This window comes from Quercus robur, chromosome 3, assembly GCF_932294415.1.
Source record: "Quercus robur chromosome 3, dhQueRobu3.1, whole genome shotgun sequence".
In the NCBI taxonomy this organism is placed as follows: domain Eukaryota; kingdom Viridiplantae; phylum Streptophyta; class Magnoliopsida; order Fagales; family Fagaceae; genus Quercus; species Quercus robur.
In genome coordinates, this window is record NC_065536.1 from 20,067,321 (window position 1) to 20,194,970 (window position 127,650).

At 35.0% G+C, this 127,650-nt stretch overlaps 3 protein-coding genes, 1 long non-coding RNA gene and 3 pseudogenes across 7 annotated transcripts; all 7 read left to right on the forward strand.

Annotated features, from left to right (window-relative positions):
* The first annotated feature begins 14,078 nt into the window (after positions 1-14,078).
* Positions 14,079-16,223, forward strand: LOC126717438 (chitinase-like protein 2). Its single transcript, XM_050419183.1, has 3 exons — positions 14,079-14,714; positions 15,104-15,266; positions 15,624-16,223. The coding sequence occupies exons 1-3, from the start codon at positions 14,252-14,254 to the stop codon at positions 16,030-16,032; spliced, it is 1,035 nt and encodes a 344-aa protein (XP_050275140.1). The 5' UTR covers positions 14,079-14,251; the 3' UTR covers positions 16,033-16,223.
* A 3,157-nt stretch (positions 16,224-19,380) lies between these two features.
* LOC126719374 (uncharacterized) lies at positions 19,381-19,899 on the forward strand. The gene has a single exon (XM_050421940.1). The coding sequence runs from the start codon at positions 19,381-19,383 to the stop codon at positions 19,897-19,899; it is 519 nt and encodes a 172-aa protein (XP_050277897.1).
* A 1,956-nt stretch (positions 19,900-21,855) lies between these two features.
* Positions 21,856-24,311, forward strand: LOC126717444 (uncharacterized). Of its 2 annotated transcripts, XR_007652595.1 has the most exons (3): positions 21,856-22,101; positions 23,030-23,096; positions 24,020-24,311. It is a non-coding gene; the product is annotated as an uncharacterized LOC126717444 (long non-coding RNA). The 2 variants fall into 2 exon arrangements; XR_007652594.1 differs by having other exon boundaries at positions 23,030-24,068.
* A 35,862-nt stretch (positions 24,312-60,173) lies between these two features.
* LOC126717440 (chitinase-like protein 2) lies at positions 60,174-88,706 on the forward strand. 3 transcript variants are annotated; one of them, XR_007652593.1, is made up of 4 exons: positions 60,174-60,709; positions 64,883-65,045; positions 67,115-67,583; positions 88,539-88,706. XR_007652593.1 is itself a non-coding variant. In XM_050419185.1 (3 exons), the coding sequence occupies exons 1-3, from the start codon at positions 60,262-60,264 to the stop codon at positions 67,524-67,526; spliced, it is 1,023 nt and encodes a 340-aa protein (XP_050275142.1). In that variant the 5' UTR covers positions 60,174-60,261; the 3' UTR covers positions 67,527-67,825. The 3 variants fall into 3 exon arrangements, 1 of the variants encoding a protein (XP_050275142.1); XR_007652592.1 differs by lacking the exon at positions 88,539-88,706 and adding an exon at positions 85,194-85,435; XM_050419185.1 differs by lacking the exon at positions 88,539-88,706 and having other exon boundaries at positions 67,115-67,825.
* Positions 80,297-85,435, forward strand: LOC126717441 (chitinase-like protein 1; annotated as a pseudogene).
* Positions 88,707-96,416: 7,710 nt separating the features above from the next.
* On the forward strand, positions 96,417-103,790 carry LOC126719375 (chitinase-like protein 2; annotated as a pseudogene).
* Positions 103,791-119,260: 15,470 nt separating this feature from the next.
* On the forward strand, positions 119,261-121,704 carry LOC126717442 (chitinase-like protein 2; annotated as a pseudogene).
* Positions 121,705-127,650: the final 5,946 nt, after the last annotated feature.

Below are 127,650 nucleotides of genomic sequence, written 5' to 3' on the forward strand. Positions count from 1 at the left end.
TAGTGTAATATTGTTTACCCGGCTCCATGTGCCCATCAGCCCATCTACCTCCACCCCACTCAACAGACAAGCACAACCTCATGCTTGATGCCCCCAATCATAATAGCCAGCTGTCAATCAAAAAATTTCACAATCACAAATCACAATACACATTGCACTAAAAGATAATTAATATCTCACCAACACCAACACCAACACCAACACACACTGACCAACACCAATGGATAAGATAAAGCCAAAATTCAAAAAGTCAAAAAACAGGCAAAAGGCAAAATGTTAATAAAACTAAAGAGTAAAGATTCGGCTATCCAATCACAGATTCACAGTTCAAAAGAGAGAGAGAGTTACTGAGTTAGACTCTTAAAGAATAAAGAGAGAGAGACTCATTCATTAATTTCATTTCATAGTTTTCATTTCAGTGAGATAAAGAGAGAGACATTAAGAGACTGAGAGAGAGTTAGAGAGAAAAAGAGGGAAAAATACTTTGAGGGAGGGAGCACCAAGCACTGGAGTAGCCGAGTGATTTGCAATCTGCGATAAGGGGTGAGCGATGAGCGACAACGATGAGGGGCGAGCTACGGCGACGATGATGAGGGGCAAGCTATGGTGATGATGAGCGAGCTGCGAGCGACGTGACCGTGGGTTTGGTTTGCTCTGTATTGGGGTTTGGTTTTGGTTTGCTCTGTATTGGGTTTTTTTTTTTTTTTTTTTTTTTTTTGATAAACACCTCTGTATTGGGGTTTGGTTTGCTTTTGCTCTGTATAGACTGTATTGGGGTTTGGTTTTCTCTACGAACAATGTGACCATGGGTTTGATTTCTAATTTAGTGATTTGCTCTTTTTTTTTTTTTTTTTTTTTTTTTTTAATTTGAGGGTGTTCCTAATACAGATTAAATATAAATTTTTATTTTTTTCAGGTCAGGGTGTTCATGGGAACACCCTGAGCTATACGTGGCACTACCACTAGTTCTATGAACATATTAAGTAGCCATAGAAAAGGTTCAATAATGAAGGGGGAGTAAGATCTTCTATAATTTGCATGTATGTTTTTTGTGTGAAGCTAAACTTGGACTGTAAAGTTGTGATTTACAACTATGTTTTATGTTGGCTTTATTCCATGACAAAAAGTGTTGTATTTGCTTTAATTTTGTTCTTAATATTTTGTGGGATTTTATTGTATTGGGTTTAGTATTATGTTGGTGAAGAATCAAGCATGGATTGAAGAATAAGTGCATCTCACGAGAAGCTTTCGCAAGTGTCTCACGAGTAAGGTCTTCTCGCGAGATACTCGCAAAACTCTTTGCCTACAGGATTTTTAAGTGTAACTTTCTTACTCTTCACCCATACTATATATACCCTCATTACCCACAAAAGTATAGAAGGCCATTCAGAGAGAAAAACTCTAGATAAGTTTTCTACAACACACACACCCATTTATTAGAGAGAGAGCTACTCATCCTTAGTGAGAAATCATTGTAGTCTCTTATCCTTCCCTCTCCCATTGTCATACCTTGAGAGGAGATTTGTACCCAAACACAACCCACACTTTTTTAGAGTATAGAGAGTGTTTTGGAGCTTAGGAAGCTTTGGGGATTTGCCAAAAGAAGCTAGTGAGACTTTGCGGATGCAATCGGGAGTATTGCGGGATCTGAAAAACTAGAGAAGACATGACTCTGAAAAATCCGTTGGTAGCAAGAGTTTGGAGGGCTCAAGTACATTGGGTAGACTAAGTTTGGAGGGTCTTTTGTTATTCGTGTACTCCAACTTTATTCTCTAATGGATTGATTTACCGCTTGGAGGGCAGCGGAGAGGTTTTTCGCCGAGTTCTTCGGTTTCCTTTTCGATAACACGTTTCGATGTTATCTTGTGTTTGCAACTCTCTTCCCTTACTCTTGTGCTTTACTTTAATTGTTTGTTTTTCATGTTTATGCACTAGAGTAGTATCAGTTCATTGCACACATTTACTCTTGTTCTGCACTTTGATTAAGTAAGAGTAAAAGCAATCTAGCCATAATTTTAATTTGGAGGTCTAAATAAGCTCTTGTGTTTATACACAAATTCGAGCTTTCATGGACAATAAAAGTATGTTTTGATTTGCAACTGCCTTTTGCTAGTGTTATTTAACTTTTAAATTTTTTTTTTTTTTTTTTTGATTTCTTGTTATTGTCTAGTTTTTTAGAGTGGGTTGTCTATGAACTTCTCTATGTTTGTGTAATATGTATTGTTGGGGCATTTTAATATTAATTAATTAAAATGAAGTAAAATGACAATATAAATGTAAAGCTATAGGAGTTAATATGGAAGATAAGGAATTAGTGAAAATGTTTAATCTCACATTGAAAAGGAAGGAGACTTTTTTATTCTTTTTAACTGTGGTGATTAATGGACTAATATGTATTGATTCAAATATTGGGTTAGATACATGCGCAAGAGGGTGGTGAAGGGAGGAGGTGTCAAAAATTGAAATGAATCAGCCTCTTGAATCCTCCTACTTGACAACCTATTCAAAATAATTATCATATCTGTTGGTGAGTAAATGGCCCGACCACTACATTAGAGGTTATTCTAGTCATACGATATTTGTTGGGTTGTTGTATCCTATGGGAAACAAGTCAAAGAATGTCTACACTAGTTACAAAGTTTAGCTAACCAAGAGCTTGAATCTCCTTAAATAGAGCGAGTGTTGCACTTCAATCCAAATAGTGTTATGTATTTCTTATCTTCAAATTAATAATATTCAGAAGTATTATTCAGTTTCTCTTTGTGTTATTTCCATTATTATTGTGTTTGCACCAACAATCTTAAGGAAATTCAATACATGGAGCCTACACAAGAGAAACCAAATGTGATTGTTGGAGATCTCAACAAGCCCTTTTTGCTTTAAGAGAGCCCACTTCAAGAGGTAGAAAGGAAAGGTCCTCTTCTATTTAAGTCTTCTCAAAGTCACCTACATCCTCACTGATAAGAATCCTTCAAAGGTTTCTACTAATGAGATGAGTGAGGAAGAATTTTGTCTCCATCATGAAAAAATAGATAAGTATACAAAAGATGAATACAATTGTTGCTCTTATCTTTTGAATTGCCTTGCCGATCATTTCCATGATTATTATAATACAACTTATAGTTCTGCCAAGAAAATATGAAAAACTTTACAAAGCAAGTATGATATCAAGGTGGCCGGTGCAAAGAAGTATGCTGCTAGTAGATTTTTCTGTTACAAAATGGTGGATGGAAAATTGGTGGTGAATTAAGCACAAGACTTCCAAATGATCATGGCAAAATTGAGATCCGAAGGCATAAAGATCGGATATAATCTTGTGGTAGCTGGCATAGTTGATAAGCTACTACAATCTTAGAGGGAGTTCTAAAAGACTTTGAGGCACAAACAAAAGGAGACATCCTTGGAAAATTTCATCACACGCATCCGTGTGGAGGAGGAGACTAGAGGACAAGATGCACTCATGACACAAGAGAGCAATAGTAATTCCACAAAAAAGGTAAACTTTATTTTTGCCAATAATAATATGCTCAAAAATTATTTTCCTAGAAATGGTCAAATGAAGCCTAAAAAGAGAGTTTTCAAAAATAATAATAGACCTCAAGGAAAGGGAAACCCGAATAAAAATAACAATAAGAACTATGGATCCCCTTCACAACATCAATTTAATAGATCTTGTTTTGTGTGTGACAAGAGTAGGCATATTGCTCGATTTTGTAAATTTTGGAAACGTGAATCTATTCCGTAGCCTAACATAACCGAAGAGCCTTTAGTGGCTATGATTACAGACATCAATATGGTGCAATATGTTGAAGGGTGGTGGGTAGACTTTGGTGCTAATAGGCATGTTTGCAATGACAAAGACTGGTTCAAGTTGTACACTTCCTTTGAAGAAGAAAAAACAATTATGCTTGGTGATTCTAGTAAAATGAAGGTTCTTAGGAGTGGTGAGGTTGATTTGAAATTCACTTCTGGACGTGTGCTAACATTGAAAGATATTCTTTAAACTCCATCCATGAGGAAGAATTTGATGTCAAGTTTTTTGCTTAACAAGGCTAGCTTCAAGCAAACTATGGAATTTGATAATTATGTAATCACTAAAAATGGATTATTTGTGGGCAAGGGTTATACTTATGATGGAATGTTTAAATTAAAAGTTGAGAACAATAAAGCATCTACCAGTTCAGTTTATATGCTTTCTTCTATTAATTTTTGGCATGCTTGTTTGTGTCATATAAATAGTAGATATGTGGGAATCATGAGTAGTTTAGGATTAATTCTAAGACTGCCAAAATTTTTTGAAAAGTATGAAACTTGTATTTCAGCTAAGATTACAAAAATGCCTCATAAAAGTGTTGTAAAAAATACTGAATTGCTTGTGTTAATTCACTCTAATTTATGTGAATTTGAGGGAATTTTAACAAGTGGATGAAATAGATATATTATCACTTTGTTTAGGTTGTAAGTGAATCTACTGATCATTGGAGTGGTTTAAGAAGATTCATTTCTCCTAAAAACATTTAAGTTGGAAGTTGGATAATTAAATTTATAAATGAGCTATGCTCAATGACCCTTTGCTCGCTCACTCGCTATACAAAGTAAAACTAGATGATTCATTTTCAGGTGGAAATAAAGTGGCCAGTAAGGAACCATTAGAATGGGGTTTATGCTATAAGAAGGAAATGAATTCCAACTTGAACAATTATCGTAATGAGCACGACTAAAACATTTATCCATGTGCTCCAGGAGTTGTATACTATGGCCGAGGTGCTTTGCCTATCTATTGGTATGTATATTTTCTATCATGCTAACAATAATCTTAAATTCTTTATATTTATTCATTTCAATTATTTTCTCATCTTATATTGTTCAACTTTATCCTAAGTTTAAACTTCTATAAAAGTTTTATGTTTAGTTGCAAACAAAACATCAAAATGAATTCTTTTTCTAGCATAATTCAAATACAAGTACATAAGTTATGCATTCTTCAAAAGAAATCCAAGCAACTGATTCTTTTAAAAAATAGGTGCAACCTACTTTTTTTTTTTGGAGAAAATCGGCTTTTGCCCTTTCTTTGTAAAAAATCCAGCAAAATGCCCCACGTCTAAAACTAATTAGGAAAATCCCATTGTTTTAAAACTCGATTTTTGGACAATCGAGTTATAATGAACTAGAAATTAAAAAAAAAAAAAATTCTGGAACTCGAATTCCATGTGAAGTACTCGAGTTTAATGAACTTCAGTACTCAAGTTCATGGAACTCAAGTTCCAAAAAAAAAAATTCTAAGTTCACGTTCGCTGAAACTTGATATTCTAGAAATTGAGTTTTACATTTGAAACTTGATTTTTAGAAAATCAAGTTTCACAATAGAGGCATTTTCCTAATTAGTTTCAAATGTGAGGCAGTTTGCTAGATTTTTTTTAAAAAAAGGACAAAAGCCCATTTTGGCCTACTTTTTCTACTGCCCTAAGACTTGTATGCATCCTTTGTTTCCTGCTTGAGAAGATTTTATTATTGATTAATTCATTGTTGCATGCCATAATCCAAACAACTTTCTGTATTGATGCTTTCAACCGGAACTACAATTATGAAGAAGTCAGTAAAGATCTAAAAGTGGATTTTTTGAACCATCCAGAATATATTGAACAAAATGCTACCCTTAGCTTCCAAGTTGCAATTTAGAGGTGGATGACACCAACTATGGAGCATCAACCTTCAGCACATGATGTCTTTACTAGTTATGGAAACCCACCAAGGGTGACTTTCCTGCCAAGCGAGTTTCTGGTTTTGGAGCTACCATAAATGTGCTTTATAGAGAGAATGAGTTCATGAACAACATCATATCCCATTACCTATATTACCTGGATCTTATGGGTGTTGGTCGAGAAGAAGCAAGGCCTCATGAAGAGCTCAGCTGTGCTAAGCAAGTTGCTTTATTCCTTATCTCCTTATCTCCTTGATCTTTCTTTAACTAATCCGTTTTTTTCTAAGGTAATGCATTAATATGGTTCTACGAACATATATATAAGTAACCAAAGGAAAAGTTCAAACATGAAGAGGGAATAAGAGCTTTTATCATATGTTCGTATGTCTTTGTGTGCTGGTAAACTTGCTTAGACAGTAAAACTTTGCATTGATTTGCAGCTACCTTTTGCTAGTGTTATTTAACCTTTGAGATATTTTTTGTTTTGGTTTATTGTTATATATTGTGTAATTATTTAGAGTGGATTGTCTACAAACCTCTCTATGTTCGTATAATATGTATTTTACTGGTAAAATCTTGGAATGTATATATCCCACCTTTTTGCTCCCTTTGTTTATATCATGCATAACTTAAAAAAAGAAAAAACAAAGAAAAGAAGAAGAGCATTTATGTTGGTCGAAGTGTAACATACATGAGGTCTCAAGTAATAGGTCAATAGTAATAGCATATTTTATAGTATCACATATCTCTTATTCGAATCTTACCTCATGCAAAGTCATAAATTATTTTCTAAGAGCTTAGCCTAAAAACATCTATAATTTGGAAGGAGAAACTACTATCCCAAGCCGGAAGGGAGATTCTTTTGAAAGATGTGATCCAAGCAATCCATGCTTTCTCTATGAGCTGCTTTAAACTTCCCAGCATTTTATGCAATGAGATTGAAATTATGATCCGTAAATTTTGGTGGGGTCAAAGGGGTGAAAGGAGGAAGGTGCATTGGGTTAAATGGAGTAAGTTGTGTAGGGCAAAATCTGAAAGTGGTATGGGTTTTAGGGATCTACAAAAATTCAATGATGCGTTACTTGCCAAACAAGTCTGGAGATTGGCCACTGAGGAGGACTCTCTATTTTTCAGATTCTTTAAGGCAAAATTTTTCCCTCATGGTTCAATTTTTGAAGCCAAGGTGAAAAATGGATCCTATGCGTGGAGAAGCATTTTAAAAGGGCGCGAAGTCATTTTGCGGGGTATGAGATGGAGAATTGGCGATGGTTCTCTAGTCCGCATCTACCAAGACAATTGGCTACCAACAGTTGAGAATGGGAGAGTCAGCTCTCCCATCTTAGACAATAATCCAGCTGAGTTGGTGGCATCGCTGATTGACCAAGACAGGTGTTGTTGGAGAGACACTGAAGTTGACAGAAAGTTCCTACCAGGGGAGGCGGCTGTTATTAAAGCTATTCCACTGAGCTTTTCTAACAAAAGGGACAAGATATTCTGGCCAAGAAACCATAACGGGGTCTACACTGTGAAGTCAGGTTACAAGCTACTAATGGACTTGTGCCTCCATTGCAATGCCGGACCTGAAGATACACTTCATGCCCCCTGGACTTGCCCTCAGTTAGCATCAGTTTGGCGGGCCAATTTTGCGGATTTAATAGAAGCCACCATCTCAGCTTCAAACTTTCTGGAAGTTATTAAAGTCGCTCAACAGGACTAGTCTCGCTTTCCTCTGTTTGCTTGGACGTCATCCTTAATTTGGATGCGTAGAAACAAGATGCGCATGCAGGAAGTAACGGCTCCTTTAGACCAAATTAGCTCCTTGGCGCAAAAAGCTCTCCAGGAGTATAACCAACTCCGGCCCACACATGAAGCGATCCCCAGAACAGCCAGATCGGTAAGGTGGCGCCCTCCTCCAACGGGACTACTAAAAATCAACTTTGACGGTGCACTTTTTGTTGAAGAAAATATTGCTAGTTTGGGTGTAATAATCCGTAATGAAAATGGATTAGCTATGGCTGCTTTGTCACAACAGATTTCGCTGCCTATTTCGGTAGAGATGGTGGAAGTGCTAGCAGCGCGTTGAGCTCTATGGTTTGCAAGAGAGTTGGATTTCCACAGTGTGGTTGTTGAAGGTGACTCAGAAATCATTATTAACTCCATCAATGGCAATAGTATGGATCACTCCGAGTTTGGGCATATTCTACATGACATAAAGTTCCTTAGCTCTTTTTTTAGTTGTATTTCTTTTCAGCATGTTAAAAGACAAGGTAACAGTCTGGCCCACAAGTTGGCCAGAAGAGCATTGTCTAATCCTTTAGATGTTTGGATGGAGTCTGTTCCTCCAGACACGACTGATGTCTACAATGTTGATCTTCAGTTCATTTCTTAATAATATTCCCCACTTAGGGGTTTCTCAAAAAAAAAAAAAAAATTTGTGTATAATTTATTCTTAACCCATATATTTAACATAATTTATTCTATACATTATGTTCTCGCGTATATAAAAAAAAATTCATTAATTAAGTCAATTATACAGTTACATATAATTTAAGACAAAATATTTATTTCATTAATTAAGTCAAGTGTAATGACTTCCCAAAGTATATTAATCATAGTTAATTTTCTTTAAAATTTAATCCATGTTTTTTAAAAAATAAATTAAAGATTACACGTTAGACTATAATAATAGTTTCTAGAAAACATGAAATGTTTGCAAATCAGTAAATTTCGAATGGATTAAATATTAAATGTCAATTTTTTATGCCTTAAAACATACAATATAATATAATAGAAGATAAATATAATAATAGTGAATTAATTTTTTTTTTGTTTTGTTTTGTTTATGGATATTACAAGTTAGAAGTACATGTCCTAAACTTTTAACCATAAAAATTACAACATATTTTTTTCTAATGAAAAATGTTTAATATTTTTTTATACAATCCTATATCCCTAATTATCTATATACAAAATGAATGAGAAGAGCTATAACTGTTAATGGTGGGTAAAAGAATAATATTAGTGGTATACCTAGATAAGAACCAATAACATATTATTACTTAAGATTGATGTAAAAATGTTGTAAAAGTTTTATGGACATAACATTTCTAAAAAAATAATAAGAGGTTTTTTTTTTTTTTTTTTAGTAGAAGAAGAGTATTTACTTACATGATTTAAGATTTCTAATTCATGTACTTTTCGAAACATATACTATATATATATATATATATATATTTTTTTTTTTTAATATTAAAATAATAAAAAAAATGAGACATTTTTACTTTTGCAACATTACTTTGAAGGAAGTTTTGCAATAATTTAAATAAACAAAAATACAAAAGGGGTTATTAAATAAAATCGACACATACCTTAAAATTTTCCTTATTAAACTAAAGGAGGAGAGTAAAACTAATTAGGAAAATGCCTCCTCTTCTACCACTAATCTCCACCTCTCTCTCTCGAACTATCTAAATATCAAAAAGTTTAACATATCATAAAAAAAAAAAATAATAATAATAAAAGCATTATTATTAGCAAAATAGAAGGTGTCTTAAATTCTTAATAACACGGTTATATGTGTATATATTCTTGGAAACTTAAAAAATGATGGGGACAAAAATAGGCATATACCAATGAGGGAAACTTTTGGAATTTTATTGCTGAGAATTTTCTAAATTTACTGTTGAGCCAAGTTTTTGAAATATGAATAGTTTTGAGAATTTTTTAAGATCCAAGAAACTGACAAAATTAAACATAAAGTGGTTTCATTTAAATATTGGACCATTTAAAAAATATCATCCTCCCACTCTCTTTATTTCTTTGAGAAAAAAAAGACAAAATGCAAAACTTATCTTCTAAGTTTCACCACTTTTTATTTCAGTTTTCTAAGGCTGTGTTTGGTTGCTGGAAATCGTTTTACGGAAAATCAATTCCGGTGTTTGATTCGTCCAAATATTTTACGGAAATCGTTTTACGGAAAATTAATTCCGGTGTTTGGTTCGTCCAAATATTTTACGGAAAATACTTTACGGAAAATCAATTCCCATGTTTGGTTCGGAAAATACTTTATGGAAAATAGTTTGGATCATTTTACGGAAAATGATCTAGAATCTGACCCAAAAAATCGTCCATCCATGAATGAAGTTTTGGAGGAATTGGAGAATGAAGTTTTGGAGGAATTGGAGAAGATCAATGCTATTAAGGAAAAAGTAGCTGAGCCGAAGCATAATCCTAAGCCCAATAAACGCAAAGAAGATAGGCACCAACATCACCATAACTATCATAAGTCTCCAATTCACCAAAACCATGGTGTTAATCGAGCTGGAGCTAGAGCTTAAATAACTAGTTTGAAGCTATATTTTGCTCTTATAGATAAAATTCAAGAACCTGCATTCCCTATACATATCTATAACAATACAAAAATTATGGTCATTTGGTTCAACATCAAACATAATCATTCGAATATACCCATAATATTTATATAAAAACAGCCACATCAATCGTTCACCATTGGCATTACACCTCAATGGCATACAAAAATGATACCTATTCGTGGTATCTGAACAGTACAAATACATAATTTGGGCAATTGTATCGTCCCAATAATACAAAAGAGTACATATATAATACATTGATAGGTCAATACTAATACTACAACAAAAGTTAATTCCTAAATCTACCATCACAGTCAACATGAAATAAGCAAATCAAATTTGTGAGAAAAAATAACCATCTAACCACAGCTTCCTCAACCTAGCATTCTTTGCTAAAAATCCATGTGCCGTCTTCTCATTCTCACAAAGATGGTCGAAGGCAGTAGCGAGCAAATCTTCGCTATATCCATCCGCCATCATAGCCATTACCTCATTATACAAAGTTGTGTAATCTACCGGGCCCCGATTAATTTCTTTCAGAGCGACAATTATTTCCTTCAGTTGATCAGACAGATCAGTCAGCACACTATCAATACTAATACTAGCCAAATTAAACAAAAAATCACAGCAAAAGTTCTACACATAACCCAACTAGCCAAATTCTAATAAAAATCACAGCAAAAACCAATCATGCATAACCAGTCAAGCCCCAAAATTCTATAAAAAAAAAAAAATCAGACCACAAACCAATTGGGAATAAACTGCAATCAGAAAAGCCCCAAAATTGATATATGCATCACCCATAAATACACAGTTTCATAAACAATGGATAATTAAAAAAATTGATAAATAACCTGCAAACAGAAAAGCCCCAAAATTTCATATGCATAATCCACAAATACACAGTTTAATCAACAATGGATAATTGAAAAAATTAATAAATAACCTGCAATCAGAAAAGTCCCAAAATTTTGATATACATTACCCACAAATACACAGTTATAAACAATGTATAATACAAAAATTAATAAATAAAAACATGTAAATAATTATATAAATATTTATATAAATAAACAACTAAATAAATATATACATACATATAAATATATATATATATATATATATATATATTTCAGAGATCGGATCGAGAGGATGGGCTGGACCGGTGAGGTGAGTGGATCGGAGGTGAGTGAGTGTGTGGATCGGACGTGTGGGTCGGAGGTGAGGTGAGTGTGTGGCGGATCGGTGTGAGTTTGAGCTGTCACTCACCGTGGGTCTGCGGCGTTTGGCGCGGTGGTCGTCTAGCAGAGCTCGGCGTGACCGGTGTGAGGTAGATCGGTGTCGGTTTGTGGATCGTTGGCTCTCGTTCTTTCTGTGTTTGGTTGGCCGGATCAAAGCTCTGGATGGCTGGATCGATCGGGGTTTGTGGACCGTTGGCTCTCGTTCTTTCTCTCGCTCGTTGGCCGGATCGGAGCTCTGGGTGGCTGGATCGATCGGAGCTCTCGCACTTGATCTCACTCGTTGGCTTCGATCTCGTTCGTTGGCTTGATCTCGTTCGTTGGCTTGATCTATTCCGCACTTGATCTCGCTCATTGGCTGTTGTGTTCTTCAATTGTTTTTTTTTTTTTTGTTCTTTCTCTCTCGCTCTCGTGTTGTGTTTTCTGTTTTTTCTCTCCCTCTCTCTGCGTTTTGCATGACCCGGAAGTGAATTGAAGTGAAAATGAAGGGAGAAATTCATTTCCAGGTCAAAGGGGAAATTTGTGGTCAACCAGAAATCATTTTCCGGAAAATAATGTTTTCCGTGACAGCCAAACGCATGCATTTTCCGGAAATTGATTTCTGAAATTGGTTTTCACCCGATTCAAACGCAGCCTAAGTTGGAGTTTTGTCATTTTAGTCTTCTAAATTTAATTTTTTCTCAATTAATTTACCCTTTAAAAATCCGTTAGCTTCTGCCGTTAACCTACCCAAAAGATGTTGTTTTTGTCAATTATTTATTTATTAATTTTAAGAAAACATTAATTAAAAAAAAAAAAAAAAAAAAAAAAAAAAAAAAAAAACAACAACAACAAAAGACAAACAAACCTGAAATTGGATTAAGACGTCATATTTGGTCCTTCGAGATAAAAATTGAAAGAACAAAATTGAATCCCTGTACTGAGACTGAGAGGGAGAAAGAATGGGAAAAAGAGAGAGAAAATAGCCTGGTCTAACACAGCAAGAGTTAGATCTAGGCAACTACAAAACATGCAAGCTTTCTTGAGACTTGAGAGTAAATAAGAAATTTAAATTACAATCACATATCATCATATCGCACAAATCATTAACCAAGCGATTGAAGGAGGAAAATCAACAATCAAATCCACTTGAAATAAAATGTCAAATCTTCAATTCTAATGCCTAAAAGATACATAGACACCACCTCACCATGAGAAAATTGCTATGTGAATTTGATGCATAAGATACCGCCTCTACTACTACTAAATGAATTGAGAAAGCCACTTGAAACCATCTAGATACTGATTGGAGTAGTATGATTCAGCCACAAAAACCTCCAGGGGACGGACATTTGTTGCTAGCTCTACATTACCCTTCCCGGTGGTGACATTGGTCAGGTGGAGCAAGGAATAACAGTCGTTTTCTGAGCAAGTAGATACATCTCTTGTTGCGCCTAAAATTAGACGCCCTTTCTTCATCTAATTTCTGGGCTTTTTTTTTTTTTTTTTTTTAATTAACGTTTTCTTAAAATTAAAAATAATAATTTTTAATTTTAATTTTAATGATAGTAGCTAACGGATGGTTAACGGAGGACTTAATTAAGAAAAAATAAATCTTAGAGGATTGAAATGACGAAACCCAATGTTAGAGAACTGAAATGAAAAATTGTAAAACTTAGAGGGTGAGTTTTTCATTTTGGCCAAAAAAATATTATTTGCTAAATAAAAGGCAATATTAGGTATTTAATATTATAAATTTTTATCAAAATGTCTTTTTTATATGGATGTATCACTAACATCATTTTTGTTATGTATCAATTAAAACAAGTTATATCAATCATGGTAAAAATTAAAAATTCCAAATAAAAATTATGAAAGTTTTTGTAAAACTAGATTAATTTGTTGAATAACAAATTAAGTAATGTTACATCTACAACAATTTCAAAATAAGTCCTAGATGTCAAATTTTACGACTAGGTAAAAAAAATAATATCAATAATAAATTCAAATTAAAACTAATAATAATTTATCATTTATACTCTGTTGTAAAAATATTGCAATCTTAACATTATCATAAAATAATTGTAAAAAAAAAAAAAAAAAAAAAACAAAAAAAGTTATTTGATATTTGCAATACACGTTAATGGTTGTTGCGTGCATTATTTGCATGATCGGTCAAGTACGCATGGCAGTGATGTCATGTGAATATACCAAGTCCTCTTTCTTTTTGTGCCCCACTGGAAAAGCATCAAATCACTTTGAATTAAAATATTTACCATCCCCAAAGAAAAGAAATATAATCTTTTCCTTTTCTTCTCTCTCCCTCTCTTACTTTTTGTAATTAATTAATTTTTAAATAAATTATAATTTCAATTTATACTTTAGAGCTTGTCTCAAAACTAAAGCAAACCCTATGTTGTCATAAGTTTAGATTCTTTAGAATTAAATCTTACAGTTTCATCAATATTTCAAAGCTATTAATATCAACAACAAAAAAAGAGTAAAATAAAATGACGCCATGCGACTTGGATTAAATAATGTTCATGTAAATATTAAGAATGTGTATTGAAATAATTACTTGGGATTTTTTTATTTAAATATTTTCTATTAATAATGTCACTATAACAAGATGCCAAGTTTTTATTGTATCGCACATGATTCACGTGTTTACTTATACTCCTTTTCGGAGAAACAATTCTACGTTCACCCAAACTTTCGTCACAATAACAAGATGCCAGGTTAATTTTTATTGGTAGAGAAAGTGATTTTGAATGTGAATTCAAATACTTATCCATTCAATACTTTTTTGTGAAAAGGCTCCCGACAGATGACTTGCACCGTTGCGCGCACTTCACTTGACTATCTTTTCTTTACTTTTCCTTCTTTCACATGTACCCAGACCAAGTATAAATATACAGGGAAGGTGCACACCTCTCTCTAAACTCCACCCCTTTTTGTTAATGTTACGTGCAAAGATGGAGTATAAATGTTCTGTAATCTTGACAAAGGCATTGATATTATTTGTGCTTGTCAATTGTGTCCACTCTGCAGCTGCAGCTGTGTCTCGACGGCCTGTTACATATGGAAGTAAAGATCCAAATAGGCCGTGTGTTGCGTGTCATGCTACGTGCCCAGGACGGTCGAGATATTCTCGAAAGACCTGTACTAACTGCCACACGTACACATCACGATGCTGTGATGGGGTCATTAATGACTATTTCCAGAACGAGCAGTTTGAGAACTTGTTCTCAAACCGGGACTCCCTTGAGGCCCATGCAAAGGGCTTTTGGGACTACCACTCTTTTATCGCTGCCTCTGCTCACTACCAGCCCTACGGCTTTGGTACTACCTACATCAACTCCACCTTCTTTGGAACCAAAGAAGTCGCAGCTTTTCTTGCCCATGTTGGCACCAGAACCTCCTGTGAGTACTTCACAGTTTCTGTCTGGGGAAATTTTAATTTGGGTTTTCTCCTCGTTAGTTTGGTTGAATATGTGTGTGTGAGAGTAAGGACTTCTTTCTTGTCTGGTTTTGATTTCATATGTGCGGGTTCAAATTTTGTAGAGGTTTGATCATACTGTGTTTGAACTTTGAAGACTCATTTTACTGGAGATCTATGGACTGATTGGATTGGATCTTTTTCAATTTGAATAAATCTTAAGATATGATTAAATCTCTTTTTTAATCTTTTTTTACTAATTATCTTATTGAAGAATTGGTTGTGTAATTAAATTTATAAATGAGCTATTGTCAATGACCCTTTGTTCACTCACTCGCTATACAAAGTAAAACTGATTGATACTTTTTTTCAGGTGGAAATAAAGTGGCCAGTAAGGAACCATTAGAATGGGGTTTATGCTACAATAAGGAAATAAATTCCAACTCGAACAATTATTGTGATGAGCACGTCAAAAACATTTATCCTTGTGCTCCTGGAGTTGCATACTATGGCCGGGGTGCTTTGCCTATCTATTGGTATGTATCTTTTCTTTCACGCAAACAATAATATTTATGCATTTGAATTATTTTCTCGTTTTATATTATTCAATTTAATCCTAAGCTGAAATTTCTATAGAAGTTTTATGTTTAATAGTTAATAAAACATCAAAATGAGTTCCTTTTCTAGCATAATTCAAATAAGAGTACATAAGTCATGCATTCTTCAAATGAAATTCAAGTAATTGATTATTGAAAAATATATGTGCAACCTACTTTTTATATTACCCTAATATTTGTATGTATCTTTTGTTTCCTATCAGAGAAGATTTTATTATTGATCAATTCATTGTTGCATGCCACAATCCAAACTTTCTTTATTGATGCTTTCAATAGGAACTACAATTATGGAGAAGTTAGTAAAGATCTGAAGGTGGATTTGTTGAACCATCCAGAATACATTGAACAAAATGCTACACTTAGCTTCCAAGTTGCAATTTGGAGGTGGATGACACCAATTATGGAGCATCAACCTTCAGCACATGATGTTTTTACTGGCTACTGGAAACCCACCAAGAATGACTCTCTCGCCAAGCGAGTTTCTGGTTTTGGAGCTACTATAAATGTGCTTTATGGAGATCTTGTTTGCGGTCAAGGTGATAATGAGTTCATGAACAACATCATATCCCATTACCTATATTACCTTGATCTTATGGGTGTTGGTCGAGAAAAAGCAGGGCCTCATGAAGTGCTCAGCTGTGCTGAGCAAGTTGCTTTCAATCCAACCCCTTCCTCATCTCCTTGATCTTTCTTTAACTAATCCTTTTTTATTTAAGGCAATACATTAATATGGCTCTACGAACATATATATTAAGTAACCGAAGGAAAAGTTCAAACATGAAGAGGGAGTAAGAGCTTTTATAATCTGCTTGTATGTTTTTGTGTGAAGCTAAACTTGCTTAGACAATAAACGTTTATATTGATTTGCAGCTGCCTTTTGCTAGTGTTATTTAACCTTTGAGATATTTTTGTTTTGGTTTATTGTTATTGTGTAATTATTTAGAGTGGATTGTATAATATGTATTTTATTGGTAAAATCTGGGAACGCATCTCTTTTTTTGGCCTCCTTTGTTTATATCAAGTATAACGTACAAAAAAATGAGCATTTATGTTGGTCTCTAAAACTGTAACATACTTGAGGGACTTTTATTTATTTTTATTTTTTTAAGGTCTTAAATGATAAATCAGTGATAATGACATATTTTATGATGTTAAGTGTCTCTGGTAATTCGAATCTCACCTCTATCAAAGTCATAAATTCTTTTTCTAGGGGTTCAACCTAAAAATATCAATAATTTCCAAATCCACAAAATAGTACACACAGTTTAATTTGTGTATAATTTATTCTTAGCCCATATATTTGAAATAATTTATTATATACATTATGTTCTTGTATATATAAAAACTAGATAGTTACATATAATTTAAGACAAAATATTTTCTTTCATTAAGTCAAGTCTAATGACTTCCCAAAGTGTATTAATCATAGTTCTTTAAAATTTAATCCATATTTTCTTTTGTTAAATGAATTAAATATTGCACATTAGACTATAATAATAGTTTCTAGAAAACACGAAATGTATGCAAATCAATTAATTTCGAATAGATTAATATTAAATGTCAATTTTGTATGCCTTAAAACATACAATGTAATATATTAGAAGATAAATATAATAATAATGAATGAATTTTCTTCTTTCGTTTATGGATATTACAAAGTAGAAGTACATGTCCTAAATGTTTAACCATAAAAATCACAACATATTTTTTTCTAGTGAAAAAACTTTATACAATCCTATATCCCTAATTCTGCATATACAAAATGAATGAGAAATACTATATTTACAATATTTTCTTAGGAGACAAAGTGTTAGTGGTGGGTAAAAAAGTTATGTTAGTGGTATATCCTAGGGGTGGCAATTCAGGTTCGTGTATTGGGTTCATGTCATGTCAACTCATGTATATTCGACTATATGAGTCAACCCTAACCTAACATGTTTATTAAATAGGTCAATATTCCTCAATCTTAACACAACACATTTATTAACCTGTTTATCAACTTTTATCAAAATGAAAAAAAAAAAAAAATAGTATTAACCAAATTGATATAAATTATGAAAAACCAAACAAATAAATATTTTTAATATAAAATTTAGAACTAACAAGTAACTGTATCACAAATAATCATTCAAAACTAAAACATATCTCAATATCACAAATGATCAACCATAATATATAGAGAAAAAAAACCACAACAACTAATAAGTTTATATATCTAGGATTTGAAAGGTATATTGGTAAAATGTTATTTAACGAAATGGGTCAAATAGGTCAAACGGATTCCACGTGATGGACAATAACCCAACCTATTTATTAAATGGGTTAGTCATGTCAATCCGAATATAACAAGAACTCATTAAACCTTAACCTATAACCTACTAATTTTGTACCATGTTATATCTGGTTCGCGGGCCATGTCCAATTTTACCACCTCTAGTATATCTAGATGAGAACCAGTAATATATTGCCACCTAAGATTGGTGTGAAAATATTGCGAAAATGTTGTGCACATAACATTTCTTAAAATGAATAAAAGTTGAAGAAGAGCATTTACTTACAAGATTTAAGATTTATTTATGTACTTTTGGAAACATATGCTTTAATGGTCCTAAATTTTATGAGTAATATAAAAAAAAATGAATATTAAAAAAAAATGAGACATTTTCATTTTTGCAACATTACTTTGAAAGAAATTTTGCAATAATTTTAATAAATAAAAATATGAAGGGTTTATTTAACAAAATCTACACATACCTTAAAATTTTTCTTATTAAACTAAAGAAGGAGGGGAAATTTTTTAAAAATCAAGTGGGGCTATGGCCCCCCTCCCCCCTCTCCACTAATCTCCAACTCTTCCTCTCCCCACTATTTACCTATAACAAAGTTTGACATATCATTAAAAAACTTAATTATCTAAATAAAAGGTGTCTTAAATTCTTAATAAAACGCTTATATGTGTATTTGAAGAGGGAGAAAATTGGAGATAACAAATCCATTTAGATGGACTTGACAGTGCTAAACAAATGGGCTAATAGTGAACAGATCCGATATGAACTAACCTAGGGTGGACAAATCAAAAAGGCCATGCGACACTCAACTGATCATTGTGTGGTCTCTAAGAAACCCTAGATGGAAATGACTTGCGTCTCACGATTAACCCTAGTCCATAGAGTCCCAATATGAACAGAATTCTAATACGATGAGGATTCTGGAAGATACGCACATTAATGAAGATCTTCCCTATAAGGAAAAGACTTGTTGCGCAAGCATAGGAGCTTGGCTCTACACTACTATAAAAACTCAAACATCCTCAGAAAACAAGTACGCATAATTCACACTAGTTCTGGCACTCTAGAGTTGTGAGAAGTTCTAACTTGACCTTCGGAGGGTATTTGGCCGGCACCACACCGGTGCTTTCTATTAGGTCTTCTCTTTTTTGTTGTGCAGGTATTGTTTCGAGCGTGCAAAGGCTATGTGACTCACTGATGATTTTCCGGCATCATCAGTTAGCGCCATTTATGGGAAAGATAGTGACTTCTAAGCCATACAGATGCTTCCCAGACAAAGAGTTGCATAGTACTTACTCGCTCGATGGTGACCACCAACAACGTTCAGGGAGACAAGTCACAACTCACTGCCTTGGAGAGGTAGTTCCAAACCCTCACAACAACAGTGGAACGTCTTACCAAGCAAAACCAAGACCTAGAGGAACAACTACGGCAGAAGAATGCAGCGATGGGTACTCAAGAGGAAGATCAAGAAGGTACCAGTGCTGAATGAAGAGACCAAAAGGGGCCAAAAGGTAGTAATGCCTTAAGCAGATTGGAACGGCAAGACATGAGCCGTCCATCCATCACTGATACAGCTTCACCCCACATTGTCACAAAGATGCAGATAATGAAAGAACGGATGGACTTTATGATGAACGCTCTTAGGGGGAGAATGTCTAGCGACCTGGATGATTTCGTCCACCAAACCGATTCACCATTCGCCATTTTTCGTTAACTCCTTCCCGCTACCATAAAAGTTCTGCATGCTGCAGATAAAAAACTACGACGAAGTCAAGGACCCTCTAGATCACTTAGAATCCGTCAAAACCCTAATGCTCCTTCAAGGAGTGGTAGACGAGATCATGTGTAGGGCCTTCCTTACCACACTAAGGGATCCTGCAAGAATTTGGTTCAGTAGGTTGACGCCCAACTCCATCAGTACTTTCAACGACCTAAGCACCCAGTTCGCTTCACACTTCATCAAGGGACATAGATATAAGAAGTCAACCGCATGCCTCATGAGCATTAGGCAACGGGAGGATGAGACGCTGAGGTCTTATATAGCCTGCTTCAACAAGGAAGCACTCTCGATTGACGAAGCCAATGATAAGATACTCGTGGCAGTCTTCACGAACGGGCTACGAAAAGGTAAGTTTCTATTCTCCTTATACGAGAATGACCCGAAAACCATGTCGGATGTGCTTTACAGGACCACCAAGTACATGAATGTTGAAGATGTGTTGTTGGCCCACAAGGAGAAGCTCAAGAAAAGAGAGAGGTAGGAGGAAGCCCAACAGGATAGGGGCTGAAAGATGGCAAGAACGAGAGATAAAAGAGATGATCAATGATCCAAACCCTCGACAGGGAGGTTCACAAACTTCACCCCCCCTAAATACCTCGATTGACCAGGTCTTGATGCAGATCAAAAACGAAGGAGCCTTAACATTCCCCTGTAAATTGAAAGGTGATCCCAGCAAGAGATCCAAGGATAAATATTACCGCTTCCACTGAGATCACGGTCATGACACGTCTGAATGCTATGACTTGAAGCAGCAGATAGAAGCCCTTATTAGGCAAGGGAAACTACAAAAATTCGTCGGCAAAGAAGGACCAGAACAAAACCAAGGAGCACCAGCTCAGAGAGAAAACGAGCGACCCAGACCACCCTTGGCAGACATAAGGATGATCATTGGGGGCAGTACTTCTAGTTCCTCTAAGAAGGCACGTAAGACATACCTTTGGATGGTTTAGAATATTCAACTAACAAGGTATGCCCCAAAAATGGCACGTGTCGACAATCTCGTAATTAGGTTTATGGAGGAAGATGCCCAATGTCTCCACCACCCACATGATGATGTATTCGTAGTCAATATATAGGTAGAAGACTATAACACCTACAGGGTGCTAGTAGACAACGGCAGCTCCGTTGATATCTTGTATTATCCAGCCTTTCAGCAGAAGAGAATAGATAGAGAATGACTGATCCTAACCAATGCCTTACTTGTAGGATTTGGAAGAACAAGAGTGTATCCACTGGGTGCGGTCACCTTACCAGTGACGGTTAGAGACTAACCTTAGCAAATCACGAAGGACGTGACCTTCCTAGTAGTTGTCTGCTCGTCCGCGTACAACGCCATATTAGGACGTCCTACTTTGAATTCATGGAAGGCTGTAACATCAACCTACCATTTGATGATCAAGTTTCCCACTGAATACGGGGTAAGAGAAGTAAGAGGGGATTAAGTGGCAGCACGTGAATGCTACATTGCCATGCTAGAGATGGATGATCACCAGTAGACCACATGCTAGTTAGCCGATACGTCAAGCACTCACGACGTTTATAAGAGAAAATCAGGACGTATTTGCCTAGAGTCATGAGGACATGCCAGGGATTGACCCCTTAGTCATAGTTCATAGATTGAATGTGTCGCCCTCATCCTCTCTTGTTCGACAGAAAAAGCGAGTATTCGCTCAAGAACGAGACAATGCTATAGTTGAGGAGGTTTGGAAGCTACTAGAAGCAGATTTCATTCAAGAAGTGTACTACCCTGACTAGTTGGCAAACGTAGTTATGGTCAAAAAGGCCAATGGAAAGTAGAGGATGTGCGTAGATTTCACGAACCTCAATAGAACCTGCCCTAAGGATAGTTACCCGTTCCCGCGGATAGATACTTTGGTAGACTTAACCGTGAGGCATCAGCTTCTAAGCTTCATGGATGCATTTTCAAGATACAACCAGATCAAAATGGAGGAGGTTGATCAAGAGAAGACTTCCTTTGTTACTAGCCAAGGACTCTTCTGCTACAAAGTGATATAGTTTGGACTTAAGAATGCAGGGGTAATGTACCAGAGATTAATGAACAAGATGTTCGTACACCAGATTGGGAGGAATGTACAAGTTTATGTAGACGACATGCTGGTGAAAAGCTTACGAGAAGACGAACACTTGAGCGACCTCCATAAGACCTTTGACACTCTCCAAGTGCATAACATGAAATTAAATCCGAATAAGTGTGTAACACCCCAACCTAATTGCCTAATTAATTTTATGGGTTTATATGCATGTCATTATCTTAATTACTTTAAGTGCATGAAGCTTTGATATTGTGATATTATAGAACATATATGCCCTTTTAATGTGATGGATGTAACTTTATAAAGGTAAAGATATATATATGTGTGTGTGTAAAGTGATATTATTCTTTGTAGATAAGTGTGAATGCAAAGAAAAAAAAAGTTGAAAAGTGGGTGTGATATTTTCTTCCCTAGCATCCCACATACCCCACCCCTAAAGTCAAATTTCCTTATCTTCTTTTCTGCACCAGAAAACACTCCTTGCTCATCTTCCTTTACTTTTTCTTTTCTTCTTCCTTTGCTCTACCCGGCAGCACCTCTCTTTCACCCTCTCACCAAAAATCATAGACAACTCTCTCTAAGAAGAAATTAAGAGCCTAACACTAAGGTTTCATCTTCAAAGTGTGTGGGTAAGTAAATTAAACTTCATTTGATTTTGGGTATGTTAATAGTATAATTTTTTTGTGTATTTCTACTTCTTTATCCTCTATTCTAATTTTAGAAGCTAAACTTGTAATTTTTAGTGATTGAAAGTTTGATGATATTTTGATCAATTGAATGCTTATTAACATATTTTAATATGTATACTATAGTTATAAAAATACCCAAATGAAATTAAGACCTATTGCTATTTGTTGATGATTTTGTAAGAATGTGTACTGAAGCTGTCTCTGTGACAGGTTTGATGTTTACAACAAGAAAAATATGTATTAAATCATATTTTGTGAATTAGGATGCTAGGAGTATTTTTTACGAATTCTAAGATACACATGGTTGTTATAGAAGTGGTGTCACAGCATTTGGATAAACATAAAAATAATGGTTTAATTTGTAAGTTGCAAGAAGTTCTGTCTGGACAGATTAGAGTATACTGTCTTGTGTGATTTTTAGTAAATCATGCTTTTATGATTTGACTCCGAAATATTTATGGTTTATACTGGACATACAGGGGAGTGTTCTGTAAAATTTCATGACAATTGGGTTTGTGTGGACAGCCCATTTGTATTTTACAAATGGAGCATACGCTGCTGAAATGAGTAGTGAACAGCATATGCTACACCTGACTTTGTGGATTTAATTCTCAAGTTAGGGTGAATTTTTTGAGCTATAATTTAATATGCTCATCCTTTGGTATGTTTGGAGCATATATAAATTTTATGAATTGGTTTCTCTATGGTTTGGGTGCATAATGTGTTTGATGATTGTATCATGTGCTTTGGGGAACTTTATGTGATGGGAATTAAGATTTTCTTGAGTTGGAGAGTTAGGTTGTTATTGAAGTATAAGCTTATATATTAGGAAGAGTTTGTCCGTAATAATTTTTGGATTTTCATTTAGGTGGCGAGAACGAGAACACGGACACTTGAGCTCCTCCTGTACAATCTCTCGCGCCTTCTGTTTTTAGGTAAGGGACTTGTGACGTGTGCTTTTAATAAGTATAAAGATTATTTCGAAAACTACTATGCATTAAAACTTTTTTATTAGAGATATTACATATAAGCATGATTTAAGTAAAATATATGTTCGTGAGTTGTTCAATCTTATATATATGATAATTTTAGCATATTAATGCCGGTAACTATATCACGAACATAATATTTCAGAATGAAGTGGATATGCTACTATTATGAAATAATTATGTAAAAGCATAGTTATCAGAAAAATATAGCGTTCAGGTTATTCCATTGTTATGTTCTGAACTCAGCCAGTAGGGGTTAATTATTGGCTTTCCATGGAAAATGTTATCTGTTTGGCCATTTAAAGTAGAGGAAATGGGGTTGCTCATAACTCTAATCTGAACTAGGCCTTCTCCCCAATGTGTACGGACAGCAGAGAGGGATAAAACCTTGAGGAGATGTGCCATCAGGCCTCTCAAAGAGGACAATATCACGCACACAAGGTCACCTAAATGTGATGAGGCCTTCTCTGTACAGACTTATCAGATATGGACTAACCAATATGTTATGAATAGCTATATTATGTTATTGATCACGAGAGAATGATTTTGTTTAAATGCATTATGAAAGGTTAAAAACTCTCATGAAAAGAAGAAGTTTATGATGAAGCATTTTATAATCTTTTTAAAGATAGAGTTACTGAATTATGTTTATGTTCCTTGTTATGTCATTTTATTATTATATGAAAGGAAAATGAAATATTTTCATCTAAAGGCTTGTAAGTTATTTTAAGAACCATATGAACAGTATGAAGGCTATTTTATCGAAGTTGGCATATCCATAAAATATTTGATTTAAATGCATTCTTATTAAAGGCCCATGGAGTTTTAAAACCTTATTGGGCTTCGCATCTCACCTTATTATATTTTAGTGCATAGGTTCTTCCTAGAAGCAGCGAGAGTATTAGAGGTGACAAGGATTCTGTGTTTTTTCGTTTGTTAGAATGTAGAGTTTTGTTGTATAGCAATTAGCTCTTTTGTTGTATAGAAGGAATCAAGATGTACTTGATCCTTTGGACACAGATGTAATTTGGTACCTTAGTTTGTTTTGAACTCCAGTTGTATGTCTTTGGGGTTAGGTTTGTAATAAGAGTTTTGCTAAATGTTTAGCTATGTAATATTTACACAAATATCTTAAGTTTCAGCCAGGTGGTAATTTTCCAAGTTTGAAGGGAATAAAATTTCAAGTTTGCCATCAATTTTGTATATTATGGCTTTATGCAAGAAAATAAGTAGGAATTCAAGAAACAATTCTTGATAAGTACCTTCAATTTAGGTTGGTTCGTGTTAGTATTGAAATAAACTTGATATTAACATGCCGGTCATGCTCTAAACTCTGAAGTACAGGTTTGGGTTGTGACAAAGTGTGTGTTCGGGGTTACTGTAGGGAAATTCCTAAGATTCATGGTATCTCAAAAGGATATCGAGACCAATCCAGAGAAAATACAGGCTATAGTAAAGTTAGCCCCACCGAAGATGGTCAAAGAGGTGCAAAGCCTGAATGGTAAGATAGCAGCACTAAACAAGTTTGTCTCAAGGGCAACGGATAAATGCCTACCTTTCTTCTGCATATTGAAGAGATCGTTTAAGTAGATGGACGAGTGCCAGCAGGCGCTCGAAAATCTAAAGTTGTATCTTTCGTCTCCTCCATTACTCAGCCCATCTAAGCTAGGGGAAAAGCTCTATCTATATTTAGCCGTCTCGCAAGCCACCGTCAGCACGGCTTTGGTAAGAGAAGAGGATGGATTGCAAAGACCGGTTTACTTTATGTTGAGGTCTAAAAAGGGTCATAGTGAAATAAGCCCAAAAAGAATAAGTCAAGCCCAAAAGGGAAATTCAAGCTTAGCCCAAAGTAGTAGATACAGAGGGAATAAAAGAAAGGCCCAGAGGATCCTGAAGCCCAGAAAAAGAAGCATCCAAAAGAAAAAGAGGACCACGGAAAAGTATAAGAAGCAAGGATCCTCAGGAACCATCAATAGGCGCGGATCCCTTCAGGCACAAAGAAAAAGGAAGACTGGGACAGCTCGATAGAAAGAAGACAGAAGAAGAAAACAAGAAATAAAAAGCAAAAAAAGAACGCGAGCGACCTCTCATGGCACAGACAGAAAAGGCCTCGGGGAACCAGGACAGGGAAGAAGAATGATAACAAACAACTTTCAAAATGACAAAACAGGATTCCTCCCAAATAGGAAAAAAAGGGAAAAGTGGAAGACGCCAGAAATGGGGATGCCGAGAAGGGCATACCTCAGCACGTCCCAAAGAAGATGGCCAACCAGGAACTTTCAAAAGAATCAGAGCTGAAAGAAGGAAAGAATGAGAAAAAACGGAAAAGGGACTTACCGAGACGATGGGAACAGGACATGTTCTATTTGCAAAAGAGCAAAACAGGGGAACCAACGGTTCCCCGGGAAGACCAAAAAACTCCATTATAAAAGGGGGGGATGGGTTGTGAAGAGGGGGCAGCGAAAAAAAAAAAAGAAACACAAGAAAGAAGAAATTCTCCAGAAAAAAACTATTAGAGAATCTGTGCAGAAAGGAAAATACTAAGGGAAAAACAAGTATTGCTTCCCGGTATCCTGTAAAAGCCACTATTGCACATACTCGGATTCAACGAGAATCAAACTTTGCAAGTTTTGAAGGCTGAAATAGCCATTCAAGACTGCAATTTTTGAGCTTGATTGAACCTTGTATCACGTCCTAGTGAGCTTTCTGTAATCAAACAGATAATGTATTAATGAAGCATTGCTTCATATTTCCCAGGATCCCCACAGCACTAATTTTTATCGCTTTGCTAATCCTGTTTCTTTCCTTCTGAATTTACCTTGTTAATTTTTGGCACTCTTCGATATCCTTGTTTGTCATTTTCTTTATATTGTCAGGAGTATTCTTTGCATCCCACTTGATTCTTAAACAGCTCGTTAGCTGCGGTGAGTCAAAGCCCCTGCGGTGAGTCAAAGCCCGGTCCACCAAATCCTCCTTTTCATTTAGGCTCGGGATCCTTGGGCCTGAGTGTCACGAAAAGGGCACTCTCACATTTTGGCGACTCCGTTGGGGACTGGGTAAAGAAGAAGGAAGAAGTAACCCCTTCACAGAGAATGCCTCCAAGACAAAGAAACAGCAAAGGAACTAATGTGCCACCTACGGCCTCTGAGCCCGTAGGAGAAAACGAGGTAGCTTCCAGGCAAGGAGGTGGGATACCCTTGGTAGAACAGGAGGTTGTGTCAGAACAAAGACACGCAAGGCAGGAACCAGACCTCATGGCCAGGATGACAGCAATGTTAAAGGATCTGGAGCAAGAAGTTTGTCTTCTCAAAGAGGGCAGGACACAGGAAATCAGAGACAATGTTCCCCCTACTGGCCACCAAGATGGGACGCAGCCAGAAGGAGGGTCAGCAGTGGGAGGAAGAGCCAACCCTCAGTACTTGACACTGGCAGATGTCAATGCCCTCCTGGAGCAAGAAAGGGAAAAACTCTCAGGGATCCCCAAGCAATTCTCTCGGGATCCCCCGTTCCCTCCAGAACTTCTTGGCAAACCATACCCTAAGGGGTACGAACCCCCAAAGTTCCATCCTTTCGATGGGAGGAACGGAAGTGCCGTGGAACATGTGAGTAGGTTTGTCCACACTATGGGCTCCTATGCAGGAGACAGAGAATTATGTCTGAGGGAATTCACCAAATCCTTAGTGGATAGGACATACACTTGGTACACCACGCTGAGACCCGGGTCCATCAAAACCTGGGATGAGATGATGGAAAAATTTTGCGCCAAATATTACCCTGGTGAAGACAAAATCACTTTCTAGAATCTGCAAATGGTGAGGCAGAGACCTGGAGAAGATCCTGTTCAATTCATTAAAAGATTCGAAGATGTGTCCCTAGACTGCTATGGGGACCATGAAGAAAAGGAGCTCGTGGAAACCTATATAGCCAACATGCTTTTTGATTATAGGCTCAACCTTGAAAATCTATGTATCACGCAGTTTGCTGACCTGTTACAGAGAACCAGAAGGACGGCACAAACCATGAAAACAAAAAGGCTGCCCGCATCCCAAGCTATGACAGCATCAGTAGGAGAGAAAAGGAAGAGACCAGATAGGAAGGTGTTCGAGGAACCACCAGTGATCCCATGCACAGCTGAGGAGTTAAGCCATGTCCTAGACAAATGGATTGGAGATGGGGTTGTTAGGCTATTCACTGTGTCCAGGCCACCAACTGAAGAAGAAAGGAAGAACCCTTTATTTTGCAGAATCCATAATTATGTCAAGCACTCCACCAAGGATTGCTGGACCTTTCGCAGACTCTTCCACAAAAAGTTGAGAGAAGGAACCCTGGAGCTCACTCAGAAGGAGCCAGAAGTGCAGAGGAACCCTTTGCCTAACCACAAAGGAAAAGAGGTGGTAGCAGTAGTAATACATGGGAACCCGGCAGAAGCAGGAGAATCTGAAGGATCCTTCCACCCGAGCACAGTCAGGACCCTCCAGAAGAATCCTAAGTTCAGGTCACTATTCAATCAATTAGGATTCGGACCAGAAGCAAGAAGGGTGGCCACAGAGTCTCTCATGAGCATAGCAGCAGATTCAGGGATGGAATGCTTTACAGCTGAGTCACATGCTAGTCGAGCTTTCCTGGAGACAACCAATGCAATAACCTTCACTGATGAAGACATGGAGATTGAGCATCCAGACCACCGTAGACCCCTTTATCTAATGGCCACCATAAACGGCGTTCAAGTCAGAAAAGTATTGGTGGATCCGAGGGCATCACTCAATCTCATAGCCTTGAGTACCCTGGAAGTTGTTGGCTTAGTTGACAGAAGGATCCTGGGGGCTCCCATGGAAATAACAGGATTTGGAAGATCGGTGGAATCAACAGAAGGATACGTGCAGCTAGCCTTAAGGGTGGGGCCAATAGTAGCTCTGACAAGGTTTCATGTGATTAATGCAGAAGTTTCTTATCACGTGTTGCTGGGACGCCCGTGGCTTCATAAACATCGCCTTATTCCATCCACATTCCATCAATGCATTAAAGGGAGACTGAATGGGAGGCCCATAAGGATCCCTGCCAACCATAATCCTTTCAGCCAGGGAGAAATGAACTTTGCAGAAATGATGTTTTATGATGAGTTGGAGCCAGATGATGAGAACCCCGCCCCGGGGACCCCAGGGGCACCTATCCTAGAAGAAGAAGAAGGAGGGAGGGGCACCCGTGACCTGAGGAACCTTCTAGAAAGAAAAAGACAAAAGAGGGAGCCCAGCTCTTCAGGATCCCGAGAATGTGTGGTGGTGCGGGAACCTGGGGGAAGGCTAATCTATCGTTTGTGAAGGTGTGCGGGACCCGAATGCATTGTGCAGGAAGGTCCCGGACCACCAAGCTGCATGATGGCCCAAGAAGAAATCCCAGAAGAACCAGTTAAGGAGGCCCAGATTCAGTCTGAGGAAGAATTAAAGGAAATAGATTTGGGGACAGAACCAGGATCCCGAAAACCTGTCTTCATTAGCAGTCAATTGGTGGCTCAAGAAAGAGAACAACTAGTAACCTTGCTTCAAAAATATAGAGATGTGTTTGCATTGACCTATGATGAGATGCCTGGTCTAGACCCAGGGTTGGTAGTCCATTCTCTTAATGTGGACCCAGGGATAAGGCCAGTAGTCCAACTAGCTAGGGTCTTCCACACTGAGGTAGAAGCTCAAATAGTTCAAGAGGTCAAGAAATTGCTAACAGCTGGTTTTATCAAACCCATCCAACACCCAAAATGGCTTTCCAACATTGTACCTGCGAAGAAGAAAAATGGTCAGATCCGTTGCTGTGTAGACTTTCGCAACTTGAACAAGGCATGTCCTAAAGATGAATTCCCCTTGCCCAATATCGACCTCCTTGTAGATTCAGCTGCAGGAAACTCAATGTTCTCATTTATAGATGGGTACAGTGGATACAACCAAATCCGCATGCCAACCAAAGATGCAGAGAAGACGGCATTCAGAACTCCGATTGGGAACTTTTACTACACTGTAATGCCCTTTGGCCTCAAAAATGCGGGGGCTACGTATCAGCGAACCATGACAGCCATTTTCCATGACAGCCATTTTCCATGACATGATGCATGAGGAGATGGAAGATTATGTAGATGATATTGTGGTCAAGTCAAAAACCAGAACAGGACATTTCCAAGTACTTGAGCAAGTCTTTGAAAGATGCAGGAAGTACAAGTTACGTATGAACCCCATGAAGTGCGCCTTTGGAGTGTCTGCTGGAAAGTTCCTTGGGTTCCTGGTACATCACAAAGGCATAAGCGTGGATCCAGCCAAGGCCACAGCTATCGCCACAATGAGAATACCAACTACTGTTACGGAACTCAAAAGCTTCCCGGGAAGGGTCTCCTATATTAGGAGATTTGTGCCTGGTTTAGCCTCAGCTACAGCAGGCCTATCCAAACTATTGAAAAAGGGGAATGAATTTACCTGAGGGACAGAGCAGCAGGAAGCTTTTCAAAGAATTCAGGGCATCATGAATCATCTGCCCACCCTCCAGGCACCAGTACGTGGGAGACCTCTGTTGCTATACTTAGCATCAAACTCTCAGGCAATAGGAGCTTTGCTGGCACAAGAAGATGACCAAGGAAATGAGCAGCCTGTATATTATGTAAGCAGAACACTCAAGGATACCGAGACCAGGTACCCCAGAATAGAGAAAGCCTGCCTAGTGATCATTTATGCATCCCAAAGGTTGAAGAGGTACTTCTCAGCTCACCAAATCCTCTTGGTAACCAAGCCCCACCCCATAAAAGCACTCCTGCACCAGCCCCTTCTCACAGGAAGGATAGCACAATGGCTAGTGTTGCTCTCACAATATGATATAGGTATAAGAACTCCCAAGGCTGTCAAGAGCCAGGCCATAGCAGATTTGCTAGCTCAATTCCCAGGAAAGGAGGAAGGCCCGCTGAGCGAAGAAATCCCTGGTGAGGTAGCAGTGATGGAGATCCCAGGGAAGAAATGGACCATGAGGTTTGACGGGTCGGCTACAGCAACTTCAAATGGGGTAGGAATTGTACTAAGTTGTGAAAATGGGGATATCATGCCCCTGTCTTTCAAGCTTGGTTTCTCATGCTCTAATAATGCAGCTGAATATGAGGCATACTTAACTGGGTTGACTATAGCACTCAGCATAGGAGTGAAACATATGAGAGTGTTGGAAGATTCCAATCTTGTAGTCTCCCAAATGAAAGGTGACTTTGCATTACGGGAACAAAACTTAGCAGCCTACAGGACTTGGGCACAAAGACTGGAGATGGAATTTCAAACCTTCAGCATAGAGTACACTCAAAGAAGTGAAAACAGGTTTGCTGATGCGCTCGCCACCCTGGGATCCCAAATACCATTTAATGGGAGGGATACGCTGATAAAAATAGGAAGGCAGGAACATTCTATTGTAAGGATCCTCCAAGGGATGTACCCCGGAGAGTCCAAACAGTGGGACTGGAGGGATGAAGTCAAAGAAAAGATGAAAGAAGTAGGCCCTAGAGGGAACATCAAAGAACTAATGGATTACACTCAGATAGAAGGAGAATTGTATAGAAGGCTGCTAGGAGGAATATTGTCCAGATGTATCGCCAAGAAGGAAGGAAAGTCGAAACTAGAAGAATTACACGCCCAAGCATGTGGAGTTGCAGAAAAGGTCAGCCTATACAGAAGGATGCAACGCATGGGGTATTATTGGCCAGATATGGACAAGGAAGCAGCGATCATACAGGGGAAATGCCAGGAATGTCGTTTGGCAATTGATAAAGAAGAAAGCTACGCGGTGTTTATTGCAGAAGATTGGCGGGTTCCTTTCATAGGATACCTGGCTCAAGGGATCCTGCCAACCGACAAGAAACTGGCCCACAAGCTCAAAAAGCTAGCGTGTAGGTATTTCCTGCAAAACGACATTTTATTCAAAAAGGGATACCATGGGGATCCCCTCAGGTGCCTGGAACCAAAGGAAGCTAGAGAAGTAGTCAGAGAGGTGCACTCTGGAGATTGTGGAAGTCACCCAGGGAAGAGAAGGCTGTACGAGCAGTTACTGTTGTTGGGATATTACTGGCCAACGATGAAAAGAGACTCTGAGGAGCTGGTCAAAACATGTCATGCTTGCCAAGTCCTGGGAGATGCAATTCACACTCACCCAAATGTCCTACAGGATATGACGACGCCATGGCCTTTTCATACTTGGGGGCTTGATCTCATAGGGCCTATAAACCCTCCATCCAACGATTATATATGGATCCTGGCAACCACGGAGTACTTTACAAAATGGGTAGAGGCCATCCCTTTGAAAAAAGCTACTGGAGCAGCTGTAGCAAATTTCATTCGAGACCACATCATTACAAGGTTCGGGATCCCCAGAAGATTGATCAGTGACAATGGAACCCCATTCATAAACAAAGATATGAAGGGATTAACTGAAGCATACCACATCAAGCATGGAAGATCTACCCTATACTACCCACAAGGAAACGGCCAAGCTGAAGCTACTAATAGGGTAATGTTGAAAATCCTTAAGAAAATGAAGCATGAGTATGGAGGGAAATGGAGTGACCATCTGGCAGATGTGCTTTGGACATGTAGAAGCTCTGTAAAGACAGCCACAAGATTCTCCCCATTCTCCCCGGTCTATGGAACAGAAGCCATCAGCCCTGTGGAGTTAGTCATTCCTACACCAAGGGTAGTTCTGGAGGAAAATCAAGGAGAAAGTGAGGACGCAAGCAATGAAAAGAGGCTAGCAGATCTGGAAGGAGTAGAAGAAGAAAGAGAGCTGACCAAGAAAAGGAGCCAAAGATACCAACAAAGAATGACCAGAGCATATGCACAAGCAGTACGCCCAAGAGTGTTCACTAAAGGGCAATTAGTACTAAGGATGGCGGAGCACGTGAGGAGGAACCTGCCAGGGCCTTCCAAGTTCACCCCAAAATGGGAAGGACCCTACATCATCAATGCAGCTCATGAGAGTGGGTATTATTACCTTGCCAAAAAAGATGGGACAGTCCTGACAGAACCTGTAAGGTTGAATTTATTCAACCATCTAATTGGCTTTATTCCGTGCCAAATTTGCTTGTAATTCAGCATTTAGTAACCCTGTATTTAGGTGGGATTGTTGTAAGGGTAGTGAGTGAGATAGTGTGAAGATTGCTCAAGAGTGTGCAAGAAAACAGAGAGTCGCGGCTGGGACTCGCGACTGGACTCGCGGCTTCAACCCGCCAGAATCTGCACACGTGCCAAGCATGCTGGAAGATGAACAGTCATGCTAGCTGGAGCACTACAGGACAAAACAGGACAACTGGCCATACGGTTAACTCGCGACTGGAACTCGCGACTTAGTCAAGCCGCGAGGTCAAGCCGCGAGCCACCCCTGTTTTGGAAAAACCTGACGTTTCGCATTCCACTCCTCTTCAGTATAAATACCCTTTTAACCCACGATTGAAAGAGAGCTTCCAGAGAGAATTTTGAGAGAGAAACCCTAAAGAAAAACCAGATTGTTTTACCCACAATCTCTACCTTAGAGTCTCATCAAATTCCCTCACTCTCTTCCTCTCCATTGTCAAATCCTTGAAAGGCCATTATACCAAACCTGGTTCTCACCATTATCATCTCTGTGAGACAGACGTTTGGAGTTCTGGGAAGCAGTTAGGAAGGAGCCAATCTTTATTGGTTGATGCTACGGTGTAGTAGCGGAATCCGGAAAACTAGAAAAGAAAAAGGTTCGGCGCAACCTCGTTGGAGCAAGAAGCTTGGAGGGCTTAGGTGCATTGGGTAGATTAGGCTTGGAGGGTCTATTGCTGTCCTTGTATCCCAACTGTATTTTCTAGTGGATTGATTACCGCTTGGAGGGCGGCGGAGAGGTTTTTCGCCGAGGTCTTCGGTTTCCTCTTCGATAACATATCTGGTGTTATCTCTGTGTTTGCATCTTCCTTCCTCTCTATCTCTGCCTTTACATTATCTGCTGTGGTTTATTTTGTTATGGCTTAGATAGTTGTTTAACCAATTCCATGTTATAGCATATGTTAAGTTTCCGCACACTAGTTGTTTAACATATTGCGTGAGTTGATTAAATTGGTTTTTGGGGGTCTAAACGTTCAAAAGTGTTTTTGTACACGTTTTTGAACTTTCAGAACCCATAAACGGGAAATGGCTGAAGCAATACTATGCATAAGGACAAGAGGATCCCGGTACCTCAGGGTCCTTTTACCAGCTTCACTATCTGCTAAGTTCTTTTTTATTTTTATCTTTTTATTTTTCAGCCTTTATCATGAATTCTGGTCTAAGATGATTTTGTTCAGGAACACGTGATAGATTGACACTTTGTGGTCAATACTGCACTAAATGATTTTTTTTCTTTGTTCCTTAAAAATGACCATGTCTTAATGAAGTTCCTGCTTCTTCAACATTTAAGTCTTTCTTTAAATACTGCAAAGACCAAGTTTGGATAGATTTAAGGAAGGATACCTGAGTCAAATAAATAAATAAAAAAGTATGTAATACCCTTTTACATATGGCCCAGGATCTACCTCACAGATAACTTCAGATATCCCACAGACAGTTCCAAGTGCATAGGTCTAGGATCACAGATAAAAGTAAAGTATCCAGGATACCTAGCCTAGCACTTGGCAAAAGGGGAACCTGTCAAAGTTCATGAACTAGGACCGTATCTCAAAAATATGTATAGGAAAAGATACCAGTGTACCCAGTTCAGTACTTGCATAATAGATTACCGGGTACCTGGACCAGAACTTACAGTGAAGCCTGTGGAAATCATAGTCCAAGACTCAGGAAAGAAAGAAAAAAAAAAGTCAGGAAAGAAAAGACAATATATCAAAGAAAAAGGCAGATTCACATGCTAAGAAATGAGAAGCAATTTTGAAACAAATAAAAAAAAAAAGGAAACAAAGAGGAAAGCAATGTTCAAAAAAAAAAAAAAACTTATACAACCCCAAATTGTTTATGTAAATCTAAAATAAGCTAAGGAATGAGGCCGGCCAACAGGGAGGCATCCGGAGAAATAACAGGCACGGTCAAAGTAAAAAGGATCCTCTGCCGCTTGACCTTCAAGTCTTGTAAAACCTTGTGAGCATGAGCCAAAGCTTCCTCAGCAGCAGCTATCTCAGTGTCTATACTCTTGAATGATTGCCTCTGAAACAGCATATGAGCCAGCAGACACAAGTGATCCAGCAGAAAAGACAAATTGAACTTGGCCTCCAGAAGGTCTTGCACCACCCCTCTCCACTCCAGAAGCTTTTCTTCAGACAAATAATCTACAGAGGAATTCCTCAGGGAAACCAGCACAGCACACAGCAACTCCATCAAAATATTGCCTAGAAAAAAGCCTCCCCTGAAGCCACTGGTGAAATCCCCGTGACTCTTGAGCAGACTCTCTAGCAGCGGCAGGCCTTCCACAGGAACAGAGAAGCGCAGGAAGCTGCCATAAGAAGACCCAAAAACATGAAAGTGGCTGGCAGGAAGACTGTTAAATTCCAAGAGATCAAAGCAAGCCAGGAAGGAGGAAAGCCTTGAATCAAGATCTGAGGCAGCCACTTTCGAGGCATCCCCCATCACTGTGTCACCACTTGCAGAGACAGGAGGACTTGCAGCCTTTCACTCTGGATGAAGGTCAGCAACTTGAACAGGTCTCACAATTCCTTCAGGGATAACAGGCTCAGAACCTGCAAAGCCTGTATCAATATTCAAAAAAAAAAAAAAAAAAGGAAGAACAGATTTATTATTAAAAAAAAAAAAAAAAAAAAAAAAAAAAGGGGAAAAAGAAGGACAAACCAGTTCCGGCTTCTTGGGGCAGAGCCTCTTCTTCCTGATCCCCTGACTTCCCCGAGGATTCTGGGAAAGAACATAAGGCAAGTTGAAGAAAAGGTGAAGGACCAACGGCAAAATGGCTAAAGGAAGGAATAGATGCAGGGGGCTTCGCCATAAAAGAAAAGGAAAGAGAAGGGCGAAGCGAAGGAAAGAAAAGAAAAGGAAACACAATGGGAGCAGCTCGCACTCACCTTCTGAGCTTTCTGATTCTAAAGAAGAGGCAACACTGGGAGCGGATTTCTCACTGGTTTGACCTAAAGGGAGAAAGAAAAGGAGGAACTCATAAAAAAAAAAAAAAAAACTGGAAAAGAAAATAAAGATATAACGCTATTTCAAGGAAACAAGGCTCACCTGTCTGTTTGGATAAAGGGGTGTCTCCCAAAGCGCCTTTATCTGACAAGGTTTGAGGAAACACAGTCCTGATGGGACTAGGAGTGCGCTCAAGATGGGGACTTAGAGATGAAGGGATCCTAGAGGCTTTGGGATCCTGAGAATCCTGGGAACCCTGCATCGGTTGCTCGGTTTCCTCAGCTGGGCCACCAGTAGGGGGCTCCTCCCCCACAGCAGGAAAAGTAATAGAAAGAGCTGTGACAGTTTCCTCTCCCAGAGCCTTGCCAGTCATAGGAGGGGATACCTCCACCTAAAGGAAGAAGAAGAGGAAAAGGCAGCGCCAAGTAAAAAAAAAAAACAACAACGGGAAATGCTAACAACACAATGTCAGAACAAAAGAGAGAGAACAAAAAAAAAAAGGGGAACACACATACCACGTCGTCACCAGAAGATTGGCTTTTACCCTTCTTGTGATCAAACTTGCGCTTGGACTGCAAAGGAAATCACCACTCGTCAGCAAAATAGAAATAAGTGCAACAAGGTGAACAGATTAAAAAAAAAAAAGAGAAGAAGGAAAGAAGTCTTGCCCTTCTCTCTCTCTCTCTACAGATTCTTTGGAAGTCTTTTGCTTACTACGAGTACGCCCAGAGGGTCCTAAAGGAGGCTGGGATACCAAACCAGAGGATCCTAAAGAACCATGGACTGAAGCAGTCACAGGAACTTGGGAAAAAGAAGACTCTACCTTGGTCTTCTTCCGGGTCCTTGAAACCAAAGGTTCCTTGACATCCTTGCCTTCTTGAGATGCCAAGTGTGCTTGAGATTTCCCAGTTTTTCTTCTTTTCGTCTCAGAACCTATCTCCACACCTCCTGTACTTTCACCAACATCAGCAGCTTTCATCTTCTTCGACCTGACATCCTTACCTTTACTCGGAGCAGTGGCAGCACTTATCGTCTCCACTGCACCTTTCTTGATGGGCACTCCAGAGGAAGCGCCAATGATGAGACTATCACCCAGCCAAGTCTCAGGAAAATCCTGTCCATAAGTCACCCAACCTCCCCTGGAGGCATGCCACTCTGCGAACCCAGTCTTGCTGCTTGCAGCAGCAGAAACAATCCCAACAGTAGGAAGGGATAAACGTCTATTGGATGTCGGAGCAGAAACAATGTTAAGATTCGGGGCTTCCCGAACTGTACCAGAGCCAACATAGTCAACAAAAGACTTTTGTACTCTTCTCCAATAACTGGTATAGCCACTAGAAGCAAAGACTCCTCTCTGGGAGTTAGGCACTGCAAATTGGGGGCTCCTCCGTGACCAATAAGAAAAGGCCTGCAGCCTCAGGAAAGGATCCAAGGAAGGAAGGGATGGCACCACGTCCTTAAAGACTGGAGGAATGTCCTGGTCAAAACCAAATTGTCGGAGCACCCGATGTGCTGAATAATGAGTATATTTTGGGCCACTTGAAGAAGGCACAGGAAGCCAAGAGGGGCTAATGCAGGCAAGATAAGCCAGACTGCCCTCATCACCACGGCGCAAGTCAAAGGTATTACCTGTAGAAGATAAAAAAGAAGACAACACAAAATCACACGCAAAGCCAAGGCCAAACTCACGAGGGGATCTCCAATATAAGCTCCCTGCTTGGTCAAATAACTCCACAAGATTGAGGCCACCACCTTTCAAGCTAATCCAACGAAAGATGATGGGAAAGGCATCGGTAGAATTGCCACAAAGACCCTTCACTATGTCGGGGGATCCTTGGAACTTGTCCTTCACGAATTTCAAATTCCTGCACTTGGCCAAAGTAGCTGTAGAACAGTCCCACATGAAAATCTGAAGAATAGCACAGTGAAGAGATGAAGTGATCACATAACAAGAATCACCCTCAGTCTCATCTCCATGAAGCTGGTCCAATTGAGAGTAAACATGACCCAAAAACAGAGGGGCCAAAGGATACTGGATACCTCGAGCCAACTTGATTGCCAACGGATAAAATGAAGACTTAACTCCGTACCCAGGGAACTCACTAAACAAAAACTTACTAAGCCAAAAAGCCAGAAAACCGGCCCACCTCACTTCCTTATCCTTCTCACGAGAAAGGGTCATCACCCATCTCCCCATCCTAGCCGGCTTACCACCAGAAGAGGCAGCGCGACCACCAAAATGACCAATCTTCTACCACGAGATCCTCACCAGAAAGGTTAATATCAAAGGGGCTCTCTTCACCAAACACCGGGAGGAGGAAATTATTAACCACATCTTCCAAGGTGATCGTCAATTCACCAGCAAAAAAGAAAAAAGTATGAAGGGAAGGGCACCAACGACGTACCAGATGCCTGAGCCCTTTGGCGTCTCTAAAGCCCTCAAGGTTTCTGGAAATAGCCACTGCGTTTAGGATACCGGCGTGCTCCAAGCGACCCACAAACTCAGCATCAGACAGTTCCTTGTCTACCCATATAGGCCAGCCCTAAATCTTTCCCGGAACAAAATCAAAGAAAATAGGAACGGCCACTCGGATTCCTTGTCTAATCTGGAGATCGAAAATCTCTCTAGGGTCAGGAACCTGGGCGGGACCAGCGAAACCCGCTTGGCCAGAAAACATCCAAACATGAGGGGATGGAGGAGCCTCACCATGAGATACATGAGGGAAAAATAAACTGGGAGAATACCAAGGATCCCGTAAAGGGAAGGCCGGATGTTCGGTAACCTCGTGAGAATCACTCGGAGCAGAACCAGAAGAACCTTCACCCTCAGAAGGACTGGGAGTACGCTCTCTCCTCTTTTGGGAAGAAGAAGAAGCCATCGGAACAACACGTACTATGAGAAGAAAGGAGATTGAAAGTGCGAAAAAGGGGAAGACCGGAGTAACAAAGAAGAAGAGAAAAAGAAAGAGAAACTCAAAGAGTGAAAGACTCAGAGAAGCAAAGTGATAAGATGAAACGGCTACAATAAAGGCGCAAATAGCAGTTGGGGAAAACAGTTTATGGAAAGATGCGCCAATTGCCAAAAAATTTAATTTGAAGAAGGGATTAATCAGCGGTTATTAATGAGAAGTAACGGGAAACGAGAAAAGTGGGTAGAGGAGTTTTACCTCAAATACTTAACTGCCACGTCCCGTGTAAAGAGGAAGCTGCAAAAAGTAATAATTATAAAGGAACGCGACACGCAAAAAGGAGGTGACCAAAAGCAGCAGAAAAGGGCCGGGATCCCAAGTAAAAAGGAAGGGAACCCAGTAGAAGTTGAGAAAAAGGGGATCCCACAAAAATCTTAGGAAACCTAAATCACTCACGCGTGGGCTTCAGGCAACCCACGAGCTCAGGGGGCTAAATGTTGAGGTCTAAAAAGGGTCATAGTGAAATAAGCCCAAAAAGAATAAGTCAAGCCCAAAAGGGAAATTCAAGCTTAGCCCAAAGTAATAGATACAGAGGGAATAAAAGAAAGGCCTAGAGGATCCTGAAGCCCAGAAAAAGAAGCATCCAAAAGAAAAAGAGGACCACGACAAAGTATAAGAAGCAAGGATCCTCAGGAACCATCAATAGGCGCGGATCCCTTCAGGCACAAAGAAAAAGGAAGACTGGGACAGCTCGATAGAAAAAAGACAGAAGAAGAAAACAAGAAATAAAAAGCAAAAAAAGAACGCGAGCGACCTCTCATGGCACAGACAGAAAAGGCCTCGGGGAACCAGGACAGGGAAGAAGAATGATAACAAACTACTTTCAAAATGACAGAACAGGATTCCGCCCAAATAGGAAAAAAAGGGAAAAGTGGAAGACGCCAGAAATGGGGATGCCGAGAAGGGCATACCTCAGCACGTCCCAAAGAAGATGGCCAACCAGGAACTGTCAAAAGAATCAGAGCTGAAAGAAGAAAAGAATGAGAAAAAACGGAAAAGGGACTTACCGAGACGATGGGAACAGGACATGCTCTGTTTGCAAAAGAGCAAAACAGGGGAACCAACGGTTCCCCGGGAAGACCAAAAAACTCCATTATAAAAGGAAGGGATGGGTTGTGAAGAGGGGGTAGCGAAAAAAAAAAGAAACACAAGAAAGAAGAAATTCTCCAGAAAAAAACTATCAGAGAATCTGTGCAGAAAGGAAAATACTAAGGGAAAAACAAGTATTGCTTCCCGGTATCCTGTAAAAGCCACTATTGCACATACTCGGATTCAACGAGAATCAAACTTTGCAAGTTTTGAAGGCTGAAATAGCCATTCAAGACTGCAATTTTTGAGCTTGATTGAACCTTGTATCACGTCCTAGTGAGCATTCTGTAATCAAACAGATAATGTATTAATGAAGCATTGCTTCATATTTCCCAGGATCCCCACAGCACTAATTTTTATTGCTTTGCTAATCCTGTTTCTTTCCTTCTGAATTTACCTTGTTAATTTTTGGCACTCTTCGATATCCTTGTTTGTCATTTTCTTTATATTGTCAGGAGTATTCTCTGCATCCCACTTGATTCTTAAACAGCTCATTAGCTGCGGTGAGTCAAGGCTCGGTCCACCAAATCCTCCTTCTCATTTAGGCCCGGGATCCTTGGGCCTGAGTGTCACGAAAAGGGCACTCTCACACTTTACAAGCCGAGGGTTTTGAGGAGCAGAAAAAAGGTACCCCCAGATAGAAAAGTTGGCATTCGCATTGGTAACTGCGGCACCAAAACTCAAACCGTACTTCCAAGCACATACAATTGTTGTTTTGACGAATAAGCCTCTGAGAAGAGCTATGAGTAGCCCCAAAGCTGCAGGACGGATGGCATTGTGGGCAGTCGAGCTAAATGAGTTTGATATATGGTACTGTCCATGTACAGCTATCAAGGGACAAGTGGTGGCTGACTTCATCGCCGAATTCACTCTCATGGAAGGCCAGAGGGCAGAAGTGGTTCCACAGTGGAGCATCTATATGGATGGATCCTCAAATAAGCAAGCAAGAGGGGTCGGCGTGGTACTCCACACCTCGAAGGGAGATAAGCTCAAGTGCATGATCTGGCTAGACTTTCCTATGACTAATAATAAAGCAGAATACGAAGTTTTAGTGGCAGGATTGGACCTCGCGAGAATGGCAGGAGCTGAAAATATGGTCGTATACTGTGACTCCCAAGTTGCAACCAGTCAAATTAATGGTAATTACGAATGCAAGAATGAAAGAATGAAGAAGTACCTTGAGGAGGTGAAGGGTCGAATTGGCAGTCTCCAAATCAAATTCGTCCAAATCCCAAGGGAGGAGAACAAATATGCCGATTGTCTAGCTAAGGCTACCTTAGCAGAATACATGCTCATCCCCGATTAAGTACTATCCTTCGTCCAAATCTCTTCACTCATAGATTGGGTTACGAGTGTGCAAGAGATAGGTTACTAGACCACACCATTAGTCTCCTACCTAAGGAATAGCATGCTACTGGACGAGAAGGACGCCGCTTGAAAATTGAAAGTCCAAGCATTACGGTTTATTCTAATAAAAGATGTCTTATACAAAAGAGGTTTCTCCCGCCTGTACCTAAGGTGTTTGGACCCCAAGGAGGCAAATTATGTCATGAGAGAGGTCCACGAGGGGATCTACGGAAACCACTCAAGGGTACGATCATTGGTGAACAAGCTGATTCGAGTAGGATACTATTGGCCTACTATGCAGAAGGACACGCAAACATATGTCAAAGCTTGTGACAAGTGCCAGAGATTCAGCAATGTCATCAAATAACCGTCCGAGGAACTCATTCCTATAATGGCCTCGTGGTTGTTCGCTCAATGGGGATTATATATCATGGGCTCTTTCCCAATAGCAGTCAGGCAGCTAAAGTTCCTATTAGTTGGCATCGACTACTTCACCAAATGGGTGGAAGCAAAAGCCTTAGCCACTACCACGGAAAAGAATATTCGGAGTTTTGTCTAGAAGAACATCATTTGTAGATACAGGATACCCAGGGTTCTTGTCTCAAACAACGGAAAGCAATTCAACAATAGCATATTCAAAGACTTCTATTCGAAACTAGGAATCAAGAACCACTACTCGTCACCCGCCCACCCACAAGCCAATGGACAGGTTGAAGTTACAAACCGACCCTTGCTCAAGAGCATCAAAACTCGGCTCGAGGGGACAAAGGGCATATGGCCGGATGAACTACCAAGTGTTTTATAGGCATACCGGACAACAGCGAGGACACTTACGAGGGAAACACCATTTCGACTAGCACAGAAGCGAGGTAGTCATCCCAGTAGAAGTAAGGCTCACAAGCTACTGGGTGGACGAGAACAAAAATGATGAAGTCATACGCCTGCAACTTAACCTAGTAGATGAGGTCCGGGCAACAGCTGAGCAAAGGTTGGCATGATACCAAAACCTCATGGTGAAACACTACAACTCCAGAGTTAGACACAGAGACTTCCAAGTCGAAGATCTTGTTTTAAGGAAGGTAATGGGCGCCGCTAAGGATCCTACCCAAGGAAAGCTTAGCCCCAATTGGGAAGGGCCTTACAGAGTTGCATCATGGCAAAGAAAAGGCACCTACCACCTTGAGACGCTAGACGGGCGAGAATTGCAACAGTCGTGGAACGCTAAGCACGTACGAAAGTACTACCAGTAGAGATGATGATATGGAAAGTAGCATCTACCAGACCTCCAATTTACTTTTAGTTTTTGCTACATTTTTCAGATTTTCAGTTCACTATTTAGACAATTTATTTTTGCTGCAATGATTTTTTTAAGTATCTTTTTAAGCTTCTCCCTGGAGAATTACTCTCCTACGAATAAATGACTATAATAAGAGGAGTATTCAGATACGACTAGTATTTTTTCTACGAAATTTTATCAAGTTCATAAAATGGACGAATTCATCCCAGAAGGGTGAAAATATTAGTCCAAGTGGATAGATCTATCACGAAGTCCAATAAAATGGACAGTTCATCCCAGGAGGCTGAAATATTCTAAAGTCCTTAAATAGGACAAATTATTCAAGTCCATAAAGTGGATTGAGTTCATACAATGGACGAATTCATCCATAAAGGATGGAATAACCCGTCTGCAAACTGGACAGATTCATCTGTAAAGGATGGAATAACTAAAATCCACAAGATGGACGGTTCATCCTAGAAGGGTGAAAATATTATTAGGTCCAACAAGTGGACGGACTCATCCTAAAGGATGATAACTATAAAGTCCATATAATTGATAGATCCAATTTAAGGTTAGATTAATATTGCTAGTCCATAAGTGGACGGATTCACATTAATATTGCTAGTCAATATAGTGGACGGATTTAACTTAAGGTTTGATTAAAGTTGCCAGTCCACAAGTGGACGGACTCATCTTATAGGGTGACTATAAAGTCCATATAATGGACAGATACAACTTAAGGTTGGGTTAATGATACTAGTCCATGAATGGACAGACTCATCCTAAAGGATGAAAACTATATGTTCCATTTAGTGGACAGACCCAACATAAAATTGATTTATCTCACTAATCCACAATTCATCCTTATAGTGGACAGATTTAAATTGTAAGATCCACTGGATAGACTCCATCTAAAAATTCAAAAAGCCCATATAGTGGACAGATCCAACTCATAGTTGGATTAATATTACTAGTCACTAGATGGACGGACTTATCCTAAAGGATGGGCCCAACTTAAAGTTGAATGTTCTTCACTAGTCCACAAGTGAACGGAGCCCCTTTGAAGAGGATAGTTATAAGATCCCTATTACGGGTTCAACGTAAAGTTAAAATTGACACTACTCATTCATCAGAGAACGGATCCATCTAAAAGATGGTTTTTGTTTAATCACTGACTACATATTTAAAGTTATAAAAATAGACAGAAGATAGATAAAATATTACTTAAACCCCTTAAAGGGAATGTTTTACATGCCACGAATGACGAATAAGTTAAAAGGTTGTTCCTTAAATAGTTACAATTCCATAAAAAAATAAATAAAAAATAAAAAATATTGATGAAGGGGGGGTGTTTTCAACATTCTCTTGAACATTCATGGGCTGACGGGCATTACCATCGACGGGCTGGGCCAAGGGCTGCATCATCAGCAAACAAATCCTCCATACTCTCAGAGGTGATGGGTTGGGCAGTAGCTTGGGCTTGTGTATCAATGTTGAGTTGAGAAAAGTCAAGGTCAGGATAAGCTTTCTTGACCTGACAAACAGCGTCATCGAAGCCGTCCGCATAAGAGGTCTCGAGCTCCTTTAGGAGGGCATCAGAGTCGCGATATTCATGGATTGCTGCCTCCTTTGCCTGACGGCGTTGGTCCTTGGCATCCTTGATATCTTTCTCTTTATCCTCCAGGACTTTTGTCATCGTCTCCATATGTTCCTCAAGCTCTTTCCTAACTTTCTCCAATGTAGCGAATTTTTTCTCCATGCCAACCTTTCAGGCTTTTAGACCGTTCAACTCGTCCTCCGTCTCATTGGCCTTCGCCCTTACACGGTCCAGCACCATCTCATGGTTCAGACACCATCCCATCAGCCCCTTCATCATCACCATCACCTAAAAACAAAAGGTGATTAGTGACAGAGGTAAGTGAACGGGAAGGATAGGAAATGCACGACATGACTTACCTAAGCAATACAAAAGAGCCCTATCTCCCCCATGGCTTCCGTGGCATGGTTACTTAAGTCCTTATAGTCGTCAGACGATATGATGGACGAAAGTTTCTCTAAAGCATGTTTAGAATCCTCACGGAGGAGGACGGATGGCTTCTCTTGGGTGGTAGACGGGCCCTTCATTAAATCCTTTCTTACTCCATGTTTGGCAGGAGTAATCGTCTTCTTACCCTCAGCCTCTAGTCCCACGATAGGCTTCAAGATGGTTTTGGGCTTCTTGGGGAGATGACCTTGCTTCTCCAGCAACTTTCTTTTTGTGAACAGGTTGGATGAACCCGTCTCCTTAGGAAGTTGTCCTTCCCCCTCTTTCTTTTTGGCTACCTGTTGCTTGATAACGACCCTTCTCTTTGTAGCATCCATCTCTACACAAAGGAAAACGAATGGTTAGAGTGGAATAAAAATACAATCAAGAATCCCAAGTATAGGGTGACGGACTTACATTTGTTAGGTTCTAAATGTTTAGAACAATTGGCAAATCGTGAACACAAACTTGTCTAGATATAGATCTTAGAGTCTATAGGGTTTATTAGACAATGCTCAAGGTGATTCAAGTCAAGATTCAAGAACATACAAGCTGCAGGAAGAAGATTTCATAATCTATCTGGTTCGATCGATCGAAAGACAGGCTCGACCGATCGAAAGTCGTATCTGCAGAATTTTAATTAAACCCAAACAGCAGTTCAAGCCCATTTAGGATTAGGGTTTCTAATCTACTTCTCCCAGTATATAAAGGAAACCCTAAGCACGTTTTTGTGTGGCTTTTCAGAGAGAAAAGAGTGTGCCTCTTTTGTATTTAGGGTTTTGTTCCTAAAAAGCTCTCTTATGTCTTCTACCGGTGCTATTCTTTGAAGAATCTCAAGATCCGGTATTGTAGAAGTTGCTACCTTCTCTTGTCATTAAAGGTATTGATGATCTAAACCTTCAAGGGTTGTCTTGGAGTCACAAACAGGAGTGTTTGTGTTGCTAAACCTTTGAGTGGGATCTCAAAGTCACAAACGGGGGTTTTTGTGTTTTGCAAAGTCCAAAGAAAGAAGGAGTCTGTGGATTCGGAGCTTGCACGTGGTCGTGTCAGTAAGTTCTACTGGTTGGTAGCAATAAGAAGTCGAGCGTGGGGGCTTGTAAGTCTTATTGTATGAACTTCGATTCTTTCTAGTGGATTTGCTTTTTACCTTGAGGATAGCTAGGTTAAATCCTCCCCAGGTTTTTTACCGGTTTGGTTTTCCTAGGTGATCATATCATTGTCTTATTTATTTTTCGCTGCTATGTATGATATGATTGTTTGATTGTGATAACCTAGACTTGGAATTCGGATTAAGTAACAACTTGGCTAATTAACTAGGTTAAATCAATTGTTTTAAGGGGTCTAAAAACTGACAAGTGGTATCAGAGCGGGTTGCTCTTTTGTTTTAGATCTTTTGATCTAAGAGCTGATCCTTGACCCCTGTTGTCATGGATAATTTGAAGTGTCTTTCTGATCATGTTTCTGCTCATGCTTCTGTTGATTTTATTGATGCCTGTGAAACTCTTCGTAAGGAATTATTGAAATCCATGAAAATTGCTAAGAAATTCAAGGAAGAGTTAAAATTGGCTAATCTTGAAAAAGAGGAATTGATTGTTAGATTGGATGAATCTAATAAAAAGAATGAATTTTTGAGAAATCAAATTTCTTCTTAAGATGAGAGGATGAAAAGCTTGGAACAAGAGTTAGTTGAATCTAAAGCTAAAATTGAAAATTTGACTTGTACCAAGTCTGCTGTTGATAACAGAAGTGTTTCTGTTTCTCTTAAGCCTAAAACTGAAAAAGTTTATATCCCTCCTTTTAAGAGGAATAATAAAAAAAAGACTTATTTTGCTAGGTTAGACAAAGGTAAAAGTTCTGATGTTGACGCTGAAGTTTCTAAACCTAAGTCTAAACCTATTGTTAGAGAGCATAATAAATCTGTTTTTGTGCCTACCTGTCACCTTTGTGGTGTTGTTGGTCATATTAGACCAAATTGTTCTTTGTTGAGGCAAAAACCAAAATCTGAGACTAGACTTGTTGTTAGGAATACTGATGTTCCTAAATTTGTTCCTGTCTGCCACTTTTGTGGTGTCCATGGTCACATTCGTCCTAATTGTCATAAATTGAAATTTAAGCATTCAGTGTTTCAATCTAGGATATTTGATAATATTTCTCCTGCCATAAGTCCATATAAATTGTTTCATATTCTTTTGAAAAATTTGAGCTTGTTGGCTTGTGAAAGGAATTTGCAGGATTTTAGTCTTTCTCAAAAGATTGGTGTAATTCCTCAAATACACTCTGCTTCACACGGATTTTCACCTACAAAGCCGAAGACTCGTGCTAGATGGGTGAGAAAAGATTCTCCATGGTGAGTGTTGCTAACTTGTCCCTGATTTAATTCTTTCAATTAATTGTGGACATGTTTTGTTTCTGTTTTTGGTTGTGTTTTTTTTAGGTTGTTTTTTATTAAAAAAAAAAATCTAAAAACATTGAAAATTTTTCAAAAAGACAAAAATATTTTATTTTGTGTCTAGTTTTATTTTTCTTGAGGATTACATGAATTATGATATCTCTCTTGATTTAGAACATGCTTGACATTGTGGAGAAACTTGAATAGTATGTGTTAAATAAGTGCTAAGCTATTTCTGATTTTGTGTGAGTATGTACTAGTTTGTACATGTACTCATGGGTTAATTAAGAAATTGATATTTCTTGTTTGTGTACCCTCTATAGCTTAGTTAAGCACTATCATGCATTGCATTTGCATTGTTCATTTAGTATAATATGTGTTTTTTTGTTTTTTGGTCATGTAGTTTTTAAAAACCAAAAAGATTTTTGTGTTTTGTATTTCACATCTTGGATTTATAATCAAGGATTGGCCATATTATCTTTACATAACAAGTTTATGTACCTTGTTTAGCTTTGATGAGCTTACTTATTGCACTTTACTAGTTGAAGCTTTGTAGTGCATGTTGTGTGGGAAAGATGTTTATGGTTTTGATCACTTTGTCTTGATCTTGAAGTCACATGTTTTTTGACTGTCGGACTTAAACCTTTTGAGAAAGGCATAAATAACCATCTCACCACTGTTTACTAGCCAATCATGAACACCTTAGTGCATATCATAAGATTTTGTACTCGAGAAAGTGTAGAACATGCACAAAAAGAACATAAGGTGTAGCCTCAGTTTACTTGCTTAATACTTAAAATTGGTGTGTACTATTAGGCTTGATGCCAAATCACATAATTAAAATTGGTGTGTAGATTATGAGGCATAAAATCAAGAAACTTACATGATTGCAAGCTTGTTTTCTAGGAGATGTGGGAGTTATATGATGTAACTCTTTAGGTGATAGTCTCTTTTAAATTCTTTGTGATGAATTTTGTAGACTTTGTGATTGATTGCTATTCACATATCACCTCACATGTATCTCAAGCTTTTGCTAGTTGCACACACTACACAAGTTACTCTTTGTTAAACTTGGTACATTATATTGTGTGTGATCTTGTTGTGGCCATCCAAGATTAAAGTTCCTTGATTTTGATGCAAAATGTGCTTAATGTTTGAGTTTTTGAGGACAATTGGTTGAAAAACTTGTTTTTGGAAGATCTGGGTTGAATTCAAGTGTTTTTTTTTTTTTTTTAACTTTTAATCTCATACTCATGCATTTCATTCATAAAATATTATGCTTTGAGGAGTTTCTGCATTAAATTGTTTTGTTTTTCAAAAAGTTGATTTTTCCATGCATCATTTATGTTTAGAATTCACATGCATTGCATTGTTTTTGTATCCATTTTGCAGTTTTGCAGTCATATCTCTCATTATTTTCACACATAACATGCATACACTTTGCTACATTGGGTACTCAACTTGATCAAAAAATTGATTGATTAATTTTTGAGCTATGCGTGAACTGTAGAAAATATTTTTCTTAAGAGATATAATGGATAATCAATGTGCAAATATTTTCTCTACTCATACATTTGTTTATGGGTCACATAGTGCCATGTTTGCATTTTATTGAAAGAGAGAATATTTTTTCTTCATTTGTATCCTCAACTTAGTTTTTTTTTTTTTTAACTTGGTTTGTGTCTTTTTATTTATCCCCATCCCCTTTATTTTTCCCTAAAGCTGTTTTTCCCAAAACTAGTTTTGTTTTTCCTATTTTTATAGGGGGAGAAATTTTTTTTAACCTTTGTGGTTCTTAGGGGGAGTTGTTGCTCTTCATAGGGGGAGTTGTCTCTATTTTCTCTTACTCTGTTGCGTATATTTTCTGTCTATCTTCTGATTAGGTAGTCTTTGTCAATACGTGACAAAAAGAGGGAGACATAGATGACCTGTTTGTTTTGTTTAGGGGAAGAATATAAAAACTTTTTGATGTATCTAACTTAGGGGGAGAGTTAGAATTTACTTTTGTTTTTTATATTCTGTTTCATATTGTTGTTTATATGTCTTTCTTTCCACACATGCCGTGATGTGTTTGTTGAGTGTTTCAGGAAAGACAGGTGCATTCTGATCAAGACCTTCTACCTCTTCTTGCAACTTCTAGGTCAGGAGTCTTAGATTGGGATTTGTGATGTAATTGGGCATTTTATTGTATTGGGTTGTTCTTGTATTTGAGCATTTCATTTTGTATGAAAGTTTTGTCACGAATTGCTAAAAGGGGAGTTTGTTTGGTTCTAAATGTTTAGAACAATTGGCAAATCGTGAACACAAACTTGTCTAGATATAGATCTTAGAGTCTATAGGTTTTATTAGACAATGCCCAAGGTGATTCAAGTCAAGATTCAAGAACATATAAGCTGCAGGAAGAAGATTTCATAATCTGTCTGGTTCGATCGATCGAAAGACAGGCTCGACCGATCGAAATTCGTATCTGCAGAATTTTAATTAAACCCAAACAGCAGTTTAAGCCCATTTAGGATTAGGGTTTCTAATCTACTTCTCCCAGTATATAAAGGAAACCTTAAGCACGTTTTTGTGTGGCTTTTCAGAGAGAAAAGAGTGTGCCTCTTTTGTATTTAGGGTTTTGTTCCTAAAAAGCTCTCTTATGTCTTCTACCGGTGTTATTCTTTGAAGAATCTCAAGATCCGGTATTGTAGAAGTTGCTACCTTCTCTTGTCATCAAAGGTATTGATGATCTAAACCTTCAAGGGTGGTCTTGGAGTCACAAACAGGAGTGTTTGTGTTGCTAAACCTTTGAGTGGGATCTCAAAGTCACAAACGGGGGTGTTTGTGTTTTGCAAAGTCCAAAGAAAGAAGGAGTCCGTGGATTCGGAGCTTGCACATGGTCGTGTCAGTAAGTTCTACTGGTTGGTAGCAATAAGAAGTCGAGCGTGGGGGCTTATAAGTCTTATTGTATGAACTTCGATTCTTTCTCGTGGATTTGCTTTTTACCTTGAGGATAGCTAGGTTAAATCCTCCCCAAGTTTTTTACCTGTTTGGTTTTCCTGGGTGATCATATCATTGTCTTATTTATTTTCCGCTGCTATGCATGATATGATTGTTTGATTGTGATAACCTAGACTTGGAATTTGGACTAAGTAACAACTTGGCTAATTAACTAGGTTAAATCAATTGTTTTAAGGGGTCTAAAAACTGACAACATTGACGAACTTGAGCATCGTAACGACGAGCAGCTATTATAGGTTTTGGTTCGTCACAAAACCAGTGGAGGGTGTCAAACGTGACCAACTTTGCCCACGTCTTCTCCTCTAACTTAGTTTTGCTAAAAATCATTTCCTGAAAACTCCACTCCTCTAAAGAGACTTGTGGACGGTTTCGAACTGTAAAAGAAGATGGTTAGTAACACAATATAATTAAAAATTGTAGAACGAATATGGATGGATTCATACTAGACGAGTGCAGTATGCCCCATGCTGTGTTGACAGGCATATGATCAATGTCACTAGGATAACACATCCATTCATCACCCTCCATGAAAAAATACTGACTCTTCCAGTTCCTGTTAGAGTCGGGGGTCTCACACACAATCCTTAACAATGGGCTCCTAGGCACAAAGCTATACATGCCTTTAGATTGAGCAATTTCATCTGGACGGTAACAGTGAAAGAACTCTTTCACCGTCAGCCTCCGTGCTCCGACAGACATGGCCCCGTACAAGACCTCCATGCCGAGGAAGACCCTCCAGGCGTTAAGGGAGATCTGGGTGACTGCCAAACCTAGGTACTAGAGGAGTTAACGGTGAAGCAAACTTAGGCGGAATCTAAGCCCTGCCTTCAGCATCTGCTTATAGACCCCAACGCCCTCAACGCCCTCGTAGTAACACTTTTTTGACATGTAGGGTGGATGGAGGGGTATGTTGACAGGGATTTGGTACTTGTCCCTAAGTGTTTTAAAGTGAGATTCTTTAATTGTAGAGGTATAGTCATTGACTGTCCATATGGGTAACATGATAAACTTCCTAAGTCCATCAGGACCCACAACGGATTGAACTGGGGGCTCAGCGTCATCCAGGTCTTGAATGAAGTCATCCTCTGGCCCTTCTGTCTCCAAACCCTCATCCCTTGAGGAAGGTGAACTAGCTAACGTACTCCTTTCTTCACTCAGACTGTTAGGGTCTTTGTGACCTGATAGGTACACTTCATCGTAACCCGCCCCGTCACGGATAAACGAATGGTTACTCGACACACTAGACATGACCTACACATAACGGTAAATCCTAAGACTCTGACGGGTCTATAATGGATGACGGTAGTACAAAGTCTAGAGAAATAAAAAAAGTGCATAAAAATTTTTAAGTAGAAGGAAAGGAATGCTTACCAGGTTGAAGTTGGACGATAAAGAGGTGTTGATAATGGATGCAATAGCTAAACGGTATGTTTGTCTGACAATAACGACGGGTGCGCTCTGATCATAGATTTCAATAGAAAGTAAATGAATGAAAGGAAGGGAGTTTGGTTTATAGAGAGGGAACAGCATGGAAGACGAAGGGGCGCTTCGATCCAAGTGAGCGACCATTCAGTAAATGCCACGTGTCCTTCGTCATTAGTGATCTTAGACTAGCCTATCAAAGGCTAGGGGTGTTCCTCAAGAGGCCGGATTAACCATCACCCCATGGGTCCTTCCACTCAGAGATCACGGACCCGTGGGGTGAAGGGGCAACTAAAGAGGGAGAAAAGTGGAGATGACGGATCCATTTAGATGGACTTGACAGTGTGAGACAAATGGGCTAATAGTGAATGGATCCGATGTGAACGGACCTAGGGTGGATGAATCAAAAAGGCCACGTGACACTTAACTGGTCATTGTGTGGTCTCCAAGAAACCCTAGATGGAAACGAATTGCGTCTCACGATTAACCCTAGTCCATAGAGTCCCAATATGAATAAAATTCTAACACGAGGAGGATTCTGGAAGATACGCACATTAATGAAGATCTTCCCTATAAGGAAAAGATTTGTTGCGCAAGTATAAGAGCTTGGCTCTACACTACTATAAAAATCCAAAGACCCTCAGAAAACAGGTATGCATAATTCACCCCAGTTCTAGCACTCTAGAGTTATGAGAAGTTCTAACTTGACATTCGGAGGATATTTGGCCAGCACCACACCGGTGCTCTCTATTAGGTCTTCTCTTTTTGTTGTGCAGGTATTGTTTCGAGCTTGCAAAGGTTGTATGGCTCACTGGTGATTTTTCGACATCATCAGCATTTATTCTTGTAATCTTATGAAAATGATGGGGACAAAAATAGGCATATATCGTTGAGGGAAGCTTTTAGAATTTTCTTCATGAGCATTTTCTTCTAGAATTCCTGTTGATCGACAAGTTTTGAAATATGTATAGTTTTGCTAATTTTTTAATATCCTAGAAACCAACAAAATTTCACTAAAAAATATAGTGGTTAATTTCATTTGGATATTGGACCATGAAAAAATATCATCCTCCCACTCTCGTGTGTGTTTGTTTCTTAAAGAAAAACATTATTAGCTAAATAAAAGGTAATATGAGGTGTTTAATATTATAAGTTGTTATTAGAATGTCATTTTTAATTTTTTATGTGGATGTTATCACTAACATTATTATGTATCAATCAGAACAAGTCATATCAACCTTGGTAAAAAATAAATAAATAAATAAAAATTCCAAATAAAATATGTGAAAGTTTTTGTAACTCTAAATTTGTTGAAAAAAAAAATAGTAGTACTACATCCAAAACAATTTTAAAACAACTTTTAAGTACCAAAATTTTATTATTAGATTAAAAAAAAAAGTAAATAATAGGCCCAAATAAGAATTAATAATAATTTATCTTTTTATTTTTTTTATACAAGATAGAATTTCTACATTAACTTAATTTAAGTGTATATATGTATGAGGTTCCTTCCTAAAGACTTGATCCCCGGCCCTTACCCCCCACATTCTATAAGTATTTATACTTATGGAGTGATCATCGCACTAAAAGTGAGCGGGGCAAATAATTTATCACTTATTCTCTTTTGTGAAAGGACAAAACTTATGTACAGTACCTTAGGTGCTGTTTTTTAGGTTTTTCTCTTAAGATTCTGTTATGTAACTATTTAACTTCAAAAATACACTTTCATCTATGAGAAAAAAGTCATATGGCAGAATCTTAAAAGAGGAACCTAAGGAACAACACTTAAGTACTGTACCTAAGAGCACTCATAGCAGTGAAGCTAAATAGCTATTTAGCTTCACCAAAACACAAAAATCCATACTACAGCAGTGGAGCTAAAGGTAAAATTTTTACCTTCATTGCTACAATGCACAGCTACATATGATTGTGCACTATAGCTGAGAGTTTAAAAAAAAAAAAAAAAATTGATTTTTTATTCTCCACCAGGATTAAAATAATATTCTCCACCCGTGCTCTCTAAAGACAAAGCTAAAGATAAGTTTCAGAACGCGAGCCTTTGTGACTGTAGCTGAGAGTTAAAAAAAAATTGATTTTTTATTCTCCACTAGGATTAAAATAATATTCTCCACCCGTGCTCTCTAAAGACAAAGCTAAAGATAAGTTTCAGAACAAGAGCCTCCGTGAGCGACAGCAATGGCAAAACTGGGAACTGGGTCAAGTGGATACCCATTGGCAAGGATGGAGCTAGGATTTTGAGTTAAGGGGGGGCGACTCTAACCTCTAGTTCGACAGCTTCTTAGCTGTGGAGGTCTTTTTTTTTTTTTTTTTTTTTTTTTTTGAGTTTTTGATGTATGAGTTTGCTGGGTAAAGACTAAATTATTCTTTTTAAAACTTTTTAAAAGATTGGTTGTTTGTTTGAGTAAAATTGGTTAATTGGACTTAATTTTTTTTAGCTTTGTTACTGGTGATTTTTGTTGTTGCACAAATGTTTTTGGGCTAGTATATGTTGTTTTAGATTTTAGATCTATAAATTTTTTAATGGCTTTTAAAATGAGGAAAGTGCTAGAGGTATATTGTTGATATAGTGAGTGATTATTGGTAAGTAAAAAAGTGATGTAAGTGATAGGTCTAGATACAAATCAATAAGAATTTGTACCTTAACAGTTTATAAAAATATTGTAGATAAGTTTGTAACTGTAACGTTACTCTAAAAAGAATCAATGATATTGTTAAGGAGGTAAAATGTAATTTTATAGAACAAAATTACTAAATTAATACATATACATATATATATATATATATATATACACTAACATATTTTTAAAAAAATTTAGGGGGGGCCATTGCCCCCCATGGTCAATTAATGCCTCCGTCCTTGCCCATCAGAGCTTTCTCTATCTCCGCCGACAAATTTTTCAGGTTGATTTCCGATGCCACTGCCAGTTCCATTTACCAATTTGTTTAGTATGTGTTTGGATTCAAGTTGCGGGCGTTTGCGTTTCAGATTTCAACGTTTTCCATTTTTTTTTCATGCATTTTAAGAAGACAATTATCACTGTAGCAGCACTGTTCACGCATTGTAGCAGCACTGTTCACGCACTGTTCATGGGACCCACAACTACTTTAATTATTCAGAAAAAAAAAATTTTTAAAATAGGTTTCACGGTACTATTCATATATTTAAAAATTATTTTGCTATAGTGTTTTCAGTTTTCAGTTTTCAATTTCAACAAAAATAAATTGTATCCAAACGGACTCTTAGTGTCCAACCACTTTTCTTCATTCTATGGACCGCAGGATCAAATTGGTGCGTTTTTGTTGTTCTAGGTACTTTTTTTATTTTTTGGGTTTGATTGAGATTGTCTTGTAGTGAAATAAATTTGGCTTATTGTGTTAGATTCAATTCATGGGTAAATTTGTTGTTTTTTTTTACTCCTAAGTGAGCAATGAGAGAGTATTGGAACATTTTATAATGTCTGAATTTTAATTTAGGCAGTCAAGTTGGAGACGATTGTTTTGATGGGTACGGCAAGGTTGTTGTTGTGCAGTGATTTTTATAGGGTTGATGGTGGTTGTGATTGTGTTGGTGATTAAATGAAATATTATTTTATTGTAATATTTATATTATTTTATTATGTTAAAAGTTAAGATAACTCTATTATTGTAGAATATGAAAAGATAAAATAGAAAAAATAATTTTTTGTGATATTAAAAAATTAAAAATTTAACTCTACTGGTGTGAATGTTTTAACTCACTCTTTGTGAAAATATTGCAAATTTAACGTTAATGGTTATTGCGTGTATTAATTGCATGACCGGTCAAGTACGCATGATAGCATGTCACGTGAGTATACCAAGTCTTCTGTCAACGGTCATAAGGAAGTTTCCTTATCTTCTTCTTTTTTTCTTTATCGTTCTTTTATAGTTTGTTTTTGTGTCCCACTGGAAAAGCAACAAACCACTGTGAATTAAATATAGCGGCAGGAGACATAGACTGATAGACCATCCTCAAGTCTTCCATTTAGAATCTTTTCTTTTTCGTCTACCTCTTTTCTTTTTTACTTTTTTTAATTAATTTTTTTTAATATATTATAATTTCAATTCATACTTTAGAGCTTGTCTCAAAACTAAAGCAAACCTTATACTGTCATAAGTTTAGAATTAAATCTTACAGTTTCAATTCCCCCTCAAAAAAAAAAAAAAAAAAAAAAAAAAAAAAAAAAAAAAAAAAACCTTATAGTTTCAATAATATTTCAAAGCTATTAATGTTTTAAAAAAAATATTAAATAAAATGACGCCATGTGACTTGGATTAAATAATGTTCGTGTATATAGTAAACATATGTATTGAATTAATTACTTGGGATAGTTTTATTGAAATATTTTCTATTAATGATGTCACTACAAATGAGTTTATGATTGGAGTTGCTTTTGTCTCCATCTTTTCTTCTTGTAATTTTTTAATTAATTAATTAATTAGCAGGAAATTTGGATGAAAGGTTTCTTAAACCTGAAACTTTTCTTGGGTTGAGCCCACGTGATAGCCCATTCAATGGTACAAGATAAAATTTCTACTCTAACCTAATCTAAGTGTATATGTGTGTGAATTTCCCTTCTAAAAAATGAACTCTAGTTTTTACGCCCTTACATTCCACAAACATTTATACTTGTGGAGTGACCACCATACCAAAGATGCGCGATAATACTTGTAATAAGAATTCTACTTCAAGGAGAATTAGGAAGTTGGTGAACTCCTAGAAAAGGAAAAGGAAATCCTAATTTAACTGGAATTAATTAGGAGACCATGTGTTAGAAGACAAAAGCCTTAGATCTATATAAATAAGGTTTGTATGGATTTGTGGTTGTGTGCCAAAGAAGGAGGTGCCGCATACACAATTACACATGCTATTCAAGATAGACTATATCACAAAAATTATTAAATAAATTAGCCATATTACCTATTGAAGCAGAAATGTGAGCTAAACTTATAACACAAAAATGTTATCAGTAATTTTGCATCTCAAAAGTAAGAAAAATTAAATTTAAAAAAAAATCAAAATATAAATATTCTTCAATTAATATTTAAATATAAGAAAAAATTCTATTTAAAATCTTCACTTTTAAGCCCCCACATGGGTTGAGCCGACCCTAACCAAAAGAGGAGAAATTACTTTCTCCAGCTAATCTTGAATGAAAAAAAATATGTTCCTGGGGTCAGAAATCAGAAATAATTTTAATTTTCCGCTGCCATTTGAAACTGATTTTGCCTATCAGAACATTGTACGTAGTGAGCACTTTGTACTGATCGTTGTGGAGCTCTGTACGTTTTCATCTCAAGCACAAGGATGTTGATTCCTGAGAAAGACTATATCACAAAAATTATTAAATAAATTAGCCATAGTACCCATTGAAAAAGAAATGTGATCTAAACTTATAATACAAAAATGTTATTAGTAATTTTTCATCTCAAAAGCAAGAAATTTTAAATTTTAAATGAAAAAAAATCAAAATATAAATATTCTTCAATTAATATTTAAATATAAAAAGAAATTCTACTTAAAATTTTCGCTTTCCCCACATTGGTTGAGCCGATCAACCTTAACGAAAAGAGGAGAAATTATTTTCTCCAGCTAATCTTAAATGAAAGAAATATTTTATTGGATCTAATCATGCACTCATGTGTTTAGTGTATTCATTGTTGGAATAGTGTAAAAAGATGGGGAAAACAAGAAGTACGTTTATCATTGAGGGAAGCTTATGAAATTTTCTTTATGAGATTTTTCCTAAATTTCCTGTTGATATTATATTTATTTGAAATAAGAACAGGTCTTTTTTTTCTTTTTCTTTTTTCATTTTTTAAAATGCAAGAAACTGACCATGTTTATTTTGAAAATTGATTATACTTGAATATTGGGTCGTTAAATATAGTATCCTCGCTAAGACAGACATAGAAAAAAAAATCAAAATAGCAAATAGGGACACAAAATTTTCACAAGAATCACAACCCTTTTCTCAAGTGTTTTAGGATATAGTGACAATTACCGCTATGATCTAGGGGTCAGAAATCAGAAATAATTTTTTCGCTGCCATTTGAAACTGATTTTGCCTATCAAAATATTGTAGTGAGCACTTTGTACTGTTCAGTGTGGAGCTCTGTACGTTTTCATCTCAAGCACAAGGATGCTGATTCCTGAGAAAGCTATGTGCATTGTAAACATGTGCAGACTTTTAACCTTCAAGATTGAATGAGGAAGTGAACGTGGCTAAATAATGGAGCTATTCAGGTTCATGGAGAAAAGAATGCTCTTTTGGCTTTTTAGGAGGTGACACTGACAACTTCAATATTAATGATTTTATTTGTTATTTTAATGAATATTTTGCCTTAATATTGGTAAAAATTGAGTTTCTGTGCGGAGAAAGGTAGAATTCAGTACCATGAAAATGACGTGACAATTTGTGATTGTTCACAAATTTTTCCTTTCTACATTAGCTATTGATGTACATCCTATTTTTGATAATTTAGGGTCTGTTTGGTACACGTGTTTAAACATATGTTTTCAATTTTTAAACAACAATACACATATTTCTATACAGTTTTTCACTCACACATATTTTCAAAAAATACAAATAACGTTATTAAAACAACATTACCAAATGGGCCTTTAGTATTTTAAATAGTTTTAGGACTTTTCTTGAGACATGCACTAAATTATTAAATAGTAGAACCCAAATATCTCATTTAAAATTTTTCATTTATTATATATATATATATATATATAATATAATATAAAGTGTTTAACGTCTAGTACTTAACCTGCTAATATTATACTATATAAATTTTTAAGGTCCTACAACTATATTATATTAATCATTCCTTTATTTTCATTATTATTCAACCTTTATCTCTGATGTAATTGCAAAAGGAATTATGATAACTTTGCCACCTTTGTTCAACACTAATATAGGCTCTAATACCACTTATTAAAAAAATTACATGTTGGAAAGACTATAATTAAGTAGTTAATATAACATATATATAGAGACATCGCATGACCAAAAAGATTAAGTTTATAATGAGCTTGGACCCAATTATGTTATATTAGTTATTTTCACTTCCTATTATTATTTAATATAAGATTTTACTCACACGTGTACCTAACGATAAAAAAAAAAAATAAATAAAATGAAGATGATGACACGGTCATCTTCAGTCAGCTTTCAACTATAGTTGCATGCTTTTCCGCCTTCGACTTCTTTTGCATACAAAGGGCCCGTTGATGACACACCAAAACAAAATAATGACCAAAAAGACTATAATTAAGTAGAGACATCGCATGACCAAAAAGACTATAATTAAGTAGTTAATATAACATATATATAGAGATGTCGCATGATCAAAAAGATTAAACTTATAATGAGCTTGGACCCAATTATGTTATATTAGTTATTTTCACTTCCTATTATTATTTAATATGAGATTTTACTACCACATGTACCTAACGATAAAGAAAAAATAAAATAAAATAAAATGAAGATGATGACATGGTCATCTTTAGTCAGCTTTCAACTATAGTTGCATGCTTTTCCGCCTTTGACTTCTTTTGCATGCAAAGGGCCCATTGACGACACACCAAAACAAAATAATGACTTCCATATTCCAGGAAACAATAATGAAGCATCACATACTGATAAATTCTCCTTTTCATCTCTCTTCGTTGTTTTTTCCTTTTTATTTTTTTTATTTTTTTTTATTTTTTTACCTTGTTGAAATTGAAAACATATTATTGATTTCAATCCAATGCATAGGCATGCCAAGTGGATTCATTAAATTAAAAAAAAAAAAAAAAAAATGGAGATGCCAAGTAGAGTCTAAAACTATTAGTACACAAGGATAAGAGTATAACGTAAAGTGTGTACCTTATAGTATTACATAAAGGTAAAAAGCGGTAATAATATTACATAAAGGTTAAAATTGGGAAAAATACAATTCACACCCACTAATTTTGTACAAAAATTATTTTAATTCTTTAAGTTTGAAATTGATCATTTTAGTTTGTAATTTGCACCAAACACATTTTAGTTCTTAAGTTTGAAATTTTCATTTTAGTCTGGTAACTAATTCATTCAAAAATAATTTTATTCTTTTAAAGACTTACTAAGTGTCCGTTTGAGAACAACTTATTTAGCTGAAATTGAAATTTTTTTGCTAAAAGTACTGTAGATAAAGACAAAATTTAGTTAAATAGTACAGCGAAACTCATAAATAGTATCAAAAAGTGTAATGGGACCCATGAATAATAACAAAAATAAACTAAAATTGCAAATAAGCTGAAATTTTCAGCTTGTCCCAAATGGACACTTAGTCAAGTTACTTTGCCTAAAAATAACTCAAAACTACAAATTTAAAGGAGAAAAATAATTTTTGGGTATATTTACTGGGCTAAAATAATCATTTTCAAACTCAAAGAACTAAAATGATTTTGAAGTAAACTTACTGGATTAAAATGACCAAATTCCAACTTTTTAAATGACTAAAATGATTCTTTAAGCAAAGTTAGTGGAGTAAATTGCATTTTTGCCTAAAAATTTGTTACATGCACTAATACACATTAATGCACACAAACGAAAAAACAAGTAATTAAAATAATGATTCAAGTCAAAATTTCTAACTTGGTCATTCAATTGCTTTTTCGCTACGCGTAGAGGTGTTTGTACTTTGTATGCGTGTAATAAACGCTACATCCTAGAAAACGTGGTTTGTGGTTGGAAGGGGACGACTCTAGACTCAGCGGGGAGGGCTTGAGTTGAAAGACGAGAGGGAAAGAAACGTTTGAGTGCCCATTGGGGAAAAATATATCTTATCCCTTTCTTTATATGAATATGATTAAATTTATTAAAAACAATAATACACGTGAAGAGTAGACAAAAACATACTCGAAATAAAAAAAATTGAGAGACAAACAAACTGGCTAGAGAACGAAGAATAGGACAAAAGTAATAACAAGACAGTCAACAAAGATTGTGCAGAAAAAAACAATAAACGAGAAGATTAGACAAAAATAGATTCGAAATAATAACCGACACACGAACAAACTGGCTATACCTATATATATTAGGACGAAAGATAACAGAGGAAAAGTAGTAGCAAGACTTTGAACAAAGACTAGACATTTACACAAAGACTCCACGAGTATGGCAGAAGAAGAATGCACCCCCAGAGCTTGCATAAGAGGGAAAGAACTTGCGTGGAACATGGCACAAGTGGAGAAAGATAAATACTGTCCAAATCGTAATTAAAGTATAGAATTTAAGTATTTACGTAAATTACGTTACGTCCTTTTCAACCAAAATGAAACAAATTATTTTATTCATTTTGAAGTAAAGATATATCTATATATATTCCTGATTCTTCGTAATCACATTAACATCCACTCCTTTTCTTCCAAGTGAAGGAACACATTACACACAACTCTCTCCACTCTCCAATAACCTTGTCAATTGTTAGATGCAAAAAATGGAGTATAAATGGATTGTACCATTTACAATATTGGCATTTATATTAGTGCTAGTGAATTGTGACAACTCTTATTACCGTCTTCGTTATGTTCCGAAGCCCTGTACTCTCTGCAACACACGTGGAGGTCCATGCTGTATGTTGATGGAGGAAGGCGAAGGAATATGCTGCAGCGGGAGTGTTAGTCAGAACGTCAAGTATACCCAGTTTAACTCTATAACAGAACGTGCTGTCGCTTCAAGGGGTCCGGTCTTTAACAGAACTTATCAAAAGCCGTCGCCTTGGTCAATAGAGTTCTGGAACTACACGTCTTTTATCGCTGCCGCAGCTCAGTACCAGCCTTATGGCTTTGGTACTACCTACAAGGACGGGGGGAAGGTTTCCCTTGGAAAAATGGAAGTCGCAGCCTTACTTGCACATATCGGCAGCAAAGTAACCTGTGAGTTCAGAGTTTCTCTTTAATTTGAGTTTTTCTGTTGTTGGTGTGGTTGAATATATATGTATATATTCCGTCTGGCTTTGATGTCATATATAGATGAGATCAAAGTGTTTACTGTGTTTCAACTTAATTTCAAGACTTTTGTCCTTTTTTGTTCTTTTGAGAAACAACTTTCTTTTTTTTTTTTCTTTTTTTTTTTTGAGAAAATGAGAAACAACTTTCAAGACTTACTTTATATCTAGAAAATTATTACTGTATTTTACATCTCATTAACAGTATAAAATTTACACTGCACATTTATTTAGTCTATAATATAAATCTTATATTAATAGTACAATGTAAATCTATAACTATCTTTTACATCTTTCATGCATATTTATTTTCTACATTTTAAGTAATTTTGAATTACAATTTAATAAATATGTGTATAAGCATATATTATTGTGGATGTTGTGTATAAAGATGTAAAAAAATAAGTGTGAGTGAATATTTACAGTTAATTATATTGTAGGCCTAGAAGATTGTTTGGTTTGGATCGAATCTTAGAATTTGTTTTTTTATATTTTATATTTCTTTAAAAAAAAAAAAAACCTCCGTTTCCTAATTATTTTTAAGATTTTTTTTGGTTAATAAAATATTTAGTTACCTAAAAACAACAGAGTCGCCAGAGGCAAGAAAAGACCCCCCCATTCTTTAAAATAAAGTCTTTTACCTTTTATATATTTATATCTATATATATATATATATATATATAGGGGGAAGGGGACGCACAGATGAAGAGAAGGAGAAGGAAGCACAGTAATAATGTAGTAAAGATAATGTAAAGAACTCGAAAGTAAATAGCTTGAAATTAAAAACAATTATAAGGCGGTAGAACCAGCCAAGTATATATGAAAATAACTTAAAGTAAATGAGAACAATAGTTCAAAGTAAATGAAAGCAATTTAAAACCGTCCGGTATGGCGGTAATCCGTCCAAGGTGGCGGTAGCAACAAGAAGAGTAATGAACATAAAACTGAAAATACTTGTTATTGAAAGTAGGATAAACACTTACAATAGTAGTAGTGAATACAAGATCTCAACAGTTACAGGTTAACAATTACAAAACTTGAACTAGTCCTAGTTACAAGGTTTGTAGGATTACAAAGTTTGTAGTGAACAAGGTAGTAGTAGTAGAAGTAGGGTGAGTTCTCTCTCTAAGAAGGCTAGTTCTAAGGGAAGAGAAATCAGAAGTAAAACTTGACTTGAAAAACCCTTAAGGGACAACCCCCCTTTAATAGGCAATATTTTTGAGTAAACAGTACTTGTGAACAGTGAAAGTTAACAGTGAAAAGTAAAAGTTAACAGTAATAATTTTGCTGAAAGCGATCTTGGTGTGACTAAAAGTCACAGGAAACATGGAGAATCATCTTTTCAGAACATTATCATCAGTGGTGGAAATCAACAGTAGAATTTGACCAGAAAGTAAACATTGCAACATTTTTGGCCATTATGCAGGCCAGACAAATAGGGGAATCAAGCTTTCAATCAATCTTTTGCTAAGTCATCAGCATATATATATAGATATAAATATAAATATATATATATATATATATTTTATCGGATCCGATCTTTTTTTTTTTTTTTTTTTTGAAACCGTTTTGATACTTTTTTTTTTTTGAAACCAAACCGTTTTGATACTAAGCAAATATATAATACGTTATAAGATATGTTAAGGTACAGACCATAACAAGTTTGGAGAACATATCTAAAACTTCCCATATTTTGAGGGGAAAAAAAGCATCGATACATTTCGTCCTAACCTAAATAAAACAAGGTTCTATTAAAAAATAAAAAGATAAAACAAGCTAATTGATTGGTCACACACACAATTTATTTATTTTATTATTTTTTTTAATTTCTTGATAGTTCCTACTTCCCACAGACTTTCACCCTACTCACGCGAAGTCAATGGTTAAAATAACCGGCCCTATTAAAATAATTAAAAAATCACTATTTTATTATTTTGTACATAACAACGTTTGAGTCCGTAAATATGTAAAATTAAATCAGTTTCAACTAATAATTTTGTTAATATTTAAAAAGACAAGAGACCAAATGATGAAATTGACAATTGATGTTAAAATTTGAGGGGCTATAATTGGTGCAATTTATAGTAGAGGGGCCAAATTAAATATTACGTGTTTAGTAATGACCTTAAAATGAGTTGAAAAACTGTCTTTTGACTGGCCATATTTAACTTAAATGAGATAGGATTGTTTTTCTTTTAGTTTCACTTGAAATAAAATTGTTTTGTAGAAAATTTTAGTGGAAACAATTCTATTCCACATCAAGCTAAACAAGAAAAGTTAAAAGATAATTTTCTTTTAACCTACTTTTTCTAATACTCCCAAATACAGGAAAATGTGAAAAACTATTTTCATATAAATTTTTTCATTAAAACAAATGGAATCAAGCTAAACAAGAAAAGTTAAAAGATAATTTTCTTTTAACCCACTTTTTCTAATACTCCCAAATACAGGAAAACGCAAAAAACTATCATTCTATAAAGTTTTCCATTAAAAAAAACAGAGTGTAAATTATTTTATCTAATCTATTTGTTTCTACGGAAAACATTGTGTGTAGATAGTTTCTGCATTTTTGGTATTTGATAGAATGAGAAAAAATAAGTCAAATGAAAATTATTTTTAGTCCACAGAAAAAGTATGCTTTATTTTTTAAAGATTATTTTCCACAATTTTTTTTTGGGCAAACAACCATATCTCACGGCAAACTAAAAATAAGAAAAGGTAGGAGATCATTTTAAAACTCTCTTAAAGTTGCTACCAAACTCTCACGGCAAATAATCCCTATTTGGTAGCTATTAGTTTAATCTCTATTATTTTCAACTTAAAGTCAATTTGGTACCTACTGTTGATTCATTAAAAAATATGCTTACATGGCTAATGGCATGCATCCCACTAGCACACACATGGCAAACAAATTAATATAAAATTAAATACTTAAAATTTAAAAGGCATGTTAGAACCCCCCAAAAAAAAAAAAAAAATCTTGAAAATTTAATTGAAAAAAAAAAATGAAAATGTATTTTTTTTTAATCCTCAAAAAAAAAAAAAAAAATTTTCTTTTGTATGCTTACACTTTCTTAGCGACCAAATACAATACCCAGTAACACCAATAGAAAATCCCAACCAAATAAAATCTCTCACATAATCAAACACTACCTAACTAGTTCCCCCTTCCTAGTAGAAATCTTTTCTTTATGTTTGATCGAACCGCAACCTCCATGGCCATAATCTTGATCCTCCAGAAATATCATCCCTTCTAGTTCACCATTGCATGCCACTGCCAACATCGGCAATGGCATCCCTTCGCTTCTCACGTGAAGCTCTCTCTCTCTCTTGGCAAACCTTTCTTTCGCTCTCACTCACAAGCTGAACCCTCTCACAAGCTCACACCACCACCATCTCCTTTATTGATTTTATTCCTTTTCCCTTTCTCACTCTAGCCTCAACTCTCTATTTGCTTAACCTAAACCCTAAAGGTTCTACTCTTTCTCTCTCTTCTCAAACTGGTGTCTAGAGGGGACATCTATGCCGCGTGGCACAAGATTCGTGAAATTTTGGTTGTCAGGGTTTCTATGATGTGTATGTGGATGACAAGTTATGTGTGAATAGAGGAATTTATTGTATGGATTGTGAATATGTGATGTTTGTGTTTGATCAGTGAGCACTTGTTCTTGATTGGGGCTTAATTAGTTCTTTTTGTGTGTTTGGTTTTGTAAGGGGTGTTATTTTGGTTGGGATTTTCATATTGGTGTGTTGCTGGAATTGTGTTTGGTAGCTAAGAAATTACTAGAATACAAAAGAAAATTTAAAAAATTAAGGACTATTTTTTAATTCATTTTATTTATTTCTTTCTTTCAATTAATTTTTCCAGTTATTTTTTTGGTTTGAAAGTGGCTTTTTTCTTTTTAAATGAAATGCTTATGTGGCTTTTAAATATTAATTATTTAATTTTATATTATTTTGTTTTCTATATGTGTGCCAACAATGCATGTTGTTAGCCATGTAAGCATTTTTCATTTGTAAATAAAGTAGTATATGAACAATGATTAATAATATTGGATTCTTTCACTCTCTAAGCAAAGTAAGTGTGGATGTTATTTTTTAGGTGACGACAATGTGTCCGTTTATGAACGTGTAACTACTTGCGGTTTATGCAATTACAAGGAAAAGAATACCAGCTTTCCTTATTGTGATGAGAACTACAAAGACAATTATCCATGTGCACCTGGAGTTGCATATTATGGTCGGGGTGCTCTACCTATCTACTGGTATCTACCTTATCAATAAATAGCAATAATTATACATTCTTTATATCTTTGCATCAAATGATTTTATCATTTATATTGTTCAATTTTATTTAAGTTGAAACTTCTTTAGAAATTTTATGTTTACCTTTTAAAAAAAAAAAAAAAAAAAAATCAAAACGTGATCATTTTCTAGCATAATTATTCAAATGAGTTCCTAAGATATGCATTCATCATGCAAAATCTAGGTAACCGATTCTTGAGAAAAACATGTGCAACCTTTTTTTGGTAAAACTAAATACAAGAATTTTCCTTTTCTTAAAGACATAACATTTTGCTTTACAACTGTAAGACTTGTATGTATCTTTTGTTTCCTGCCGTTAAAGAAACTGAGGATCAATTGTGTTGAATATTAGCATGTGATGTGATATACCATGTTGTGTATGCTAGAGTGGATGCGGAAGAAGAAGCATAGAAGAGGAACACTGAGAACACGAGGGTTACGTGGTTCAGCCTTACCGCCTACATCCACGGAGGAATCCCTTAAGGGCTACATCTTTATTATATGAGAGTGTAGTACAATAACCTCTTGTGTTACAATGAACCCTAACATGAGTATATATAGGCGACTAAACCCTAGACTACTAGTACAAGCAGGAATGGGCTTGGGCCTATTACATTGGGCTAATATGTCTAATATATATCTCTAACACCCTCCCTCAAACTCAAGGCGGAAGCTCAATGAAGGCTTGAGGTTGGATAAGCATGAGAAGATCACTTGGAGATGCCTTGAAGAATGCCTTTGAAGAAACCACAATGAAGAATGTGCCAAATGTCCAATTTCGGAGCTTCAAATGAAGAAACGGAGGCCAAAATCGGAATCTACGCGAAAAACTGAGCAAGATAAGCCCTTTTGGAAATTTTGACTTTTGGTCAAAAGGTAAACGCAAAAGTCAAAGTCAAAGTCAACTGGTCAGAGTCAAAGTCAACAGTCAAAGTGCTCACGGGTCAGATCCGGGTGGTCCGGGTCGGGTCGGGTCGGTCCGGGTCAACGACGTGGTGCTGACGAGACGACACTGCTGACGTGGCTGATGACGTGTCGCTGACGTGGACCAGGGCTGACGTGGACGAGCTTGCGTGGCTGCTGACGTGGAGTGATGACGTCATCGGATGACGTCAGCAGCAGTTTTCCGGCGAGTGGAAGGCGCGTGACGGCATTGCCGGCGCGTGAGGGAGAAGCCAGAAACTTGAGAGGCGCGTGGCGGCGCGTGTAATCTCGGTTGATGCCCAGAATTTCAGGTTCTCTAGATCGATGGACGAGGAGGCCGTCATGGCGGCGCGTGTACCAAGAGCACGATCCGGAAGTCAGAATCTGAGGCGGCGCGTGGATATTTTCCGAACACATCTGAGGCGCGTGGTGGCGCGTGGAAGGGCTTCGGATGACCGGATTTCTAGGTTTTCCTCACGGGAGGCTGAGGAGCACGCCTGTGGTGTCGGTTTCGACTGGCGAAGTCTTGATGTGCACAGATCTGAAAAGTTAAGTCACGGCTTTGCTTGAGTTTGTGGATCTTGGACACAGCGGTGAGCCATGGCGGCTACGGGATGCCGTGGAGTCTAGATCCAGCCGACAAGCATATGACTTTTGATGGTGGTGTGCACGTGAGAATCTTCTTTGCTTGCTAGAGATGTTTGTTTGATGCCAAGAAAGGAGTTTGGCTCTGATACCATGTTGAATATTAGCATGTGATGTGATATACCATGTTGTGTATGCTAGAGTGGATGCGGAAGAAGAAGCATAGAAGAGGAACACTGAGAACACGAGGGTTACGTGGTTCAGCCTTACGGTCTACATCCACAGAGGAATCCCTTAAGGGCTACATCTTTATTATATGAGAGTGTAGTACAATAACCTCCTGTGTTACAATGAACCCTAACATGAGTATATATAGGCGACTAAACCCTAGACTACTAGTACAAGCAGGAATGGGCTTGGGCCTATTACATTGGGCTAATATGTCTAATATATATCTCTAACAAATTGATAGCTTCATGACACAATCCAATGGATTCTCTTTATTCATGATATCCATCAGGAACTACAATTATGGAGAAGCCACTAAAGATCTGAACGTGGATTTGTTAAAACATCCAGAATACATAGAAAATAATGCTACCTTGGCCTTCTTGGTTGCAATTTGGAGGTGGATGACGCCAATAAAAGAAAATCAACCTTCAGCACACGATGTCTTTATTGGCAACTGGAAACCCACCGAGAATGAGAATTTGGCCAATAGAGTTCCAGGTTTCGGTACTACAATGAATGTGCTCTATGGAGATCTTGTTTGTGGTAAAGGTAATAATGAGACGTCCATGAACAACATCATCGATTATTACCGACATTACCTTGATCGTATAGGTGTTAACCCAAACGAAGCTGGGCCTCAAGAATTGCTTAGTTGTGCTGACCAGGTTCCTTTCAATCCATCTGTTGCCTTACCTCCTTGAGCTTTGTTTGGTGTTGATGGATAGTCCATACTTTATTGAACCAATCCTCTTTTAAAGGTAATGCATTAATAAATTTTTAAGAACCTATCAAGTAGCAAGAAGGAGATGTTGAAAGACAAACAGGGAATAAGAGTTTGTATAAACTATATGTGTGTCATGTTATGCTGAACTTGCTTAGAGGATAAGAGATTGCCTAGTTTTGTGTGACTCTTAGGATATACTTTTGTTTTCAATTTCCTAATTAATATCGGGTAATTAGTTAGTGTGGATTGTATATGAACCTCTCTATGTTTGTATTATATGCATTTTAATTGTGAAATCTTGAATTATAAATAACAACTCGTAAAACCATCAGCATGTATTATTTAGATTAGTCACATGACTCATTAAATAGACCATGTGACAGGCTTCATTTGGTTGGGGGCTAGAAAATTGGAGGAATATAAAACTCATTTGTTCAATTGGAAAGAAAAATGAGAGCTAGGATAGAAAATGTAAATTGTATAAATTTTTTCAATTCAATTGTGTATGGATAGACACTTCATTAAAATATACATACAAACACACAAACAATAATGCAAAACAGATGAGGAAAACAAACGAATGTACAAAAAAAAGAAAAAAACATATGAGAAAAAAAAAAGGATGAACACACAAAAGAAATGGAAGAAAAATGAATGAGAAGTAATAGAAAAAGACAAAAAATGAAAGAAGAAATTGACAAAAGAGGGAAGAAAAGAAAAGTTTTACTGGTCGAAATTTCTGTCCAAAACACGTGAGACTTTTTTTTTTCCCTTTTCTCTCCCATTTTCTCTCTGATTTGGGGAGATTGTATTTTGTGGGCCCGTGGAGAAAATACTCATGCCCCATCAGTTTTCCCTCACATTTCTCCTCCAAATAAAAACCCAAAAGATATTTTCTCTCCTTCCATTTCCTTCCCTCCAAAATCACCCCAACTAAATGGAATCAAATGGGGCCAATGTACGCATGGATAGTTTTATGAATCTTCATATAGTGAGTTGGAAGAATTGTCCTTCAAAATGATTTGAAAATAAACGTTTTTACCCCGCTAAAACGTCATCATCAAGCACACCATCATCCTCATTAACCCTTCTTAGGTTCATCATCATTCATAGGCATTGGAGGTTTCAGTTTCCTAGGTTGCACACACCACCATGACCAAATTGCAAAGTCTCCTATAGTTTTTCTATCCCAGACATTCCTTAGCATTGCATTAATACCATACTTTGTTTGCCTCCATTTGCATGTTAGACCCCAAAAATTCCAAAGAAAAATAATTTTTTTTTAACCAGGGAACCGTGGGAACATCAAGATCATCATGGTTTAACCTGTTCAAGCATCGAAGTGCTCAAAGTGTCATTTTAGGTCAAAATGACCAAAATGCCCATAGTCAACCGTGAGTTGATTGAAGGTCAAAATTGATCAAAACTCCATCAAAATGACTTTTTTTTTTTTCATGTTTTTATATCAAGCCTAAGGTTATTTGAACTTTTGGTCAATTTTGACCAAATTTGACCTAAAGTTGACTTTTGCGGCAATCAAGAGTTGACTTTTGATGCGGCCATCTAATCAGGATAAAAACAATGTCATTACAAAGAGTATTGAATTCCATTTAAAACAATGGCTCATGGATCAAAATCAGAGTTAAGACAGTTGAAATATCATGAAAATATTGCCAAGCACATTAACTTGCTTCTTGGGCCTTTAACATTTTGGCCTGCCTTCTGATTTTCATAACATCAAATTATTTGGAAACTAAACATCCATATCTTTCTAATACCACTAGAATAAGGTCAATCAAAGTATAGTAAGGCCTTCCAATAAGCGTCCAAATTTGGAAATTGAAGCATCACAAAAATATGTTGTTTGAAACATGGTACCAAACACATTTTTTTACACTATGAATACTTTAAACACATATTTTCACAACACTTTTTAAACCACGGTTTTTTTCATATCATTTTGAAAACTATACTTGAAAGCTACTACAAAACAAGCCCTTATTTATCGTTGTGGCTGAAGAATTTGATCGCATTCTCAATTCATCTTCAAACAAAATTTTGTCTATCATAGGGTTTTTTTTTTTTTTTTCTTTTAATTAAGTATCATTAATTTATAAAGTTATGGATCATGGATGTACAAATGAACTTTGGTAAGCAAACTTTTAGAGTGCAGCTACTCAAAATAAAAATGGTTAATTCTCCCAATAAATAAATAAAGGCAGAAATACTATTTTGTCTCTACATTTTCACCTCATTTCCACTTTGGTTCCTACTTTTTATTTTTACTGCTTTTAGTCCCCAAAATCAAAAACTATTCCATTTTGGTTCCTATTGTTATCTTACTAACGGAAAACAGCCTACGTGGCAAATAGAATACACAGCTCAACGTTTTAAATATTAAAAAAAAAAATCATATCATTATTTTTCCTTTTTTTATTATTTTAAAATAAAAATAATTAATAGTGTCTTACAGTTCCCTTAATACCAATTTTTCAAATAGTTCCATTATACACACGCACACGTACACCCATAGTTAGTATGTTGCATATGCACACAATTTATGACCTTACCTCTACCCCCATTTTTAAAGGAAGGGCCTTTAGAGCCATCATTGACCACTATATGATGCTGTGCTATGGCTTCTAAGTAATGAACCCAATTACCCATCAATGATTAAGGGTGTGTTTGTTTGGAGGTAAAATAAAATAGATAGAAAACTTTGGAAAGAAAATAGAAAGTGAAACTTTTTTGGAGTGTGTTTAGTTGAGTGGGGAGGAAGGAAAATAAATGGTGTTTTCTCCCCAGGCCCACTAAAAGTTTTCTTCCTAAAATGAGAAGAAAACTGAGAAGAAGAAGCTTATGAAATGAGCTTCCAAAAATATCCTTCACATTATACTTCACCTATGTGTTAGCTTTTTTTTTTTTTCTTTTCTTTAATTTTTGCTTTCTCTGTACTAACGTGTTCGCTTTTTTATTTATTTATTTTTTTTCCTTTGATTTTGTCTGGACATTTTATGCTGTTAACTCTCTTTTTTTTTTGGTGCTCATATGTTTATTTTCTCATTAATTTTGGTTGGTTTTTGTTTTTGTTTTTTTTTTAGAAAACAGTTTTGGGTTAATTTCTTATGCTTTTTTTTTTCTTTTTAACTTTAATGAAGTGTCTATCTATACGCATTTTTTTTTAAAGTATAATGTGTTACATTTTGTTTTATTTAATAGGGACATGATAGTAAATTTACACAAACTTTATTTTCAACCAAATAAAAAAGTTTTTCATCCCTCCACTTTTCCACCCTCTCAACCAAATATAAATGAAGGAAACTAAAATCTTTTCTATCCTCTTGCTTTTCCAACCTCTCTTTATTTTCTATCCTCCAACTTTTTCATCTTCCCAACCAAACGGAGCCTAAAAGTTACCCGCTATAGTTATTCTTATTGTTTTATTATTTGCTAAGAACTTGTTAAATGAATTAATTATGCTTCTTTTCGTTCATTTAAGGTGTGGCTCAACCTAACTACTTGGCAAGATAAGCCAGCTTTGAGCATAAAGAGCAATGTTGAGAGGATTGAGGCCGTAAAATACATTGATATTTGCCAAGTTGAAATGTTTCTGTTGTCAGTGTCTTTCTTAAGTGTGCATCTGAAATCCACAACTAGCGAGGCATATTTATTTGTGATTCAGAATTTGTTACCATCCATAATTTGGTACTTGAAATTTATGCAATCTAAAAAAAAAAAATTATGCAGTTTTCAATCCTCCTCTATGCTGAGCTCAGCTGATCTCAATTAAATATATAGTTGTTTTTATACATGTCACTCATATACTTTATATAGTGAATGTCATTTTTTTTTTGAGAAAGTATAGTGAATCTCAATTTGATAACACTTTACTATTATTTTCCGTTAAAGATTAACAGATTTAATGATGTAATGGACGCATCTGCCACATCATGTACACATTATGGTTTTTTTTTTTTTTTTTTTTTTTTGAGAAACACACATTATATGATTAAATCCATTAATTTCAATGGAAAATATTACAAGTCTAATTTTGTCACAAATGTAATGTGCATGGGTTAATTTTTCAAATCAAAAGTCCAAGGAGTAAATTAACACTCATGTCAAAATTCAAGGATGATATTTGTGCAAGTGCATGCGTTCATGAGAGAGAGAGAGAGAGAGAGAGAGAGAGAGAGAGAGAGAGAGAGAGAGAGAGAGAGAGAGAGAGAGAGAGAGATTTTGTAGCCTTGAATAAGAAAAATACACATTTATGAAACGCATATTTTTACCATTTCAATTAAAGGTCTGACTTACCTCCAGTACTATTTTAACTATAATTTTTTTTTTTTTTAATGAGAGACTGTCACGTCACCCACTAACTAAATAAAATGTAGAGATTAAAAGCAACTACCACTTTTCATCGTATATTTAAAATAAAAGGACATGTCCAGTTAAAAAAGTACTTGTGGTAAGTCAAATCCTTCAATTAATTACATTGTTCATTTTATTTATTGTCACCTGGGTAAGACTCCACCATAGGATTTTGGTGATATTTTAGTAAGTTGATCTTCATATCCCCCTCTTGAAAAATGATTAATCAAACATACTGAAATTTTGAACCTATGCTCCTGCTAATTATAGAACACATGTTAATTACCCCATGTGACAGGTTTGCTACAGAGAAGAGACATCACTTCATCAATCGAAGGAGAAGAATTGTATGGATAGGTAGGATTACAAACAAGAGGTACACGAAGGGCCTTGGATACTATTTTCTCAGTTATCCTAAACTCCTCACCTCGAATCCAAGTAAACAAAATATGACTACCTGAATAATTAGACTCGATAGAGAGATTCGCATAGAATTCTCTAATCAGAACAGTAGGAGGGGGAACAAGACCTTGACAAAGGTAACCAATCCCTAGACTTTAGATTCCTACAAATAGGAGATTCTAACTCACAAGTGGAGGGTAAAAGAGTCATACCAGGTATGTAGATGAAAACGTTTAAAGCATTGACTCAAAAAAAAAAAAAAAATTAGTGTAGAGGAATCAAGAGGGGTCAAGAGGAAGAAGACAAAGTTTTTGAAAAATACTGATCTGATTCCTTTTTAAAATTTGAAAAATACGAAATTCAATCGGTCGAGAGGAATCAAGAGGCAATCGAAAAATTTTAAAAACACATTTCAATTGATAGAAAGGAATCGAATAGGAATCAAAAGAGACAGTGAATTTTGGCCTAAAAATTGCTCTTTTTCGATTGGTCGAGAGACAGCTTCGATCGATCGAAAAAGGTGAAATTCAAAATTTTTGAAACTTGAAATTTTCTGCAAAAACACAATTCAAAACCACTTTTCATGATATGAAATGCATATGAATGATTCTAGAAGTTTTCAAAAACACATCTTCTTCAAACAATTAAATTTTCCTCATAAAAAATTTAACTTTTCCTCTTCAAAAAGTTCAACCCAAACCCTAAAAAGAGTATTAAACATTACACAATGTATAATTTCGAATGACCAAATCAGTTAACAGACATTCATATGTACAAAGTTTAACAAAGATTTGCATGTAATGTGTGCAACTAGTAAGTGTATAAGATACATAAAAGGTGATATGTAGATAGTAATTAAACAAATTTTCTACATCATCAATCACATTAGTTTGAAAGTGACTATCACCTAAAGAGTTGCATCATATAACCCTTACATCTCCTAGAAAACATGTTTGCAATCATATAAAAGCATTTTGATTCTTTTTGCCTTTTCTTTTGATTTTTTTTTTCTTCTTTTGAGCACAATCAAAGATATCATGCATGGGCATATAGGAGATAGAAAAGAAAATACCCTTGTTACACATTCTTTTTCTTTTGAAAATAACACCTCATCTAATCTTGCTGTGCAAGTACTACACCTTACCAAGCACGACTTTTATAATTTGCACATAAGTGTTCCTGATTAGCGAGTAACAGTGGTGAGATGGTTATTTTTTCCTTCCTCTTAGGATTTTCTAGTCCTCACAATCAAAATATGTGACATCAAAATTAAGATCATTTGTTTAAAAAATATAAACAACTCACACAATTAAGCACTAAATAGTACAAACTAGCAAAGTGCAGAAAATAGCTCATCAAAGCTAAACAAGGAACACAGTCATGAAATGTAAATTTCATAGACCAACCTTAGGTACACTCTTAGTATTTAGTTTTTTTTTTTTTTAATTAAAAAAAATCCTAAGCAAAAACATTTTGGTCCAAAAGATAGAGAGATTAAGCACGAGGACCATAAGGTTCAGGAAAACCTAGGGGCATGTGATAACACCAATCATTTGATGGAGAGACTCAAATCTACTTCTATCATAAGGTTTGGTAAATATGTGAGCATTCTGATGCTCAGTAGGGATATATTCAAGAACAACTATTTTTCTTTCCCCAAGATCCCTAATAAAATGATATCTAATCTCTCTGTGTTTAGTCCTAGAGTGTTGAACCGGATTCTTAGAGATATCAATAACACGAGACTTATCACAATATACAACCATAGTATCCTGTGATATGTCATAATCACCTAACAACTTTTTCATCCACAAAAGGTGTGAGCAACAGCTGCCTGCAGTAATATATTCAGCTTTTGTAGTAGATAAAGAGACTGAATTTTTTTTCTTACACATACAAGCAACTGAATTGGTTCCAACATAAAAACACCCTCCAGTAGTGTTTTTTTATCATCAGCATTCCCAGCCCAATCAGCATCAGAATATCCAGCAAGGGATACATTCAACTCTTTGCTATAGAGCAAACCAAAATCACCAGTTCCATTCACATATTTGATTATTCTTTTAACAGTAGTTAAATGTGAATTTTTAGGCTTAGCTTGAAATCTAGCACACACACCAATACTGAAAGATATATCAGGACAACTAGCAGTAAGATATAACAAACAACCAATCATACTTCTATATCAAAGTAATGTCAACAGACTACCTTGATGGATCAATCTCCAATTTTGTGCTGGTGGCCATCAGTATTTTAGCATGGGCTGCATTTTACAGTCCAAATCTCTTTACAAGATTTTTGGCATATTTTTCTTGGTTGATGTAGATTCCTTTGTTAGTTTGCTTCACTTATAGTCCTAAGAAGTAGGTAAGTTTGCCTACCATGCTCATCTCAAACATTGTCTTCATTTCATCAGCAAAAGACTTGGCAAGATTATCATCAGTGGAGTAAAAAACAATGTCATTCACATAGACTTGTGCTACAACAAAATGTTTCTTATCCTTCGGGAATAAAAAGAGTACTATTTGTGTTTCCTCTTTTAAATTGATTCTCCACAAGATAAGAAGTCAGTTTGTCATACCAAGCTCAAGGGGCTTGTTTGAGACCATACAATGCTCTCTTCAGTTTGTAGACATCATTAGGTTTGTGTGGATCTACAAATCCTTTAGGCTACTCCACATACACTTCTTCTTGCAACATCCCATTCAACAATGCACTCTTCACATCCATCTGATACAGTTTGAAATTTAAATGACATGCAGTGGCCAATAGAATTCGGATGGGTTCAAGTCTAGCTACATGTGCAACAGTTTCATCAAAATCTACTCCTTCTACTTGAGTATACCCTTGTGCTACAAATCTTGATTTATTCCTTATAACTGTGCCATGTTCATCAGACTTGTTTTTAAAAATCCATTTAGTGCCAATTACATTAACTTTTTGTGACTTAGGAACTAGTTCCCATAAATCATTCCAAATGAATTAATGAAGTGCTTCATGCATGGAGTTTATCCAATTAGTATCTTCAAGAGCTTCATCTACCTTATTGGGTTCTATTTGAGACAAATAGCAAGAATGAGTGATCCCATTTAGTGCTTTTGATCTTAGTTGCATATTGTCATTTAAGCTTCCCAAGATGTTGGTAATATGATGATTCAGCTTAACCCTTGCAAATGGTCCTTTTATGAAGGATGTTGATGTGCTGGTCTGCCTAGAACGAGTACTTCCCTCACTTTGTTCTTGTATCCTTTCTCAAATAGGTGTTATAGGCTCTGACACTGCATTATTTAGAATTTGTAATTCTTGATCATCAGGCCTGCAAACATACTCCTTGGGTAGAGTGTCTTCACTATCAATGTGATAGTTTTGGGTTCTTTGAAACACTTCAGAATGATCTTCAGTACTTTGTTCATCATTTATTACCACATATGCTGATTCCATCACTGTTTTGGTTCTAAGATTGTATATTCTGTAGGCTCTGCTTGATGTAGAGTATCCAAGAAAGATCCCTTTATCACTTTAGGATCAAACTTTTCAAAATTCTCACAATCTTGAAGAATGTAGCACTTATTGCCAAATATTCTAAATTATTTCACAATAGGCTTTTTCCCTCTCCGGAGTTCATATGGAGTTTTCTTGGTATCGGGTCTAAAATAAACTCTATTTAGTATGTGACATGCAGTGTTCACAGCTTCTTCCCAAAATGACTTGGCCATACTTTTGTTGTTCAACATAACCCTAGCCATTTCTTGGATTACTCTATTCTTCCTTTCCACAACTCCATTTTGCTAAGGTGTCTTGGGTGCATAAAATTCTTGATTAGTTCCTTGATCATTGCAAAATGATCCAAGCTTAGAGTTTTCAACTCTCTTCCATGATCACTTCTGATACGGGCAACAATAGCATTCTTCTCAATCTAAAGTTTCTTGCATAGATATATCATCTTTTTAGGTGCTTCAGATTTATCTCTCAAAATAATTTCCCAAGTATATCGAGTAAAGTCATCAACCACTACTTGTATATACTTCATTCCACCCAGACTTTAAACTCTGGCTGGACCCATTAGATCAATGTGCAGTAATTCTAATGGTCTAGATGTCTGAATCTCACTTATTGATGGATGTTGAGATTTCACTTGTTTACCAATTTGACATGGTCCACAAATACTTTTCTCTATCTTCTTAAATTTTGGTAACCCTACAATAGTCTCACACTTAAAGATCTTTTCAATTTGCTTATGAGTAGCATGTCCTAACCCGTTGATGCCATAAGTCCACCTGATTTATCTTCACACTATAGCATTTGTGACTGATGCTTGGCGTTATGCCATAGAAGTTATTAGCAGTTCTTATCCCAACATAGATGCAGTTACCACCATCATCAAGTATCTCACATTCATACTTGGTGAATAACACATTCAGTCCATTGTCACAACTTTGACTGATACTCAGTAGATTTGCCTTTAATCCATCCACAAACCAAAATTCTTTAAAGACGGGCAACCCTAGTATGTCTACTGTGCCAATACCATAAATGACTGATTTGCTTCCATCTCCAAATGTGACAGTTCCTATCTTTCCTTCAAAGAGAGTCTTGAACAAGGCTTTGTTACCTGTCATGTGCCTAGAACAACCATTATCCAAATACCACGAACAACTATCACATACTTTTAAGGTAGTTAGTGCAGTATAACAAACATAATTATTGTAACTTGTAGTTATACCAAGGTATTTAAGAATATGATTTGCACATTTCATAAGCCAAATAGTCCAAGATTAAAAAGATTCAATTTCAAATCTAATTGAATTTAGAGGAAAGACAAGAGAATCCATGATAGTAGGAGTTAAGGATCAACTCAAGGTAAAACTACCTAAGCAAGAGCTAACGCACTTTAACACCACTTGTTTGTTTGTTTAGACCATTGAACTGTCAGATTGTTTAACCTAATTAATTAACCAAGTTGACACTTAGGTTTATTATTCAGATCTAGGTTAAACAGTAATAAATCATATTATGTAATGCGAAAAAATAAAGAAGACAACAATATGATTACCCAGGAAAACCAATGAAACCGTTAGTAGTTGATCTTTTGCAACAACTTGGTTTCACCAATTCTTGATTGTACATCTCTTGATCCGACAGATGCTTGTTGAGTTAAAAGGTACAGAACCTCTTAGATCTCACAAGAGTAATTCACAAGACTTCTTAAAACTCTAAAACGTAGTTAGGATTTTCCTTTTATACCTAGCTCTGTTTCACTTGAAACCCTAAACGTTTTTATAGTGTTTGGACTGAAATAGAATTCTGCAGAAATCTTGTCTGGGATTTTCGATCGGTCGAACTTCACTGAAAGTAAATTCTTCTTTCTATAGCTTCAATGTTCTTGAATCCTTACTTGTACTATCATGAGCAATGTCTAATACATAATCTACACATATTTTGATCTCAGTTTGCCAACATACATAAAAATAGAAATCTAAATGTTTAAACCTAAACATTTAGAACCTAACACTACTGCTTTTGATTTTGTGTCATTTCCTCTTCACGCATCTCCAACCGTTTTTTATTTTGTCTTATTTCTTCTTCATGTGTTTCCTGTAGCTGTTACTTCATCGTATTTTGTCACTGTAGAATCGGAATTCATACTTATCCCATCATACAAGGACATTACAGGCCTTCTCTTCTCTTTATTTATTTAATTCTACTAGGCCTCACTTTTTGGGCCCTGTTTTATTTCTCTACCATTGGGCTTTTTTAAACCCCATTTTACTCTTCAAAAAGGCCTCCTATTACTCTTCTGCCGCAAGGGGTCCGTGTGCTCAAAAATATTTTTCCTTTTTAGGCCGTTGCTTTACTTTATTCGTGCATTCTATTCTCCCTGGGCTTTTGGAATACCACCCAATTGCTATTTCTTTGCTCATAATCTTACCTATCTCTTGGGGCTTTCTTGAATACCTATTAATTATAGTTGCACCTACTGCTTATAACAATAATGGCTGCAGAATCTCCAAGGAAATTGGAACCACTGCGTATGTTCCTAAAATAAAAGCTATTATCAATGTTTAGATAGACCAATATGCCAAAGCATGGGCACGTCTTGTAATAGTACAATTAAAGAAAAATTGTAAGGCTTATTTAACTATAGGGTGAAGAACAATAAGATGCTACACTTAGACCGGAATTTTTTATCATGTGTCATTGTCAGTGTCAAAATATTTGGGAACCTACTTTAACAAATTGCAAACACTTCAATTTTTATCATACCTGTGAACTATTTTCATTTTCAAAAACTTCTATGATCCTTCCTATATTACTGTTTTTGTTCGCAAATAAAGTAAGGAAGAAAAAGTATCTGTAACAAGAAAAAATGCATTGTTAGGCTCTTGTAAAATAACCAAAAAAAATTGCATTTTTGTTATAGAATATTTAAATGCTACTCTCTTTGATTTGGCTAGCAATATTCTTCAAGGGGTTCAGTGTTGAAAGTTTAAGGATGGAGCATCTAGCAAGACTCTGCCTGTCTGCCATGGCTACTACAGTATCACATTGTAGTCCTCACTCTTCTTCTTCTACTCCATCTCCTTCCCAACAAGGCAACAACTACAAACCAACCCCAAAACCCGACCACTGCAAAGCTTTTTGAAGTGTTCTGGTTTTGGGGTTGAATAGAATAGGTTTGGGTTTTGTAGGGGTCAGGCTTGAATAGAATAAGTTTTTCTCAAAATAATTGTAAAAAACATAGATCTCATTTTTCTCAATACTCGATCTCTTTTGAATCTATGACGAGTTCAAGAAAAGAAGCGTCTTCTCTTTGCTGGTTATGTTGAGCGCCATATAAAAGCGGCCAATGATATCTTTGGAGTTTTCAATCTCCATAAGCAGACACAAGATTCTGAACAAACTTCCGATCGAAATGGTCAGATATGTCTAAGCCCCTCCATCCTCATGGAATGTTAAAACTTAATTTTGTGTTTTGCCTGAATCACACTGCTCAGGGAGATTGAAATTTTTTTTTTTTTTTTTAATTTCTATAATTTTTTAAATTATAAATTATATAAATTAAAAAAAAAAATCAAAACTACTTAGTTTTAGGCCCTAAATATTAATGGACATTAACGGAAAGACCAAATTAATTAAAATAAAAATACTAGAGAATTGAATTAAACAATACAAAATTAAATTAAATTTTAGATAAGATTAGAAAGTTTAATTTGAGTCTAATTTAGTCTAATTTTTTTATTAAAAAAAATAATGAACAAATATTATGTATACAGATATGTACGTGCATGGCCAGTGACGCATGTCACATGTGTAAAGTGTAAAAAGAGGAATCCTCAAGTCGTCAATTGTACAGGAAGCTGAATTATTCCCCCTAAATTAATTGAGTCAATTTGGTCTTCCCTTAAATTCGGAATCTTAGCCTTTTTTTTCTTTTTCTTTTTTTTTTTGGGATAATTGTCTCTCTCTTTTTGTGTCCCACAGCATCAATCCAATGTGAATGAAATTTACTGGCAGACATAGACCAACAACTCCCGAGTCCTCCACTAAAATAATAATTTTTTTTCTTTTTTCTTTTTCTCTATCATTAAGTGTGGCCGAGGTATTCTCGCTTTCTCAGTTCATCTTCATCACTCACCCCAGATCAATTAAGATCCAATTGTGTCACTTTATAGGTTAAATTTTTTATTTTTTTATTTTAATTAAAAAATTATCTTTAAATTATAAAGTTATGGATGTACAAATTAATGTACTTTGATAAGCAAGCTTTTAGAGTGCAGCTACTCAAAATAAATATGGTTAATTCTCCCCAAAAAAAAAAACATGGTTAAGATTTTAGATAATGCGGCCCAGGGCTTGCATGAGAGGGAAAGAACTTGCGTGGAACATGGCACAAGTGGAGAAAGATAAATACTGTCCAAATCGTAATTAAAGTATAGAATTTAAGTATTTACGTAAATTACGTTACGTCCTTTTCAACCAAAATGAAACAAATTATTTTATTCATTTTGAAGTAAAGATATATCTATAAATATTCCTGATTCTTCGTAATCACATTAACATCCACTCCTTTTCTTCCAAGTGAAGGAACACATTACACACAACTCTCTCCAGTCTCCAATAACCTTGTCAATTGTTAGATGCAAAAAATGGAGTATAAATGGATTGTACCATTTACAATATTGGCATTTATATTAATGCTAGTGAATTGTGACAACTCTTATTACCGTCGTCGTTATGTTCCGAAGCCCTGTACTGGCTGCAACACATTTAGAGGTCTATGCTGTATGTTGATGGAGGAAGGCGAACGAATATGCTGCAACGGGAGTGTTGGTCAGAACGTCCAGAATACCCAGTTTAAACGTATGAGTACGTATGACCGTGCTGGCGAAACTTATGGGCCGTCGTCTTGGTCAAAAGAGTTCTGGAACTACTCGTCTTTTATCACTGCCGCAGCTCAGTACCAGCCTTATGGCTTTGGTACTACCTACAAGGACGGGGGGAAGGTTTCCCTTGGAAAAATGGAAATCGCAGCCTTACTTGCACATATCGGCAGCAAAGTAACCTGTGAGTTCAGAGTTTCTCTTTAATTTGAGTTTTTCTGTTGTTGGTATGGTTGAATATATATGTATATATTCCGTCTGGCTTTGATGTCGTATATAGATGAGATCAAAGTGTTTACTGTGTTTCAACTTAATTTCAAGACTTTTGTTCTTTTGAGAAACAACTTTCTTTCTTTTCTTTTCTTTTTTTTTTTCTTTTTTTTTCTTTTTTTTTAGAGAGAATAAGAAACAACTTTCAAGGCTTCCTTTATATCCATAAAATTATTATTTTACATCTTATAACATTATAAAATTTGCATTGCACATTTATTTAGTCTATAATATAAATCTTATATTAATAATACAATGTAAATCACCACCACCTTAGTGCAGTAGTTATTCTATAAGTATAAATGTTTATAGGGTGTAGGGGGTAAGAGTTGAGATTTAAATTTTTAGGAGGGAACTTCACACATATATACATTTAGATTAGACTAGAGTAGAAATTCTATCTTATAAAAAAAATATATATATATATATATATATATATATTATGTAAATCTATAACTATCTTTTACCTCTTTCATATGCATATCTATTTTCTACATTTTAAATAATTTGGAATTACAATTTAATAATTTAAAATATGTGTATAAGCATATATTATTGTGGATATTGTGTATAGAGATGTAAAAAATAAGTGTGAGTGAATATTTATAGTAAATTATATTGTAGGCCTAGGAGATTGTTTGGTTTGGATCGAATCTTAGAATTTGTTTTTTATATTTTATATTTTTTTTTAACCTCTTTTCCTAATTATTTTTAAGATTTTTTTTTCCTCAATAAAATACTTAGTTATCTAAAAACAACGGAGTCGCCAAAAGCAAGAAAAGACTACCCCCCATTCTTTAAAAGAAAGTCTTTTACCTTTTATATATATAAATATATATTTATATATTTATATATATATATATATATATTATTTCGCTTGCCTTTTTCTCAACCAAAAAAAATAAAAAGATATATTTATTATCGGACCCAATCGTTTTTTTTTTTTTTTTTGGAATCCGCTTTGATACTAAGCGAAGATATAATACGGGTTTTTTTTTTTTTTTTTTTTGGAATCCGCTTTGATACTAAGCGAAGATATAATACCTTATAAGATATGTTAAGGTACAGACCATAACAAGTTTGGAGAACATCTCTAAAACACCCCATATTTTGAGTGGGAGAAAAAAGCACCTATACATTTCGTCCTAACCTAACTAAAGCTTCTATTAAAAAATAAAAAGATAAAACAAGCTAATTTTTTTATTAAAAAAAAATTAAAAGAGTTTTAACGTATAACGTCTGCTTATAATAATAGCTCTTTGTCATCAGATTAAAATATTAGTTAGTTTTTAGTGAGTTGAGCTAACTAGAACCTATGATTGGTCACACTCACACTTTAAATTTTTATTTATTTCTTGATAGTTCCTACTTCCCACATACTTTCACCCTACTCACGCGAAGTCAATGGTTAAAATAACTGGTCCTATTAAAATAATTAAAAAATCACTATTTTATTATTTTATACTTAACAATGTTTGAGTCTGTAAATATGTAAAATAAAATCAATTTCAACTAATAATTTTGTTAATATTTAAAAGGACAAGAGACCAAACGATGAAATTGACAATTGATGTTAAAATTTGAGGGGTTATATATAATTGGTACAATTTATAGTAGAGGGGCCAAATTAAACATTACGTGTTTAGTAATGATCTTAAATTGAGTTGAAAAATTGTCTTTTGGCTGCCCATATTTAACTTAAGTGAGATAGAGTTGTTTTTCTTATTTAGTTTCATTTGAGATAAAATTGTTTTGTGGAAAATGTTAGTGGAAATAATTATATCTCACATCAAGCTAAACAAGAAAAGTTAAGAGATAATTTTCTTTTAACCCACTTTTTCTAATACTCCCAAATACAGGAAAATGCGAAAAACTATTTTCATATAAAATTTTCCATTAAAACAAACGGAATGTAAATTATTTTATCTAATCTATTTGTTTCTAAGGAAAACATTGTGTGTAGATAGTTTCCGCATTTTTGGTATTTGGTAGCATCAGAAAAAATGAGTCAAAAGAAAATTATATTTAGTCAACAGAAAAAGTATGCTTTATTTTTTTTTTTTTTTTAATTTCTCCAGTAAATTTCTTTTGGCAAACAATCATATCTCACGGCAAACTAAAAATAAAGAAAGGTAGAAGATCATTTTAAAACTCTTTTAAGGTTGCTACCAAATATAGGAAAATAAAATAATTGTATAAAAAAATAGAAAATACTACCATTTTACCTACATTTTGAGATCACGGTCAATATAGTCCCCACATTTTGGTAATTGTTAATTTAGTCTCTATTATTTTCAACTTAAAGTCAATTTGGTACCTATTATTAATTCACTAAAAGAAAATGCCTACATGGCTGATGGTGTGCATCCCATTGGCACACACATGGCAAACAAATTAATATAAAATTAAGTACTTAACATTTAAAAGTCATGTTAGAACCCAAAAAAATAATAATAATAATCTTGAAATTTTAATTGAAAAAATTATGAATTTTTTTTTAATCCTCATTTTTTTAAAAAAATTTCTTTTGTATGCTTACACTTTCTTAGCAATCAAACAAAATACCCAGTAACACACCAATAGAAAATCTAAACCGAATAAAATCCCTCACATAATCAAACACTACGTAACTAGTTCCCCCTTCCTACTAGAAATCTTTTCTTTATGTTTGACCGAATCCCAACCTCCATGGCCATAATCTTGATCCTCCAAAAATATCATCCCTTCTAGTTCACCATTGCATGCCACTGCTAGCATTGGCAATGACATCCCTTTGTTTCTCACTATGAAGCTCTCTCTCTCTCTCACTCACAAGCCAAACCCTCTCGCAAGCTCACACCACAACCATCTCCTCTATTGATTTCATTCCTTTTCCCTTTCTCACTCTAGCCTCAACTCTCTATCTACTTAACCTAAACCCTAAAGGTTCTACTCTTTCTCTCTCTTCTCAAATGGGTGTCTAGAGGGGACATCTAGAAAATATTAACGTTGAAACAAATAGAACTAAAATAACAAATTAAATTGGGAACGAAATTCACTTGGGGAACTACGTATTGATGAATTAGCTATTTGTAAATAAAGTAGTATATGAACAATGATTAATAATATTTGGTTCATTAAATCTCTAAGCAAAGTGTGGATGATATTTTTTAGGTGACGACGAAGGGTACGTTTCTAGACCTGTAACTTGCGGTTTATGCAATTACAAGGAAAAGAATACCAGCTTTCCTTATTGTGATGAGAACTACAAAGACAATTATCCATGTGCACCTGGAGTTGCATATTATGGTCGGGGTGCTCTACCTATCTACTAGTATCTACCTTATCAATAAATAGCAATAATATTATACATTCTTTATATCTTTGCATCAAATGATTTTATCATTTATATCGTTCAATTTTATTTAAGTTGAAACTTCTTTAGAAATTTTATGTTTACCTTTAAAAAAAAAAAAAAAAAAAATCAAAACGTGATCATTTTCTAGCATAATTATTCAAATATGAGTTCCTAAGATATGCATTCATCATGCAAAATCTAGGTAACCGATTCTTGAGAAAAACATGTGCAACCTAATTTTTGGTAAAACTTAATACAAGAATTTTCCTTTTCTTAAAGACATAACATTTTACTTTACAACTGTAAGACTTGTATGTATCTTTTGTTTCTCGCCCTTAAAGAAACTGTAGATCAATTGACAGCTTCGTGACACAATCCAATGGATTCTCTTTATTCATGATATCCATCAGGAACTACAATTATGGAGAAGCCACTAAAGATTTGAACGTGGATTTGTTGAACCATCCAGAATACATAGAAAAAAATGCTACCTTGGCCTTCCTGGTTGCAATTTGGAGGTGGATGACGCCAATAAAAGAAAATCAACCTTCAGCACACGATGTCTTTATTGGCAACTGGAAACCCACCGAGAATGACAATTTGGCCAAGAGAGTTTCAGGTTTTGGTACTACCATGAATGTGCTCTATGGAGATCTTGTTTGTGGTAAAGGTAATAATGAGATGTCCATGAACAACATCATCAATTATTAATTACCTACATTACCTTGATCGTATAGGTGTTAACCCAAACGAAGCTGGGCCTCATGAATTGCTTAGTTGTGCTGACCAGGTTCCTTTCAATCCATCTGTTGCCTTACCTCCTTGAGCTTTGTTTGGTGTTGATGGATAATCCATACTTTATTGAACCAATCCTCTTTTAAAGGTAATGCATTAATAAATTTTTAAGAACCTATCAAGTAGCAAGAAGGAGATGTTGAAAGACGAACAGGGAATAAGAATTTATATAAACCATATGTGTGTCATGTTATGCTGAACTTGCTTAGAGGATAAGAGATTGCCTAGTTTTGTGTGACTCTTAGGATATACTTTTGTTTTCAATTTCCTAATTAATATTGTGTAATTAGTTAGTGTGGATTGTATATGAACCTCTCTATGTTTGTATTATATGCATTTTAATTGTGAAATCTTGAATTATAAATAACTACTCATAAAACCATCAGCATGTATTATTTAGATTAGTCACATGACTCATTAAATAGACCATGTGACAGGCTTCATTTGATTGGGGGCTAGAAAATTGGAGGAATATAAAACTCATTTGTTCAATTGGAAAGAAAAATGAGAGCTAGGATAGAAAATGTAAATTGTATAAATTTTTTCAATTCAATTGTGTATGGATAGACACTTCATTAAAATATACATACAAACACACACACAATAATGCAAAATAGATGAGGAAAACAAATGGATGTACAAAAAAAAAAAAAACATATGAGAAAAAAAAGAAGAAGGATGAACACACAAAAGAAATGGAAGAAAAATGAATGAGAAGTAATAGAAAAAGACAAAAACGAAAGAAGAAATTGACAAAAGAGGGAAGTTACTAGTCAAAATTTCCATCCAAAACACGTGAGACTTTTTTTTCCCTTTTCTCTCTGATTTGGGGAGATTGAATTTTGTGGGCCTGTGGAGAAAATACTCGTGCCCCACTAGTTTTCCCTCACATTTTCTCTTCCAAATAAAAACCCAAAAGATATTTTCTCTCCTTCCATTTCCTTCCCTCCAAAATCACCCCAACTAAATGGAATCAAATGGGGCCAATGTACGCATGGATAGTTTTATGAATCTTCATGTAGTGAGTTGGAAGAATTGTCCTTCAAAACGATTTGAAAATAAACGTTTTTACCCCGCTGAAATGTCATCATCAAGCACACCATCATCCTCATTAACCCTTCTTAGGTTCATCATGATTCATAGGCATTGGAGGTTTCAGTTTCCTCGGTTGCACACACCACCATGACCAAATTGCAAAGTCTCCTATAGTTTTTCTATCCCAAACATTCCTTAGCATTGTGTTAATACCGTACTTTGTTTGCCTCAATTTGCATGTTAGACCCCAAAAATTCCAAAGAAAAATAATTTTTTTTTAACTAGGGGACCGTGGGAACATCAGGATCATCATGGTTTAACTTGTTCAAGCATTGAAGTGCTTAAAGTGTCATTTCAGGTCAAAATGACCAAACTGCCCGTAGTCAACAGTGAGTTGACTGAAGGTCAAAATTGATCAAAACTCCATCAAAATGACTTCTTCTTCTTCTTTTTCATGTTTTTATATCAAGCCTAAGGTTATTTGAACTTTTGGTCAATTTTGACCAAATTTGACCTAAAGTTGACTTTTGTGGCAATCAAGAGTTGACTTTTGATGCGGCCATCTAATCAGGATAAAACCAATGTCATTACAAAGAGTATTGAATTCCATTTAAAATGATGGCTCATGGATCGAAATCAGAGTTAAGACAGTTGAAATATCATGAAAACATTGCCAAGCACATTAACTTGCTTCTTGGGCCTTTAAACACATATTTTCACAATATTTTTTAAACCACGGTTTTCACATCATTTTGAAAAACTATACTTGAAAGCTACTACAAAACAGGCCCTTATTTATCGTTGTGGCCGAAGAATTTGATTGCATTCTCAATTCATCTTCAAACAAAATTTTGTCTAGCATAGGGTTTTTTTTTTTTTTTTTTTCCTTTCTTTTAATTAAGTATCAGTAAATTATAAAGTTATGGTTCATGGATGTACAAATGAACTTTGGTAAGCAAACCTTTAGAGTGCAGCAACTCAAAATAAACATGGTTAATTCTCCCAATAAATAAATAAAGGCGGAAATACTATTTTTGTCCCTACATTTTCACCTCATTTCCACTTTGGACCCTACTTTTTATTTTTACTGATTTTAGTCCCCAAAATCAAAAACTATTCCATTTTCCCTACCGTTATCTCATTAACGGAAAATAGCCTACGTGGCAAATAGAATACACAACTCAACATTTTAAATATTAAAAAAAATCATATCATTATTTTTCCTTTTCTTTTATTATTTTAAAATAAAAATAATTAATAGTGTCTTACAGTTCCCTTAATACCAAATTTCAAATAGTTCCATTATACACACGCACACGTACACCCATAGTTAGTATGTTGCAACTTGCATGTGCACACAATTTATGACCTTACCTCTACCCCCATTTTTAAAGGAAGAGCCTTTTGAGCCACCATTGATCAGTATATGATGCTGTGCTATGGCTTCTAAGTAATGAACCCAATTACCCATCAATGATTAAGGGTGTGTTTGTTTGGAGGTGAAATAGGATGGATAGAAAACTTTGAAAAGAAAATAGGAATGGAAACATTTTTGGAGTGTGTTTGGTTGAATGGGGAGGAAGGAAAATAAATGGTATTTCTCCCCAAGCCCACCAAAAAGTTTTCTCCCTAAAATGAGAAGAAAACTGAGAAGAGTTTCCAAAAATACCCTTCACGTTGGACTTCACCTACGTGTTGGCCTTTTTTTTTCTTTTCTTTTTTTTCTCTCTCTCTCTCTCTGTACTAAGTACTAATGTGTTGGCTTCTTTCTTTCTTTCTTTCCTTTTTTTTTTTTTTCTTTTCTTTGATTTTTGCTTTCTCTGTACTAACGTGTTGGCTTTTTTTTTTTTTTCTTTTTCTTTTTTTTTCCCTTTGATTTTGTCTAGACGTTTTATGCTGTTAACTTTTTTTTCTTTTTCTTTTTTTTTTTGGGTGCTCATATGTTTATTTTCTCATTAATTTTGGTTGGTTTTTGTTTTTGTTTTTGTTTTTTTTTTTAGAAAACAGTTTTGGGTTAATTTCTTATGCTTTTTTTTTCTTTTTAACTTTAATGAAGTGTCTATCTATACGCTTTTTTTTTTTAAAGTATAATGTGTTACTTTTTGTTTTATTTAATAGGGACATGATAGTAAATTTACACAAACTTTATTTTCAACCAAATAAAAAAGTTTTTCTTCCCTCCACTTTTCCACCCTCCCAACCAAACACAAATGAAGAAAACTAAAATCTTTTCTATCCTCTCGCTTTTCTAACCTCTCTTTATTTTCTATCCTCCAACTTTTTCATCCTCCCAACCAAACAGAGCCTAAAAGTTACTTGCTATAGTTATTCTTATTGTTATATTATTTGCTAAGAACTTGTTAAATGAATCAATTATGCTTCTTTTCGTTCATTTCAGGTGTGGCTCAACCTAACTACTTCGCAAGCTAAGCCAGCTTTGAGCATAAAGAGCAATGTTGAGAGGATTGAGGCCGTAAAATACATTGATATTTGCCAACTTGAAATGTTTCTGTTGTCAGTGTCTTTCTTAAGTGTGCATCTGAAATCCACAACTAGAAAGGCATATTTATTTATGATTCAGAATTTGTTACAATCCATAATTTGGTACTTGAAATTTATGCAATCTAAAAAAAAAAAAAATTATGCAGTTTTCAATCCTCCTCTATGCTGAGCTCAGCTGATCTCAATTAAATATGTAGTTGTTTTTATACATGTCACTCATATACTTTATATAGTGAATGTCAATTTTTTTTGAGAAAGTATAGTGAATGTCAATTTGATAACACTTTACTATTATTTTCCGTTAAAGATTAACAGATTTAATGATGTAATGTACGCATCTGCCACGTCATGTACACATTATGGTTTTTTTTTTTTTTTTTTTAAGAAACACACATTATATGATTAAATCCATTAATTTCAATGGAAAATATTAACAGGTCTAATTTTGTCACAAATGTAATGTGCATGGGTTAATTTTTCAAATCAAAAGTCCAAGGAGTAAATTAACACTCATGTCAAAATTCAAGGATGATATTTGTGCAAGTGCATGCGTTCATGAGAGAGAGAGAGAGAGAGAGATTTTGTAGCCTTGAATAAGAAAAATACACATTTATGAAATGCATATTTTTACCATTTCAATTAAAGGTCTGACTTACTTCCAGTACTTTTTTAACTGTAATCTCCTTTTATTTTAATGAGAGATTGTTATGTCACCCACTAACTAAATAAAATGTAGAGATTAAAACCAACTACCACTTTTCATTGTATATTTAAAAACAAAAGGACATGTCCAGTTAAAAAAATACTGGAGGTAAGTCAAACCCTTCAATTAATTACATTGTTCATTTTATTTATTGTCACCTAGGTAAGACTCCACCATAGGATTTTGGTGATATTTTAGTAAGTTGATCTTCATATCCCCCTCTTGAAAAATGATTAATCAAACATACTGAAATTTTGAACCTATGCTCCTACTAATTATAGAACACATGTTAATTACCCCATGTGACAGGTTTGCTACAGAGAAGAGACATCACATCATCAATCAAAGGAGAAGAATTGTATGGATAGGTAGGATTACAAACAAGAGGTACACGAAGGGCCTTGGATACTATTTTCTCAGTTATCCTAAACTCCTCACCTCGAATCCAAGTAAACAAAATATGACTACCTGAATAATTGGACTCAATAGAGAGATTCGCATTGAATTCTCTGATCAGAACTGCAGGAGGGGGAACAAGACCTTGACACAAAGGTAACCAATCCCTAGACTTTAGATTCCTACAAATAGGAGATTCTAACTCACAAGTGGAGGGTAAAAGAGTCATACCAGGTATGTAGATGAAAACGTTTAAAGCTTTGACTAAAAAAAAAAAAAAAAAATTAGTGTAGAGGAATCAAGAGGGGTCGAGAGGAAGAAGACAAAGTTTTTGAAAAATACTGATCTAATTCCTTTTTAAAATTTGAAAAATACGAAATTCGATCGGTCAAGAGGAATCGAAAGGAAATCGAAAAATTTTTAAAACAGATTTCAACTAATCGAAAGGAATCGAATAGGAATCAAAAGAGACAGTGAATTTTGGCCTAAAAGCTGCTCTTTTTCGATTGGTCAAGAGACAGCTTCTATCAATCAAAAAAGATGAAATTCAGAATTTTTGAAAACTTGAAATTTTCTACAAAAGCACAATTCAAAACCACTTTTCATGATATGAAATGCATATGAATGATTCTAGAAATTTTCAAAAACACATCTTCTTCAAACAGTTAAATTTTCCTCATCAAAAATTTAACTTTTCCTCTTCAAAAAGTTCAACCCAAACCCTAAAAAGAGTAGTAAACATTACACAATGTATAATTTCGAATGACCAAATCAGTTAACACACATTCATATGTACAAAGTTTAACAAAGATTTGCATGTAATGTGTGCAACTAGTAAGTGTATAAGATACATAAAAGGTGATATGTAGATAGTAATTAAACAAATTTTCTACATCATCAATCACATTGGTTTGAAAGTAACTATCACCAAAACAGTTGCATCATATAACCCTTACATCTCTTAGAAAACATGCTTGCAATCATATAAAAGCATTTTGATTCTTTTTGCCTTTTCTTTTGATTTTTTTTCTTCTTTTCAGCACAATCAAAAATATCATGTATGGGCATATAGGAGATAGAAAAGAAAATACCCTTGTTACACATTCTTTTTCTTTTGAAAATAACACCTCATCTAATCTTGCTGTGCAAGTACTACACCTTACCGAGCACGGCTTTTATAATTTGCACACAAGTGTTCCTGATTGGCAAGTAACAGTGATGAGATGGTTATTTTTTCCTTCCTCTTAGGATTTTCTAGTCCTCACGATCAAAATATATGACATCAAAATTAAGATCATTTGTTTAAAAAATATAAACAACTCACACAATTAAGCACTACATAGCACAAACTAGCAAAGGGCAGAAAATAGCTCATCAAAGCTAAACAAGGAACACAGTCATGAAATGTAAATTTCATAAACCAATCTTAGGTACACACTTAGTATTTAGTATTTTTTTTTTTTTTTTGAATTTAAAAAAAAAAATCCTAAGCAAAAACATTTTGGTCCAAAAGATAGAGAGATTAAGCACAAGGACCATAAGGTTTAGGAAAACCTAGGGGCATGTGATAACACCAATCACTTGATGGAGAGACTCAAATCTACTTCTATCATAAGGTTTGGTAAATATGTGAGCATTCTGATGCTCAGTAGGGATATATTCAAGAACAACTATTTTTCTTTCCCCAAGATCCCTAATAAAGTGATATCTAATCTCTCTGTGTTTAGTCCTAAAGTGTTGAACAGGATTCTTAGAGATATCAATAACACGAGACTTATCACAATATACAACCATAGTATCCTGTGATATGCCATAATCACCTAACAACTTTTTCATCCACAAAAGCTGTGAGCAACAATTGCCTACAGTAATATATTCAGCTTCTGCAGTAAACAAAGAGATTGAATTTTGTTTCTTACACATACAAGCAACTAAATTGGTTCCAACATAAAAACACCCTCTAGTAGTGTTTTTTCTATCATCAGCATTCCCAGCCCAATCAACATTAGAATATCCAGCAAGCGATACATTCAACTCTTTGCTATAGAACAAACCAAAATCACTAGTTCCATTCACATATTTGATTATTCTTTTAACAGCAGTTAAATGTGAATTTTTAGGATTAGCTTGAAATCTAGCACACACACCAACACTGAAAGATGTATCAAGACAACTAGTAGTAAGGTATAACAAACAACCAATCATACTTCTATATAAAAGTAATGTCAACAGACTGGCCTGATGGATCAATCCCCAATTTTGTGCTGGTGGCCATTAGTGTTTTAGCATGGGCTGCATTTTACAGTCCAAATCTTTTTACAAGATTTTTGACATATTTTGCTTGGTTGATGTAGATTCCATTGTTAGTTTGCTTCACTTGTAGTCTTAAGAAGTAGGTAAGTTTGCCTACCATGCTCATCTCAAACATTGTCTTCATTTCATCAGCAAAAGACTTGGCAAGATTATCATCAGTGGAGTCAAAAACAATGTCATTCACATAGACTTGTGCTACAACAAAATGTTTCTTATCCTTCGGAATAAAAAGAGTACTATTTGTGTTTCCTCTTTTAAATTGATTCTCCACAAGATAAGAAGTCAGTCTATCATACCAAGCTCGAGGGGCTTGTTTGAGACCATACAATGCTCTCTTCAGTTTATAGACATCTTTAGGTTTGTGTGGATCTACAAATCCTTTAGGCTACTCCACATACACTTCTTCTTGCAACATCCCATTCAACAATGCACTCTTCACATCCATCTGATACAGTTTGAAATTTAAGTGACATGCAATGGCCAATAGAATTTGGATGGGTTCAAGTCCAGCTACAGGTGCAAAAGTTTCATCAAAATCTACTCCTTCTACTTGAGTATACCCTTGTGCTACAAATCTTGATTTATTCCTTATAACTGTGCCATGTTCATCAGACTTGTTTTTAAAAATCCATTTAGTGCCAATTACATTAACTCCTTGTGATTTAGGAACTAGTTCCCACAAATCATTCCAAATGAATTAATGAAGTGCTTCATGCATGGAGTTTATCCAATCAGTATCTTCAAGAGCTTCATCTACCTTATTGGGTTCTATTTGAGACAAATAGCAAGAATGAGCGATCGCATTTAGTGCTTTTGATCTTAGTTGCATATTGTTATTTAAGCTTCCCAAGATGTTGGTAATATGATGATTCAGCTTAACCCTTGCAAATGGTCCTTTTACCAAGGATGTTGATGTGCTGGTTCGCCTAAAACGAGTACTTCCCTCACCTTGTTCTTGTATCCTTTCTTGAATAGGTGTTGTAGGCTCTGACACTGCATTATTTAGAATTTTTCATTCTTGATCATCAGACCTACAAACATACTCCTTGGGTAGAGTGTCTTCACTATCAATGTAACAATTTTGGGTTCTTTGAAACACTTCAGAATGATCTTCAGTACTCTGTTCATCATTTATTACCACATATGCTGATTCCATCACTGTTTGGTTCTAAGATTGTATATTCTGCAGGCTCTGCTTGATGTAAAGTATCCAAGAAAGATCCCTTTATCACTTTAGGATCAAACTTTTCAAAAGTCTCACAATCTTGAAGAATGTAGCACTCATTGCCAAATATTCTAAATTATTTCACAACAGGCTTTTTCTCTCTCTAGAGTTCATATGGAGTTTTCTTGGTATCGGGTCTAAAGTAAACTCTATTTAGTATGTGACATGCAGTGTTCACGGCTTCTTCCCAAAATGACTTGGCCATACTTTTGTTGTTCAACATAACCCTAGCCATTTCTTGGATTACTTTATTCTTCCTTTCCACAACTCCATTTTGCTAAGGTGTCTTGGGTACAGAAAATTCTTGCTTAGTTCTTTGATCATTGCAAAATGATCCAAGCTTAGAGTTTTCAACTCTCTTCCATGATTACTTCTGATACGGGCAACAATAGCATTCTTCTCAATCTAAAGTTTCTTGCATAGATATATCATCTTTTTAGGTGCTTCAGATTTATCTCTCAAAAGAATTTCCCAAGTATATCGAGTAAAGTCATCAACCACTACTAGTATATACTTCATTCCACCCAGACTTTAAACTCTGGCTGGACCCATTAGATCAATGTGTAGTAATTCTAATGGTCTGGATGTCTGAATCTCACTTATTGATGGATGTTGAGATTTCACTTATTTACCAATTTGACATGTTCCACAGATACTTTTCTCTACCTTCTTAAATTTTGGTAACCCTACAATAGCCTCACACTTAAAGATCTTTTCAATTTGCTTATGAGTAGCATGTCCTAACCGTTGATGCCATAAGTCCACCTGATTTATCTTCACACTATAGCATTTGTGACTGATGCTTGGTGTTATGCCATAGAAGTTATTAGCAGTTCTTATCCCAACATAGATGCAGTTACCAACATCATCAAGTATCTCACATTCATACTTGGTGAATAACACATTCAGTCCATTGTCACAAATTTGATTGATACTCAGTAGATTTGCCTTTAATCCATCCACAAACCAAAATTCTTTAAAGACTGGCAACCCTAGTATGTCTACTGTGCCAATACCACAAATGACTGATTTGCTTCCATCTCCAAATGTGACAGTTCCTATCTTTCCTTCAAAGAGAGTCTTGAACAAGGCTTTGTTACCTGTCATGTGCCTAGAACAACCATTATCCAAATACCACAAACAAGTATCACATACTTTTAAGGTAGTTAGTGCAGTATAACAAACATAATTATTGTAACTTGTAGTTATACCAAGGTATTTAAGAATATGATTTACACATTTCATAAGCCACATGGTCCAAGGTGAAAAAGATTCAATTTCAAATCTAATTGAATTTAGAGGAAAGACAAGAGAATCCATGACAGTAGGAGTTAAGGATCAACTCAAGGTAAAACTACCTAAGCAAGAGCTAACCCGCTCTAACACCACTTGTTTGTTTGTTTAGACCATTGAATTGTCAGATTGTTTAACCTAATTAATTAACCAAGTTGACACTTAGGCTTATTATTCAGATCTAGGTTAAACAGTAATAAATCATATTATGTAATGCGAAAAAATAAAGAAGAGAACGATATAATTACCCAGGAAAACCAATGAAACCGTTAGTAGTTGATCTTTTGCAACAACTTGATTCCACCAATTCTTGATTGTACATCTCTTGATCTGACAGATGCTTGTTGAGTTAAAAGGTACAGAACCTCTTAGATCTCACAAGAGTAATTCACAAGACTTCCTAAAACTCTAAAACGTAGTTAGGATTTTCCTTTTATACCTAGCTCTGTTTCACTTGAAACCCTAAACGTTTTTATAGTGTTTGGACTGAAATAGAATTCTATAGAAATCTTGTCTGGGATTTTCAATCAGTCGAACTTCATTGAAAGTAAACTCTTCTTTCTATAGCTTCAATGTTCTTGAATCCTTACTTGTACTATCATGAGCAATGTCTAATACATAATCTAGACATGTTTTGATCTCAATTTGCCAACATACATAAAAATAGAAATCTAAATATTTAAACCTAAACATTTAGAACCTAACACTGCTGCTTTTGATTTTGTGTCATTTCCTCTTCACGCATCTCCGACCGTTTTTAATTTTGTCTTATTTCTTCTTCTTGTGTTTCCTGTAGCTGTTACTCTGCATTACTTCACCGTATTTTGTCTATGTAGAATCGGAATTCATATTTATCCCCTCATACAAGGACATTACAGGCCTTCTTTTCTCTTTATTTATTTAATTCTACTAGGCCTCACTTTTCGGGCCCTATTTTATTTCTCTACCATTGGGCTTTTTTAAACCCCATTTTACTCTTCAAAAAGGCCTCCTATTACTCTTCTGCCGAAAGGGGTCCGTGTGCCTACCTTGGGCTTAATTCACCATTCTCAAAAATACTCTTTAAGAAGGATCTCTTACTACTTTTCTCCCAAAAGGGGTCAGTAGGCCTACCTTGGGCTTTATTCTCCATTCTCAAAAATATTTTTCCTTTTTAGGCCGTTGCTTTACTTTATTCGTGCATTCTATTCTCCCTGGGCCTTTGGAATACTACCCAATTGCTATTTCTTTGCCCATAATCTTACCTATCTCTTGGGGCTTTCTTGAATACCTATTAATTATAGTTGCACCTACTGCGTATGACAATAATGGCTGCAGAATCTCCAAGGAAATTGGAACCACTGCGTACGTATGTTCCTAAAATAAAAGCTATTATCAATGTTTAGATAGACCAATATGCCAAAGCATGGGCACGTCTTGTAATGTTACAATTAAAGAAAAATTGTAAGGCTTATTTAACTATAGGGTGAAGAACAATAAGATGCTACACTTAGACCGGAATTTTTTATCATGTGTCATTGTCAGTGTCAAAATATTTGGGAACCTACTTTAACAAATTGCAAACACTTCAATTTTTATCATACCTGTGAACTATTTTCATTTTCAAAAACTTCTATGATCCTTCCTATATTACTGTTTTTGTTCGCAAATAAAGTAAGGAAGAAAAAGTATCTGTAACAAGAAAAAATGTATTGTTAGGCTCTTGTAAAATAACCAAAAAAATTGCATTTTTGTTATAGAATATTTAAACGCTACTCTCTTTGATTTGGCTAGCAATATTCTTCAAGGGGTTCAATGTTGAAAGTTTAAGGATGGAGCATCTAGCAAGACTCTGCCTGTCTGCCATGGCTACTACAGTATCATATTGTAGTCCTCACTCTTCTTCTTCCACTCCATCTCCTTCCCAACAAGGCAACAACTACAAACCAACCCCAAAACCCGACCACTACAAAGCTTTTTGTAGTGGTCGGGTTTTGGGGTTGAATAGAATAGGTATGGATTTTGTAGGGGTCAGGTTTGAATAGAATAAGTTCTTCTCAAAATAATTGTAAAAAACATAGATTTTATCTTTCTCAATACTCATCTCTTTTGAATCTATGACGAGATCAAGAAAAGAAGCGTCTTCTCTTTGCTGGTTATGTTTAGCGCCCTATAAAAGTGGCCAATGATATCTTTGGATTTTTCAATCTCCATAAGCAGACATAAGATTCTGAACAAACTTCCTAAATGGTCAGATATGTCTAAGCCCCTCCATCCTCATGGAGTTTTAAAACTTAATTTTGATGTTGTTGAGCATTCTCATTAAGAATTGTATATGCTAAATTTTAACATCAATTTTGTAAAAAGAATACTCCATCAAGAATTGTAAATCCTATTAATTTTGCAATCTAGCAGCCCACTGTAGCAAAATTGTAAATATATATATATATATATATATATATTGTTTAATGGTAGTTGCTGGGTACAGAAAACATGGTATGAATGGTAGTTGATGAAGTGTAAATTCGTCAGTCGAAGTAGGCAGATGGAACTTCCCGTCAACACCAATGTATCCTCAAAAAGGGGTCACCGGTGTGGTGTCTGCCACAACGCCTCCGATGCCAAAGTTAGAACAATGAAGCAATTTGTCAAACTCGAAAGTAATAGATATTTTCGTAGAGTATCAGTATGTATGTATGTTATGCTGCTAATGTAAGGACTTTATATATGTGATCCTGACTGCTAGCCGTTGGGGTGTTAATGTCTCTCTTTAGTAATGCCTCCAGCCCAATTATGGGGCTTTTATTAGGCTCCAACGGTCTGTTTTGCTGGTTTCGTAACTGCCCAGGTTATTTGCTGGCATCATTGAATGACTTTCCTTTCCTTGTCAGTGATGGCTGTTCGTCGCTAGGGATGACCTTGTCACTAGATTAACTTCGTCAAGGTAATGTGTTCTCGTCACTCCCATTAGTAGTTATTTAAAAACATAAAGAAATAATAAAGAAAACATTAAAAAAATAATAAATAAATAAAAGAATAGTTAAATGAAGTAGTAAAATAATAAAACCTTTGATGTTAGGTGTATTGTAAAATGAGATATTAAAATGAATAAAGTAATTTTTTAAGATGCTAAATGTTAAATTTTTTACAATATTTGATGAGAATGCTTAAGGCAAAGTGGTATTTGTTGTGTTTTGCATGAATCACACTGCTCAGGGAGACGTGCTGAGAGCGATAAGTACACACTAGTGGAATTAAAAATAATAATAATAATAATTCTTTTCCATAATTTTTTAGTTTATAATTTTTCTTTTTTTTAAATCAATACTACGTAGTTTTAGGCACTAAATAGTAATGGACATTAACAGAAAAACTAAACTAAATAAAATTCAATACTAGAGAATTGAATTAAACAGTACAAAATTAAATTAAATTAAATTTTAGATAAGATTAGAAAGTTTAATTTAAGTCTAATTTTTTTATTAAAAAAATAATGAACAAATATTATGTATATAGATATGTACGTGAATGGCCAGTGAAGCATGTCTCATGTGTAAAGTGTAAAAACTAAAAAGAGCAATCCTCAAGTCGTCAATTGTATAGGAAGCTGAATTATTCCCCCTAAATTAATTTAGTCAATTGGTCTTCCCTTAAATTCGGAATCTTCGCCTTTTTTTTTTTGGGGGGGGGGGGGGGGGGGGGGGGGGGAGGGGGCATAATTGTCTCTCTTTTTGTGTCCCACAGCATGAATCCAATGTGAATGAAATTTACTGGCGGACATAGACCAACAACCCCCGAGTCCTCCACTAAAATAATAATTTTTTTCTTTTTCTTTTAAGTACTTTTTTCAAGTGATTAATTTTTGAATAAATTATAATTTTATTCTATAGTTGTAGATTTATAGTTGAGAGATTGCCTCAAAGTCTACAATTTTAGAAGTTTCCAATTAAATTTTATAATTTTTCAAAGTTTTGTAATTCAATTGATATTTTTTGTATTTCTTAAATAGATATGTAAGGATCAAACCTTCTTTTATTTATTGTAACTATCAAATTATTAATAAAAAATTAAATTAAATCTTACGGAAATTTTTTAACAAAACAACCACACATGTTTTTGATTGAAATTATATATATATATATATATATATATTTATTTATTTATTTATTGTACATGTGTTGAAATAACCACCCGACATTTTTTTTTTTTTTTTTGTTTATAATATAATTTCTATTAAAAACGTCATCATAAATGAGTTTTTAATTGGAGTTGAAATGTTTTTGAATGTAGGGTCTAATTTGAAATCATCAATAAACTATATACTTAAATTTTAACTTGACCTTACTTTTTGGTCTCTATTGTTTCTTTTTGCTATTTTTAATTGATTAATCTTTTGGAATGAGATGTGATAAAATTTAATATCATTTCTTAGTTACATAAGCTTGATTATGTATTTTATTTTTTATTTTTTCCCTTTTTTTAATTTTTTTTCTTTTAAGTTTTATCTTTACAGATTTAAAGATATTGTTCTGCTTTTAAACAAGACAACTAATTATCATTATTAATGTATGTGAATTGAAATTCAAGGAATGTAGGTTTCAGGGAACCTGATGACATTTCTACTAGAAAATTGATTTGGATCAGATTTTTTTTTTATTTTTTCTACTCCTTTTCTCAGAACATATAGTTTTAGAGAAGTTTGTTTGGAAATTCTTGAAGTTATTGCTGAAATCGGAGTTTGTTATGTCAATTGGTCTGTAAAATTTTGGTGGATGTGCATGAATTCGATAGGATTGTCTATTTGAGTGCTTTAGAGCAATGTACAATGATTTCTATAATTCTATTGAATCTCTGCGTACACCATTCATGTTATGCAAGCATTCTGCATAGTTTGTGTTTGACAGGAAAACTGTTTATAAAAAAAATGGTAATATTTGAAATTTGATTTCCTCGACTTGTTGGTAACTTGGTATTCAATGACCAAACCTTTTTTATTCCACTAAGGTCTTGGGGTCAGAATTAATCTCTGCTGCCATTTGAAATTGATTTTGCATATCAAATTGTGACAGCATTTTGTATTGTTCATCAATCTTCATTGTGGAGCTTTGTACATTTTCATCTCAAGCACAAGAATGCCGGTTCCTGAGAAAGCTATGTGCATTGTAAGCATGTGCAGACTTTAACCTTGAAGTTTCAACAAGTGAACATGGCTGAATAAATGAAGCGTTGCAGGGTCATGGAGAAAAAGTATGCTCCTCTGGCATTTTAAGTGGTGACAATTTCAATATTAAAGATGTTGTTGGTCATTTTAATGCTGGGAGTGGAGACTCCACAATCTGCAAGATTGCTTTCCACTTGGACCCCCAAAAAAGGAAAAAATCATCTTGAGAAAAATATGATTATTTAGAAAACGTTATTTGTAATCGTCAGCAGTACTGCTTCTCTATATTTTTGTAAATCTTCACTAATCATTGATTATTTTAGACTATATGTTGAATATTAAACAAAACTATTCCTAACAAATATCAGTGTGGCCGAGGTATTCGCTTTCTCAGTTCATCTTCATCACTCACCCCCAGATCAACAGAGATCCAATTGTGTCACTTTATAGGTTAAATTTTTATTTTTTTTATTTTAATTAAAAAATTATCTTTAAATTATAAAGTTATGGATGTACAAATTAATGTAATTTGATAAGGAAGCTTTTAGAGTGCAGCTACTCAAAATAAACATGGTTAATTCTCCCCAAAAAAAAAAAAAAACTTGGTTAAGATTTTAAGATAAGGCCAACAACAGCTAGCCTAGCACTCACACAGCACCAAATTAGAAGCTTTTTCTGCCCATCCAGGAAAAAGTAAAAACAAAGGCCTTGTGGGCTTTTTGCCAAAATTAATTAGTTAATTCATGTGTTTTAGAAGATAATTATTAAAAGTTTAGAATGCAAGATTCACGTGTTTAACTTTAGAGAAATATTTGATGCACAAAACTTTTTTTAGTTGTCTTTTGAACTGTATGTTAAATTATGTAAAATAGTTTGGGTATAATTAATACAGGCCAAGGTAGCAAATTCTTATGGTAGCTAAAGATTGATGTCACGAGTGGATTAAGATAAAACCAATCAAAACTTATCAAGTTCTATTATGAAAATTGCCGTTCCGGTCAAGGGAAGAAGAACCTCTTTGGCCAAAAGGAAAAGAACAGAACAGAACAGAAGAACCTAAAAATGCTAGGGAAAGATGACTTGCGTGCACTTGACTTGACCATCTTTTCTTTACTTTTCCTTCTACCACCCAATAATATATAGGAACTAGGAAGGTACAGACGAACTCCACCCTTTGTTAATTGTTACATGCAATATTGCCATTTATATTAGTGCTTGTGAATGGCCAAGATCCAGGCCATCATCCGATTAATCCGAATAAACCGAGTTATCCGAAGCCATGCCCAAACCCAGTACCGAAGGCACCTTATTACCGAGGGACAAACTGTTTTGGGTGCAACACGAATAAAAGACCAACTTGCTGTGTAGAGGGGGCTGTGACTGACTACTTCCAGAACGAACAGATTGAGAACATATTCTCAAACCGTGACTCGGTTGAGGCCCATGCAAAGGACTTCTGGGACTACCACTCTTTTATCACTGCTTCTGCTGAATACCAGAGCTATGAGTATCTCTGTCCTGTGAGTATCTCTGTCTTCGTGAAATTTTCATTTGGGTTTTTGTCTCCTATGAAATTGGAATTGGATTTTAATGTTTCAAATATTTTCTGAAGTTTAGTTATTTATTCTGTTAGGAATTGATGTTACAGGGTACAATTTTGGCTTTGTTACACGTTTATTTGATTAAAATAATTCAAACTGAAAACGAATGTATCAGGGACGGACCCACGTTGGGGCAGAGGGGGGCCATTGCCCCCCCCCCCCCCCCTTTTGAAAAAAATATAATACTGTATACTTAATTTAAGAACTCATCCTTTGTACTTAATTTAGGAAGTCATCCTTGACTCTTGAATTTGAAAAATAAGGACAAATGAGATAAAAAATAAATATAAAAATAAAAAGAATAAAACAACTAGAAAATGGCAATAAAAAAGTAAAGCCAGTGGGACTAGAATTATGAATCAAATGTGTGTAGTGGTTAGTAATAAATGTTATTAATTGATAACGCTTGTTTGTTGATTTATTTTATAAATTATTAACTATTTTTAGAAAATAATTTATTAACATTAATGTTGTTGTAGTGAGGTATGTTTGTTTGGTTTATTTTTTGGACTAAATTTTGAAACTATAGAGCTATATAATATGGAAATAATGAAACTTTTATTTGAATGGTTGATGATGGGAAAATTATCTATAATATTTTATTTTTTTAAAGAGAAAAAATTACAAATAATTTGAAGTTGATAATGAAGCATTGCCTCTAGTGTTGATGTCCCAATTCATGAAAATTTCAAACAAAATTCCAAAAAATTACCACCAATTAAATTAGTATCAATCCAAATTGTGAAAATATGAGATTATAATGTTAATAAATGGGATGGAATTCAACAAAGCTTGAGTAGATGTTAGTTTTGATTTTCATAAACTTTTTTGTGTTTATACTTTGCCCCCCCCAACTTCGAATCCTGGTTTCGTCCCTGCGAATGTTTATAACTGATGAAAGAGTTAAAAATTTATATTGTTTGGGTTCATGCTAGGATGAGACTAATGACTAAAATCTTAATGTAGTTTTTGAATCCAACACTTTTTTGAGTAAATAAATGAAGGTATATGTTGTAAGTGAATCTACTGAGAGTGGCTTAAGTAGACTCTTTTCTTCTAAAATTCTATTGGGTCGGAAGTTGGAACAAAATGAATCTGGACTCTAGAGCATTACATATTGAAGAATTGGTTGTGTAATTGAATTTGTATATGAGCTATGGTCATATGGTGGATTATATTTTTTCAGGTGGATATAAAGTGGCTGGCCACCCTTAGCTTGGAGTTTGTGCTATAACAAGGAAATAAATTCCAACTTATATGATTATTGTGATTAGCCCTACAAAAACATTTATCCATGTGCTCCTGGAGTTGCATACTATGGATGAGGTGCCTTGCCTATTTATTGGTACTTACCTTTTCTATCACACTAACAATAATCATACATAACCACCGCGTTTATCATTGGTGCAGTAGTCACTTTACAAATATAAATACTTGTGGGGTGTAGGGGGCAAAAGTCGGGATTCAAGTCTCTAGAAGGGAGATTCACATACATATACACTTAGATTAGGTTAGAGTAGAAATTCTATCTTGTATTATAAATAAATAAAAAACAATAATCATACATTCTTTATATTTAAGCATTTGAATTATTTTCTCATCTTATATTGTTCAATTTTATCCTAAGTTCAAACTACTATAGGAGGTTTATGTTTCGCTATTAGAAACATCAAAATGAGTTCCTTTTCTAGCATAATTCAAATATGAGTACTTAAGTTATGCATTCTTCAAATGAAATCTAAATCCCTAAGACTTTTTGAGTCCTTTGTTCCTTGCCATGATCAAGTCATTGTTGCATGCCACAATTAGAAAGACGTTCTTTACTAATGCTTTCAACAGGAATTACAACTATGGAGAAGTCAGTGAGGATCTAAAGGTGGATTTGTTGAACCATCCGGAATACATCAAACAAAATGCTCCCCTAGCCTTCCAAGTTACAATTTGGAGGTGGATGACACCAACTAAGAAGCATCAACCTTCAGCTCATGAAGTCTTTATTGGCTACTGGAAACCCACCAAAAATGACACTTTGGTCAAGCAACTTTACGGTTTTGGTGCCAGCATGAATGTGCTATACGGAGATCTTATTTGCGGTCGGGGTGATAATGAGTCCATGAACAACATCATCTCCCATTACCTATATTACCTAGATCTTATGGGTGTTGGCCGGGAAGAAGCAGGACCTCGTGAAGTGCTCAGTTGTGGCGAGCAGGTGTCTCTCAATCCATCCTCTTTCTCATCTCCTTGAGCTTTCTTGAACTAATCATTTTCTAAGGTTATGCATTAATTTGGTTATAAGAACCTATTAAGTAACCGAAGGAAAGGTTCAAACATAAAGGGGGAGTCGGAGTTTGTATAAGCTGCTTGTTTGTCTTCGTGTGAAGCTAAAATAGCTTGGACTATAAGAGTTTGTATTGATTTGCAATTGCCATTCGCTGGTGTTATTTATATATATTTGATTACCAGTTATTGTATAATTATGTAGGGATTTTCTATGAACCTTTCTATATTTTTATAATATGCATTTTATTTGTAAAATCTTAGAATGGATCCCACATTTTCACTTCTTCTGTTTATATCAAAACTAGTATTATGCCCGCGCGATGCATGGCTTAATAAAAAAATTATAAATAAATTTAAAAAATATATCTTTTTTGACAATATAATCAAATCTAATAACAAATAAAATAGTAAAAATATTTTTAAAAATTAAGTAAAATGGAAAATGAATATTCTGTAAGTTTTTTTTTTTTTTTTTGTATATTATGTAAGAGTTTGTATTGATTTGCAACTGCCATTCGCTGGTGTTATTTATATATATTTGATTTCTAGTTATTGTATAATTATGTAGTGTGGATTTTCTATGAACCTTTCTATATTTTTATAATATGCATTTTATTTGTAAAATCTTAGAATGGATCCCACATTTTCACTTTTTCTGTTTATATCAAAACTAGTATTATGCCCGTGCGATGTATGGCTTAATAAAAAAAAATTATAAATAAATTTTAAAAAAATATATTTTTTGATAATATAATCAAATCTAATAACAAATAAAATAGTAAAAATATTTTTAAAAATTAAGTTAAATGGAAAATGAATATTATGTAAGTTTTTTTTTTTGGTTCAAACATAAAGAGGGAATCGGAGTTTGTATAAACTGCTTGTTTGTCTTTGTGTGAAGCTAAAATAGCTTGGACTATAAGAGTTTGTATTGACTTGCAACTGCCATTCGCTGGTGTTATTTATATATATTTGATTTCCAGTTATTGTATAATTATGTATTGTGGATTTTCTACCAACCTTTCTATATTTTTATAATATGCATTTTATTTGTAAAATCTTAGAATGGATCCCACGTTTTCACTTCTTCTGTTTATATCAAAACTAGTATTATGCCTGCGTGATGCACGACTTAATAAAAAAAATTTTTAAAAAATATATCTTTTTTGATAATATAATCAAATCTAATAACAAATAAAATAGTAAAAATATTTTTAAAAATTAAGTTAAATGGAAAATGAATATTATGTAAGTTTTTTTTTGTGCAAAAAAATATATTATAAAATATTTTTAAAAATTATGGCAAGTTTTAAATTTCTAAAAGCTCTTAGTAGTAAAATTGTAATTTAATTTTATATATATATATATATATATATATATATATTCTATAAATATTGCTGCAATTTAAGATGCATTAGACCTTTTTTTTTAGTGTAGTATACGGTTGCTGCAATTTAAGATGTATTAGACCTTTTGAGTTAGTGTAGTATACAGTTACTGCAATTTAAGATACATTAGACCTTTTGATTTAGTGTAGTATATGTTGCTGCAATTTAAGATGCATTAGACCTCTTTTTTTTTCTGTAGTATACAATTGCTGCAATTTAAGATGCATTATATCCTTTTTTTAGGGGAGTAATTAAAAAATAAGAAGAATTAGATTATACTATGTACTATGTCTACTTTGCTGTAAATTAAGATGCATTAGACTTTTTTATATAAATGTTTTCTTTTTAAAATCTAAAAATCTAAAAAAATTCCTGCAATTTAGTGCCGCCACTTAGCGCAATCACGACATATAAACCCAACTTTTATTATATAGTATATGATATAAATGATGAGTTTGAGTTTGAGTTTAAGTTGGACTTGTTAGAGAGATAGAATTTCACTCCTTGTTAAGTTTGGACTAAACAAAAATAATTTTATTTAAATAAATGATATTTTTATTTAAATATTGTGCTGACGTGGAAAATTGTGAGAGCTTTCAGAAGTTTCGGTTTTATATATATATATCATACAAAAAATGAACATTTATATTGGTCTAAGCTTAACAAATATGAGAGGTTCAAATGTGGTTAGAAATAATGGCATTTTTTATGGTATCCTATATATAGCTATGGTTCCAACCTCCCCTCTCATCCCTCACTATTACCTATGAAAAAGCTTAACATATATGGGGGTAAAAAATTATTGTAATTGGTGATCCCTTCAAAAGCTCCCATCTGCAAAGGGTGCCTTCAAAGAACGCTTATACGTGTATTCATGGTTGAAATCTTATAAAAAGATTGGGGCAAAAATAGATGTTTATAATTGAGGGAAGCTTAGAGAATTTTCATAATAAAATTTTTCTAAATTTCTTGTTGAGATGAGATTTTTTTGAAATGTGATTAGTTTTGTTAAAGTTTTTAAGATCCAAGAAACTAAGTTTCAACCAAAAAAAAAAAAAGTTTCATTTAAATAATGGACCATTGAATAAATATCATCCTCCATTAAACAAACATTATTATAATAAAAACGGATAAAATATTAGCTATACAATAATTTTTCTAAATTAGATAATAGGTCTAATTAATGTATACCCTTAATCATCCAGTTTATGAAATTTTTTATGAAAAATTGAAAAGACTATCAAAAAAGTTAATCATTTTTTCATTTTTCTATAAAATGTTTCTTAAAATAATTTGCTAATGTATACCCTAAGAACATACGTTAGTAAAACCCTTAGATAAATATAATATAATAATTTGTGATTATAATATCATTTTTTTTCATGAATGTATCCACCATGTCATATCAATAATTGTAATTAAAAAAATGGTGAAATTTTTCTACTTAAAAAAAATTTAAACTTTTTTCTTCTTCCAGATTTATTGGGGAAAAAATATCTTGAATTACATATATATGATAAGGCATATATGATATTTGAAAAAAAATAAATTTGAATCTTAGATATTTTTGCTAGAAACACATAAGATGGTCATTGGAAATACAAAAACTCTTTCATTTCACTATAGACTATAGTATTTATAGTACACATTGATAGTTGTTATGCACTTGCATGGTTTTTTTTTTTTTTTTTTTTTTTTTTTTTTATGGGGAATACTGTAATACTTTTATTAAAACGAAGAAGCACTGGTTACATCATGTAGAAGAGCTTGTATAATGAAACAAGGATCCTCTTCTAACCAAGCTGAAAAGTCATCTATGCCTTAGGCATATTTTGCTAATAAGTGAGCTGGTTTATTTCCTTACCTACGAACAAGAGAAAACTCAACCTGTCTAAACTCCTTAGAAACTAATAGAGAGCTATAGATAATGGCAGCCACAGATGAGGGAGGAGGAGATAATTCCTGCAAAGCATTTGTCACTAGCAGAGAGTCACTTTCAAGGATGAAATCGTGAATGAGGAGGTCTTTTGCAAATTGCAATCCGGTCTCCACAGCCTTTGCTTCCACTTCTACTGTTTTAAGAGGGGCCCAAATTTTCTTACTCAGCGTGCCAATAGTCTTAACATCTGCATCTCGAACCACAACACCCACACCAACAGCCCTTTGAGGCGCAAACACAGCCCCATCAATATTTATTTTGAACTTATTCAACGAAGGCGGCTTCCAGCAAACAGGCTGAACACTACGGGGCTTGACAGGATCTTCGACACAGATCTGATACTCGGCGAGGTACTCCAATGCGTCATTAACAATCTTACTTGCGCTCTTCTTCGCACCTCCAGTACGTACTTCGTTTCGAGATGTCCATAATGCCCACGCCACAGTGACCATTCGTTCAACTTGCAAGGCGTCCCATTCTGCTACAAATACTCCATACCATAACATATCCATGAAAGAGTAGAATTGGATATTGGCGTGAGCAGGGAAGATCTTCAACATGGCCCATACTTCATGCACCCGTTTACACTCCCAGAATAGATGGCCAGATGTCTCTAAATCAGCTTTACACATCTCGCAGGTACTTTCACCTAGCACTTTCCTCCTTACTAAATTATCTTTTGTGGGAAGTATATCGTTACATGCCCGCCAAGCAAAGTGACGAATCTTGTGAGGGATGTTGATCTTCCACAATTGCTTCCAAAACCTCCTCTGTTTGCTATCATCTGAAATAACTCCACCAAGACATTCAGAGGCCAAGTCCATTGCAATTTTGTAGGCACTCCGAACACTGAATCTACCATTATTTGTGTGGGCCCATATCTGCTTGTCATCAGGTAGCTTAGAGCTCAGGGCAATGCTACATATCTCATCAGCTTCGTGAGGAAGGAAAATATGTCAAACCAGCTCTGTTCTCCACATCCCAGTAGTTGGATCAATTAGCTCACTAACCCGGGCCTCCAAAGGCAAACCAACAGGGGGAGAAACTATTTTGTACGTGGAGGGAGTGGGGATCCACTTGTCCGTCCAAATCCTAATACTCTCTCCGTTTCCAACCTGCCATCATATCCCCTTTTTCACAATGCTTTGTCCAGCCATAATACTTCTCCAAGCAAATGAAGGATTTGCACCCAAGCTAGCTTGAAGAAAATCACATCTAGGGAAATACTTGGCCTTGAAAACTCGATATAGCAATGAATCACCACCCATTTGCAACCTCCATCCCTGTTTTGCTAGCAAAGCAAAGTTGAACTGTTTGAGTTGCTTAAACCCCATACCACCTTGATCTTTTGGTGTACAAAGTTTATCCCAGCTCATCCAGGCCATCCTTCTTTCTTCCTTCTGCTGCCCCCACCAAAACTTCCTCATAAGGCTAGTCATCTCATCACAAAGTGAATCTAGGATCTTGAAGCAACTCATAGCATAAATTGGTATCGCCTGAGCTACAGCCTTTATCAGAATTTCCTTCCCTACTTTGGAGAGTAGTTTTTCCTTCCACCAAGCTAATTTTTTGGTCAGTTTCTCCTTGATCTCCTTGAAAGAATTCTTCTTGTTCCTACCCACCAACGAAGGTAGCCCCAAATATTTTTCATGTTGCTTAATGACTTGTGCCCCCAATCTAGCCTTGATATCCTTTTGGACCTCTCCAGCTGTATTGCTACTGAAGTAGAGCGAAGTCTTCGCCCTATTTAATTGTTGCCCTGACGCCTCTTCATAGACCTTCAGAATTCTCTAGAGTGCTTCACATTCACCAATGGTAGCTTTGCAAAATATAAGGCTATCGTCTACAAAAAATAGATGAGAAAGACAGGGACCATTTCTGCATACAGAGATGCCTTCCATAGACCCTTCATTAACAGCTTTCTTAATCAAGGCTGATAAACCCGCAGCACAGAGAAGGAATAGATAGAGAGAAAGCGGATCACCATGTCTGAGACCCCTTGTAGGGGAAATATGGCCCTTAGACTTGCCATTGATTCTGATAGAGTAAGTCACTGTGGAAACACACTGCATCATCAGATGCCGCCATCTAGGGTGAAAACTCAATCTCTCCATAATTCTATCCAAGCACACCCATTCCACCCTATTATAGGCTTTACTCATATCCAGTTTCAAAGCCATCTCTCCCTTCTGCCCTGTTTTCCTCTGGCTAATATGATGCATTGTTTCAAATGCATCTAAAATATTGTCAGTGATGAGTCTGCCATTGACAAAAGCACTTTGAGTATCACTGATGATAGCTGGGAGGATTTTCTTCAACCTGTTAGCAAGAGTCATGACAGCCATTTTATACACCATATTACATAAACTGATAGGTCTATATTTAGTTACTCTCTGAGGCTTATTTACTTTAGGGATTAAAACAATTTGAGTTTCATTGAAACTAGGAGGAATAACACCAAAATTAAGAAAATCAAGGACATTTTTAGTTACTACATTACCCACAGTTGGCCAGAAATGCTGATAAAACAAAGGTGGCATGCCATCAGGTCCTGGCGCCTTCAGAAGGTACCTCTGCTTCAATGCTTGGAACACCTCACTAGGCTGAAACTCCTTTATCAGTTGCTCATTCATGTGCCTGGATACTTTTGGTTGGACTGCTTCCAGTATCTCCTCAAATTCTGTGGGATTAGCTGAAGAAAAAAGTTCAGAATAATATTCCACAAATACCTTCTCAATATCCGCCTCCTCTTCCTGCCATACACCATTTGGGTCCAAAACCCCTTCAATTAGATTTTTCTAAAAGCGAGAGGATGCCTTTGTATGGAAAAAGCTTGTGTTTCGGTCTCCTTCTCTGAACCAGTCTATTCGAGATCTTTGTTTCCACATTACAACCTCTTTCTCAAGCCAGTTAGCTCAGCTCTGGTCTTCCTCATGTTTTCTACTACAACTGGACTAGTTGGCTGCATCTCCAAGTATTCCAATAGCTTCTGAAGCCGAGTTATTTCCTTTCCCACATGCCCAAACTCTTCCCAATTCCATGCTTGTAGTCTAGTCCTACAAGAGTTCAAACACGCCACCAACAGGTGTGAAGAAACATCCACCAACCCTTCACTCCATGCCTCAGACACAATTTCTCCACATTTTGAGTCTTTCAGCCACATGGACTCAAATCTAAAGCACCTTTTAGATTTAGCCCGTTTCTTCTCAGCCACCATTTGTAAAATTAGGGGACAATGGTCTGAAATAGAAGAGGATTTGTGCAATAGCTTAGCCATAGGGAACTTTGCAGCCCAGTCCGAATTCACCAAAGCTCTATCAAGTCTTTCTCTTATCTGATACCCACCGGCAAAAATGGCCCATTACCATCAATTTTCAAAATAATTTGTCCAGAAACACTGTTTCCAAACTATATAGCAATATACCACTTTTTTAGGTACTCGAGCTTGCCAAGCTCGAGTACTATGTTTTTTTAATCCATTATCGCCCCATATTCAAGGAGCCCTATAGTGGCGTTTTTAAGCCCTATAGTGACGTTTTCGGGCCAAAAAACGCCACTATAGGGCCCCTTAACCTGTTATGGGGACTTGTAAAAAAATTTTGCAGGAAAACGCCGCTATAGGGCCCAAAAACGTCACTATAGGGCTTAAAAACGCCACTATAGGGCCCCTTGAACCTGTTATGGGGACTTATAAAAAAATTTTGCAGGAAAACGCCGCTATAGGGCCCGAAAATGTCACTATAGGGCCCCTTAACCTGGTATGGGGGCTTAAAAACGCCGCTATAGGGCTCGAAAACGTCACTATAGGGCTTAAAAACGCCACTATAGGGCTCCTTGAATATGGGGCGATAGTGGATTAAAAAAACATGGTACTCGAGCTTGGCAAGCTCGAGTACCTAAAAAAGTGGTATATTGCTATATAGTTTGGAAACAGTGTTTCTGGGCAAATTATTTTGAAAATTGATGGTAATGGGCCATTTTTGCCGATACCCACCCCTTCTCTGATAGATCCAAGTGAATTTTGGCCCAATAAAATCTACCTCAATAAGCCCACAAGAATTAGTGTATCCTGTCAAGTGTATGTCAAATGTTAAGTGTAACGCGCAATCCCAAGTCCCCGTTATCATAAAGGAAGCTTCTCTTTTTGGGCTTTTTTTGTCCAAAATCCAAATTAAAGGAATACCCACAAAAAAAAAAAAAAAAATTGAGAAGAAAGGAATATCAAATTGGTCGGTCTTTATATATATATATATATATATATGGTAAATATATGGTCTTTTTTTTATGGGTCGCACAGTGGTTTGATGTTGTGGGGCACACAAAAAAGACCAAATTTTACCTAGGCAAAAATGGTTATTTTTTTTATACTGGTCTTTCTTTATTTGTCCCACACCATCAAACCATAGCCACTACAAAAAAACACGGGATACACAGACGTTGTTTTTTTCCAATGGTTTCTAAAATTGCCGCTCTCCTACTGTGGCACTATTAGTGATTGCCGCTATACACCTAGGCCTATAGCAGCACCTTTGGAAGCACCACAACAGATATGATCAATCCCTGCAGTTTAGAGGTCTATAAGATCAATTTTAATTATTTTCTCATCTTATGTTGTTCAATTTTATCCTAAGTTGAATCTACTACAGAACTTTTATGTTTCGCTACTAGAAACATTAAAATGGGTTCATTTTCTAGCATAATTTAGATATGAGTACTTAATTTATTCATTCTTCAAATGAAATCTAAGTGATTGATTCTCTTGAAAGGGGAAAAAAATATGTATATGTCCAACCTACTTTTTCTACTACCCTAAGAGCACCCGCAGCAGATGTGCTAAATGTGCCAAATGCCAAATTTTTGGCACATTTAGCACACCAAACACAAAAATGGAGCTTTATCAGATGTTCTAAATGGTAAAAATTATACCACATATGAACAGTACCGTTGCAAATTTGCAACGGTACGGACGAAAATGGTATAAGTTTTATTAGTTTTTTATTCTCTTTTCTCTCTCCTCTCTCTTCACTTTATTTTTTTCTGTTCTCTCTTTCTCGTTCTCTCCGCCTCTCCATTTTTTTCTGTTCTCTCTTTTTCTGTTCTCGTTCTCTCCATTTTTTTCTGTTCTCTCCATTTTTTTTCTGTTCTCGTTCTCTCCGCCTCTCCATTTTTTTCTGTTCTCTCCATTTTTTTTCTGTTCTCTCTTTCTCGTTCTCTCCGCCTCTCCATTTTTTTTCTCTTCTCTCTTTTTCTGTTCTCTCTTTCTCGTTCTCTCCGCCTCTCCATTTTTTTCTCTTTTCTCTTTCTCGTTCTCTCCGCCTCTCCATCTCTGTCTGTGTCTCCTCTTTCTCTTTCTTTCTGACTCTCCCTCTCTTTCTTTGATTGTTGATCTTTCTTTGTGGGCCGAGTTGATTTCGTGGGTAGTGGTGGATCGTCCTTGTTCGTGATTTCATGGGTCTAGGTTGATTCATGGTTCGGTTCTTCGACAAGTGTGAGTCTGGGTTGATTTCGTGGGTTTGGGTGATGGTGGTTCGGCAAAGACCACCACTCGACGCCGCCGTTCATCTATCTACTCTATTCCGCTTCGGGTTGTTTTTTTTTTTTTCCTTTTTTCTTTTTTCCGTTCACTTTTTTTGGCTGTGGTTTGATGGGTGGGTTCGGATGGGCAGATTGGTGGTGGGTGGGTTCGGGTTGTGGGTTATGGCGGTGGGCGAATCGGTGGTAGTGGGTGGGTCGACTGGTGGGCGAATCGGTGGTGGTGCCGATCTCTGTTCTGATCTGTTTTTGTCTTTGTTTTTCTGCTTTGGTGGTGGATTCGGCGGCGGTTGATTTTGGTGGTTGTGGTTTTTTTTTTTTTTTTTCTGGTGATTGTGGCCGCAACAATTTTTCTGGTTGTTGTTGTGGTTGTTGTTGCAGTGGTGGTTGATGATGATGATGATTTCTGATCTGTTTTTGTCTTTGTTTTTCTGTTTTGGTGGTGGATTTGGCGGCGGTTGTGGGTTGATTTTGGTGGATGTTTTTTTTTTTTTTTCCTGGTGATTGTGGCGGCAACCATTTTTCTGGTGGTTGTTGATGATAATGATGAGGATGAGGGGAGGAATTTAATATATTATTTTAATGTGGTGTAAATATTATTTTAATGTATAAAATTGAAGTATAAAACATCTGATAAATGAGATGTTGTAAAATGATGTGGTAAAATAATAAAGTAGGTGTTTGATGTTGTAAAATGGCATTTTTTTTACAACGGCTGCTGTGGATGCTCTAAGAGCACTACTATCAGGTGTGTCAAGTGCTAAATTTTTAGCATTTGGCAGACCAAAAACAATACTTCATTAGACGTTTTAAATGTCAAAACAATTTGGCACGAGCTACAGTACCCTTCTATTAATAGAAGGGTATGGCAGCCAATGCTAAAAAAATTTCATCTTTTTTTATTCTCTTTCTCTCTCCCATAATAATAACATATTCTTTTCTTTCCCTCACGCCATAATGTCTCTATCATCTCCCTCTCTCTTCTTCTTCAGGTGGTTGGGTTTGACCTTCTTCTTTCTTTCTTTATTTATTTATTTTTAAAATTCTTGCAATTGGTGGTGGGTTATAGATCTGGGCAGTGGTGGAGGGTCTTTTTTTTTGGGACTAGAGCGTGAGAGGGAGTGAGACAAAGAACAAGAGAGATAGGGGCAAGGTTTTAAGCGTAGAGAGAGAAAGATACAGTGAAATAAAGGAATGAATATTTTTATTGGATTGTTTATATTATTATTTATTTTAATGTGTTGAATCTTAAAATAGAAAATATGATATAGGTATATTAAAAAAATGATGTGTTAAAAATTAAAATAGATTATATTAAAATAGCATTTGGCCTAACACAGCTAATACTAGTGTTCTAAGACTTTATGAGTCTTTCGTTCCTACCCTAGAAGAATTTATTGTTGATCAATTCATTGTTGCATGCCACAATATAAATAATTTTACCTCTAGATTTATTGGGGAAAAATCTCATATCACGCATGCATGGTAAGGCATATAAGATATTTGCAATAAACTCTTTTTTTATATATATAATTTGATAATTTAAGGAGATGGATTATTAATTCAGCATGTTTTTGTTAGAAATACCAAGATATGCTAATTAAGATACAAAAATACTACATTTGATTATAGTACACATTAATGGATGTTGCATGTGTTATTTGTATGACCTGCCATTTGTAAAGTACATGTAACATCTCCAATAGAATAGGCAAACTCAAATCCTCTCTATTTTAAAGAGTAAACCCTTAAAATACTAGTCCAAGTCTCTCTAAAGTAGAAAAAGTTTTTTTTTTTTTTCTTATGAATAGTGACTCTTTGTCCAAAGAGTCACCATTCATTAGCAAAAGATTTTTTTTTGGCTTAAAAAATGAAAAAGTAAAGAAACAATAAAAAATAAAAATAAAAAAAGTTTTTGAAAGAGTGAGTAAAAAAATCTTTAAGAAAGAAAGAAGAAATAATATTTTAAATAAGATAGAGAAATGATAGGTAATATTTTGAAAAAGGTATTTAAAAAAATGGGTAAGTAAAATGAAAAAAATAAATACTCAATTGCGTGAAAAATACTCCATATGCTAGAAAAGTGGAAATGCTTTCACAGAACGCAATCCCCAAGTCCTTCACTATCACAAAGGAAGCTTCTTTTTTTGGCTTTGTTTTTTTGTTTTTTTGCCAAATTAAAGAAGCTCAAATTGGTCTCTCTCTCTCTCTCTCTCTCTCTCTCTCTCTCTCTATATATATATATATATATATTTGTGACAAGAAGTCTTTTTTTATGTTGGTCTTTCTTTAGGTGTCCCACATCATCAAACCACTGCGAATGAAATATACCGACAAAAATAGACCATCAATCCCCCAAGTCCTCCACTAGAAAAGGAATATTGTTTTGTTTCTTTTTACCTCTCTCCTTTTCTTCTCCTTTTCTTTTGACGTTTTTAAATTAATTAACTTTTGGATAATTATCATTTCAATTTTTACTTTAGAGCTTGCCTCACAGTAAATCATACCTTTTCATGAGTTTCAAAATAATCTTACAGTTTCAACTTTCAACCATATTCCAATATTATCATAAACACTTTAGGTTTGAATCTATTAATGGAAAGATACTAAACAAAATGAAGTTGTATGAACTTTAAAGGATCTTAATTCAGAATAGGTTACCTTAATTCTCAAAGTAGCTTTTTTTTTTAAGAATTTAACTTATCTCCAGTATATTTTTTAAAATGAATTTCCTTTGTTTGAATAAAAGACTGTCACATCACCCACTAACTAAATAAAATATGAAGATTAAAATTCACTATCACTTGCCATTATATATTTAAAACAAAATGACATATTCAGTTCAAAAAGTACTAAACGTAAACCAAACCTTTTTTTAGAGGAAAAAAAAAAAAACCTCAAAGTAGTTTAAGCCCGTAGAAAGGAAAGATAAACTCTCAGATTTTAGTGATTATTGGGTCTTATGTTACCATATAAGTTGTAATATGTCATTTCAATGTAGTAATTCTATATATAGGATCAATACGTTATAAACTCCATTAAAAAAAAAAAAAAAAAAATTAGAAGAAGAAGGATATACACTTTCAGTCAAAGACTCTAAGCCCATTGGTTCATTTTGTTTTAAAAACAAATTGTGTAAAAATTTAAAAAAACAATTTGAGAAATACATTTATATCTTTAAAAAAATGAGACTTTAAAAAAGAATTGTATATATGCTAAAAATTAGAATAAGATAGTAAGCTCCTAAAACAAATAGACCCTCAGGTTGGCCCCAAAAGAAAGAAAGAAAGAAAAAGGTTTTGGACTCAGCTGGGCCATCCGTTGATTCTAATAACGTGATTCAGTTGAGCCCAAAATAGAAACCCAACCCAATCAGAATAGCTAGACCCAAAGCGACCCATTACTCTTTGGAAATTTTAGGGGTTTTTTCTATCACAGCTAAGGTTTTGAATGTTCTGATCTTTTATATCACAGCTAAGGTTTTTATATCACAGCTAAGGTTTTGAATGTTCTGATCTTTTATATATATATATATATATATATATATATATTCACTCTCTCTTTGCATAGAAACCATGTGCTTATGTAGGTATGAAATGAAATATGGTTTGAGCTCGAATTTGGTATAATTTCTTAGCATTTCGGTTTAATCTTAATTTTTCTTTAATTTTTCAGCTAACCCATATCTTCAAAAGTTTAATAGTACAATTTTTTTTATGAAACAAGAATTTTTCTACACTTAGTATGCTTATGTGGTGTTGAATTATAATTGGGGTTAAATATCATTTCTTTGTTGCATTAGCTTGACGATGTATTTAAGTTTTAATTTTTTCTTCAAGCTTTGTATTTACAGAATTAAAGATATTGTTTTGTTTTAGACCAGACAAGTAATTATCATTATTAAATTTATGTTAATTGAAATTTTGGGAATGTAGGTTTTGGGGACCCTGATGAGATTTCTACTTGGAAATGGGTTTGGATCAGGATTTTTTAAGACTATGTAGAATTAGAGAATTTTGTTTGAAAATTTTTGAAGCTACTGCTGAAATCAGATTTTGTTATGTTAATAATTTTTCTATAAATTTTTGGTAGATATGCGTGAATTCGAAAGGATTGTCTGTTTGAGTGCTTTAAAAATGGAGCAATGTACAATGATTTATATGAATATCTGTGTACGGTCATGTTATGCAAGCTAGCATTTTGCATAATTTGTGTTTGATGGGAAAACCATTTTGAAAATTTTCAAAATGGTAATAATCAACATGTAGAAGTGGCAGAAGCTTTCAATGCGTATTTAAAACAAATAAGTCAATACCATACCGGAGGCTATATCGGTTTGGCTAGCGGTACGATATATTTCGGATACTGGTCAATACCGGTGTACCGTTTTAGGTTTACCGCTATTTTTTATATTTATAAATAAATAAATATAAATATATATACATATATATATATATATATATGTGTGTGTGTGTGTGTATGTATGTATGTATGTGTGTGTGTATATATATTATAATAAATATAAAAGTTTACCATAAAATATTTCCTCAATTCAGAACTAATTATTCATGGTTTTAGACTTTAGTATCAATTAAAAAAAAAAAAAAACATAATATAAAAAATAGAAAGCTTAAAAGTTACCATTGCATACTAAAAAAACAAATAATACTAATAAATTAATGCAAATAAGTTATTTTTCTACCCTAACAAAAATTCAAAAATTACAAAACTTAAAAATAAAAAAATAAAAATAAAAAAACTTTTTTTTGTACCGGCCGGTACATCCAGTATCGGTCGGTATTGCCCGAAATTGGCCGGTACGACCGATACATGGCCGGTACGGCCGGTATTTTTTCCGGTACGAAACAGGGAGTTATATGTACCAATTTGCTTGCCGGTACGGTATATATCGGCTGTACCGGCTAGTACGGTACGGAATCGACTCCCTTGATTTAAAATTGAATTTTTTTAGTTGTTGGGGCCAGAAATAATTTCCGCTGCCATTTGAAAATGATTTTGCCCATCAGATGGTAGTGACTAGTGAGCATTTTGTACTTTTCATTGTGGAGCTCTGTATGTTTTCATCTTAAAGCACAATGATGCCGGTTCCTGAGAAAGCTATGTGCATTGTAATCATGTGCAGACTTTTTAACCTAGTTTCAACAAGTGAATGTGGCTGAATAAATGGAGCTCTTATGGTTATGGAGAAAAAGTATGCTCCTTTGGCATTTTTGGAGGTGAAATTTTTAATTTTAAAGATATTATTAGTCATTTTAATGCTGGGGACTCTGCAATCTGCATGATTGCTTTCCAATGGGTCCAAAAAAAAAAAAAGAGTTATTAGTAATAGTAAACACTGCTTCTATATTTTCGCAGTTCATCAATAATCAGTGATTATTTTAGATTATGTTGAATATAAAATATATATATATATATATATATATATATATTCCATTCATAACAGAAGCTTTTTAGACTTCTAGTACACCCTGGAAGTTCATTTATGCATGGTGTGGATGTTCATTTATGCATGGTGTGGCCGAGGTATTTGCTTTATTCGTTTATGTTCAAGACACCCGTATCAATTGACAATTGGGATCCGGCCAATTGTGGCCCTTGAACTCAAAACAAAATTATATCTATTATAGGTTAATTATTTTATTTTTTATTTTAATTAAAAAGTATCATTAAGCTATAAACTTTCACATCAAAGTGGCAAATTGTTTTTGTTGGTTAATCAAAAAGTAATATCAGTAATAAATTCAATAGATGAAATAAATAAAAAGTTATCAATTTAGTATTGTCGTAAAAATATTATGAAATTTGTTGCTATTCACCAAAAATTGAAATAATAAAAATTAAAAAAATTAAACTAAAAAAAAAAAAAACCCCTAAAAAGGCGTGAAAGAAGACTGGCATAATTGAACTTTACTATCTTTTTTTTTGGCAATTCTTAGGTAGTTTGGCTCACATGGTAGGACTCACCTATCAGGTCCATCCTATATAAGAGCTTCAAGCTAGTTGTTTTCTTCTCACTTGGGTCCATTTGATAATGTTGTTTTAATAATGCTATTTAAGTGTTGTAAAAATATGTGTGGGTGAAAAAATATTATGTAAATACATATTATGTTGTTTAAACAACAAAAATTGTTATTTAAATAACACAACCAAACAGGCCTCTTACTTTTCTTTTTCCAATCCATTTACATTTTTAACTTTTTAATTATAACTTTATTTTTTTTTAATATTTTTTATTTAATGATTGAGATTGAATTTAAGCTAAAAAAAAAAAGACCCAAAAAGGCGTGAAAGAAGACTGGCATAATTGAAATTGACTATCTTTTTTTTGGCAATTCTTAGGTAGTTTGGCTCACATGGTAGGACTCATCTGTCAGGTCCTCCTATATAAGATCTTCAAGCTAGTTGTTTTCTCCTCACTTGGGTTCATTTGATAATGTTATTCTAATAATGCTATTTAAGTTTTGTGAAAATATATGTAGGTAAAAAAATATTGTGCAAATATATATTATGTTGTTTAAACAACAAAAATTGTTATTTAAATAACACAACCAAACAAACCTCTTACTTTTCTTTTTCCAATCCATTTACATTTTTAACTTTTTAATTTTAACTTTACTTTTTTTTTAATATTTTTTATTTAATGATTGAGATTGAAAGTTACTTTTTGTAACTTTCAATTTCAACCGTTCATTATTATTACATTTGACCTCAATCTCATTATATATAGGAAGGTACAGACCTCTCTTCAAACTCCACCAAGCTTATTCAGCTAAAAAAAAAAAAAAAAAAAAAACTCCACCAAGCAAAAATGGAGTATAAATGGCGTGTACTCTTGACAACGGTATTGATATTATTAGTGTTTGTGAATTGTGTGAAGCTATCGTTGGCGAGAGCACCAGTAATTAGTCGTCCTAACCCTAGGCGTCCTAACCCAAGCTGTCCTGGGTGCAACACGTTAAAAGGACCAAATTGCTGTGTTGATGGGGTTGTTTGTTTCTGACTACTTTCGGGGCTCCCAGTTTGAGAACATGTTCTCAAACAGAAACTCCCTTGAGGCCCATGCAAAAGGCTTCTGGGACTACCACTCTTTTATCAGTGCCGCTGCACACTACCAGCCCCATGGCTTTGGTATTACCTACATCAATCAAAGCTTCTTTGGAGCCAAGGAAGTCGCAGCTTTTCTTGCTCATGTTGGCACCAAAACCTCCTGTGAGATATGATTAAATCTTTTTTTTTTAATCTCTTTTTACTAATTATTTTAAGAAATTTTTTGATCTCTATAAAATATTTGTTAACCATATATATATATATATATATATATTTCTTTCTTTCTTTCTTTTTTTTCTTTTTATTCTTTTTATGGGAGATCACCATTTATATTGTTTAGGCCGGTCATGTTGGGATGAGACTTATGATTAAAATCTTAATTTAATTTTTGAATCCAACATTCTTTGAGCAAATGAAAGAAGCTTTAAGTTGTAAGTGAATCTACTGAGAGTGGCTTAAGTAGATTCTTTTCTTCTAAAAGCATATTGGGTTGGAAGATGGAACAGAATGAATCCGGAGCACTAGGCATTGAGGAATTGATCAAAGTGTAATTAAATATGGATATGAACTATGGTCAATGATCCTTTGCTCACTCAATTTCTGTACAGAGTAAAAGTGTTGATATTTTTTCAGGTGGATATAAAGTGGCCACCAAGGAACCACTAGCCTGGGGTTTATGCCATAACAAGGAACTAAATTCCAATACGTATAATTATTGTGATAAGCGCTACGAAAACACTTATCCATGTGCTTCTGGAGCTGCGTACTATGGCAGGGGTCCTTTGCCTATATATTGGTATCTACCTTTTCAATCACACTAACAATAATTACATCTTTTATATTTAAGGAAAATTATATTGTTCATCTCTAAACTATACTTCATTTTACACTTGCCCCCATTAACTACAATAATGCACAATCGACCCCCTAAATTAAAGCCTGAATAACACTTTACCCCCCCCCCCCCCCAACCTTCACTTTCTAAATTAAGTTCAATGAAATGTAGTATTAAAAGACCAATTTACCCACTACCATCTATTTTGGGGGAGGGGTAAATTTGTTTTTTAATGCTTATTTACGTTAGACTTCACATCAAGGCATGCGACTTACAAAGTTATAACTTTGAGGGGTTAATCATGTATTTCAATAGTTCAAGGGGGACAAAATGTAAAATGGGGTATAGTACTTTAGGGTGGAAAAGTGTAACTTCCCCTTATATTTATGTATTTGAATTAATAACTTTCTCATCTTATACTATTCAATTTTTTGTCCTAATTAAGTTGAAACTTCTATGGAAGTTTTATGTTTATATGTCAAAGATGAGTTCCTTTCTAGCATAATTTAGATATAAGTAATCAAGTTATGCATTCTTCAAACGAAATCTAAGTAACAAATTATTGGGAAAAAAAAAAAGTGAGTGCATACTTTCTACTGCCTTAAGACTTGTATGTGTCTTATTTCATGACATAGAAGAATTTACTGTAGACTAATTCATAGTTGCATGCCACAATCCAAACAATTTTCTTTACTAATGCTTTCAATAGGAACTACAATTATGGAGAAGTCAGTGAAGAGTTGAAAGTGGATTTGTTGAACCATCCGGAATACATTGAACAAAATGCTACCCTAGCCTTCCAGGTTGCAATTTGGAGGTGGATCACACCAATCAAGGAGAATCAACCTTCTGCACACGAAGTCTTTATTGGCACCTGGAAACCCACCAAGACTGACATTTTGGCCAAACGAGTTCCTGGTTTTGGTACTACCATGAATGTGCTCTATGGAGATCTTGTTTGTGGTCAAGGTCATAATGAGTCCATGAACAACATCATCTCCCATTATCTATATTACCTTGATCTTATGGGTATTGGTCAAGAAGAGGCAGGATCTCATGAAGTGCTTAGCTGTGATAAGCAAGCTACTTTCATTCCATCTTCCTCCTCACCTCCTTGAGCTTTCTTGAACTTATCTTTTTCTAAGGTATTGTATTACTATGGTTCTAAAAACCAATTAAGTAACATATGGAAATGTTCAAACAATAATGGGGAGTAAGAGTTTGTATAAATTGCTTGTATGTCTTTGTGTGAAGCTAAACTTGCTTGGACAATAAACGTTTGTATTGATTTGCAATTACCTTTCGCTAATGGTATGTAACTTTTTAGAATTTTTATTTATTTCCTATTTAGTGTGGATTTTCTATGAACCTTTCTATATTTGTATGATATGCATTTAGTGTGGAATTTTGCTTCCTCCATTTATATCAAAATAACGTACAAAAAATGAGCATTTATGTTGGTCTAATCTTAACATATATGAGGAGTTCAAATGAGGTCAATGATAATGGCATTTTTTATAGTACCTTATGCATGCAGTTCAAACACCACCTCCACCTCCACCTCCACCTCCTATGAAAAAAGCTTAAAATATATTTAAAATATATATATATATATATATATAAAATAAAAGATGTTGTAATTGCAGCAATTCAGATGCTCTCATCAGCACAGGTGTCTTCATAGCACGCTTATACCTGTATATTCATTGTTGAAACTTATAAAATGATAAGGACAAAAAACAGACGTTTGAAATTTGGGGAAGCCTATGGAATTTTCTTCATGAGATTTTTCTAAATTTCCTACTGAGATTTTTTTTTTTTTAATACGAGTAGTTTTGTTAATTTTTTAAACTCAACTTTGATGCTGCAACTTTCTCGGACCTGAAGTGTTTTGGATTTGGAGCAATTATAAGGAACTCAATGGGCGAGGTGATGGCTAGAATGTCAGCCAAGGGACCGTATGTAAGCAGCAGCGAGGAAGCAGAAGCTTTGGTATGTCGGAAAGCTCTAGAATTATCCATGGAAATTATCATGGTAATTAAACTTCATCACAAATTTATAGTTGATATTACTTAAATAATTGATAGACACATTTAAATACATAACCATGTAGATTATATTTGATATAAACTCAAATTCTCACTTTCAAAACATCTAAGAATTAACTAAAACCATAACTGTAAGAGGAAGAGAAAGTACATGTGATGAGGAACTAAGAAAATACAATACCGAAATGTATCAACCCAAAGTAGAGATACCCAAAAAAAAAAAAAAAAACAAAAATTCATTAATCTAAAGTAGATTTGCAAAAAAGAATAAATAATAGAGAGAGAGAGAATAATCACATTTTTTTGGGGAGAGAATTTGAGATAAATAGCAAATTTATATAAAAAAAAATGAGTAGAAGAATACTCAACAGAAAATGTATAGTTATAAATATCAAGTTATCCTAAACATGATATGTAATATAATACATTATATCATTGTATATTATATATATAATGCCATTGGATAATATCTTACAATCAAAGAAAAGAAAAAAGATAACAAATTAAAACCCAACTAAATTGCATCAACCTAAAATAGAGTTCAACACAAAAATTTATCAACCTAAAGTAAATATGCTATAAAGAATTAAAAATCCACCAAAAGAAAGAAAAAAAAATAGAGAGAGTATTCACATTTTTGTATAGGCAAAATATGAATTGAATGGAAGAGAAAATAGAAAATTTTTATAGTAAATAAAATGGGTAGAATAAGAGTTCAAATAAAAGGAAGATGAAAGAATTGAGGAATTGAAACATTTAAGTATAAAGCCATGGGGAGATAAAAAGAATAGAGGGAAAAATGTTAGAGAAAGTGTAATTATAAGAAATCTGGAGTTCAATCTCCGCCTACATCAAAAACTGATTGGTGTATTAGTCTGATGATAAAGAGCTATCATCAAGAGCGAACGCCATAGATTGAAACTCTCTAAAAAAAAAGGTAACTTAAAGAGAGAGAGAGAGAGAGAGAGAGAGAGAGATGCTATAAAGAATTAAAAATCTACCAAAAGAAAGAAAAAAAATAGAGAGAGTATTCACATTTTTGTGTGGGCAAAATATGTATTGAATGGAAGAGAAAATAGAAAAATTTTATAGTAAATAAAATGGGTAGAATAAGAGTTCAAATTAATAAAAGGAAGATGAAAGAATTGAGGAATTGCAACATTTAAGTATAAAGTCGTGGGGAGATAAAAAGAATAGAGGGAAAAATGTTAGAGAAAGTGTAATTATAAGGTAACTGAGAGAGAGATAGAGAGAGAGAGAGAGAGAGAGTTGAAAATAGGTAAATAATGTGACCGCTTATATGACTCAACAAAAACATAACAATAATAAATGTTATGTTTTAGTGTATGTGTATATATTACCTATCAAGTGCATGTCACATGTGTAAGTGTAACATTATTCCCAAGTCTTCCAATATCATAAATAAACCTTTTTTTTTTTTGGGTCAAATTAGTGTCTATTTGGAAACAATTTATTTATCTTTTTACTGAAATAATTTAAGTTAAAATTCAAATAGAATAAGCTAATTTATTTTATGCTAAAAATATTTTAAAAAATTTAAAAAGTAAAATATAAACTACCTTATTACTAGCCCACGTAAGATCCACAAAAAATATATTGAAATAAGTCAAATATGGAGTGCGCGTTTGGAATGAGATGATAAGGTAGCTTTTGCTCATTTTTAGCTAATATTGTTTTCACTTTTCAGGTCCATTGTATTTGGAACAAAAAAGGGCTTATTTTTATGCGGTTAGGTTGGCTTATTTCCCCAGCTCAATTAGTTAACATTTTAGGTAGGTCCCACTCAAATTCAGAGACCCAGTTGAATTTGTAATGCTTTTTGCTCAACAAATTGGTATTTCTTTACATTTTTTTAATGCCGCCCCGAAGTGGTTTGATACTTTGATGTTGTGGCCCTTGTGGGACACACAAAAGAAGACCAATTTCCACGGATTAGGATTCACTCTATATCCTCTCTCAAACTTTTTTCACTTTCTCACTTTTTAAATTTTACATTTTAACTTTTCTTAATATTTTTTAATTAAAAATTGAGATTGAAAGTTGCTTTTTTTTTTTTTAATTTTCAATCCCAACCATTAATAGGTAATGTACTTGATCTAGATCCAATTTCCACTGCGAATAAAATAAACCGACGAACATATTGGCCATCAATCCCCTAACCCTCTAGAAATGGAAAATTTGTTCAAATTAGTCTTTCTTTATGTATTATATATTTTTGTGTCCTATAGTGGTTTGAGTAAAAATTGGTTTTTCTTTGTGTGTCCCACAGTTGAGAAAATCTTGTATGAGTCAATCTTATAAAATACTGTCAATGCGAACGAAATAAATCAAAAGACATAGACCATCAATCCCCTAGTCCTCCATTAGAAAGGAAAAATTGTTCTTTTTCTTTTTGTCTCTCTCTTTTCTTATTACATTTTTTCATTAATTAATTTTTGGATAAATTATAATTTCAATTTATACTTTAGAGTTAGGTTCGAAGTTTTTTTTCCCAAATTAATCTTATTGTTTTCAACGATATTTCAATTCTATTATAAACTAGAGCATCCACATTGATGGTGCCAAAAAATTAGGGCATGTTTGATAAACTGTAATAGATACTGTAATGTAATAGATATTCCTATAGCATAACTATTCGGTTGTTTGATTATATTTTTATTATAATGAATAGTTGTTTCTTATGAATAGATATTTTTCAAAATGAGGAATAACTATTCCTTATCAAAAGTATTGAATATCTATTCTTTCACCTTATGTAATAATTTTTTTTTTTAAATTTCCTATTCCTATATAATAACCATTATAGTGTACCAAACGTTCCCTTAACAATTTATCACTACAAAAAACTACTTTATTTATTTTATTACCTTGCTTTACAAAACACTAAATATTATTTTTTAGCTTTTCATTTAAATATTATTTTTTTATTTATTTTTTATTTTTTCTTCCACACCTTACTTTATTTGTCTCTCCCTCTCTCATCTGAAGATTTTGAAGAATAACTAGCAAACCCAAAACCCCAGCCACCTCCACTGCCACCCACAACCCACAGCCACCTTCACTACCCACCGGCCACCATTACCACTACCCAAATCCACCAAATTTGCAACAAAATCATTTCAAAAACCAACCAAAATCACACATGAAAACAACCAAAATTCAACAAACCCACCAGATCAACGCCACAAAATCCATCCCATAACCAAAAAGCACCACCTAGAATCATTCCAAACCTAGCCACAACACTACCGCCACAACTAACAACTACTGCAACTCCTACCCACAACGACAACAAAAGACCTACAAAGCCAAGCCAGCGACTGACCCGTGCAACTGTCATCAGCAACCCAACCAATCTCGACCACCAACACAAACCCACGAACAAAAACATAGCCCAATCCCGACCACAACCACCACTACGAAACCCAGCCAAACCCACAAAATCCAGCCACACCACCATTGACCCACAAAACCCAGCCAAACCCAACCAAAATCCACCACCATCAAACTCACAAACCATTAAACCCGAAACCTGCAGCTTGGGTCTACAAGAGTGAGGAACTAAAGAGTGAGTGAGGGTCGGCGTTGGGTAGGGGTAGGGGCTTGGGTCGGTGAGAGTGAGGAAAAAAAAAAGGAAAGGGGAGACGGAGAGGGTGAGACTGAAGAGAGAGAGCCAATAGGAAGAACAAGAAAAAAAATATTATTTAAGTTTGGCTCCACTAGTGCAACTTAATTTTTTGAATAGGTGGTGCTAAAAATAGTAATATGAAAATTTTTAACTCCACCAATATAATGCTCTATGTAAAGCTATTAATGGAATAATGTTAAACAAAATGATGCCATTTGACTTGGATTAATAATGTTCATATATATTATGCATATGTGTTGAAATAATCAGCCTAGCATCTTTTAATTTAATAGTTTATATTAATGATATCATTGTAAATGAGTTTGTCATTGGAGTGGAAATATTTTCGAAGTGTACTATTTAATTTAAAATCACCGCTAAATTGCAGGTTTAAATATAGTTTTCAGTGTCATACAATACGCGATACATATTGTATTGCATACAAATAATTTCATATCATAAGTATGCATGAATAATACAACATGTAGGTATGTATCGTATGAATCATACCATATCGTATGTTAATTAAAATAATCATTAGTTACATATGTTCCAATTTTATAATAAAGATACCATTAAATATTTATATTTATAATTTTTTTCATAAATTTTATATAATGTTTTGTATTGTATGATACACAATGCATAAAAATTGACCCAAAAAAAAAAAAATTAGTAAGATTCACGTTTTGACAAGTATGGCTTAAATTTAATTTGCCATTACCTTCTTGTCCCTATCTTTTCTATTTGTCATTTTTTAATTAGTTGGAAGAAGAAATGGATTAAAAGTTTCATAGGCCTATAAACCCACCACAAAAGGATATTAATTCATAATAGATTACTCCAATTCTAAAAATAGAGAGGAAAGATAAACTCTTAGATTTTAGTGAATATTGGGTCTTTGGTTATCATATAGTTTATAGGATGTCATTACAATATGGTAATTCTATGAGATCAATAGGTTACACACTTCACCAAGAACCTTGTAACTCAATTAGCATTTTTTTATGTTTTCAATAGAGACATTCAAGGTTTAAATACTCTTTCTCCCATTGTTGTAACTAATTATATAAAATAATAAAAAAATAAAAATAAAAGATTTACACTTCTAACCCTTTATAAAATATATATTATGCAAATTACGACATGGAGCCTAAGTGTTCGTTTGGCTTGAGTTTATTTGCTCATCTTTTAACTTTCATGTATAGCTTTTAAAAACCTAACTTTTTTTTTCACTTTGTTGAAGTACAAATATAGCTTAGCACATTTTTTAGCAAAATATTTTCAACAAAAAATTAGATAAGTTGTTTCCAAGCGGACACTAAGTGTCTCATTAATCTCTTCAAAAGTTTTTAGTCTTTCTTTTTAAGCTCATTGATTCAAAGTACAATTATATCTAGATAAAATGAAACTTTAAAAGAAGTGTATATAAGAGCTTCTTTTTTCTTTTCTTTTCTTTTTTTTCTTTTTTTTTTTTTTTTGAGAAGAAGTGTGTGTTTGGGATAGGATGAAAAATAAAAATTATTTCACTATTCAGCTTATTTATTCAGCTTATTTTTTGCTACTATTCATGAGTTCCACTATACTTTTTGGCA

Coding starts and splice junctions, on each gene's coding strand:
- LOC126717438 (XM_050419183.1), top strand. CDS start 14,252: ATGTTACGTGCAAAGATGGAGTATAAATGTTCTGTAATCTTGACAAAG. Junction 14,715..15,103: donor TGTTGGCACCAGAACCTCCT/GTGAGTACTTCA, acceptor ACTTTTTTTCAG/GTGGAAATAAAGTGGCCAGT. Junction 15,267..15,623: donor GGTGCTTTGCCTATCTATTG/GTATGTATCTTT, acceptor TGCTTTCAATAG/GAACTACAATTATGGAGAAG.
- LOC126719374 (XM_050421940.1), top strand. CDS start 19,381: ATGCTGCAGATAAAAAACTACGACGAAGTCAAGGACCCTCTAGATCAC.
- LOC126717440 (XM_050419185.1), top strand. CDS start 60,262: ATGCAAAAAATGGAGTATAAATGGATTGTACCATTTACAATATTGGCA. Junction 60,710..64,882: donor TATCGGCAGCAAAGTAACCT/GTGAGTTCAGAG, acceptor GTTATTTTTTAG/GTGACGACAATGTGTCCGTT. Junction 65,046..67,114: donor GGTGCTCTACCTATCTACTG/GTATCTACCTTA, acceptor GATATCCATCAG/GAACTACAATTATGGAGAAG.